The 144,179-nt window shown below is 36.2% G+C and overlaps 3 protein-coding genes across 6 annotated transcripts in view; 2 read left to right on the forward strand and 1 right to left on the reverse strand.

Moving 5' to 3' along the window:
- The first annotated feature begins 5,509 nt into the window (after positions 1 to 5,509).
- LOC131154790 (DNA mismatch repair protein PMS1) lies at positions 5,510 to 82,384 on the forward strand. Of its 3 annotated transcripts, XM_058107543.1 has the most exons (12): positions 5,513 to 5,671; positions 5,779 to 6,139; positions 6,531 to 6,854; positions 23,434 to 24,651; positions 33,703 to 33,974; positions 34,059 to 34,185; positions 35,101 to 35,169; positions 35,362 to 35,435; positions 52,415 to 52,480; positions 53,584 to 53,687; positions 81,578 to 81,759; positions 81,989 to 82,384. In XM_058107543.1, the coding sequence occupies exons 2-12, from the start codon at positions 5,906 to 5,908 to the stop codon at positions 82,085 to 82,087; spliced, it is 2,769 nt and encodes a 922-aa protein (XP_057963526.1). In that variant the 5' UTR covers positions 5,513 to 5,671; positions 5,779 to 5,905; the 3' UTR covers positions 82,088 to 82,384. The 3 variants fall into 3 exon arrangements, with proteins under 3 accessions (XP_057963528.1, XP_057963527.1, XP_057963526.1); XM_058107544.1 differs by having other exon boundaries at positions 5,512 to 6,097; XM_058107545.1 differs by lacking the exons at positions 81,578 to 81,759; positions 81,989 to 82,384 and adding an exon at positions 58,778 to 59,555 and having other exon boundaries at positions 5,510 to 6,139.
- Positions 82,385 to 123,294: 40,910 nt separating this feature from the next.
- Positions 123,295 to 131,943, forward strand: LOC131154791 (probable U6 snRNA-associated Sm-like protein LSm4). 2 transcript variants are annotated; one of them, XM_058107546.1, is made up of 8 exons: positions 123,295 to 123,560; positions 123,797 to 123,839; positions 124,175 to 124,216; positions 124,340 to 124,438; positions 124,548 to 124,625; positions 129,593 to 129,632; positions 130,028 to 130,195; positions 131,474 to 131,943. In XM_058107546.1, exons 2-8 carry the CDS (start codon positions 123,837 to 123,839, stop codon positions 131,497 to 131,499), a joined length of 456 nt encoding a protein of 151 aa, XP_057963529.1. In that variant the 5' UTR covers positions 123,295 to 123,560; positions 123,797 to 123,836; the 3' UTR covers positions 131,500 to 131,943. The 2 variants fall into 2 exon arrangements, with proteins under 2 accessions (XP_057963529.1, XP_057963530.1); XM_058107547.1 differs by having other exon boundaries at positions 131,477 to 131,943.
- A 1,105-nt stretch (positions 131,944 to 133,048) lies between these two features.
- Positions 133,049 to 144,179, reverse strand: part of LOC131154792 (WD repeat-containing protein GTS1) — a 12,460-nt gene continuing 1,329 nt past the window's right edge. Inside the window, exons 4-8 of the mRNA XM_058107548.1 lie at positions 142,768 to 142,842; positions 141,345 to 141,455; positions 140,405 to 140,496; positions 134,362 to 134,446; positions 133,049 to 133,635 (exon numbers count right to left, since the gene is read on the reverse strand). Coding sequence (XP_057963531.1) covers positions 133,291 to 133,635; positions 134,362 to 134,446; positions 140,405 to 140,496; positions 141,345 to 141,455; positions 142,768 to 142,842 — 708 coding nt within the window. The 3' untranslated portion in view covers positions 133,049 to 133,290. The remainder of the gene's footprint in view (positions 133,636 to 134,361; positions 134,447 to 140,404; positions 140,497 to 141,344; positions 141,456 to 142,767; positions 142,843 to 144,179) is intronic.

The following is a 144,179-nucleotide window of genomic DNA, read 5'->3' on the forward strand; positions in this document are numbered from 1 at the left end:
TCATTTCATTTCACTTTAAGTGACTCTTTTCCATTTTACATTGTTCACATTTCGCATTTCATTTTCGTTTTATTCATTTCCATTCTCATCTCATTTCATTACATACCTAGCATCTTTTAACTATTTTACCCAACATCTTTCAGTTGTTTTACCCAACATCTTTCACCTGTTTTACTCATCATTTTTTCGCTGTTTTATCCAACATCTTTCAGCTGTTTTACTCAACATTTTTTAGCTAGTTTTACTCAACATCTTTCAGCTATTTTACATGATTGCATTAACACTCACATGCAGCATATTTCATTATTAATGCTTTACTTACTTAACCTGCATCTTATACATTTAACATATATTCGCACAGAATTTACATTTACTCATGCCACACAATTTAGTAATAAAATTTATACACATTCATTGTAAAATAAGTCAACCCACATTTAGCATTTAAATACTGAAAATATAATTTCCATTTCTTACATAATTATCCTGAAAATATTTCTTACTTTTATCAGTTCATTTTCGCATATATGTATCTAATAAACAACTCTAAACTCGAAAAAAACATAAATTAAATGATTGACATTTTAAACCCATATTGAGACATATACACGTATATGTAACAGAATTCATTTTCCATTAAATTCATAAAAATTATGGTTTAATATATATTTTTCCCCTTACCTGGTTTATTGAACTACACCAACAGGGACCCCAAAAAGATGTCTGCGGCGCTCACCCGGACCCTAAAATAAAAATCATAATTCCATTAAATTAACCCTAAATAAAATACTATTTTAATATTTCCCGAGCCCATAAATTCTCAATAAGTAATTATACCCTCAAATATAACCAATTTACCTAATTTTCTAAATCCTACTCTCTCTTTGGAGTGGGGTCTAGAAAACCCTAATTGAAAATTTATTCCAACCAAAATGACGACGATCGCGACTAGGACCCCATATTGGTGCCTGATTGTCAATTTGACTGAAGATTTAAGGAGAAATTAAGGATATAGAGGAAATACACCTTTCCCCATGAGTGCGCCCCCCTCACGACAAATCTACTCTAATAGAAATGTCAGTGGTGGAGTTAGGAGCCCAACGATGCCTTCCGTTTTTCGATCGGCGCTTGTTAGGCCGACGAAATTGAGGAGAGAGAGAAGGATGACGGAGGAGTGATTCAAAATTTCCAAGGGGGGGTGTTGCTACCTCTACAATTGAAAGAATTCGCAGGAAGCTTCAACACCCCTCTGCTTTGATGCATTTGGCAACCCAAGGGTCGCTACTGAAACATACCAGGTCACTTACCTTACTCAGTAAGCTCTCGAGTATTAGATTGATCTCGTCCTCACACAGTTCAAACAAAGGTTTACCAGCGAATGCCCCAAGAATAGGGAAATCTACCCGCCCATAAAAGTAGATTCCCTCTGCCCTAATACGTTATGCAGCTACTGCCACATATGAAGTTACTAGTACACTCGCTTTTCTCAGTAAGCCCTCAGGCGAAAAGTATGCCCCGCCCAATCATAACATGTTCTACGAATATAAATACTTTCTAATATCATAATACATTATTCTTTCTATCATTATTCAACCATTCACATATATTAATGTTCATAGCTTAAACATTACATTGTATTTCACTTTGAGTAACTATTTCCCATTTACATCGTTCACATTTCACATTTCATTCCATTTTCATTTCATTCATTCGCACTACAGCCGCTCTTTAGACGTCATCAGTTAGTCCATATAGAAATATGCAAAAATCTGCTAACACAACTCTTTTTAACTGTCATCAGTTTGTCCACATAGAAATGTGCCAAAATCAGCTAACACGACTCTTTTTAACTATCTTACATTTACATGGTTGCATTAACATACACAAGTAGCATGGTTCATATCATATTTCATTTTTAATGTTTTACTTACTTAGCCTGCATCTCATACATTTAACATACATTTGTACAGAACTTACATTTACTCATGTCACACAATTTAACAATAAAATTCATACATATTTCTTGTAAAATAAGTCAACCCACATTTAGCATTTAAATACTAAAAATATAATTTTCATTTCTTACATAATTTCCCAAAAAATACCTTTCACTTTTTATCAGTTCATTTTCGCACATATACATAGCTAAATAAGCGGTCCTAGGCTCAGAAAACATAGTTTACATGGTTGACATTTTAAAACCTATACTAAAACATATACATAAGTATAACATAATTCATTATCTTTTATTTCATAAAACCTAATTTAATATATATTTTTTCCTTACCTGATTTTTTAAACTACGCCAATAGGGACCCCAAAAAGATACTTGCGGCGCTCACCCGAGTTCTGAAATAAAAATTATAATTCCATTAAATTAACCTTAAATAAAATACTATTTTAATATTTCCTAAGTTCATAAATTCTAAATAAATAATTATACCCTCATATATAACCAATTTACCTAATTTTCCAAATCTCACTCTCGCTTTGGAGTGGGGCCTAGAAAATCTCAATTGAAAATTTACTCACGCCAAAATGACGACGATCGCGACAAGGACCCCGTAGTAGTGTCTGATCGTCGATTTAACGGCATATTTAAAGAGAAATTAAGGATTTAGAGGAAATATACCTTTCCCCATAAGTGATGCCTATGCCGCTCCCACGACAAATCTACTCTAGTATAAATATTGGTGGTGGAGTTAAGAATTTAACGACACATTCCGTTTCCCGATCGATTGAATATTCGTCGAGAAATTGAGAAGAGAGAGAGAGACGGTGACGAAGGAGTGAGACGAGAGAGACTGAAGAGAGGCGCAACTTGATTCCAAATTTCAATTTGGAATTGAAATTGAAGATTGATTCTTTAAGAAGCTTTTGATTAATATATTATACTTTAACTTATATGTATAGTATATTAAACTTTTATATATATATATATATATATATTTATTCTAATTAGTTTTTTTTTTCTTTTCATACTATTTCTTTTTATTTGTTTATTTAATATATTAATTTAATAATATTTAACTAATTAATTGATTAATAATTTTAATTAATAATGTTTTTTTTTTCTGGGTTATTACACTCTTACTCTTATTTATTTCAAAATCATTTTTTTAAGAGAGTTTTTGATTGTCTCCCTTGCTATTTTCATTAGCAAGTTTTTTGCTCTTAAGAATTGTTTGAGGAGTTATTTATTTGGGCATTTAGTTTACATTCAAAGCATAAATACTCTCATTTTCTTTTCACTTTGAAAATCTTTTTGAAAGTAAGCTTTGATATTTCTCCACATACTTCCTTGTTAAATATTTTGTTGGAGTAATACATTATCGCTTAGAAGCCTTTTTGCACATAGAATTTCAAATGCTTGTATTTTGTTTTGTGTAAAATTATTTGAAAGTAAAATTATAGGTTCTCCTGCACTTTACTTGAAAAACAATTTTGTAGAAAAATATTATTTGGGTTTAAATCTTTGAGCACTCATCATATATACTTGATTCAAATATTAGATTGAGAAAAATACACACTCTCACTTTAACTCAAATTCATATCATATGTAAGTGCATTGTGCTTTAAATTTGTACACATCTACTTTTGTAGAAGCATTCATAGTTGTACAAAAATATTGATATTATTGTATTTTCGATGTGTGGTTGGAAGATAATTGCACTAGCCTGTAACATGCACCGAATTTGCTCAGACTCGGTTAGGAGAGCACCAGATAGACTTAGACCCGGTTAAGAAAGTCTCGGATTGATTCAAATTCGGTTAGGAGAACTAAGAGCACCATCTTGTAAGGTGTAGTTGTGAAGGTTGGAGTCAGTTGTGTAATGTGACCTGAGGTATTCCCTTGCCTAGTAAGGAGATGATGCTGTATTAGGTGCCACTCCACCCATTAAACAAGCCTTAGTGGAATCCTTTCACTTGTTTGCTTAAGGCGGGAATGTAAGCAGGATTTGACGAAACCGGATAACAAATTTTATGTTGGCTCTTTATTTTTCACACTTTACATTTTTGTACATGTATGTTCAGTTTTTATTGTCTTGATTGCTTTACATACATTCTTTAAATATCTGCGATATCGATATATTCTTAGAAAGCCATTAGGTTGTGTAATACTGATTATGACTTGAACCTAACTTAGGAAAAAAATTTTAAATACCCAATTCACCATTTTCATTACACCAATTACATCAAACATTAACCAAACCAAAAGATTATAATTTTGAAGGCTAACTAACATTTTATGTTATATATATTACAAAATCTAAAGGCTTATATGTAAACTAACACACTTAACCCTTATGGAACGTTTTAAAAAAATTAGTTATGCATGAATTTCATAAAATATGCTAATTAATTATTTGCTTACGAGACAAACATATATTTTGTCAAACTCCTATCTTCCCACCACAAAATGTAATACGTATATTTTTATTTTTATATAATTTAGATATAATTTTATTAGTTTTATTTTATTTTTTATGTAACTATATTTTGATTCTAAAACAAATATTTTTAAATTTATGTATAGTATCTGGTCTTTGTTACGGTGTTATATTGGTGTGGTAGAATAAAACAATAGGCCTTCTTGACTTTCACAATCTCTCTCAAATTTCAAAATTTTAAAGTTAAGAATTTAAGAAGCTAATGCGAACCAATAAAATTTATATTTTATTTTTAATATACTTTTCTTTTATTAGAGGGGATTTACATACTTTCACCAATCACTTAGTGTTTAAATTTGGTGTTATTTTTTTACGAGAATTAGTTAGTACATGAAAATTCGATGAATTGAACCAAACTAAGTTTAATTTGATCTTGAATTTGCTTTCACCAAATTCAACCAATCGCACTTATTAGTTGAAGTATAACTTTAAAGCTCGCTAATACATAATAAAAATTTAAATAGAATCACACTTTTGACTCTTTTGAGTCCATCTTAGGCACATTTGATATATAAATTGGTAGATGAGTAATATTAAATTAATTTTTATCTCAAATTTAAAATTTATTTGTTAAATTAGTTAATATATTAAAATTCAAAGTAGTGCATACCTATGTGAAATTGAATGCGACCTAAGAAAGGTGTAAAAGGTACCTATGTATAAGATTAAAAAGATATATGTCAAATTAGAAAGAAAAATATTATTTGTGAGGAGTTCATAATGTCACTAGTTGACGTGGAGAATAAGTAAAACGTGAACCTATGTTGACTTATATTATACCTAATTTACTATATGTACTACCAAAAATTGTTGCTTAAATGAGCATGGTAGGAGGGTAGGCATTGGAGCATCGGAGGTTTGAATTTTAGTGAGGCAAAGTCACGGTGTGCTTTGTTGCCCCTTCGAGGGTCTCGTTTACACCTATGGGGATCTATCAGGAGGAGAGCCGCATCCCAAACGTCCAACCCAAGTGTGTATAAGTTTCGACCACATCCAATTTACTTGGGTAGCGAACCAGGGGGTAGGTTGCTGCCTGTGGGTTTGGTGCCGCACGGTCAAAGGGCTCGCCGGTGGTTGGAGTTTTCACCCTAATAAAAAAAAAATTGCTTAAATGAAAAAAAAAAAAATTACACGCTTTTCACAAAATTTGAAAGTTGAAATCTAATAAGCAAGGGACGAGCTCGCGTAGCTCTGCAGTTTTGGCGGCAAAATCCACAGGGGTTCGTGTTAATTAGGGTTCATCCCTCTCCCATATGAATCTCTTGAATTTCCCTGCGTTTTTATTTAATGCTTCCACTATTGTAAGTTTTCTGTTCTTACGTTCTAGGGTTTCTTCGCGCCAATTTTTGTTTCAAGTCTTCTCTCTATGAGAACGAAATCTATACCAAAGCTTTATTATATCGGTTTGCGTTCGTTGATGATGATGATGCGATGTTACTGTGATTGAGGCTTCCATGGAAGGAGTAGCGCCGTCGGATTCTCCGACTATTAGGCCTATTAACAAGGGCATAGTCCACAGGATTTGTGCTGGGCAGGTGATTCTAGATCTTTCTTCGGCTGTTAAGGAGTTGGTCGAGAACAGCTTGGATGCCGGCGCAACCCGCATTGAGATTAGTTTGAAGGATTACGGTGAAGAATCATTTCAGGTCAGCGATAATGGGTGTGGCGTTTCACCTAGCAACTTCAAGGTAGCTATCTATATAAAATTTGTGTTGTGCTAGTTTCATTTCCTTTGTCTTTTTGGTTCAATGGCCGTCACAGTTTCACTTACTCGAATGTGATTTAGAAAATGGAAATTTTTTTTTTTTTTCTCCTCAACGGATCTTCTTTTACTAAAATGTGTTTATTTGCGGGATTTATTGAACACCGTTTGCTGGATTTCATCATTGTTGTGTGCATCAGAAGCAGCACAAAAATAAACCTAGTAGTTGATTATCATGAAACTTCTAGTTATTTGGCACTCCAATATTTTGAAACAGGTATTGAAAACCCTGCACGCTGGTTTTTCTGTGTTTGCAATTGTATCATTCTGATTCATTCAGCTATTTTCATTGTCGTGTTCTTTTTTTTTTTTTGCAGGTTCTTGCACTCAAGCATCACACGTCTAAATTGGCAAACTTCCCTGACCTTCAGTCTTTGACCACTTTTGGGTTCAGAGGGGAGGCATTGAGTTCCCTCTGTGCATTAGGGAATTTGACTGTTGAAACAAGAACAAAAAATGAATCGGTTGCAACGCACTTGACTTTTGACCATTCAGGTAACTTAACTGCTGAAAGGAAAACAGCCCGCCAAATTGGTACCACTGTTACAATAAAGAAGTTGTTCTCTAATTTGCCTGTTCGAAGCAAAGAATTTAGTCGCAACATCCGCAAGGAATATGGAAAGCTTGTTTCTTTATTAAATGTGAGCTACTACTTTATGCCACATAGTTATGATTAAATTTTGGCATTGCTTTATGTGTTAGTACTGGGTAATGTGGAAGGACTAAATGTTTGTAAATTTGATATGTTTCTGAAAGTATTAACTATATGCACTTTTGTAGTTTTACCTGACCCCACTTATGATGCACTCAATGTCCTCTAATTCTCTTCACACATAGCTGGTCCCAAAGGTTTAAGAGGAGGGTTGCATTAGGCTAACAATCAGTGTAAAGTTTTTAGATATAATATGTACTCTTATTGATTATTTATTGAGGGAGGGGGGTTGTACGAGCGATTTGTTGCACTCATACCACTTGGGTGTAGCTAAAAATGGGCAATGGTGAGCCAATTCGTCGCATCAAAGTGACGTGCTGTGTCGGTTGCCTAGTATGGTGTCAAATATTTGAGGGTTCCACCATCATTCTTGAAGCGGGTTGACAAAGAAGCTAGTTCAGGGGGATAGGGTGAGATTAGAAACTTGGAATATAGGGGACACTTAATGGTAAAACTCTGAATATAGTTGACACAATGATTAGAAGAAAAATAAATTAACATAATCTAAGTACCAGAAACTAAGGTTATGTTTGGGTCATGAAATAGCTTTTCTCGGAATAAAATGGAATATAGTGAAATTTTGGGAATGTAGGTAATAGCTATTCCTTATATTTTCCTTATTATTTTATTCAATATGCAATAAGAAAGGAATATATATTTCCATGGTGAGTCAAAAGTTATGATGCTTTCTTCTTGGTGTTCTTGCCCTTGCCCTTTTGAGTCCTCAAGATGGCATTTTATCCCTCATTTCATGTCCTAGCCCCTCTTCAAATCTCTATAGAAAAGCTTCTTCTCCTCCCTGGATGACGTCCTAATCACCGACCCTTGCCTTAATTCCAAGCCCAACCTGACACCCGTTCCCCTTAGCCTTTCCTTCTTTGGTTTTGGCAGAAGCTCAAGATCCAAACATGATTGGAGAGGTCCTCGCTGTGTTCGAACTCCCATCCCCAACTTTTAGATAGGTCGCAAAATCAACCCTAGCTTCGTGAAACCTCTGTTATGCTAGTTCCTAACTTGAGCTTTCATCTTCGTAGCAAGAGAGGTTGCCTACATTTATGATGCATTGCCCTATGCCACTTTTTTCTTAATACCTTGGCCCCCTTGACTTCTTGGCTAGACACAAACCCCTCGTAGGTGCTTGATACAGGGATGGGAGAGTTTGCTAATCTCTAAATTGAGAGGAAAGTGTTTTTTATAAATTGGTTGGATTGTGCGATATACTGCATTACGAAATATGTTGGTAAACACGTATCATACATCGTGTTGAAGGAGGAACTTGTTTGGGTCCTTAATATGCTAGGAGTGATTTGTGAGGCAGTAGGGACTACAGAGAGTTGCCATAGAACTAGATTTAGGAAGGCTGGGAACAATGTGGGTATGAAGCTTCTTGAAAATGGCAAAGATAGATATTTACACCTGGAGAGAGACTGTAACAAGTTTCTTCCTGCCCTTTGCATCTTGTAGGGTGATCAGAAGAATGGGTGGAGGGCTCTTCTTGTTGCCCTATTGGAATTCTTGTCGACCACAGTTGAGACTCGTAAATCTAACAATGTTAGTTGGAGATTTTTGGATTGCAGATCATCAAACATCAGGTAAGAGGAGAAGTGTGTTCTAGAGACTTATTGAAAATATCCTATGCTGATGCTATTAGAGGAGGTTTTGTGCCCCGATTTTCCTTACCATTTTTTTTCCACATATTAGCATACATAACATATCAGCCACGTCACCACCCCGATACCATTTAAGCATGACCCTTGCCCGGGGTGGGTATTGGATAAAACGGTCATACCAGTATTCCTATCAGCGGAAGTCATAAAATATATATATGTGTACATCACAGTGAATACACATACCAGAGTGTCAACTAACTAGAAGTTTATATATCAACTTACATCCCAAAATAACAAAACTCTAGGGAAATCATCCATCCCTAGTTTACACACTCACCTTGTATATTAGGGTACCAGCTCCACTCTATCTGGGAGCTCTATTACCAGCTCGTTCTCGGTTTCCTGAAATATTTAAATGATTGGATGAGACACATCTCAGCAAAACAGAATAAATTATTTACAGTGTGTGACAATATGAGATTCATTGTTTCATAGCATATAACATATCAGTGATAGTATCTTATGAGGAAATATATCATTTCCATAATCATAATCATATAGATATACAACACAAGCTTTCATAAGCTTTTACTTCCATTTCCAAAATCATTCATTCATAATCCAAGTTTACCCGTGAAGTTCCTGAGAATAAGGAAACTTACCCGTCCCTACAAGCAACTTCCCTCTGCCCTAAAATCGTTTGCAGCCTAATCCGATTAACCCAAGTTCAGCTACAACTGATACTTATCAGAGCACTCACCTTACTCAGTAAGCACTCAGGCGGTGTGTCTTACTTCCCTTTAATTATTTATTTACTCACACAATTTCATTTCTCATTTTCATTTCATTTCCATTTCCATTTCTTTTCCATTTTCCAACATAAGTATCCTTGGTAACCCATACACCCATGTCTGTAACTCATGGCTGCCTTGAGAATCTTTCTCCATGCCATTCTTCCCCCCATGGTCAGGGTTGTGCGGCCCAAAGGCTAGATCTAATGGCGGTTGACCGACCCGGTTAGATCAAATAATACCATATACCTGTCTGTAGTAACGAATGGCCTGCCTTATACCCTGGTTCGGAATTCAGGGGGCAATATACAACCATTCTCTGGTCCATTCGTACTGCCTCGCCACACGCTCCACGAGTCTGTGTGGTTGCACTTTTCATCCGCTAGCATTGGTACCGTGCTCGATATCATAACCCATCGCTGGGGTTTACATAACCATTCCATCAGGGTTTTCTTTTCCACTATTCCACTTTTCTCATATTAGCATTTCCAAATTCAATATTCATTGCAATTGTTAGTTACAATGTTCACATTTCAATATTCCTAGTAAATTCACATCTGTCTACCAATAAATTCTTAGTATTTCAATACCAGTTTCCTTTCAGAACAATATGCATAATACATATCACATGTTTCATCATTTCCAGTATATATATATATATCAATATTTCATATTTACCTCATTTCATAAAACTCTTTCCATATTTCACATAATTCCACATCTCTCTATATACACAAATATCAGTATTTCATACTTTCACTGTTTTCATAAAAATCGTTTCCATACATCCTTTTATCCCATTTCATTATTATCCAGAAATCGCAATCAACATTTCATCATTTTCATATGATCATATGCCACACAAATTCCATTTATGAATCATATCATAATAATTTTAGGGAAAATACAATAATTCATTTCACATATAATTCACCCAGTATTTCACAAAAATATTTGTTCTAATTTATTCCTCTCACCTGGTTTACTGAGATACTCACAACAACACCCAATTTTGACGATATTCGGTGTTCCCAACTCAAAAGCCTAAAAATCATATTTTCACCAAATCAAACAACTCATTTCTCACAACATTCAACAAAACCCCAAAATAATTTTCATAAAACACTTCCTAGGTCCCTAATAATCCAAATAAATCATTAAACTCCGAAATACTCAACTTACCTTGGTTTTGGGATGCTGCACCAAAACTCCAAACTGAAATTCTGCTTCGGCAAAGTCATAAAGAATTCTCCCACAAGCACCGTGGGGGTTCCTGATCGTCAAACCGGCCAAAAACGGGGCTGAAACCCTAGAGAGAAGGTAGAACTGCCGTTTCTAGAGAGAGAAAGAGAAACAAATTTTCTCTCGCAAAATCCCGGCTCTCGGCTAATTATAGGCAGCTGTCCACGTGGTCTCGTGGACGAGCCACGTCACTTCGTTGACGAGCCCAAGAAGGGAGTTCGTCGACGAAGGTTACAGGTTCGTCGACGAGCCTGAAGGTCTTGAAATCACCTCTCTCGGTAACATCACGTTGACGAGACACATGTCATCGTCGACAAGTTTAAGAAGATAGTTCGTTGACGAGCACAGGGCTCTCGTCGACGAAGCCCTGAAGATTCCCTTTTGAATTTCTTTCCTTCTTCTTTTCCTTTATCATTTAATTGCTATAATTCTCCGGGTCTCTACAGGGTCAGTGTTGAGTATGGATTATGGAATGGCTACAATTCGCAATCACATGGGCCAGAGGGCTTTTTTCCTGTTAGGCATTCCATCTCAATGCACAAATATCAGAGGCCTAAGTCACCTTGAGAAAAAGAAGACAAAAAACTGTATGAGTCATTAAAGATAAGGGCTCTAATTCTAAGAGCTCAACTTTAGAACTGCAACAAACAAGGCCAGTGTTTGAGATGTTGTAGGGCTGACTTCAACAAGGGAAATTAGAAGGGTTGGATGGTCAGAGATAAGAGGATTGTTTGTTTTCTAGAGAACCTATAGTAGAGCGCTCTGTTAAAAAGGATTTCATGATCAGCAAAAATGTTGATGTTAATGGCAATTAAACTGATCCTTCAATTGTAGCTTATATGGAGATGACAAACATGATTTCAGAAGGGGATGTGGAAAATGGTTTGATGTATGATTCAGGTGAAGATATGGGTAGTATGTGCAAGTTTGAGAAGGAGTTTCTAGTTGATCAAATGAGAGCTAAATTTCATTTAGAAGGATTGAATTAGTTGTTTGAAGCTCTTTTCAAAGATCTTGCAGAGGATGGGGTAGATGAGGAGGAAATTCCTGAATAGAGTTTGCAACATATGGAGAGTGTAAGCCTTCAGTCAAATTCAGATCTTGCACAAATAGGTATAAGTTCTTCCAAGCATAACTGTAACTAAGTGAGAGCTTTAAACAATGCGGGAACTTTGCCTTTTAACCCTGGCCATGGGATTAGTCCCTACCTCGTATCTTAAGTCAGTTGTTCCCTTTTGTAGGCAAATGGATTTTCGTAGTGAGGACCCTTGCACATCTAGTAAAAGAATTCTTCACATCCTTATCCAACCTATGCCTTCTCTAGTAACTCTTTGTTATAGGGATGACTTTTCTAGGGGAGAGGCTGTGATCCTAGTTTTAAGGGAGGTGAGAGGGATTGCCTAGACCTGCAACAACTCCTTGAGACATGGACTTGGATTTGGTAGACCTGATTGGGAGAGTGGTTAGGTTGGGATTGAGTCCTAGGACGTATGAGAGAAGGAAGAAGAAAGTCCAGAAAGAGCTATAAAATCTAGCATCGACAATTAATTATGGGGGTGGTAAGGTTTTGGAAAGGGTGGTAAACGTGTTTGATTGTGAAGATAGTAAGTTGGAATGTGAAAGGTTTAGGTAGCTTGAGGACAAGGTGTTTGATTAAGGAGGTTTTGGATAAGAATTCGTTTAATATCGTCCTTATCCAGGAAACTAAATTGGAATTCATATATGAGGGTGTAGTGAAGACTATTTGTGGTGGGTGTTGTAGGGATTGGGAATTTTTGCCTTCGTGTGGCGCTTTAGGGGGTATTCTTGTCTTGCGGGATTCACGCTTTATTTTGAAAGTTGATTCTTTAATTGGGTTTTTTTCTTTGTCAGTGTTGTTTGAAGTGAGAGGGGTGGGGCAATGGTAACTCTCTTTATGTTTATGGACCTTCTAGACCTACTTTGACGAACTCTTTATGGGAAGAACTTTGCTCTATCTTTTGCTTTTGTTCCCTTATGTGGATTATGGTTTTATAACCCGGATCGATGATCGATTCGGTGAAGCCATCGGGTCGGTTCAACCGGTTTGATCGGCATGTTGAACTAGTGGCCGAATCGGAAATATATATATTATATTTGTGTATTATAAAGAGACTTTAATGATGATGTTAATATTAATAAATTATTATCATTTTGTTTGTATTTAGAACTTTATTTGGAAGAAAGAAAAGAGCAGAAAATTAAGTAGAAAATTCATTATTATATTTTTTAGATACTATTAAAAATAAATATTTATTTAAAATTAAGAAAAAGGAAATGTTAATAATGTGCAAAATAAAAATTGCGTTTAATTGATTTATTACATATTTTGTTTTTGTTTTTGTTTTTTTAATTTTCGTTACCAAATATGAAAATTTTAGAGTTTTTAATATTCGGTGTTCTTAATATTTTAAGCTTCAACATAAAATATTTTTAATTTTTGAAAATTCTATATATATATATATATTTTTTTTTTTGCATATAATTTTGTATGAACTTGTATGCATATTTTAGAACACAAAATGAATGTGGCTCCCATGGCAAGGTCCTTGCAGCACATGCTTGAGGTCTGAGGTTTTGTCCTAGGTCCCTCTCAAAACGCAATTTTTTAAGTATTAATGAAATTCGAGTCACCCCCACTTGGTTCGCTGGGTTTGACCGAGTCAGCCCGAGTTACTCAAGTTTGACCGGGTTGATACCGGTCCACACCAAATCTGGTTTAAGCCTTCTATCCAAACCGGTGAGGTGACTAGTTCCGGTCTAGCTCGGTTGGACCAGCTAGTTTGGTTCAGTTTTTAAAACTTTGAGGTGGATCATGGGACACATTTTTAAAGTGGTTAGTTTTCCAAGAGAGAACAAAAAGGGGGGGGGGGTGTAGAACTACCATGAGTATGCTCGAGTGTTACTCATTTATTAGGGATTGCGGGTGAGAGATCTCCCTTTGGGGAATGCTTCATTCAGTTGGTTTGATGGGGTTTTTTTTGGGGGGGGGGGGGTGAGAGTGTGGCTAGTAGGGTGAGTTTTTGTTATGTAGTGAGTGGGAGGATGAATTTCCCAACCTCCCTCATACTACTCTTCATAGGACTACTTCAGATCACTTCTCTATTTTGTTGGAGTCTAGTAGGGTGTTGTGGTGTCCTACGTCTTTTTGAGAACATGTGGCTGAACCATGTGTCATTTAAGCCTTGGGGTTAGGATTCTTGGGGAGAGGAAGTGGTGAGCAAGGTATTAAATTTCGATTTCGACTCAAATTATAAGCTCCAAAAGTACGGAAATTTCGATGAAAATTTCAATTTTGATGTGAATTTCGATTTTGATTTGAAAAAATAACGGAAATTAGTAGTAAAGCAGGGAATTCTTTGTGAAACTTTAGAAATGGTTAACAAACATAATAATATAAGTTTTAGGACTAATACATTACAAATTAAATACTTCTATGTTTTGTATGAGGTAGAAAAGTTCTAAAATAGTATGTGTATCAAACACATTTGTAAGATAATGTACATTAAACATATTCAGTTAATACAAATGAAATTCATAAATCATTATTATTTATACAAATAATGATAATTTAGACATGAATGGTTAAATAAAATGTTACTGTAAGTTATTTTTTCATATAATTTCAAAAGCACTTGTAATATCTTTTGTTTCGATAAAATAAATTAAGATAGAAATTTCATTAAAATTTGATCGTATAGTTAAAAGTGCGACAAATTTTGCTAAAATTTCGAGATTTCGATAAATTTCGGATGATTCAATGAGATTTCAATGGAAATTATGCAAAACAGAGATCGAATGCCATTTCGATTTTGAGGGTGACGAAAATCGGAAATTTCGATGGAAATTTTGACAATTTCGTGGAAATTTAAGACCATGGTGGAGAGAGGTTGGGAAGTTTTTAGATTATTGAGGAAATTGAAACGACTGAAGGAGAAATTGATACCTTCGAATAAGGGGGAGTTTGGAGACATTTAGACATAGAAATCTAGTCTTTTAGGTGAGTTGGTGGAGGAGGAGGTTATTCAGTCAGAAAATGAGGATGGCAGAAGAGTCTCTATCAAAAATGAGTTGGAAGAGGTGATTTTTGAAGAAATGAGGAGTTGGAGGCAAATGACCAAATTTTAAGTGGGTGAAAGATGGTGAACAACAACAAAACCAAGCCTTAAGTCCCACTAGGTGGGGTCGACTATATGAATCCTTTTTCGCCAATTTATGTGATCATGAACCATTTCTTTTGACATATTTAGGGATATTAAATCCTTACTATCTCCTCTCACGTTATTTTAGGTCTACCCCTACCCCTTCTACTGTCCCCCACAGTAACAAACTCACTCTTCCTCATTGGTGCACTATGTGGCCTACGTTGCAAGTGTCCATACCATCTGAGTCGTCCCTCCCTTATCTTATCTTCTATAGGAGCTACATCTAACTTACCGCAAATATGTTCATTCCTTAATTTATATTTCAATGTTATACCACTCATCCATCTAAGCATTCTCATTTTGGCAACTTTTACTTTTTGGATATTATGTTTCTTCGTCGCCCAACATTCCAATCCATATAGCATAGCTGGTTCTTATAGTTGTCCTATAAAACTTCCCTTTCAATTTTATGGGTATCCTACGATCACAGAGCACACTTGAAGCACTTCTCTATTTTACCCAACCTGCTTTAACTCTATGCATTGCATCATCTTCAATTTCTTCTTTAGCTTGCATGATAGATACAAGGTATCGAAATCTACAAGTGCTATTTATTTCTTCATCATCAAGTTTAACTTTGTTCCTCCTATCATTACTAAAATTACATTTCATATATTCTGTCTTATTTCTACTTATCCTAAAGCCTCTAGATTCCAAAGCTTCTCTTCATAATTCTAACTTAGCCTCTACTCCGTCCCTAGTTTCATCAATTAATACAATATCATCTGCAAACAACATGCACCATGGTACCTCCTTTTGAATACTCTTAGTCAATTGGTCCATCACTGAAGCAAAAAGATAAGGATTCAAAGAAGATCCTTGATGTACACCTATGGTGATTGGAAATTCTCTAGTTTCTCCATCTATAGTCCTTACACTTGTCATTACTCCATTGTACATATCCTTAATGACATTAGTATACGTACTACATATACCATTTTTTTCTAAAACCCACCATTGAACTTCTTTAGGTATCCTATTATATGCTTTCTCAAGGTCAATAAATATCATATGCAAGTCCCTCTTCTTTTCTCTAAACTTTTCCATTAATCTTCTTAAAAGATATATAACTTTTGTGGTAGATTTCCCAGGCATAAACCCAAATTGATTTTCTGAGACCTTTATTTCTTATCTTAATTTTTGTTCAACTACCCTTTCCCATAATTTCATTGTATGACCCATAAGTTTAATTTTACGATAGTTATTACAATTTTGAATATCTCCTTAATTTTTGTATATAAGTATTAAAGAGCTTTTCCTCCATTAATATGAAATTTTCTTAGTTTTTATAATTGTATTAAATAAATTAGTTAACCATATAATTCCATTATCACCAAACTTCAATTGGGATGTTATCTGGTCCCATAGCTTTTCCATTTTTCATCTTTTTTAGTGCAAACTTTACTTCGTTAACTCTGATTTTGTGAATAAATCTCATATTTTTAGTCTTTTCCTCATTTGACAATTCTAAGTTTAAGCCTTCTATTTGGTTTTCATTAAACAACTTACTAAAGTAACTTCGCCATCTTTCTTTAATGTGTTCGTCCTTAACCAAGACAATATCATCCTCACTTTTTATACATTTTACATTTCCTAAGTCCTTGCCCTTCCTTTCTCTAACTTTAGCAAGTTTAAATATATCTTTTTCCCTTTCTTTTGTATCTAATCTATCATACAAACTATTAAATGATATACATTTAGCTTCACTAACGGCCTTTTTTGCATCTTTTCTTGCCTCGTTATAATTTTCAAAGTTATCCTTGTTTCTACATTTTTGCCACGTTTTATACCAAATTCTTTTTGTCTTTATGGCTTTTAGTACATCTTTATCCCACCACCAACTTTCTTTGCTATTTGAGAATCTTCCCTTTGATTCACCTAAAATCTCTCTTACTATCTTTTTAATAGAGTTAGCTAATCTACTCCAAAGAATATCCCATCCTCTAGAGTCCAATCCTCATCTTTGATCATTTTATCTTTGAATTTTATTATATTTTCTCCTTTTAGGTTCCACCACCTAGTTCTTTTATATTGGTTTATTTTAACCTTTTTCTACCATTTTTTAATACATATATCTAACACTAAGACTCTATGTTGTGTGGTTAGGCTTTCACCTGGAATAACTTTACAATCCTTGCATGATAAACGGTGTACCCTACTAGTTAAAAAAAAATCTATTTAATTGCTATTTTGGCCTCTTTTAAAGGTTATTGAGTGTTTTTCTCTTTTCTTAAAACAAATATTCGTTATATTAAAATCATATGATATAGCGAGGTCTCAGATCATCTCCTCAGGCTCATTTTTGTCTCCATATCCATATCCTCAATGTATCGTCTCATAATTTTTATTATCCCATCCAATGTGTCCATTCAGATCTCCTTCTATAAATATTTTCTCAGTCCCTGGTATGCCTTGTATAATACTATCTATATCTTCCCAAAATTGTTTCTTAAGATTTTCCACTAAGCCGACTTGAGGAGCATAAGCACTAATGATATTAAATATCTTTTGTCCTATTACCATCTTGATTTTTATAATTCTATCCCCTACTTCATTTACATCAACAACGCTATCTTTTAAGTTTTTGTCTATAGTAATTCCTACTCCATTCTTATGCTTTTCTTTTCCATTGTACCAAAGTTTAAATCTTGATTTATCAATTTCTCTAGCTTTCTCCCCCACCCACTTAGTTTCTTGAAGGCAAATTATATTAATTCTTCTTCTGATCATTGTATCCACAATTTCCATACTTTTACCCGTAAGTGTCCCTATATTCCAAGTTGCTAATCTAATCATAGTTTCTTGAACTAACGTCTTTACCTGCCCACGTCCTGAATGATGCAGGAACTCTCGTGTATTTGACACCGTACTCGGGCGCCGACACGGTGCGTTGCTTTGGGGTGACGACCTAGCCCAACCTCGCCCACTTTTCGCTACACCTGGGTGGTACAAGTGCAACACGTCGCTCGTTAAGGACGTCCCAGCAAATATTCGGTAAGGATTCATATCACAGTGTTTGGAATGCAACTCTCCTCTTTTACCTGGGCTTGGGACCGATTGGGTGTGAAAAAATTAGGACATTAAGTGCATCACAGGCGGAGTTAAAGATGGTGACTGCAATTCTTTTTTTTCCCAATAGGTTAGCTAATGGTTACAAGATGAGAATTTGATTAAGGAGCTGGATTTGGGGGATGGGAGGTTTACGAATATTTAACGTCTAATTGCATCTATTATTACTGATTTCTTTTGCAAATTGTATTTAGAGAAAATCCATAGACTGATGATTGAGGGTTTAGTTTGGGATTCTATTTTTGATGATTATATGCAATGGTTAAAGAGACCATTTGATGAGATGGATAGAGAGAAGGCTTCAGGTCTAAATGGCTTTTACATGGTTTTCTTTCAAGATTGTTGGGAGCTCGTTAAGGGTGATTTGATGAAAGTCTTCACTAATTTCTGTGGGAATGGAATTTTAGGCAAGAGTTTCAATTCCCCTTTTATAGCCTTGGTGCCTTAGGAAGCTAGATCTTCCAAGGTTGAGGAATTTAGACCTATTAGTCTTGTATCTAATGTGTATAAGATTATGACTAAAATCTAGCTAATAGGTTGAGTGTGGTGCTCAATGTTACTATTCAAGTGCTTAGAGTGCTTTAGTAGTGGGGAGACAAATAATGGATTGTATTTTGGTGGCTAATTAGGTGGTGGAGGACATTTGTAGGAATAAGAAGAGGGGGTTCATTTTCAAAGTAGATTTTGAGAAAACTAGTGAGTTTGAGTTTCCTAGATAAGGTCTTCATGAGAAAGGGTTTTGGGGAGTGTTGGGGCAGGTGGATTAGGAGCTGCTTGCCTAATATGTGGTTCTTAGTTGTTAATGGCGAACCTAAATCTTGGTTTACTGCTTCAAGAGGCTAGACAAGGAGACCTGTTATCTCCCTTTTAGTTCGTCCTTGCAGCTGATGTAAGTGGGATGGTGCATAGGGCAGTTGAAAGAGGTTTGGCTAAAGGGTTTAGGTGTGGGGAATGAGGGAGGTGGTGGTTTCTCATCTTTAATTTGTTGATGATACGATTTTATTCCTTGATGATCATAACCTTTTTTTTAGATGAATTTTGGGTATTTGAATTTTTGAGAGGGTTTCTGGGCTTAAAATTGATACGAGGAAGAGTGGTTTAGCAGCCTTAAATGTACCCATCGAGAGAACTAGTGATTGGGCTGCAAATGTGGATGTGGTATGCTGGTTTGGCCCCTAACTTATTTAGGGGTTCCGTTTGGGAGGGAATCTTAGAGGGGGCGGATTTTTGGGATCCAGTAGTGGAAAGGGTTACAAAGAGATTACATGGTTGGAAGAGTGCACTTTTTTCTATTGGGATAGAACATTTATTGAGGTTTGTCTTTCTAGCATTTTGCTGTATTTTTATCTGTTTTTATAATTCCAGTCAGAATTGCTGGTAAGCTTGAGAGAATCATGATAGTGTGGGGAGTCGTGGGGTCCATTTAGTGAGCTGGGTGGAGGTTTGTAGGTCTAGAAAGGAAGGGGGGGGGGGTGGGTCTTGGGTTTCTTAAGACACTGCCCTTTTAGCTAAATGGTTGTGGTGCTCCCCTTTAGAAGATAATTTCATGTGGCATAGAGTTATATGTTGTAATTGAGTGGGATACCAATGCTTGTTTGAGATGTTCTTTGGGGAGTTTGTGGAGGTCTATTTCCCAAATTTACTTTATTTTCACCCCTCACACTAAATTTGAAGTGGGGAGGGGTTCTTGGATTCGTTTTTGGAAAGACCCATGGCTCGGGAATGTTTCTTTTTTCACTTCTTTCCCTCATCTTTTAAGACTCTGCTCTAAGCTGAACAAAGGTTATCTCATTTTTTGTGGATAATGTGAGTAGCCTTTTGGTCTCTTGGAATCTTCATTCCAAGGGACCTCTAAATGATATGGAGATGGTGGAGTTACCTCCCTTGTTGTCTGTATTGAACAATTGCAACTTATCGGGGATGTTTGTTCTTGGTGTCTGGATCAATCGAGGGTGGGTGTTCACCTTGTTAGATAGGGAATGGTCAAAGAACCCATTTGTTTGGGAGGTTTGGGGTTGAAATCCCTCCTCACCTTCAATAAAGTCCTTCTCTAGAAGTCGTCATGGAGCTTCATGAAGGAGAAAGACCACCTTTGGTGGGATATTATTGTTTCTAAATATGGGTTTGAGCACAATGATTGGACAACTAACGGTAGAAGAGGTCCCTATGGAGTGGGTGTATGGAAATTCGTCAGGAAAGGATGGGATGAATTAAAAAATTTGTGACATTTCAAGTAGGGAATGGGGCCAATATTTACTTTTGGCATGATGTATGGCTTAAGAACAATAATCTTAGAGCTGCCTTTCCTTCCATCTGTAGCTTGTCTTGTGACAGAAATGCCCTTATCAGTCATCATCTCCAAATCACTGACCAGGGAATTTTCTGGGACATTCCTTTTACAAGTGACATGGCAGATGGGAACTTCACACACTCTTTGACTTTTACAGATTTCTCTACAAATTCTGTCACCAAAACATCCCCAACAAACCAAAATGGGCTTTGGACAAAAATGGTGTTTTCATTGTTAAATGTTTCTACAAGCTCTCATTGTTGGGAACAAATTGCAATAACTCCACTTGGATTCACATTTGGAGGATGGCAGCCCTCCATACATGAAAAATTAACACTCGACAATCTGCCGAAAAGAGGGCTTATAGTCACGAATAGGTGTTTTCTCTGCATGGCTGATGCAGAATCAGTCAACCACAGGTCCACATTCTTCTCCACTGCTCCTGGACAAGGAACTTGTGGAATTTGGCTCTTTCCTTGACTGGGCAGCAGTGGGTTATGGGAAATTCAGTTGGAGGGGAGATTTGGGCTTGGAAAGGCATTAGAGCCACAAAAGAGAAGCGGAAGATTTTGAACCTCAACCCTCTTGCCATTTTTTGGTGTTCTTGGAAAGTAAGAAATAAGAGAGCCTTCAAAGATTGAACTACTTCACTTAGACTTGCAAAGACCAATGGATTGCTGCTGTTTCCAGCTGGCGTAGTGGGAAAATTTTTAATGGTTATTTTGTAATCTTTGATGTTTGCAACACTCTTCAGAGTGGTTTGATGTTTTGTACCATAAGTTGGCATCCCCTTGATGCCGTGTTAATATATTTTCTATTTGCTGATAAAAAAATATTTTTACTATTATCCAAGTCAGTAGTTACAACATAAGTCTTTTTCAATTATTATTATTATTATTATTATTATTATTATTATACAATGCTGACCCACCGGTTCAACCACCAGTTTGACCCAGCGGTCCAATCGATCGGACCAACCCGGTGGCTTCATTGGGTCAGTCACCAGTATGGGTTTTAAAACCATGGGTTAAAGTTCTCCCAAAAATAATAGCGTTTCCTTGGTTGGTTGTGCTTAACAAAATTAATACTAGTAACTTGTTGCAGGTTAGGAGAACTTTGAATTATCTCTCTCCTAATGTTTGCATGCTCTGTTATAGGAATTCCAAAACAGCCTCCCATCTTTTTTCACGTTGTGACTCTGCTTGGAGGATTTGGAATAAAACTATTTGGTATTATGGAGGAGAGCTGGGTCTGTCGCTATTTAGTGGAAGACTTGTTAGTCATCTCTTTTGCTGGCTTTGGAAGAAGGAAGGATAGGGCTGCTGTATGGAAGTGTAGCAAGGGTTCAGTTTTATGGGTTTATGGTTGGAAAGTAAAGTTTTTTACGGGAAGAAGTTGGATTCATCTTTGGTGTGGGAAAATATTTAGTTTTTGACTTCTTTATGGTGTCTCGGGTTTGGAATTTTCAGGGGAGCTAGTTTTAGGATTTAAATAGGGATTGGAGGGACTTGTTGGCTTGACTTTATTTGTTCTAGTTTTTTTATGGAACCAGGTTTTTTTAATGAAATTTATTTCGTATATATATATATATATTCCCATGGTGAAATTTGGGAATAGTTATTCCTCGTCTATTCTTTGTCATGGACTCATAAAAGTTTCACATTGTTATTTGTTTTATGATATTAACGTAAATTTTTCTATGACTGATTTTAACTAATCTATTATAACCAATCTATTCCTCGGAATAGACATTCCAAGAACCAAGCTTAACCGAAGTGCACAGGGGAGAAAGCTAGAGAAATTAAAAAAATCAGAATTTAAACTTTGTTGCATTGGAAAGGAAAAATATAAGAATGGCATAAGAATCATTGCAGACGAATACTTAAAAGATGGCGTTGTAGATGTTAAAAGAGTAGGATATAAAATCATAAAAATCAAGATGATTTTAAGGCAAGAGATAATAAATGTCTTTAGTGCTTATGCTCAAATGGGCTTTTGTAGAAAACCTTAAAAATCGATTTTGGGAAGATATGGATAATATTATACAAGGGATATTAGGGACTTAGAAAATATTTATAGGAGCTGATTTGAATGGACATGGTAGGAAAGGACAATAAAGGTTATGAGAGGATGCATGGAGGATATAGAGATGGAGATAAAAATGATTCTAATGATATGATCTTTGATTTTGCCTTGTCATATGATCTTATACAATGATACATGAGAAGATATGTTATAATCTTCATGAGTGGTCAAACAGTTTTGTTTTTAACTACGGTATATCAGTATCATGTAAGGATTGTAAATTATCCTAGGTGAGAGCTTAAGTACACAAGTTTTAGTGTTATATATGCATTAAAAAATGAAAGAGAAAGAGTAACATAAGCCAATGCAAGAGAACATCCGCTCCCGTATCAATACTGTGGCCTAGAACATGTTGTGTACTAGTTAAACATGGTATAAAGAAAATACAACTTAGTTGATTAAATGGTTACAAAAAACATTGCCAATATCTTATGAGTCTTTCTAGAAAAGGAAAAATTTTGCCTACTAATAATCTTGGGCTATGTCGCTATCTGCACTCCCTGCCATTTTCTGGAGGTGGAATACAATCCCACTGAGTTGGATTCCATGTGAAGTTAAATTCATTGATGGTGGTGATGAAGGTGGCAGAGTAGGGCGTGATCATTGGAGTTATGGGGTGCAGCTGTGCTTCAATGGCAGTGGCTTACTAGTTGACATGGGGATATTTACTGGCTGAAGGTGGTGGAGTTGGGATGGTGATTGTGGTGTTGTAGTGTTTGTGATGAGGGAGCATTAGCCTAGGGGAACTCCCTTACTCCTAGTTTTGGGCATAAAACCGTAGGGAAATAATGTCAATATTTAGGTGGGAATAATATTTCTCTATTGAGGGTGAGATGGTGGTGGTTTTCAGCCAAAAAAATATTTCTATATATATATATATATATATATATATATTTTGTTTTAGTACCTGATACTTGTTGACATGCAGTATAACAATTTAAATGATTACTTGAAGTATCAGTTTCTTGAATATGGTTTGTTACCGGTATCATCATTATCTTTCAGCAAGTCATTATAATCTTTGAATTTAATATTTAGTGGTGGATCTGATGTCTCATCTTTGTGTGGTGACTGGTGTGGACTATTATTTTGCTTTTACATTTGGAAGTAGGGGTTGAAAATTGATGAAATAGTTATTCAGTATTTCTTGCAATGTGGGTGGATCATTGTCCGTTTGTCTCATTTATTTTGTTTTCAGGCCTATGCCGTTATTGCCAAAGGAGTTCGATTAATTTGCACCAACACAACTGGAAAAAATGTGAAGTCTGTGGTACTCAATACACAAGGAAGTGGTTCGCTTAAAGATAACATCATAACAGTGTTTGGCTTGAATACTTTCACCAGCCTAGAACCTGTGACTGTGTGTGTGTCCAACAGTTGTAAAATTGATGGCTTTCTTTCCAAGCCTGGACATGGTTGTGGGCGCAGTTTGGGAGATAGACAATTCTTTTTTGTAAATGGCCGACCTGTGGACATGCCCAAAGTCAGTAAGCTTGTAAATGAGTTATATAAGGGTGCAAACTCTAGGCAGTATCCCATAGCAATCTTGGATTTTACTCTTCCAACCAAAGAATGTGATGTCAATGTAACACCTGATAAAAGAAAAATATTTCTTTCTGATGAAGGTTCAATTTTGTATTCCCTAAGGGAGGGTTTAGAGAAGATCTATTCACCAGGTAACGTAAGTTATTCTATTAATGGATTTGAGCCTGCTATGCAAGTAGATCAGCCTGAGTTGTTGCCTCCTCAAAATGGATCCCATTTAGTGTCAAAACAAGTATTTGCAAATGGCAATGATCTTAAAGAAGAAGTGTGTGGAGGAAAACAGATTGCAGATGGTGGCATTTCTTTTAGAACACTAGAAAACGGGATTGAGCAGCCCCCTGAAGAAATAAGGATAAAAAATCATGATGAAATGCCAGTGGGAAAGGACTTTACTCTTAAAGTCCATGGGACTAAGAAGGATAATAATGTTGTTTCTGGGTGTCACGATCAGCAATTGACTGCAGAAATTCACAGCAATGGTGTTTCATCCAATCCATGTGTTTCGCCTCCTTCAAGAGCAGTTAAGGAAAGTCTTTTTGAAAATAAAAGAGATTCATCTGTTTGTTCAAGCCGTGTTCAATCGTTACTTGACAAATTTGTGACAGTAAACAAAAGAAAACATGAAAATATTAGTTCAACGCTATCTGAGATCCCTGTCCTTAGAAACCAAGCTCTTCACTGTCGGCAGGAGAAGACTTCTGAAATTAATGCTCTGATTTCAAGATCCCCAGTTAATGAAAATCATGCTGATGATTTTGATGAAGTTATTGAAATTGAGCCTTCCAAGCATCTTAGAGTGGTTGACAACCCTAATGAAATAGGAATTCCACTTCCATCTAGAGACAGCATAAATGCTGGAGAACTCGGACAGGTATGATGTCATGCTTGTTTCAGTTTGTCTCTGTTCAAGCTTAAATAATATTATGAGGAAAATGTGCTCACACATGCACACACGAGCTTTGTTCAAGAATATTTTGAGTGTTCTCACTTCATTGTGATATGGGATTGTGTATATTGAGAATATCATTTGCAATTTCTGGCTTGGTTGTATAAAATGACAAGTAGGTGTTTTCAAATAAGTATTTTGGTTTAAAGGGAAAAAACAGAAACAAAATTCAAATTATCATTGTTACATTGTATTTTGACATGAGTTTAGAATGAAGTATGTATATTTCTGAAAATCTAAGGGCCCATTTAGTTGTGGAAAACATTTTTTATTTTCCACATTTTTGTTTTCCAAAGAATTATAAAAACTTTGGCTTATTTTTTAGTTTTTCAAGATTCATATTACAAAGGTAGAAAATAGAGTTTGTATAAAGTGCAAAACATTTTTTTATATTTTTTATTTCTAAAATTCACAATAATCACAAAAAACAACTTGTTTTAAATTTTTCAAGAATTATATAAGGTAGTATTTGGGATTGTGGATTTTAGAGCTTAAATTTAGATTTGTTTGGATTTAGAATGAACTCAATACATAACCCATACAAATTATAGTCCAAGATCCAAGTTTCATGCTTCCATACCCAAGGTAAGAATTTGAAATCTAGAAAAATAATAAAAAATGTTGTTGAGATTTTTGATTAAATGAATGATCCAACACAAAGATAGGCCTCTCCCTCTATTTATAATTCACATCAAATACATTTTAATGATTATAATACCCTTGCTAACTCTCTCTAATTAGCATAACACTAACACACTTAATAATGCTAAATGACTAAAATAACCATGAACACTCTCACCTAAGCTGGAGCATAGATATCATATGCTTTTAGCTTGTTTCAAATAAATTTAACATGAGCACCCCCAAAGCTTTGTTAAACAAATTAGCAAGTTACATATCAGACTTCACATAAGTGGTAGTAATGAGCTTCTGCTCCAGTTTCTCCTGAACAAAATGGCAATCAACTTCAATGTGTTTTGTCCACTCATGAAAGACTGGATTGGAGGCGATTTGAGGAGCAGCTTTATTATCACACATCAACTCCATAGACTGAGAATGTGGAAAACCCCATTCTTCTAACATGTTTTTCAACCAAACTAGTTCACATCTAGTGTGAGGCATGGCCCTGTACTCTGAGTGAGCACTAGACTTGGTCACTACAATTTGTTTCTTACTCTTCTGGGAAAAAAAAATTACCGCCAACAAAGATACAGAACCAGTTGTGGATCTTTTGTCTGAAGGTGATCTGACCCAATCTGCATCAGTATATCCTTGAATGTAAATGTGATCCTGATCTTGATATGAGAGACCTCTTCAGGTGCACCTTTGGTATATCTCAAGATGCGATGCGTCCCAATGACTTGTCCTCAGGGAATTCAAGAACTGGCTGACAATCCTTATTGAAAAAGATATGCTTGGCCAAGTGACTGTGAGATAATTCAACTTTCCAACAAGTCTCCAATATCGTCTAGGATTAGACAACAAATCACACATATTCAACACTAACTTGCTCGTAGGATCTATGGGTGTATCAATAAGTTTGGATCCCAGCAGCCATTCTCATCCAACATATTAGGAATATGCTTCATCTATGATAAAACAGTTCCTATACGAGATTTGAATAATTCTATACCCAAAAAGTATTTTAACATTCTCAAATCTTTAATAATTTGAAACTTAGTTTAGAAAATGTTTAAGGCTCTGAATACCTTGATCATCATCACTTGAAATTACAGTATCATCCACATACACAATAAGGACCCTACCTGATGAAATATGATGATAAAACACAGAGTGATCCACTGCACACCATCGAAGGCCAAACTCAAGTACTACAACACTGAATCGACCAAACCATGCCATAGGAGTGTTTTAAACCATATAATGCCTTCTTGAGCTGACATACTAAGCTTTAAGCTTGGTGTTAGAATGCCACTTTACCTAAAAGCTTAAGCTTTTTGCTTGTGGGCCAACAACGTATGCAAAAGCTTTAAGACTCCCCTGCACATGCAGCCTGACAGCACATGGAGAGATAAACATACGATAAATAAACCCATGATAGGGAATACAATAAATTTTTAAATACCACACAATAAATGCGGGCAACAAGATTAGAAGCCAGGACCTCCTAGTAACCAGCTCTATTACCATGTTGAGGTTTTTGACTAAATGAATGACCTAACACAAAGATATGTCTCTCCCTCTATTTATCATTCGTGTCAGATACATTTTAATGAATAATACCCTTGCTAGTTCTCACTAATTTACATAACACTCACACTTGATAATACTAAAAGACTAAAATAACCATTAACAGATGTCTATCAAATTCTCTATATAAATTGGAAAACAAGGTGGCATTTTTGTAATTATTTGAAAAATTAGAAATACAAATATTTCCACAAGCGAATATTGCCAAAACTTTTTTATTGCTAGTCATTATTTCATACAAATGATGTAAAAAAAAAAAAAGCTTAATTTTTTCTAATTTTTTAGAAAACAAAAATGAGAAATGAAAACTGTTTTTCACAACTAAACGGGCCCTAAGTTTGCCTCTGAAGATGATTAGTTGGAGTTGACATCATCTATTTAAAACTTCATTGCTTCATAGGGATGGTTATCAGTTACTTTAAGTTTTAACTCATGAACTTAATAAGTTTGCTTTGCGGTGTGAGTCCTCTATATCACTTATGAGTCACAGGCCTTTGAAGAAAGGTTATAAAGCTTGTATTCAGATCTTTATGACTGAAGTTTGAAAATTGTTGGGGTAACATACTTAGAAAGTCTTAGATTTCATGTATGTGATCCAGAGAACAGTAGTTGCATTTATCCCCTTTAGTTAAAGACTTGTGCTAAAGATAAATTGCTGTGGATCATCATTGAAATCCAGAAACCTTCATCTTTCTCTTGGAACTGATGCTTGTTAGTTTCCTGGATTATTATGGTATTTTGATCAAATTTTTGTTTATTCTCCTATTTCTCATAGTTGAAATTTTGTAAAATATTTGGTAACAATTCAAAATGTCATTAGGTGCATAGTCTGCAACTACATTTTGGAGTTGAAATCTTTACAATTATATTTTGGTTATTAACATCAATTATTTTAATATAATAAATCATAAGTTTAATCTCTAGTGTCACAGCTTTTCTTTCCTGTCATGGTAGGGGTATACATTCTCAATTTATGGGGCTATGTAGGTAAATATGGTACACATTTTTGTTACTGCAGGGACCATGAACAGCTGTACAAAGTATAGGTTCTCAATTCATTTTCTGATTTAAAATAATTCATAATTGTTAAGAATGTTTGCCGAACTGGAAGCCTTAATCTTAATGATAAGTCGCCCTCCCTATTTATAAATGTGTCATGTACATCACAATGGCCGTCATACCCTTTCTAACTCATGCTCACTAGCACACAGCTCTAATATTAAACACAACCACAACCAAAAAAAAAAAAAAAAAAAACCAAGCCTTGGGTCCGACCAAGAAGGGGTGGCTACATGAATCCTTGTACCATTCTGCACCAACCCAGGGCAATATCCTCAAACACACAGCTGTAATACCTGCCACCGGTAATTCTTCTACTCAAGCTTCGATGTTGTATGCTTCTAGCTTGTTATGAATGGATTCAACCTAGGCACTCCTCAAAAGATTTAATAAATAAATCAGCAAGTTGGTATTCAAACTATAAGAATCATCACTTGATTGGGCCAAAAAAGTTTGTTTCTTACTCTTGCAGTTGTTAAGTTACCACCAACAAACACAGAGTTCTCGATTGTGGATCTTGTTTCAAAGGTTGACCCAGTCCAATATCCTTGAAGACGAGTGTGACCCTGACCCTAAAACTAGGGGTCTATTCTAAGTGCACCTTTGAGGTATCACAAGATATTCAAATAATTTGGGGAGAATTAAGAAATTGACTCACAAAACTCGTGCGAAAGATATGTTTGGTCAAGTGAGAGGTAGTTTAACTTCCCAATTAATCTCTGATATTGTCTAGGGTCAGCCAATAAATCATCCACATCTAGCTAGGTGTATTAACAAGTTTGGATCCCAAGAGTGCGGTCTCTATAAACGTCTAGAGCAATATTCCTTTATGACCGGATGATCTCCATACAAGATGGAAATATCATGTATGCTTGAGGTATTTTAAGTTTTAACAGTCCTAAATCTTTAGTTTGAAACTTTCTCTATAGAAACTTCTTTGGACTCTGCGTATAACCACAAATTCATCTGTGCACGCTATGAGCAAAATTCTACCTACAATAGTATGGTGATAGAATAAAGAGTGATCTATTGCACATTAGTGAAGGTCAAACTCTAGCACTATTGCACTAAACCTACAAAACTAGGCTTTGGGAGATTCCTTTACACCATGTAAAGATTTTTGACACAACACACAATGCCAACTCCCTCGAGCAATGAACTTGGGTGGTTGCACCATGCAAACCTTGTCCATGGGATGCATTCAGCACATATGCAAAGGCCATCGGGAGGTGGTGGCTAAGATATGAACTAAGTTAAGTTTGATAGCTGAGGAGAGTATATCAGAATAGTCCAAACTGTACTGGCTATATCCATTGGCAATGAGATGAACCACTAAATCATCAAGATTGACCTTCATGGTGTATACTTGTTGGCAACTAACCACAAACTTACCTAGGGAGAGGGACTAGTTTCCTATTGTCATTATCATACACACGCTTCCGTTCAGCCATTGTAGTCCTCCACCTTCAATGGGATGAAGCTGCCCATACAAATTTGGGAAGATAAATGGTTAGAGTAGTAACAAAATACCAATTTTAGGGTGAAAGTAATTATAGTAAAAGAGATTAGAGATTGGATGCGGGTACTAATGCATTTACCTTTATGGACAGCAATAGGAAGATCAAATGGACGTTAGATCATCAGATGAGGAAACCAAAGGCATAGCAGTAGGAGCAAGAGGAAGCTCTCCTCCCTTGAGCTCTTGTCATGTGTACTCCTGCAAATTAGGATGATCAAACAACTAGAAGGACTCAAATTAGATGAAGATGTAAAAGGATGACTTGATAGATTCAATAGACTAGAATTTGGAAGGCTGGGTAGAGAAAGGGACTCATCAAGGTCATCATGGCTCAATGAATTAGAATAGTGTAGTATAGACTCAAAGAAGGTTAGATGAGTAGAAATAAAGAAGCGATGCGAAGTAGGACTTTAATAACGATATCCCTTTTGAGCACAAAGATAGCCAAGAAAAATATATTTGATAGCATGAGGATCCAATTTATCCATTCTTGAAGTTAACTGATGGACAAAGGACACAAACTTGACTATACAGGGAGGTAGTGAGAATATTGGAGCATTCAATAATAGAAGAGTACCACTAAGGACAGTGGATGGCATTATGTTCATAGGAGAGCAGGAATAGTGTATTTTTCTCCTTGCAATTTCCTTTTGTTGTGGTATGTGGGTTCAAGATGACTAATGAATCATACTAGATTTAGTCATATAGGTAGCCAATTGGGTGTTGAAATACTCCTTAGCTTTATCATTACAAAGCGTCTTAATAGGTTAATCCAACTAAGTCTTTATATTTCATAACAAAAAGAATAAAAAGTTATTGAAGAAATTGGAATGATTTTTTATTGACAAAGTAAAGTCATCATTGAGTAATTATTGACAAAGTAACAAAATGTCTGGAATCCAACTTAGACGCAACATGACTAGGAACCCAAACATCAAAATGAACTAGCATGAAAGGGTTGATTTCCCTTTTATGTTTGGAAGCAAAAGGAACATGATGGTGCTTTCCCAAGGGACAAGACTCACACTCAAGACTGGACACAGAAGACACAACGAAGGATGACCAAGGCGAGAATGGAATTGAAGTGGTGTATCAATAGGCAACAACAGCTCAGGTAGTTGAAGGAGATAAAGTAGTGAAGTCTGCTGGCTCAGGTCCTTAATCAATCATCTTCCTTGTTTCCAAATCCCAAATAACAACATAATGAGCAAAGAAGGTTATGGAACAATTCATTAGTTTTGTAATTTTATTAATAGACATGAGATTAAAGGGGAACCTAGGAATATATAAAACATAAAAAGAGAGACTGAGGGAGTAGGATTTAATGTCCGTATTCCCTTAACTAAAATGGTGGACCTATATTTTAAGGGTACTAGATTCTAGGAATGAAGTTGATTATACTTGTTCCATGGTCAGTGGCAACAGAACCTATGACCTAAGGACTTGCAGGAGGGTACTGGATGAAAAGCAGGCTGGGCTATGCATCTTAGCAAATATGCAATGGGAAGAGAAGCTTGTTGAAATTTTTGATACTCATTGAGACATAGATAGAAACAATACACGAGCAGGGGTGGAATTTGAAGTGAGTGCATTTGCGAACACATGGAGGCTTACCATGAAGATCCTAGCACTGTGGAATTGTATGAACCCTCATCCACAATGAGTACATTTGCATGGAGTACCTTACAACATCCATCCCTCCCCAAGTCTGGAAAAAAAGCAGAGGTTATTTTTATTCCTTGGAAACCCGTGCCCACATTGTCATTTTTCATGGTTACCTGCACCACCCCAAGCACTTCTGCTAATACCCAACTAGTTGTCGGAACTCGGAACCACCTTGTGTAACAAAAGCAGACTTCTTGAAATTGGAGGTCGGAGCACTAAAACTTAGAGCAGAGTAATGAGTGCTGGAGAAGGCATGAAGTATGCAGGAATAAAAATGTGAAAAGGATGAACTCCTCATTAATAAGAATCTGGGATGAGACCAGTTCAAACTCGGGGTTTAAACCTACGAAGACGTGAACGACTGTCATTCACTTCCTCTGCTTTTTGCATCTCATTGACATTGGTTGTTATGGGGTTGCATGATGTTGAGTCTCTCATGGATATGCTTCATCCCCACAAAGTACTCTATGATGCTCTTGTCTCCTGATGTAGTTGAAAAGTATTCTAGAGAGAGATTGTACATACGGGTTATATTGCTTAAATATAAAAGTTTGACAGCCCAAACTCCTTGCATACGTCCAGATGCATACACATAAGTGCAGTCTGGGATGCTGTTGAGTTCCTCAATAGGGAGACAGTCAAGATGTCTTCCTGGACTCATACTTGTAGTCATTTGCAATTGCTGGTCCTCGATTGAAACTAGTGTTTGGACTTGCCTAGCTAGAAAAATAGGTTTTGATGACCCTAGACCACTGTAAATAGCTACTTCCGTTTAACTTGTCAGTTGTGATTGGCAGCAGTGATAAGGGGAAAACATACTTTTGGGCTTCTTGTACTCCATCCCAACACCTACAAACAGGACCAACAACAAAAAAATAACCGAATGGAATTGATCACAAGCATACTGACATAACACTGCCACAGCCCCAATGAACTCAGCCACCAGCTGCTGACAATATCAAATAATCATTTATGGGGTGGTGTGAGTGAAGAACTAAAAAAGGTTGGATCTTTGGGTTAAAATCCATGACCCACAACTTGATATTATGGATTGTAGAGGGATCCAAAACATGTTGAATAAATCAGGTAAAAACAAGGCATAAAGTAGCCTCCACATTGGCATGTGGAGTTGGAGACGTTAGCCTTTGATTGATACGTGAGGGTGCTGGTGGGAGGGGGACTTCCGGTGATGAAATGTCAGGCGGCTACAGATCAGCGATATCTGTGGCAAGTGATGCTGTTTCCAAAATCTCAAGAGGTTTTTATGCTTCTGTCCTGCAGTGTCATCCAGAATTTTTCTGGCAACTGTTGGAACTGTTTCAGGCATACAGTGGTGTGGATATTCCTCCTAGGTAGCAGACATGCATAGGGTTGTGAGGTTGGCTCGGTTTGGCGTTGACTACAGTACTTAGGGTTGAGATCTCGGGGCCATGCCCCGATACCATGTTAAGAATGTTTAAACTTGAAAACTGAATCTCAATTGTAGATCATCTCTTTTTTTTTTTATATTTAATAATGTGTCATGTACATCACAGTGACCATCATACCTAACTCATGCTTACTAATTCACAGCCGTAATCATGGTCTTAAATTTCCAGGAAATTGTCAAAATTTCTGCTTAACATCACCATTGAAATTGAAATGGCAGTCGGTTTTCGTCTTAATAATTTTCTTTGAAATTTCAATGAATTGTCCAAAATTTATCAAAATTTCAAAATCTCAAACTTCATCGAAATTTCTCGAAATTTTAACTACAGAATGAAATTTCCTTGGAACTCAAATGTGAGATTTAGATGCAAAGTGAAATTTCTATCTTAATTTATCTGTTTTTTTTTTTTAATTGAAACAGAAGATTATTACAAGGGTTTTTTGAAATTATATGAAAAATAAAACTTACAACAACATTTTATTCGTCCATTCATGTCTAAATTATCATTATTTGTATAATAAATGTTATTTAACTAATTTATGAATTTCATTTATATTAACCAAATATGTTTAATACACATGTTAGATTCCAAATATGTTTAATACACATACTATATTAGAACTGTTGCACCTCTTGCACAACTTAGATGTATTTAATTTATAATAAGTTTGTCCTAAAACTTACGTTATTGTGCCTATTAACATTTCTAAAGTTTCATAAAAGAATTCCATGCTTTGCTACTAATTTCCATTGTTTCTTCAAATTGAAATCGAAATTGACATTGAAATTTTTGTACTTTTTGAGATTTGAAATTTTAGTCAAAATCGAAATTTAAGACCTTGGCTGTAAATCTGTAATACTAACTGGTAACCATAACATCCAGGAAGACATTATCCTTGAAATACGCCCTCACTGAGTGAGTAGAACTTCTAAAAAATTCCTTATGTATGTTCTCTTAACCACTGTTACTGTTGGGGCTGTTTTAGAACTAGTTTGCAGTTATTCATTAATGTGCTGGCTGGTAATAGGTAGTCCGAAAAGTTAAAACTATTTCTTAATTCCTCCTGTCTCATTTCATCTGTTTCAATGTTAGGACTTAGGAAAAAACCAAAGGGATACAAATCCTTTTGCTGATGTGTTATCGACTTCATCTAGCAAAAAACACAAAAATATGTCAGAACTCGTGGATGCAGCTTCTCAGATACTGTCTTCGGATCCACCTTCAGATGCTCGGATGCCCTCTTCTGGTTTGGATATATGCTCGACCTTGCATTTTAGTTTTGAAGACCTAATGATGAGGAGGCAAGGGAGGCTGCTAAGATTGCAGTCAGGAAATTATGCATGTGAAAAAGTAAAGATTAAAAGGTTTGTCAAGTGTTTGCCTCCTCTAGAAGTAGGAAAATTTGGTTCTATTTTGTCTTTTAATTGACTCTTAATGATTACTTGTAGGAGCTACACTGCCGCGACACTGGAAATTTCTCAACTCAACAATGATGAACAAAAAACCAATTCTTTAGCTGCAGCTACTAATGAGTTGGAAAGGCTTTTCAAAAAACAAGACTTCGGCAGAATGAAGGTTGTTTACAGTTTGTTTACCTGTTTAGTGCAGGAATGAATTCAAACAATTACTTAAATAACAATTGGCAAGGTGACCCATTTTTCAGGACTTAATTTTGATAGTATTCCCTTTTTTTTTAGCAGTCTTGCACATGTTTTCTCATTGCCTACTAATTTGAATCTGATTTAATTGCTAATTGAATTTAATTGTGAATGGGATGGTTTCTTAGAAATGAATCTGGGTGAGGAAGTGCACTTCAGACTTTGGACTGACCAACTGTGCCCAACTCTACCTTTTTTTTTTTTTCTGGCAATTTTTAAGTTCAAAATTTTTGGCAACATGCACATTTAAATTGTTCTGGCGATTTTTCAATCCAATAGCATAATGAGAAAACTTCATGGTGATGTTTGCATGAAGGACAACTTGTTTCCTTTGGAAAAGTTTCTTCTTTACGATTGTTCTTCACTCATATGCTAGCTGTCAGATGTCTCATATCATATTATCATTGATTATTCATTTATTTTTGTTTTTTTTTTAAGGCTTGATGTGCATTGTTGGCCCACAACTTAATAGGTTAAGGTTTTAGGTACAGTGGTTGTCTAACATGGTATCTGAGTACTAGGAGGTTCTGGGTTCTGGTGTTTAAAAAAATATGATATTTCTTATAATGGGTGTTATTTATTGTGTGTTTTTCTTCCTGTGTGTTGCTGGCCTGCACGTGCAAGGAAGTGTTGAGGCCTGATTTACATTGTTGGCCCACAGCCTAATAGCTTAAGCTTTAGGTGAAGTGGTTGTCTGATTTTTTTTTTTTTTCTTGGAAAAAGGAGTTGGGGGGGGGGGGTGGTGTTGGTGCCTGGAGATTGTAATTTTCTTCCTTCAGCCTTCATGTATTTTATGGTCTTCTCATGAACATGTTTTCTTCCTGTTTCATAGGTGATTGGCCAATTTAATCGTGGTTTTATCATTGGAAAATTAGATGAAGACCTCTTCATTGTAGATCAGGTAAGTTCCTTCCATTTGAACTATATATATTTCAATATATACAACTGGAAAATGGCAACATCACCTTGAATGGTAATTTTGTGGACAGTCAGTTGTCTAAATGAAACATTGCTTCTGAATTAAATTTTCACGTTGAAATAACAGATATTTTTTGGTTAGAATTGGAATGTCGATACAGTTTTATTTTTTCAGCATGCTGCAGATGAGAAATACAATTTTGAGCGTCTGTCACAGTCAACAATCTTGAATCAACAACCTTTGCTACGGTAATCTTCATTAATTTTACTTAAAACATTGAACTTTATTCTATGTCCTATAATGTAGGATTCTTTACGTTGATTTGCTAGCTTATTATGTAATATAAGCACAAAGAAGTTGAACATATTTTGTTTGAATTCATGTATTCTTATAGGATCATTTTTGTTTGTGTGTGTGTTAAGATTAGTATCTAGCATATCACTGTAGTACAGATATTTGCAGACCTACCCTTCATGATCTCCTGAATCAGTTGTGCCTTTAGAAGGCCTTATTGCCTTTTGAAAGCCTTATTGTTTGGCTTGGTTGAGCTTTCGAAGAATGTGACTTTCAAGGGGAGTAGCTGGCAGGGTTTATAGTTTCGAAAGAATTTTTATGTGGCTCTTTATTCTTAATAGAGGAGTTTCCGGAGTCATGTAATATCTTTCTGGACACGAATGCTTCTATGTCAGATTTTATATTGTTTGGGCGAGTAAATTGGTTGCACTAGAAATCCATTTTAGTAAAGTGATTCCAAGATTTGAGAGCCAAAGACTATTTTTCACTTGTTTAAGATGCTTTATGCTTCTTTTTATTGAGGCATAGAGGACAAACTATGTCGAAATGTTCAAGTGTCCTTTTCACAGTGAAGTCTTATTCTAATTTCTTATGTGGGGGAGAGGAACAGAAAATTCCTGATGACAGAAGTTTTGAGGACTTGTGCTCCTGAAGTGATAATTTATGTTTGGACAGCACCTAGGAAAACAAGTGTTTGACAATTGATCATTTGATCAATAGAGATTGTTAAGTTGGTTTATCTCTAATCGGTTTTGCATGTGTAAAAGGAATGCTGAAATAGTTGATCATCTCTTATTAAAATGTCACATAGATACAGGCCTTTAGCTTCTTCTTTGTCTTGTGGGGACTTCCTAGGTTATGTTTAAGATTGTTGGATGTGCTAGAACTTGGCAGTTCAAAAGGGAGTTCTTAGGATGAGACTCTAATCTTGGTGCAGTTGGAGGGAGAGGATAGAGGAATAACTGTGAACAGACTTACCTTGTGTTTAACTCTTGGATGGCTTTTCGAGAACTCTTTACATTTGGTTCTCCTCAGTTTGGTATCGTAATTAAAGGTTGCCATGTAATCTCTTGTGTACTTGTCCCATGCTTTTTGCTTTATAAAAAATCTTCATAAAAATGTGGAAAACTGAATATGCACTAGTTGGCTAGATATGGGCCTTTCTTGGAGGTTGTACCCTACCAATTGGCTTTACTATTTCATCATGATTGGAGAGCATCAATCATCATTAGAGGTTATTATCGTGCATATGTTCTTGCCCTTATGTGGAATTTACAAGAAAACATTGGAATTATATATTGTGTTGGCCTCATGCTTTTACAACCATACAGTTTGATGATACAATTGATTATCATACTCATGTACTCTTGAATGTTCTTGATGAATTTAATTAATTTAAATAATTGGAGGACAAATGAAGAATTTGTGGAGCTTTGGACTCAAGTTGGAAGAAATCAAAGTTGAAAGCATGAGGAAATGACGCTTGGAGAGAAAAAAGGCATGCACAATAATGCTTCAAAACCCAGGAGGCTAGTTCAAGACATTTTTTTGTTTATTTACCGTAAACTAGTAATTTCTAGAGTTGTTTTAAAAATAAACTCAAACATGACCTAGCTCTTGTCGCCCTCTCCAGCTCAAATTCAACTATATATTGGAGTGTCATAGCATTTTGGAAGAAAGAAAGAGCTCAAAAGGACATTTTCCCACAAAACTACCAAACACCAAAAGATATATGAGGTCTATAGGTCAACCTATACAGAGAAGGTCAATTAGTCGAGAATCCTATATGGTTTGGATAATTGATCCTATCTTAGAGATGAATTGGCAGATTAGTTGACTAATCCTTCTTGAATCGAACAACCAATGTTTGTCCATTGTTGATGTCACGACTAGTTATCTCGAATGTCCTACATGAATTGGATGCATATTTGGACTAGTTTGAGCCTTGGGAGTGATCTCAAAAGTGTGATTTGAGTTTCCTTTTGCAAATTCATGTGCTCTTGCTACTTGTTTATTGGCCTTATAAGAGTGCAATTATTGTATAAACTTTGTTCTTTTGATCTTGTTCACTTGAGAAGGGTTGAGAATGTGTGGCTTGTGATCACAAGGGTTGTTGGAAGCACCCGTCTATATCTTTGTTGGGAGAAGTAAAGATTTTATAATAAGTTTATTACTCTATTACAGAAACTCTATGAAAGGTTATCGTGGGAGAGGACATAGGCCTAATAAATCTTTGTGTTTGCTTGCTTTATCCCTACTTTTTTTCTTGTCCTCATTTATTATTTATTTGGTTGCTTTATTTGCTTGCAATTTTTTTGACTCACCAACAGAGGTGTTTTTAGGTTCACATGCTTTTTAAACAGCGCAATTCACCCCTTTTTGATTGCCTCTTGGGGAACATATGATCGTGTTGTTTGCCTGTGTGCATGTGTACATGCATAAAAATTTTACATTTGGAACTACTATTGGAATACTGTGATTTGATGCTTAGTGGTTGGAACTTGTTTATATAGTGGAAGTTTGTATTTTTATTCCAAATTATTTTAAAATTGATGATCAAAACATCCTTTAGGGTTTTACATGTTCAAATAAATACATAGTAAATTTTATAACCTAGATACATTTTTTTTGGGGGGGGGGGGGTGGGTTAGCGAACCATACAAGTACTATGTGGGTTCTATAAAAAAATAAAAAAAGGTAGTATGCCAATTATAAAGGATATGTATGATAGAGTAATGACTAGAGTTAGGACTACAAGTGAAGAGTGAGGAATTTTTAGTCACAATTGGTGTACATCTATAATCTGCTTTGAACTCTTATCTTTTTGAATTAGTGATGGATGACTAGGAGTATCTAAAATGATGTTCTATGGTCTATGTTGTTTGTAGATGATATTGTCTTGATTGATGAAATTAGGGGTGGAGTAGAATCTGAATTAGAATTTTGGAGAGAAGATTTAGAATATTGAGGTTTTGGGATAAATAGAAATAAGACATAGTATATGAAGTGAAATTTCAGTCATGGTAGGGTAATATTGGAAAAAAAGATTAAGTTCATGATCAAGAAATTAGTAGACTTCGATAGGTTGGGTATGCTATGCGAGCTGGAGGAGAAATTTAAAAGGATATAATACGTAGAGTTACACAGGTTTGGTAAAATTAAAAGTGCTTTGTGCATGTCGTGGGCTTGTAGACTACCCTTAAAATTAAAAGAAAAGTTTTATAGGATGACCATGTGACTAGCAATTATATATGGATCAAAATGTTGGGATACTAAGAAACAACATATCCAAGAGGTAAGAGTTGTTGAGATGAGAATGCCGAGGTGGATGATACAATATTAAAAGATAATCTAAGGAGCAAACCTATTCGAAGTAAGTTAGCATAGCTCTAAGATAAGCAAGGGGCAGCTGAAAATCTGACATCATTTGAGCATTGTAATGTAGGCCAAATAGTGCACCAATGAGGAGTGTGCTAGTTATTGTTAGTGGTAGAAGGCTAAAGTACTTGGAACTTGTATAATAAGGATTCAACAACTCGCCGTTCTTTAGAGGAAATTGCCTACTGTAAATTGGCATAAAAAGGATTCATGTAGCTGACTGCACCCAAGGTATTAAATTTCGATTTCGACTTAAATTTCAAAGCTCCAAAAGTACAAAATTTTCTACGAAAATTTCGATTTCGATTTGAAAAAACAACGGAAATTAGTAGTAAAGTATGGAATTCTTTGTGAAACTTTAGAAATGGTTAACAAACATAATAATATAAGTTTTAGGACTAATACATTACAAATTAAATACATCTATGTTTTGTATGAGGTAGAAAAGTTGTAAAATAGTATGTGTATCAAACATATTTGTAAGATAATGTACATTAAACATATTCAGTTAATACAAATGAAATTCATAAATCATTATTATTTATTATACAAATAATGATAATTTAGACATGAATGATTAAATAAAATGTTACTGTATGTTATTTTTTCGTATAATTTCAAAAGCACTTGTAATATCTTTTGTTTCGATAAAATAAATTAAGATAAAAATTTCACTAAAATTTGATCGTATAGTTAAAATTGTGACAAGTTTTGCTAAAATTTCGAGATTTCGATAAATTTCAGATGATTCAATGAGATTTTGATGGAAATTATGCAAAACGGAAATCGACTGCCATTTCGATTTCGAGGGTGATGGAAATCGGAAATTTAGATGGAAATTTTGACAATTTCGTGGAAATTTAAGACCATGACTGCACCAATTGAGACTTGAGGCTTGGTTTGTTGATGTGGTAGAACATAGAATGTATATGCACTGTACGTAGAATTGTAGATACACTCGTATTGTGTGCGTGTGTTCCAAATAGTAAATACAGCAACTCTGATATATTTTTTTCCCCCAACCATAGACATGAGAAAAACAGAAAAAAGTAGGTTTTTCTTCTTTTCTTTTGGGGCTTGGTGAGGGGATGGTGGACTGCATTATATGCCAACAGAAGTACGCATGTGTGCCTACACAATTTCATGTATTGGTCTTTTTTAGGTTTTAACACCCCAAAATATGTGGAAATAACATCCATGAGGCTCGTCCAAATGTCTAGATTTAGGTAGGTGTCAATAGGCCGAGGTATGAAACATGGTTTTAATAGTGGTAGTAGTACTGTGGCATGATGGTAATGTAGTAGAAAGCAGTAGTGGATGTTACTTCTAAAGCTTGATACACAGTGTTGGCTCACAACCTAACAACTTAAGCTTTTAGGTAAAGTTGTAATCTAACATTGTATCGGTGCTGGTTACTAGGAGGTCCTGGGTTCTAATCTTGTTGATAACACTGAGATGAGTAACCCGCAATGAAGGACAGCGTGTGCAACTAAAAAAAATTCCTGAAGCCCCAAACAAAACTCAAAACCACCAAAATCGACACCACAGAGAAGGCCGATGCCCGCGAAAAGCAAGAAAGAACTTGCTGAAACCAAGAGAAAGAAAGAAAAAAAAAAAAAACCAAAAATAGCGATGAGAATCACACCTAGTGATTAGACCAAAACGACAGAATCAAAAGAGGGGCTTTGATACCATGGTAATTTTGGTCTGAATCCCTTTACATCAGGTTTGCTTTCATTATAAAGAAGAGATTTACATAGTTGATGCCTGATTTTCAGCACTTAAGTGCTGCCAGATTTTCAGCATTATTTACAGCCTAATTGCCTGATTTTCAGTACTTAAATGCTGCCAGATTTTCAGCATTATTTGCAGCCTAATCAGCATTATTTACAGCTTAATTGCCTGAATTATCTCCGTTAACAGTTGGCCCACAGCCTAACAGCTTTAGCTTTTAGGTAAAGTGGTTGTATCGACCTGCTTAATTTCCATATATATATATATATATATATATATATATAAAATTAATTATCATAAATCCAGCAGATCATAATTAACCTGAACCCGTGGATACTAGGGATACGTCAAAAATACAGTATGGAAGCTTAAGCAGCAGGAAACATAAAATCATAAACATCTCATAATACCACATACACAATACCATTCATCACAATACCAGAGTTACTACATCCACTGTAATTATATATACAACCCAAAAGGAGTCCCAGGGTCATTTCCCACAAAATCCATCCGACCCTACCAAAACACTTACCCTTTAGAGAGGGCAAACCAGCTATATCTATCTTAGCGGAGCTTTATCTGCTCTCCTATCAGGGGCTCCTGAAATGTTCATATAATTCGGGGTGAGACACCTCTCAGTAAGGGAAAATAAACTAATACCCGTGTGTGATAACATGAGTTTTTCCGTGTTTTACATAAATCATACATAAACATATTTAGTAACCATTTGTATCATTACTGGGAAAACATATATAATCATCACATGGTAGAATATACTGGATTTCTTCAAACATAATTCATCTCATATATCAATAATACGAAAATACCCTGGAAGGTTAGCTGGCTGGTGTCATGTATTACCCCCACATGACTGGGTTGTGCGGCCCGAATGCGGGACTTGACAATGGCTGGCCGATCACTGTCAAGTCAAAAGTACAGTCTGTAAGTACGTTGGGTCTGCCAGACCTGATCCATACACCAGGGGCACCAACACTTCAATAAACCACATCGACTATCCATACTCACGCTGCCCCGTACGACAGCGATAACACTAATATCATGATGATCATGAACACATTACGGTACCGTGCACGTGTAAGCCTAAACCAAGCCAACCAGGTTTTGATAACATATAACATATACTCAAACAGTGATACATGCTATTTCATAATAATTGACATGTTAATATCATCATAGCATTTTGCATATATATATATATACAACGTGAAAATCATCGGCCCGTATGCCGGAATTTTATATTTTACCATTTACGGCCTGTACGCCGTATTATAAATCAAATAAAATTCTCAGCCCGTATGCCATCATATCATATTCATAGCTCGGCCCGTACGCTGACATATCACATAAAACCCTCGGCCTGTACGTCGGTATATCATATCAAAGCTCTAGGCTTGTCGCCGATATATCATTTAAAAATCCTCTGCATCATTTCAGCATTTTCCCAAAAACAGTAATTCATAATAAATGCTACTCATGCTACAAAAAATGGGTATTACACATATTTAAAACATATTATCATTTACAGTAGTATTTTCCCAAACATAATGCTAATGCATATTTATTTTCCTAAAATTAAATGCTGTAAGTTTATACATACATTTTCGTAAAAACAACTATCTTAGTTTATCCCCTTAACTGATTCCTGAAAAAGCCCCTAAAACAATCAATCCAACACCCGCTGGGTTCCCCGTTCATTAAGGGTATATATGACAAATTTTAAGACTTCTGTTAGGACTGCTGGTGGAGAAGCTAGGGAATGTCCAATCACAATAGGTTTACATCAAGGATTTGCTTTAAGCCCTTATCTTTTTACTTTGGTGATGGGTGAACATACTAGGTTTATTCAAAATGAGGTTTCATGGTGTTGCTTGCTATTGATATTGTCTTGATTGATGAAACTATGGATGGAGTAGAATCTAAGTTAGAATTATGGAAAGAAGCTTTAGTATTCAGAGGTTTAAGGATAAGTAGAAATAAGATAGAATATATGAAATGTAGTTTCCGTCATGGTAGGGAGGATATTGGTGAAAAGGTAAACTCAATGGTCAAGAAATCAATAACACTAGTTGATTTTGATGCCTTGGGTGTATTACAAATGGTTGAAGGGAGAATTTGAAGAAGATTTAATGGTTTAAAGCAGGTTAGGTAAAAATGGAAAAGTGCTTCGAGCATGCTATGAGATTGTGGAATACCCTTAAAATTAAAAAATGGAAGTTCTATAGGAGGGCTGTAAGACCAACAATGCTAAATGGGTCAGAATGTTGGGCGACTAAGAAGCAACATATCCCAAAGGTAAAGTTGCCGAGATGAGGATGCTAAGATGGATGAGTGGTATAACGTTAAAAGGTAAATTTAGGAATGAATATATTTGCCGTAAGTTAAGTGTAGCTCTTGCAGAAAATAAGAAAAAAGAGGGACGACTCAGATGGTTTAGGCATTTGCAGCGTATGCCAAATAGTGTATCAGTAAGGAGGAGTGAGCTAGTTACTATGAGGGGCAGTAGAAGGGGTAGGGTTAGACCTAGAATAACTTGAAATGCGATAATGAGGAAGGATTTAATAGCCCTAAATTTGTAGGAGGAAATTGTCCATGATTGTGTAAATTGGCAGAAAAAGGATTCATGTAGTCGATCTTGCCTAGTGGGACTTAAGACTTGGTTTATTGTTGTAGGATAGTGCACTCACTATAAGTTTTTGCTTTTGGTGCAGTGGAAGCTACTCATTTGTAAAGTTTCCATTTCATAAGCTAGCTTGTGCTTTTGTTCTCAAACAATGGTTGCAAAGGATAAGGATGGGAGATAATTTTTTCTCCAAAAGGATTTCCATTTCATAAGCTAGCTTTTGCTTTGTCCTTAAATAATGGTCGCAAAGGATGAGGATGGGAGACAATATATGTATATATGTATATATATATATATATATATATATATATATATATATATATATATATATATTATTATTTTTTTTTTCAAAAGAGAAAAAATTTCGAAGCATACTATTCCTATTTGCTCTCTAAATAGCTAGAAGCTTGTGAGTTTGCCAAATCTATATTCTAGGAGCACAAATTATGTGATCGAATAAATCTTCTATTTGTTGTGGGTTGAGGGCCCCTTCAAACTCTGATTTATATTAATATGTCCCGACAAGTTTTGAAATTAAAAATATTATTTTTAAGTTCACTTGATGGACAACTGCATCTCAATCTCCTCAGAGTCATGGAATACCGTAGTGCTAGGAAGATCTTTATTTTTTAGGTGGATGAGGTATGGTGGTTCCTCATCACATGGGGGAATTTCTAGATCTGTATAAGGGAGTGGCCTGCATCCTCCTCTTGGCCTCATTGCATGAGGATCAAGGATAAAACTTTGTGGCTTCAACTTAGAGGAAATAAGTTTGATAAATTTCTTGCCCCATCGAAGACTAATGCTAGTGGTTAAAGGAATATAGCCTTTCTTTAGGGCTTCTGACGCGATGGGCTTGCGCAAAATTTCCCCTACAGTTGTGCATTTGATGAGGCTAGCAGTTTCCAACCCGAAATGGAAGCCCAAGGTCTCTGCGCAGAAGGAGGAGAATTCATTTGACATGGGGCATGTGATTAGTCAAGGGTCCCCCTCCCTCAAAGTTGCCTCGGCTTCGATCTTTAGGCTTCCATGGGTTGAGTGCTCTTGCTCTCACTACAGCAACACCTTGAGGCTCTCACTCAACAGCTTGCAGAAGTCTCACTTGCAAGGATGGAGAAGATGAGTGAGGTCATTCGCTCCTTTTGCACTGTAAGGCAGGATGGACACCGTAGTTCTTTTGAGGGCAGGTTATCAAAAACACAAGAAATTTCCTCTCTATCTCACTTTCCCATTTGATTTTCTAGTTTTTTTTTTCTCCTTATTTATCCTCTAGAGCTTTAGAAGGTTATTGGGTGGTTCGAGGTGTTGGTCCCTTAGGAAACCCAAGACGGGGGTGAATTGGTTTTTTTTTTTTCTAATTTTTATGACACTTACCCCTTTTATCAAACTCTTGGTGAGTAATAGTCTAATATGTATATTCTAATGAATGCATTGCGGAAGCTTAGATAAGAATATAGTTATGTTCACTCACAACTCACTCTATGTGCTTCAATTGCTGAAGATAATGTATGAAATATACACAAACACAATTGAGTAATTAATTCAATCAAATAATAACTAATGTAAGAGAGTAGGGAGAGAAATGCTCAAACTCTTTTGCAGTGGTTCAGTCTCCTTCACGAGTACCTACGTTCACTCTCTCGATCGAAAATCCAAGACGAGGTTCCACTAGCAAACTTCTTGTCTTTCAACTGAGGCAAGTGCACAATTATAAGACTTGGCCCTTCACCAGGACTAGAATACAAAATGAGCCTTTCATAGGGGCTCAAATAACACGTACATTGATGAGAAATTACAAATGATGGGTTGATGCCACAATTCAAGCTTACAACTCAAACTCTCTCAAAGAAATAAGACTTGGAACTTGAAGTGAGTTAAAACTAATAAAAAAAACTTTTACAAGAAAGTGATCTCTTAAGCAAGAACAAAACACTTTTATCACTTAGAAATATGGAGGAGAATGGGAGACCACTTTTACAGAGATTTCCCTCGTCCTTCTTCCTTGAAATTTGACTCCTTTTATAGCCAAAATTGTCCACTAGACGTTGGAGAGGTTTTGGTTCCATGTGATTAAAGTTGGAGCTAAACAATCAATGATATGACAAGAAGTCTGATTTTCAAGTGAGATGATATGTTTTATAAAATCACAAACAGTCGTGCAAATACCAAATAAAATTCTATAAAAATTCATATTGACTTATCAACGAGTCTAGTATCCAATAAAAAAAAAATCACGCTAATTGGAATAGCTGTTGAAGAGATAAAATTCAAACGCTACAGATATGTTGAGCTGCTTTTATGACAGAGGTCAAAATCTGTTGGCTGATTTGTGTAATTCATAACAAATAGAATATTTATTCAAATTAAGTGTGCCAAGTTGTTCTGGAAGCCCCATAACATCTACTTTGAAATAAAAAAATGAAATATTTTTGAAGTTTCTATAGTAAGATATGTTTAATTTTCTACAACATATTTATTTCTGATTTTGACTTCATGGCAGTGCAGAATGGCTATACTGTTTTAATTATTAATTCTACATTATAGCTCCAATACGTCTACATGAAATTTTTCTAGAGAGAATGATGATTCTAGTTTTATATGAAACAATATCATAATTTTTGATTTCACGTGGAATAAAATATAGAATTACATTCACAAATAGTACATAATTATAGTCTGAATTTTTCTTAAGACATAGGGTGCACTTTTACAAAAATGCCCATTTTAGCTCTAGATATATACGAGTCAAATTGAATGTTCTTGAAAAGGTTTATGAGTTAATTTTTTAAATATAAAGGGCCTTGTCACATTTGGAGCTTTCAATAAAAAGATATAGTCATTTTACTATATGATACTTAAGTTGGTACATTTGTTTTTTAACTAGGTATTAACATACTTAGCTCTAAATACCAAAAATAATTTCCATATATAAATATAAAAGAAAATAACTATCACATAATAATTCATGAAGCACAAATTCATATACCACATGCACTAATTCTTATTTGTTTTGTTATCATCAAAATCAACATGAAACCTAGTGGGCTAATACAAGGAAGTCTGGGCGCATTGCACCGAAATAAAAAATTTTCTTATTTTTTTTGGTGTTTTTCTTCTCAAATTTATTTTTAGTCATCTTTGGAATTTAATGAATTTTTTGGGCAATTTTTCCTATACATGAGTTAAAGTTTTTTTTTTTTTTTTTTTTTTCAAATAAAAAAATCAATAATTTAAAAATTTAAAATAAAAAATTTTGACCGGTGGGTGTACATGCTCATGTGTGGCAGACACGCTCAAGTGCCTGCTCTATAAGCAATCTATAATTTTTAAAAAATAAAAATAGAAATAAATTCTTTCAGTGGGTGCACAGGCTGACGTGTGGCAGCCACTTGCAATGGCGCAAGACCCTGCCCTCACATGTAGTCCTGACGAAATGACATTGTTTTGTCAACCTTTTTTAATAAAAAAATAAATTCGGGCTGGTGGATGATGCACCTACGAGTGACTGACACACACAGTGAGTGCATGCTGGCTTAGCCTTCTGCCTCCTCCCACACCAACACTGGAATCCCAGTTGCGCACCTTCGAATGAGTAAAGGTCAGTGGCTTGCTACTGTTACCAGCTGGCGCAGTGGGTACAGTGTAGTTTTTGAATGATCATAATATAATTCTTCAAGTGTGTGAAACCCTGCAAGAATGGCTTCCCCTTGATGCCTTGTTAATAAAGTTCTTTTTGCTGATAAAAAAAAATATAATTTAAAAAAGAAATGCTGAAAAATATAAAAAAATCATGAAAATTCTAAATTTTTTTTTTATTTCGAATCAGAAAGATTAAAAAAAAAAATATATTTCTTATTATTGTTAAAAAAATATATATTTCCTGCTATTATTATTAGCTATTTATTTTTCAAAAAAATAAGGAAAAAATTGGATCCCGATTAAAAAGGGTTTCGTTTTAAAATCAGAAACTGTTAAAAAATGTTTCTTAGAATTTTTTTTTTGAATTTATGTTAATATTTTATTTAAATCATTGAAAAATTAATAAAAATAAAATTTTTGAAAAAAATATAAAATTCAATCTATTTTTAAATCCCAAAAGATTGCTGAAAATATGAGAGTTTCACGAAATTCAAGAAAAATTTAGATAAAAAATTTGGAAATTTCAGAAAAATAAAATAGCATTCTGAAGTCTACTTTCACTCTCATTCTTGTCTTGATTCTTTGGTTACTTGCTCTCAATTATATCTTTTTGCATGTTGTTCATAGAATGGGTGTGTTGGTTGCGCTAATACCTTCTCTCGCATAACCACACTTTTGAACTCAACTCTGGCTCGCAATTTGTAAACCTTGCTTTAGACTTAGGTAGCTTAATTCATCTTTAAAATGGTAGTAATTAGGTGACTTAACTAGACCTTGGGCAACTCCATTGAGCCAATAAAAAATCAACCAGACAATCATCGTCATATTTTTTTCTCCAATCCCTATCGAGGCATTAGGTCCCTGGATCTGCACATGTTGACAAGGAAATTAGCAAGGGACTGATCACCAAAGATTGTTTTTAAAATTTTTTTGAGCCGGACTCACTTATGCTTAAAGCCTTTTCAAGATTCAAGGATCTTGGGATGGGCCTTTATTTGGGCTTTGTCAGTGTTGAGTCTGGTGTGTTTCCTTTCGACCTTTTATCCCCTCAAGCCTCATTGCAGGTTTAACTTTTTGTCAAGAATTGAAATTTGATGGGAGACTAAGAGGATATCAAATAATGGCATTTGTGATTTCTACAATAATCTTTACACCAAAGCAGAGACTTGGAGATCACTTTCAACACCATTAATCCATCCACAGAATAGTGGCTTGAAAGGTCCTAATGGTTTCATTTTTGGATTTTTATCAAGCGAATTGGGGACTTTTTAAGCAGGACATTGCATTTTTTAGACTTCTACAAGACAGGCAAATCCTTGAGCAGCATAATTCCAATTTTGTTATGTGGTTCCCAGGAAGATTAGGACTTCCAACATCATGGATTTTTTCCCGATCAGCTTGTGAATAGTATCTACAAGATGCTATCCAAAGTCCTTGCGAGGCATAAAAAAGCAATTCTGAAAGTTATTTGTTAGCACAAACATGCTTTTGTAGCAAGCAGGCAGATCATGGATGCAGCATTTATTGCAAATGAGTTGTTGATGCCTATAGTAATGATAGGAAAGAGTGGGTGGCTTGCGAGCTTAAAAAGGAGAAGTCTTCTGATCACATGAATTGGAAATTTCCCCTACAGATTCTCAAAAGAATGGCTTTGGGGGAGCTTTGGTGCAGATGGATTATCCAATACATGACAACCCCAACATACTCATTAATAGCTGTCCACTAGACTTTTTTAGCTTTTCTAGAGGTCTAGGGTGAGGTGATGCCCTCTCGCGCTTTATCCCAGTAATGGATGTGTTGAGTCTCCTGTTGAATAGAGCTTCTGAAGGAGGCCTTCTCAAAGGTCTCAACATTGATATGAATGAACAAGAGGGATAGGAGGGAAATGTATGTCTCCTATCTTCTTTCATCATCATTTTCTTTGAGTACCATCAGACCTCAATCTTAGGTGCATTTTTCTCAGGTTTGAAGGAGTCTCAGGTCTGAAGGTGAACTTGGGAAAAAATGAACACATTCCAATTGGGGAAAGCATTGAGGGGCCTCTCCTTGTTGGTATTTTGTGCTGCAAGCTAGGGACTTTCTTATTATGTAGTCTCCATTTTGGAGCTAAATTTAATACGAAGGATTTTGGAACCCCAGTTGAAAGATTTGAGAGGAAGTTGGCTGAAAAGGAATTATTTGTTGAAGGGTGGGAGACTTACCCAGTTTTACCCTCATTAAGAGCACCTGATATGTCTGTCTTTACTATCCTGTGATTAGTTATGAGAAGGTTAGAAGGAATTCAAGAGATTCTTTTGGGGAAGTTACAGGGAGAAAGTCAAATATCATCTTGTGAAATTGGGGGCTGTAAAACAACCTATTAGATATGGAGGCTTAGGGCTCAAATCTCTCTCTACCTCAACAAAGCCCTCTGTGGGAAATTTCTTTGAAGATTCATGGAGGGGGGGGGGGGGGGGTCATTTTTTCCCTTTTTTGCATAATGCTTGGACCACTAAAGCTGGAAGACGAGTGTATGGTGTTGGAGTGGAAATTCATGAGTAAAACTCAGAATGATTTTTTCTCCCTTTTCAACTTGCAAGTGGGGGGAATGGGGATAATGTTTTCTTTTGGCATGAAATTTTGGTGCAGCCAAGTCTCCTTTTGAAAGTTAGGACAAAATTTCCTTCCATTTTGAGTTTGCTTTAGGACAAGGATGCCTTATATGTAATCTTCTTCAAGTTTCTGACCAGAGGATTTGATGGAACATTCCCTTGTTTAGAAATGCTTTTGATTTGGATATTGAGCATCTTACAAATTTTAATGGTAGCTTGTATAAATCCGCTATCGTAGCACTAATAATAATCCCAAGTGGATCCTGGATGGAATACCAAATATATGGTCAAATCCTATTATAGGAAATTCACTCCTTTGGCAAAAACTAGCAAGAAGTCCATCCAGAAAACTGTAGCCTCCACAAAGGTTGCTTTCTTTGCATGGGAGGCAACTCTTGGAAAAATTCTTGCCACTATTAACCTACAGAAAAGAGGGCTACACCTTGCTAACAGGTGCTTAATCTATTGATCGCTCCCCTATGCACTACTCTAGGACCAGAATCTTTGGGAACGTGGTGACTTCTCTGAAAGTATGGTGTAGTCCCAAAAGGGGGGTGAATTGGGTTTTTTAAATTTTATTACGCGGAAGCTTGTTTAATTTTAAACTTATTTTTCATGTCCCCTTTAAACAATTTCAATCACCAAAAATCTAATTAGCGAATGATTATACCAATAAACAATCCTATATATATATAATTAAAATCACAAGGTTATTTTGCTTTCAGCAGTTCTGAATATCAACCCTGAGTTTAAACAATGAACAAGTATGTATAAAACAATATTCAACAATTTTAATCAAGCAAATATCCTTCTTATACTTGAACAATTAATTAACTAAAATTAAAATAATCTCAGCCAATTCAAAATTTTGGCAAGGTCTTATTTTCAACCGAAAAATTAATTCTTTCAATGCATTCACAAATCGATCTAATCAATCTAAGCAATCTCAAATCAATCTCAGCATTCAACAAATTTCCCAATCAATTTAAATCATACACAGCAGTTAATAATCAAGTTATAAGTGCAGAAAATTAAAGAGATTAAGGGAAAGAAGAAGAACACGCAAATTTTTTACAAGGTTCGGTGGCTTGCCTACATCCTTGCCTCAAGCAACTCGCTGTGAGGATTTTCGTTACCCTCTCCATTCAATAGGTGGAGTTCCCTCTCTCCGTTGGTAGGTGGAGAACCCTCTCTAGCAAGAAACAACCCTCTCACTAGGCATTGATTCTATCCCAGAATTGTCAAGTTACAAAACACGTAACAGCAGATTTTCGTACAATCAAAGTACTCTCACAATAGAGCGAATTTGTACAATAGAAAATCACTATGAACTCTTTGCAGTGAAGCTCAACAAATAATCAAGGGTTTTTTGGTTTGAAGAATGAGAAAATCGGAAGCATAAACCAGAAATTCAGTTTCGGGCAAAGGGTTGTGCACAACAGCTTTTCAAAGAATGAATCAAAGTATAATCGTTACGTTTCGGTGCCTTAATGCGCATATAATAAGCCTTATATAGCTAGGGTAAAAATCTTACTGTTTGCCCCAAGTTTGGAAACCATATCTCGCAAAAATAGGAAAGAAATCGAGCATTTCGCAAGTTTAAATCGCGAGCTTCAGTTGCTTGAACCATGAGTTTAGTCGCCTGAACCATTTAAAATATGCGCTCCAGAATTGGCAGTAGCGATTCAGTCACCTGAACTATAAGTTCAATCGCCTGACCCTGTTCGGGTGACTGGAATTTCATTTAGTCGCCTGAACTAATACTGTTCTGATTTCTTTACACTAGTAATAGCAATTTAGTCGACTAAGCATATTCCTCAGGCGCTTGAACACTTTGTAATTCAGTGTTTTCCAAATTTTTGATTCTAAAACTTATTTGTATTATTTTGAAAAGACTTTTGGACTTTGTAAAAATATTTTCCAAGTTTTTAAATAGGTCTCTAAGGCCAATATTTAATCCTAAGAGCTTCATAAGCAAATTTAAAGTTGAAGAGCACTTACATGAGACTCTTAATGCATTTGAACAAAGGTAAATCCTAAGTCTTCATGTAATGAATCTTTAACTTCGTCCAAGCTTTGTCAATTCTCATTGAGCTTGTTTTCTTCTAAGCTTTTGAATGTAAATTGATTTTTGGCCAATCTTCATTAAATTTAACCACTGTGCTTTTAAGAAATATAATGCCTGGAATTTTACTTGAAAGCACCATTAGAATCCTTAGTTTGTTATCATCAAAACGAGATTAAGCCTTGTTAGGCCAACATTCTCTAGGCTGCAGTGGATTGCTGGAAAAACAGTGAAAAAAGAGTTACAGGTTTGGAAAGTTATCTGCTCTAGCAAGGAAATGAATTATCCCTTATTCTCCTTGCCATTTTTAGTGTGTGCGGAGGGAAAGAAATGAGAGAGCTTTTGAAGTATCGGCATCCCCTTACATATTGTTAAAAGACTGATGGATTGCTACTGTTACCAGATGGCATAGTGGTTTGGCTTTGGTTGACTCTCCTGTAATTCTTGATTTTTATTGACACTCCATGATGCAGGTGATTTCCTTTGATTGTTTGCACTTGGGTGGCTTCCCCTTGATGCCCTTTAATGAAATTTTCTTTGCTCATTAAAAAAAAACTAGCAGTTTGAAGGACAGCTGTATATATTTGGGAAATCAACTCCGTGTAGTATTTCAGCTGATATGGACATTGATAAGTGTATGACCATTATTAGCCACTGCAAATAATTGGTACGGGTAGATTTTGATTTTAAATTTGTGTGCTGGTGGGAACATGATGAAGGGGTTGAATTACACGACAACAAGGGAATTTGAATTGATGATGGTCTAGCTGCATAGATTCTTATTATCCCTTCAATTATTTATTGACATCCTTTGCTTGTGCCAAAGCATTCTTTACTTTGATCTTAAGTACTGATTCTGTTCTTCCAATATTCAATATGTAGGCCATTAAGGTTGGAGTTGTCTCCTGAAGAAGAAGTAGTTGCCTCGATGCATATTGATACAATCAGGTACAATCTTTATCTTGTCATTTCCTTTTCTTCATTTGATTCCTTCATTCATTTTTTCTTGTGAAATTTGATTTTTTTTTTTCCAACATCTGAAAGCTTACATGTGTGACTTTATTTTAATATCTGCAATTTTATTCTGTGTACTATTATTAGTTGTAGGGTTGTTTTCCCTTCTCCAACTGTTTGCCTTAAATTGCTTCTGGTTTATTCTGCATTCCTTTCAACCTTTTGTTCTCATTTATTTATTTATTTATCACCTTCACCATTGTTCTTTGCATTTTTTTTTGTCATTTTGTGTTTTACTAGACCATAAATACTAATGGCATGATAAAATGTTGTCAATCTGTATAAAATAAGATCAGTTTTGCTTTGGTGTTAAGAAGCTAAGTTCTGCATTTTGGGCTTACTAGCAACTCCACATGTGTGCAGTTGCACATAAGTTTGGATATACGTAATAATGCAATTGATTTGAATAATATTCTTAGAATCCAAAGTGCCAAAGTGTCTTTTTAACTGCACTTCCAGTGTGTTCTCATACCTGAAGTATTTTTCTTATGTCCGCCTGGTCCTTCCATTAGAATGCCTTTTTAAACTGGATATTATTTTATTATTTTTGATAATACTACTAGAGGCATGCTTGACTTTGAAGGTTCACTTATCCTTTTGTATAAACCTACATGGCAGGGTTGTGTTTCATATGACTCACCGAAGAACTACACAGCATGCAAAATTAGTGAAAATTTCAAACCTGCTTCTGATAGTGTTAACCCTGTCATCTCATTTCATTTCTCCCTTTTTTTGGGAAGGAAGAATATTAATGGATCTGTGCTGATGTTGAGTTCAATATAAAAATTTTATGAAAAGTAATCAAAATCAGGCTTTTTAAGTGTTACATATAAATTATATTTCCCATTTGTTCTCCACATTTGCCTATTTAATTTTTCTGGTTGAGAGTACATGTTAGTTTCTTATGTTGTTAAGTGTTACTAGGGTTATGCTTTCTTGGTCTCTCTGTTCCATGTTTTCCCTCTCCATTTAATCTTTCATTTTTTTGCTCTGAGCTATGCTTTGCTGATGATCATGTTTATTCTGGTTCCTTGCAGGAGAAATGGATTTGTTTTGGAAGAGGATTTGCATGCTCCACCTGGGCACCATTTTATCTTAAGAGCAGTTCCCTTCAGTAAAAACATAACTTTTGGAGTTGAAGGTACCATTTATAGATCTTCTAACTTATTGTAAATTTTGGTATATATTATGAAATTATTCCGATCTTGTTTTTAGCAGTTATCAGAAAGTACGAAATCTGAATCTATTTTAGGTTCATAGCTATTCTGAGCAATTGGCAGATAGTTTCAATAACCCAAATTGCACAATTCATACTGTTTCCAAAGTAAAGATGTGTAGGGATGCAACTGACCACCCCTGTGAGCAAAATCATCCTAGATTCTTTAATACCTTCTTCAAACTTGACTTGGTCTGAAGCTGTAGAGATTCTCTTGATAGTTTTGCTCTGTGGCTCCATCCTGGGCCAGTGGCAGTACAAGGGGGCTTGACTATTGGGATTTGACCCTGCTGGTACAACAAGCTATTGAGAGGGTGCCACCTGACTGAAAAATGATATGTTGTTTGCATTAGATATTATTTAAGTATGCATTGAATGTGTGTGTGTGTGTGTGTATGTGTGTATAGATATTGATATAGTGGTGTCTTTAAGGCCCTTTGGACACTCAATTAACCCACTGGGATAATGGGCCTACCCCTCTACCCTTCCTTATTTAAATACCAAGGTTTAATCTCAGTTGGAAAGTTGTAGCCCTCAAGACTTGAATCCTAGCATCTAACTAGGAAAGCTTTGAGTTTACCTAGCTACCTGTGGGAAATCTATATTAAATATTTGTATATTTAAATGTTCTTATGTGATTAAGTTGGGAGAGGCTGCATGTGGTCACAATTTTAAATGTATTTTAGTGAAATTTTCTTACTAACTTACTCAGCATGAATGTTTCCTTTATGTGTGTAATTGTGTATGAAATAGGAAAATTGTTAAATTTAACTGGTGGTCTTCAAATTTAGTCACATGGTTAATGTTTTTATGTATATAATTTTTTGAAGAAAAAGAAAGATGTTATTAGATAAAGAAAAAATATACAAACAGCATAAAAACCCCTCTTACAATACAAAAAAAAAAAACCAAGAGAATAGGAAGCACAAGTAAGATAATGGTGGCCTCCAGTCTTGCCGTACATCCTAAAAATGCGTCAACACCTTGCTGCAAAAACCCATAGAGATGCCATGTAACGTTTCCTGTACCAAGCAAGGAACATTGATGCCCTTTCCAGTAAAAGTATGCGCATTCCATTTTAATCAGATCCCCCACAAAATAGAAACCTCTGTACAATTGCAGAGCAGACCCACATCCTTACTCCTCCCAAAACCTCTAAAAGAAATAGTTAAAAAGATCTTCCACAGACTTCAGATGAACCAAATCTTCTTCAAACATTCCACTCCACCTGGCCCATATGCCCCAGGTGAAAGATCAGGTTAAGAAGAGATGACAAGCAGCCTCAGAGCTGCTAAAGCACGACATACAAAAATGACAAAAATGTGCTCCTAAATGTTATTTATATGTCATAGTGTTAAGAAGTAATTAATACCTGCTTATAAGATGGTAAAATCAATATTAAATTTTAATAAATTTGAAATAAAAAACAGAATAAGTTGTGGCATCTCTTTGTTCTACAACAAGTTTATCATTAAGCAGTTTATGATTATAGTTATTTACATTGATCAAATAGAAAATAATGTGCCAGTGTAGTTGGCTCTGTTACTGGATAATTTGGTATCATGATATTATTGACAATTTACTGAGCAGTATGTGCAATTTAAAATTAATACTGCATGCAACGAAGCCCACCATACAAGCATTTATTATGCATGACAATAAAATGCATGTAAAGCTGTCAAGTGAATGTATAGGCTGGTGAGCATATACAGTACTGATTCCATGATTTGTGTCTTACTTTGGAGATTTAAAAAGGGTAACTTTGTGAAAATACGACAATAGCACATGGAAGATGTGCAATATACCAAACTTTTGCATGTAAGGATGGACAAACAGAGACAAAAAAAAGACAGAGACACGTAATGGGAGAGATGCCACTCTTGTTAAAAACAAATTTGGGTTGATTAGCAATATCAGAGCTTTTAGGTAAAGCACGCCTGTGCTTTACTGTGCATTGTCCTCTTATGAAATATAAGGAGGGTTGCAATATAAATAGCAGCCTGAATACAAAAGGACAGGTCAATAGCTTTCATAACAAAAATATCCATCTTAGACATAAGAGACCTCAATCATGCCAACAATGAGGCACAGCTTGATACTTGACCTGAGCGTTAGATCTCACTACAGTTGCTTGTTTCTTGCTACGGAACCCACAAAACCACAGTATCTGATAGTGGAACCCCTTTCTTTAACTAAGCCAGCCCTATTTGCATCAGAGTAACCTATGATCTTGAAACTTCTGTGACAGTTGTAAACCAACCTTTTACCAGGAGAGCTTTTGAGATATAGAAGGATCCTACGAACAGCATCCTAATGTGCCTACGTGGGATTCTCCGTAAACATACTAACTGCCCATACAACAGTTGATATGTCAGCAGTCAAGTGTATTGGCTTTGCAACCAATTCCTGTATCGATGCTCATCTCTAAAATTGGTCCACATCCTTGGATAACTGTACATGCGGGTCCATGGAATGTGCAACTTCAGCTCCCAACATCCCTGTCTTGGTAAGTCAGAAGTATTGTTTCACCAGGACACATTTAAGTACTAAGAAAATATCGAGAAGTTCCCAGATCCTAATTTGGAAGTGCTTCTAAAGCCAACACTCTGCAATGCCTTTGGAGTTATTGTGGGTTATGTTGGTGTCCTGTATTTAAACCATCAGAAGCACCCTACACATCTTCATCCTTTTGGTGAAAATGGAGTGATCATAGCCACTGGATTGAACCAAAATTAGAAGCCAACCTGCTGAACATGTTCAACCAGGCCCTATGAGACTACTTGACCCCTTAAATGACCTTATGCAACTTACAGACCTTCTCTCTTGCTCTCTTTGACCAACATAGCTTTGAGGTTTGTTCATGTAACCTCTTGTCCTCTTCCTTTAGGTTTCATATCAAAAATCATTTTTAATAATCTAAATGATGTTAGAGCCAAAATTAACCGCAAGAAGATCAGAACAGAGCAAAATTCAGCAAAGCTATATGAAACTAATCAACACCTTTAGCCTGAGTTTATCCCTTGACTACAAACCAAGCTTCTGGTTTTCTCCATGTTACCTCTTATCCTCCTCCTCTAGGTCCCATATCAAAAAACATTTCTAGCCACCAAGGAAATCAGAACAGAGAAAAATTCAGAAAATCTATTGGAAAGTAATCAACACCATAAGTCTAGAGTATATCTTGGCTACAAATCAAGCTTCTAGTCTTTTAATAGTGATATTATGTTATATGCGTACTAACGCTTATCCAACTCATTACCCAGAGGAAGATCAATCGATTCTCATGTCCCTTGAGAAGTCAGGCCCTCAACTTCTACAACCACTACATGCTTCCACCTAGAATCTGAAAAAACCTCAATATGAGAAGATGGGACAGGAGCAAAGGAGATAGACAGGGCAAAAGAGCAAATAACTGGAGAAAGTTTAAGGAAACATAATTTGCAATATGATAAGTCACCTGGAATTGTAATAGGCAATTCCAATAGACAATGAACACATTCAAGTTCAAGGATGGCAGATTTCCAGAATTTGAATTTAATATAGTAGATAGCCGCAGTAGTCTCAGTTCCCTTCTTACAACGTTCACACACCTTCCAATATTCTCTAGGCCAGTGCGAATAGCGTCATCTAGAGCATCTGTAGAGGCATCCAGCAGAGGAATGAGAGCAGAAAAAGGGTTGATACAAGGAGAACATTAGTTACACAATTAATGGTATAATTGGTCATCTATGTATCAAATTACGTAAATATGGATAGTTCAATTTGAATATGTATGTAATTATGTAATTATTTATGTACAATTGTTATTCAAACCAATTAATATGCATGGACATAATTACATAATTTCTTCAATTCAGATACATAACAAATTATGTAGCTCTATAACTGTAGTACTAATTACGCCTATAATTTGAAATTAAACTAAATAATTATATAATTACATAATTAAATTAATTAATACAATACTTTGAATAATTATGTACACAATTTTAAAGTATGGAAAATTCGGTTTGAATACGTATATAATTATGTAATTGGTTTGGTTTGTTATCCAACCAAAAACTAGTAGGTTATCCAAACCGACTAATATGCAGTTATGTAATTACATAATTGATTTGTTTTAGATATGTACACAGTTATGTAGGTACATAATTATAGTATGGACTACACCTATCATTTGAAACTAAACTACATAATTACGTAAACTATAATTTGTGTGTCTATATAGATAATTTTGTAATTATGGAAAATTTAGTTCGAATATGTATGTAATTACATAATTATGTATGTGCATAATTGCTTTGTTCAGTTATTAAAATAAATTAATTTGCATGTCTGTAATTACGTAATTGGTTTGGTCCAGATAAGTACATAATTATGTAGGTACATAATTATAGTATGGATTACACCTATCAGTTGAAATTAAACTACATAATTCCATAATTGCGTAATTAATAATATAATTCATTTATCTATGTATAAAATTTTGTAATTATGGATGGTTTGACTCAAACATGTATGTAATTATATAATTATTTATGCATGTAACTAGTTTGGTGCAGCTATCCAGATCAATTAATATGCATGTATATAATTTTGTAATTAGTTTAGTTTGATTATCCAAACCAATTAATATGCATGCATATAATTATGTAATTGGTTCAGTTTTATATATGTAGGTACGTAATTATAATATTGACTACATCTATCCTTTGATATTAAACTATGTAATTATGTAATACTGCTATAATTCAGATATTTCAACTGGGCAACTAAATAACCCTCAAGGATGGTGAGAACGTGTGGCAACAGTAATGTATGAGATTATATGTTTCACCCCGTTTATAGCAATTGGTTTTGCTTGTTTTAAAAAATTGAATGGCTCAACTCATGTTTAAATGGGTAGGGTTCATAATTAATGGGTCATTAATGAGCTGACCCATTTTGATCGGGCCCACCTTGACTCATACCCATCCATTTAACATGTCTAGCTTTGTGTTGTTCCACAACCGCAGACTATTGTATCATGCTGTTTAAAAGGAGTTTTGAACACACCAGGAACGAGGAGCTGAACACAACTTCAAAGGAGCACGTTGAGTGAAAAAAGAAGAGAGATTGCAGAAGGAAATTACATTCACAAATCTGCTGCAGCGCACCAGCAACTGGCAGGGTGTGATTGAGCACAGAAGTACTCCAGGAAAACCAAAAAAGCAGGGGAAAAAGAAATACCGAATCAAGCACCATCAGCAATCTGCAGCAGCAATTAGAGATCCCAGCAGTCTAGAGCTTCATGCGATCAACCACTGCCACTGCCACTGCCACTGCCATTGCTAATCAGGAAAACATTCACACAGCGAACAGAGATTTTTTTAATGATAAACAAAGAAGTTTATTAGAGAGAGAGAGAGAGAGAGAGAATAGAAATAACTGCAGGGAAGAATAGTAGACATTATGTTATGTCATGAGAGCAGCAACACATTAGCAATTAGAGGCACATAAAAAATCCATGGGTTTCTGGTAACTGGTACTGCCACCTAAATGTCAACAGGGAACTAACAACACTGAACAGAAGAATGGAAGCCCTAGCCATGGTTTTAAATAATGGCTGCAAACATTACGTAATGCCATTACATAATGATTTTTGGGTTCCCAATACCATTACACACCACAAAATCAGTGGGACGAAAAACCACGGTCATAGTGGCCATTATAGACTGATCGTTATGTAAAGGCCGCTACAGTCATTACATAACCGCTACAATTTGATATTTATATTCTATATTTTTCAAACTCCATCCTTGTTTCTTTTCTAGCTATTGTATATTTGTATTATTCGTATGTTTTATGTCTAATAGATTAATGAAGTGTATATTGTATAATTTATTTTGCTTTATTAATTGAGTTAGCACACATAAGAATTTATCACGCATAAGAACAATGAGAAGTATAAATATGCGCGTACACAATTTTTCTGTCAATGGTGGTCTAAAACAAATGTAAACTTTTTGCCCTTACCAAACAACTTAGTTGAACTAAAGGATCCAAATACGTTAAAACTCTTTCTAGAAAGGGTTAAAAGCTTAAAATATGCAAATACACTAATATGCACAAGGTTGTGCTTGCTTGAAAAAAAATCACGGCTGTTACACCCGCTTCCTGTTCTATAACATCCCCTACTCCCGCTTCCTCTTACACTTGTTACCATTACATTACGCTACTTGCTACCATGATTTAAAACCATGGCCCTAGCTGACTCTCAAGCCAGATGGTGATTCCAACTTAAGAATTGGTTAGGGGGAAGGAATGATGCAAAATGGGTATAGGAATATAAGAAAAATTCAGAAATAAAGAAAGATTTTAGAATAGTGTTTTAGCAACCTACTTTGACTCAAGTAACTGTTTCAGACTGGTAACAGTGCTTTCTGCTAGCCTGTCATACCTTTAGCCGCAACGTAGAGATTGGTAGGCACCATGCCGTTGGATCTTCAAAATCCTACCTCCAAATCTTCACAAACCTAGTTGGCTTGGAGCTGAGCTCTGGAGAGAAATCTTCTCGATGATAAATGCAAAAAACCTCCTGGAAAAGTGGTGAAAGACTCTTATTTATATTAAGCCTGAGGCTTCCAAGAGAAACTAACTCTAATTTTGCATATAAGCCCCTCTAGAAACCACTTATCTTCTAAAGCCCCACAAAAAAAAACAAAAAAAAGAACTTGCATCACAAAAATACCCTTGAATATTACAAAAATGAACCCGAAAGCTAATTTGACCAAAAGAGGCCCCAAAATTCTGAAATTAAAAAAATACCCCTAGCACCCATAAATAACATCACTTGACAAAACAGAAAATTAAATTAAGGTTGCAGAATTGCAAAAAAGGAGAAAAGAAGAGAAAGGATCCAAAACCAAAGTAGATAAATCAGGTTTAGAGAAGTTTATTGCTCTTATAAAATGTTGTAAACTAAGAAATATTACTTCATTAGCAACAGAACAAATAAAATAGTGTGTTGGGGCTTGTGGCCTTGAGTATCACTAGGTGAGGTTGGATGTATCAAAACCATTCCACGCTATCTTGGGCAATGTCCTTTAAAAGTTGGAGTATTGTCAAGTCCTTATTTGTTGGTAAAAGTTGAAAGATGAAGGGACAACGGGAATCAACGAATTTGATGAGCTTGGTAAACTCTGATGGAAAGGGTTTGAAAAGGAGGTTCCTTGGTTAATATATTTTTTAGTTTATATTTTATTTTTCATGTATTTTTTTTTTGTTATTTGATGGACTTCTTGTCTCCCCATGTTGTACCTTCTCTTCTTTTCATCTAATATATCTTTTTTTATTTATTTATTAATTTTTAAAAAAATTCCAATTCCTTACTTTCTATCTTGACCCATGTTATTCTAAGTCTAACCCTCCTTACTATTGCATTTTCTTTGGCCTATGTTGCAAGTGCTTAAACAATCTTAACTGCCCGTCACTTATTTGCTATGTGTGCTATGTGTGCTATATGCATTACAAACCATAAATGTGTGCATTTATTAATTTTTTGTTTATATTTATACCCTTTATACTTTGTAGCATTCTTATTTCAATTTTTTTGTTTTTGGATATTTTGCTTCTTAGTTGTCCAACATTTTCATCCAAACGAGATAATGCTTTTAGAGATATGCTATGCTAACAGACCTTTTATACTCCTTTATATGGCCATCCTATAGAATTTTAAATTTTAACAAAACTTTTTACAATCACACAATATGCTCCAAGCATTTGTTTTTTTTTTTTTTTTTTAGACCAGTTTGCCTTAAATCAATAAAATAGGGGTTTTCTTAAAAAAAAAAAAAAAAAAAAGACGCATTACAAATTTCTTCAATCTCTCCTTTTTCCAAGAATAAGTTTACAATACTTACATGATAAACAATCTATCCACCTGGTTAAGAAAAAATTTACTTTAGTTTTTGTGTCCATTATTAAGGTAATAGTGTTCTTTCATCTTCTTAAAGCACATATACATTGTTGCGAAATCTTGTGTTTGGACTCATCTTTATCTCCATTGTGTCCTCGATGTCCTCCATGTATCCTCCCATAACCTTCCTTTCCTATAAGATCATTCATAATTTGCTTCTACAAGTATTTCCTTGTTCCCCAATATTCTTTGGATAGTGTCATACATATCCTTCCCAAATTGCCTTTCGATGTTTTGTGATAAGCTTTTGTGATTCTATCCCATTGAGCTTCTAACATCCGTAATAGTATTTTTTAAGTCTTTGTCTACAATGATGCCTACCCTATTCCTATATTTTTTCGTCCTAGTGTACCTAATTTTAGATCTCAACACATCCTTAGGGGTTGTAATACTCTAAGACATGTAATTCTCTCTAATATTCCCATTAATTTTCTCTATCCATTTAGGATTCCTAAGAGTGCGGCAGCTATCTTGGAGAGGCTTATGAGGGATTTTTTGTGGTTCAGAATAGGGGTGGGGAATAGGCTTCATTTTGTTAGTTGGGATAAGGTCAGAAGACCTAAGTCCGAAGGGGATTTGAGCCTTGGGAATGTGGTGTCCAAAAACATAGTCATGTTAAGGAAATGGTTATTGAGATTGACTCCTTATTACTCAAGGTTATGAAAAGCAAGTATGGTTTACATCGAAATGATTGGGACACTAGTGGTAGTGACAATGCCTCGCGTAGTGGTCTTCCACCTTTTTTTTTTATTGGCTTGCAATTATGGAGTCTTTCCACTCTCCGTGCATTATTGTAATAATTTACAATAATTCATAAGTGGGACAAATTGTTATGGAGCACTTGTCTGCCACATCTTGCCTTGTTTTTTATTTTTGAAGGCAATTATGACATAGGAACAAAATGGATGCCACATCTGCTTCCACACCTTGACATTTATAAATACCACGGCGCATTCCCAATTTATCATCGGAAGAAATCCGAAGAAGAAAATTCTTTCTTGTGAGCTCCTTTTGTTTTTCCTACGAGCGTAGTGAGTGAAAAATGCTCCTGTAGTTTTTCAATTATATAGTGAATCATTCTCACTGCTCTCCTCTCGTGGACGTAGGCGATTTTCCGAACCACGTTAAATCTGTATGTCAGGTTTTTTGTTTTTATTTTTTCTTGCACAATTTATTTCTCCATATTAGCATTTTATTTTCAACAAACTGGTGCTATGGCTACTACCAAATATGATGCGGAGAAATTTAATGGAGCAAATGATTTTAGTCCGTGGCAGGTCAAGATACAGACTCTACTTGTTCATCAAGGTTTGGCAAAAGCCTTGAAAGGAAGAGAAGCGTTGCCGAAGACTTTGAAAGAAGACGAAAAAGATGAGATCATGGAGAAAGCACATAGTGCCATTTTGTTGTGCTTGGGAGACGAAGTTCTGCGAGAAGTGTCTGAAGAAACTTTAGCTGCTAAGCTATGGCTGAAATAGGAAAGTTTGTTCATGACGAAATCACTTACAAATCTATTGTATTTGAAGAAAAAGTTGTATACTCTTCAAATGCATGGAGGAAAGCCCATAAAAGAGCTCCTAGATGATTTTAACAAAACTATTTTTGATCTAAAGAATATAGATGTTAAAATCGAAGACGAAGACCAAGCAGTTATTCTGTTGTATTCCTTGCCAAATTCAGACAAACACTTCATTGACGCCATGATGCATGGTCGCGAATCTCTTACCATGGAAGAGGTCAAAGCCGCATTAAATTCGAAAGAGTTGAAGAAATGAGTATTAGAAAGCAGATCTGAAGGTTCAACAGAAAGTCTTTTCGTAAGGGGAAGAATAGATAAAATGAGTCAAGAAGGCGGAAAAGGCAGATTTGGGCCAATATCCAAATTCAGGCCTAGGAAATATAAATGTTTCCATTGTCACAAGGAAGGACATCTACGAAGGGATTGTCTAGAGCGCAAAGTCAAAGAGAAGGAGAAAACTTTTGAATTTGGAGATGCGACTGTAGCAGATGGCTATGACGGTGCGGATGTTTTTACAGTCTCAGAGCATGACTCAGGCGACGAGTGGGTTCTTGATTCCGGGTGTTCATATTACATGTCCCAACAAGGATTGGTTTTCTAACTATCAATCCTTAGATGGGGGCAAGGTGTTACTAGGCAATAATGTAGCTTGCAAAGTTGTCAGTTTTGGCACAGTAAGAATCAAGATGTTTGACGGGATCATAAGAACATTAATAGATGTCAAGCATGTTCCTGAATTGAAGAAGAACTTGATCTCTTTGGGTACGCTTGATTCAAAAGGTTATAGCTACAGAGGTGAAGGTGGAGCTATAAGAATTTCTAAAGGTGCACTGATTGTGGTGAAAGGGAAGAAAGTCAACAGCCTTTACACGCTAAAAGGAAGCACAGTTACAGGGACTGCTGCTATATCATCAAGTTCAGAATCTTATGTCACCAAATTATGGCATATAAGGTTGGGGCATATTAGTAAGAGGGGTTTAGCCGAGTTGAGCAAGTAGGGACTACTTTGTGGACAACAAGTTGGAAAGTTAGATTTCTGCGAGCACTGCGTATTTGGAAAACAGTGTCGGGTAAAGTTCAACATTGCTGTTAACTTTCATTGATGATTATTCAAGGAAGGTTTGGATTTTTATTCTGAAGTAAAAAGATGAAGTCTTTGTCAAGTTCAAACAGTGGAAAGCTTTGATCGAAAAGCAGACTGGAAAGCAGATCAAGCGACTAAGGACTGACAATGGTTTGGAATTTTGTGGTGGTGAATTCGAAAAGTTCTGCAAGGATCATGGTATTGTCAGACACTGCACAGTGAGACACACCCCACAACAAAATGGGTTTGTGGAATGAATGAACGGAACTTTGTTAGAGAGAGCTAGATGCATGTTGTGTGATGCTGGATTATCGAAAGAGTTCTGGGCTGTAGCTGTCAACATAGCTTGTTATTTGGTCAACGGATGTCCATCTTCAGCCATTGGTTTCAAGACTCCTGAAGAGGTATGGTTGAATACCCTTGCTAAGTATGAAAATTTAAGAATTTTAGGTTGTCTTGCTTATGTTCATGTGAACAAAGGAAAACTTGAGCCAAGGGCAATGAAATGCATTTTTCTCAGATATCTTGATGGTGTGAAAGGGTACAAGTTTTGGTATCCAGCTAAAAGAAATTGCATTATCAGTAGGGACATGGCTTTTAATGAAGCTGAGATGCTGAAGCCTCAAAAAGAGCCATCGGAAGAAAATAAAGATCCCGATGTCATGAAGATGGTGGAGCTTGAGGTGGAGTCATCCAAAGAAAACTCAGTTGGCTAGGAAGAAGAGCAAACTCTAGGGGAGGAAATAGATACACCACAATTGCAGCAATATTAGTTGGCTAGATATAGGAAAAGGAGAAAGATAAGACCTCCTCAAAGGTATGGCTATGTAGACTTGATTTCATATGCTCTAAATGTTGCTGATGAAATTGGTAGGTGTGAACCACAGTTATACAATGAAGCTATCGCTAGTAAGGAGTCTACTCAGTGGATTGCTGCAATGACGGAGGAGATGGAATCTCTTCACAAAAATCATACTTGGATACTTGTTGAAAGGTCAAAGAACCAGAAGATTGTTGGAAGCAAATGGATCTTCAAGAAGAAAGAAGGAATTCTCGGGGTTGAAAATGCAAGGTTCAAGGCTCGTTTGGTGGCGAAGGGCTATACACAGAGGGAAGGTATCGACTACAACGAAATTCCCTCCAGTGGTGAAGCATAGCTTGATTCGTATTTTACATGCCATTGTTGCTCACTTCGATCTAGAACTTGAGCAGTTGGATGTCAAAATAGCTTTCCTGCATGGTGATCTTGAGGAACAAATCTACGTGAAGTAGCTCGAGGGGTTTGAAGTTCAAGGTAAAGAAGATCATGTCTGCCTACTAAAGAAATCTTTATATGGCCTAAAACAGTCTCCCAGACAGTGGTATAAACGGTTTGACAACTTTATGCTTGAAAATAATTACTTTAGGAGCAAGTATGATAGTTGTGTGTATTACAAGAAACTCACAGATGGGTTATTTATTTATTTGCTCTTGTATGTTGATGACATGTTGATTGCTTGTAAGAACATGTCAGAAATTAACCTCTTTAAGCTCAATTAAGTACAAAGTTTGAAATGAAGAATTTGGGAGCTGCAAAGAAAATTCTGGGAATGGGGATCTACCGAGACAGAAAAACGGGCACTTTATTTTTGTCACAGAAAAAGTATATAGAGAAAGTGCTAGAGCATTTTGGCATGCAAAATGCAAAGTCTGTCACAACTTCGTTAGCATCACATTTCAGACTCTCATTGGTTTTGTCACCGCAGATCGAGGAGGAGGTGGAGTACATGGCTAATGTCCCTCATTCTAGTGCAGTTGGCAGTCTCATGTATGCAATGGTATGCACTAGACCAGATATTTCATAAGCTATCAGTGTTGTAAGCAGGTACATGGCGAATCATGGAAAAATCCATTGGCAAGCTGTAAAGTGGATTATGTGCTACCTTAGGGGTACGATTGATGTAGGCTTGGTTTATAGAAGTATCAAAGATGCTGAACGAAGCATCAACGGATTTGTCGACTCAGATTATGCCGATGATCTTGATAAACGAAGGTCGCTTTCCGGCTATGTGTTCACTCTATGCGGATGTACTATTAGCTAGAAAGCAAATTTACAATCCATTGTTGCTTTGTCAACCACCGAAGCAGAGTACATTGCCGTAACAAAAGTAGTAAAAGAAGCTATCTGGCTTCAAGGAATAGTCAGTGAGCTGGGTATACAATTGAAAGAGACAATGATCTATTGTGATAATCAAAGTGCGATTCATCTGACGAAGAATCCTATGTTTCATGAAAGAACCAAACATATTGATGTCAGAGTGCACTTTATCAAGGATGTTGCCACACAAGGAATTGTTAAAGTTGAGAAGATTTCTACAGCAGATAATCCGGCAGATATATTGACCAAGTCAGTTCCAGTTAGCAAGTTCAGACATTGCTTGGACTTGATTGGAGTACACATCAAATGAGGGACATAGAGGATAGCAGCAGAGATGAAATTATGGATCAGTGAAGCCAGAGGTGGAGATTTGTGCGCAGTGGTTTTCCACCTTCTTTTTTTTATTGGCTTGCAATTATGGAGTCTTTCCACTCTCTGTGCATTATTGTAATAATTTACAATAATTCATAAGTGGGACAAATTGTTATGGAGCACTTGTCTATCACATCTTGCCTTGTTTTTTCTTTTTGAAGGCAATTATGGCATAGGAACAAAATGGATGCCACATTTGCTTCCACACCTTGACATTTATAAATACCATGGTGCATTCCCAATTTTATCATCAGAAGAATTCTGAAGAAGAAGAAAAATCTTTCTTGTGAGCTCCTTTTGTTTTTCCTGAGTGTTATAAAAAGGGTGTAAAAGGGGTTTTGGTATTTTGAGCGAGTGACAAATGCTCCTGTAATTTTTCAATTCTATAGTGAATCATTCTCGTTGCTCTCCTCTTGTGGATGTAGGCAATTTGCCGAACCGCGTTAAACTGTGTGTCATTTTCTTGTCTTTAATTTTTCTCGCACAATTTATTTCTCCATATCAGAATTTTATTTCAACACCTCTCATGCAAGTCCTTTGGAAGTTTATTCCCCAAGTTGCCCATTCTTCTATCCTCTTATCAAATTTTGGAAAGGGAAAACTCTTTTGTCTTTGGGTGGACAATTTGGCGGATGAGGTTTCGTTCTAGTAATTGGTCCCTCAGTCTTTTCAGGCTGCTTTCCATTCATAATGCCTCTATTAATGCTTTCTTAGGATTTTCACTTGTTTAGAGATCTCAAGAAAGAGAGTTTGGCAACCTTCTCATTTTGTGGAGAGTGTTGAATTCTTTATTCCTGAAGTGAGGAATGATTGAGGATTTGGATTAGGGATAGCTCTTCTACCATAAAATATTTTCCTCAATTGCTGAAAACCTTGAACTCTGTTTCCCTTGTGATGCAACCATACAATCTTAATCTAATGTTGTATTTATGTCAAGTGTTCATATTTATGGGTGCTAGGGGCATTTTTTTTAAGAATTTCATAATTTTGGGGTTTATTTTGGTCAAATTAACTTTGGGAGATCTATTTGTAGTGTCTAGGGGTATTTTTGTAATGGGAGTTATTTTTGGTGGGGCTTTAGAAGATGAGTGGTTTTTAAAGGGGGTTATGTTCAAAATAGGAGTTGGCTTCTCTTGCAAATCTTAGCCCTAGTATAAATAGGAGTTTTCAGCCACTTTTCCAGGAGGTTTTTGGCATTTTATCTTTGAGATGATTTTTCTCCAGAGCTCAGCTCCAGACCAGCTAGGGTTATGAAGATTTGGAGGCTAGTGTTTTGGCGGTTTGACCCCGCCGTGCCTACTAATCCCTCCGTTGTAGCTAAAGGCAGGAGAGGCTAGCAGAAAGTCGCTGTTATTGTTCTGGAACAGTGCCAAAGCAGGTACTGATTTGAGGATTAATTGTTGTGACTAGAAAGTCTTATTTGCTGAACTGAAATTCACAGCAGTCATCACTCTATTAATTTACGGATTTAGTTGTTATTTGAATCAAGAAAGGTTGCTAAAACACTATCTTGAAATTTCAGTCTTGATTCTGAAATTTCCTTATATCCCTACGCCTATTTGCATCAAATTGGTACCAGAGCAAGTTCGATCTTGTGGGTACATGGCTGCAAGTGGTGGAAGAGGAAATAGGGGTCATAAATGTAGATACATGACAGACGAAATGCTTGGAGAGCAGCAGGAACAAGTTAGACTACTTAATCAGCTTGTTACACAATCTATGGGTGATTTGAGGTCATCGAAATGATGGTGATAATGATTATGATTTTGTTAAGGAGCAAAAAATGAAATAATTGAGCAATCTGAGGCTGAAATTGATAGCTGTAATGACGATAGGAGTTCTGAAAGTGAAAGGACTGCATGGAAAAATGAAAGGCCTCCAATATGGGAAGTTCGCATATTTGCTTTACAAACTTTCAAAGAGTATGGTATACAAGTACATAATTCAGAATTTGATGATGTAGAAGCCGATGAATTCTTGGACTGGGTTGATAGATTGAGAATTATTTTGAATGGAAAGATGTGCCAAAAGAGAGGAAAGTGAAGCTTGTAGGAGCAAAGCTCAGGGGACCTGATTTCTACTTCGTGGAAACTTTATCAAAATGATCGTGAGAACAGGGGGGAAAAGGAAACTCAGAAGATATGATAAGCTGAAAGAGAAGTTGAAGGCTCAATTCTTACCCGAGGATTATGAGCAAACCTTGTACCAAAGGGTTCAAAACTTGATGCAGTATGGGAAGTCGGTCAAAGAGTACACCCAGGAGTTTCATAAGCTTTCATTGAGGTGTACTCTTGCCGATATGAATGGTCTAAAAATGACCATACAAGACCTAGTGAGCTTGCAGCATCCTTATTAGGTGAGTGATGCCTATCAGCTTGCACTAAAAGTTCAGTCACAACTTACCTGCAACATGCCTGAGAAGCTTGGGTCAGAACGCAGCAGTGGTGCATCAACTAGTAAGGTGGGTGGCAACACTAGAGGTGGTCAGATGGCAGCCTCTATGCGTGCCAATCAGCAATAATAGTGGTAAAGCATCCCAAGTAAACAAAGGGAAAACAGCAGAAAAATGCTACAGATGCTTCGAGCTTGGCCACAAGTCCACCAAGTGTCCAAAAGGTCTGAAGGCAGAGTTAATCATGCCGATGATCCCAAGGCTGATGATGAAGAGAATTTTGCAATTCTTGAGGACCAAGAGCAGCAGCTGGAAGCTAAAACAGATGTGGTGGAAGAAGGGATTGAGGGTGATGTCCTTGATGAGGCTTAGTCATTCGAAGGTCATTACTTTCCCCTACAACCAACAACAACAATTGGCTACACACAAATGTCTTCCAAATTAAATGTACAGCTGGTGGAAAGCTTTGCAACGATAATTGATAGTGGGAGCAGTGAGAATCTGGTTTGTCAAGAAATTGTAGACAAGCTTGTACTAAAAATAAAAAGGCATCCACAGCCATATTGGGTTTTGTGGTTCCACAAAGGAAAGAGGTAATTGTCCCTTCAAGATGCCTTGTTAACTTCTCAATCGATTCCTTTAAGGAGTCCGTTTATTGTGATGTGGCTCCCATGGATGCATGTCATATTCTTCTTGGGTGGCCTTGGCAATATGACGAGGGCACAATCCATTTTTTGTTTTTTGTGAAAGATGGTGAGAAAAAAAAGGAAGCTTATGCTGAAACCAATGAAGGATGATTGGCTACACAAGACTTGTTTTAGAACAACATGAACAATAGGAGAAAGGCTTTATAAGTTAATAGCTGACAACAACTGCGAAAATCTGCTAGCTGTAGTAGTGGTGGGAAAATTGAGGCTTGAAGTGGTGGAACACCTGCATCCATATCATATTCGTTTGTCTAGTAAAAGGATGTATTTGTGAGAACAAAATGCGTGATCAATTTTTTGATTGGAAGCTCTTGTAAAGAATCCGTTCGGTGTGACTAGGACTGATGGAAACATGCCAAATTCTGCTCGGTTGTCCTTGGTGAAAAGACCGAAATGTTGTCCATGATGAGCATGCCAATACCTACTCTTTCTTTTGTCAAAAATGGTGACAAGAAGAAGCTAGTTTTAAAGCCTATGAAAGATGTTGATGTCCCAGAAAAGGAGAACGATGAAATGCAGGCCATTAGTTTTGATAAACAATCCAACATGTCCCTCAAAATGAGAAGGGCTTGCTGGAATTTACGGACATCCCTTCAATTGAAAATCAAGTAATAGTTCATGAAGCTCTTGATACATTTACTCACTATGAGTGATCTTACAATAAAATAAAATTGTGTCATTAATGTTGGTCCCATTCCCATGAATAATTGCTGTAACAATGACGCCATTGACAATCAGCATACTTTACAAGAAACTTGTCAATATGTTCCGAAGGCTCACCTCTATCAGGGTGAATCTCTGAACAACCATGACACAAATGGCGAACTCAAGATGAGAAATTTGAATGGGATTTTGATATGGGTCAAAAATCATACCATGGGCTCGTTGCTAACCTACATTATCTTAGGTGAGGTTAGAATACCTAATTTAGTTACTATTTAGTGATTGATCTAGTAGCTAGCCTAGGGTCTAAGGAACCAATAGTCCAGGGTCTGAGCATCAAAGCCAAGTTTAGGAGTGCGATTGTGAGAATAGAAGGTACTAGCACCCCTACTCACTTGTTCTACGAATGTAATTAATTAAATGATTATCTTCGAATTCAACTCATCTAGACTTTAATTTTTTTATTTTGGTATTTACTGACCATTAATATATTAGATAAACCTGCACAAGATGGTGATTACCCTCACCTCAAGATTCCTGAAGGTATACGCAGCACAACACCTTGAGGTTCATCTTCTGATAAATTTTATCATGTGAATATCTTACAATATATATTTACCCTTAATTAGATATTGGGTCAACCCTGCACAAGATGGCAATTACTCTCACCTTGAGATCTTTAAAGGTATGTACAAGACACCACCTTGAGGTCCGTCATCAAATTCGTTGAAGTATCTTAGGGTTGAACAAGAAGTTTTACAAGTGAGCAAGTCACAATTAAGAGGTATTCCACTTAATTATACAAGGTTGACCACACCAAAACAATCTAGCAAGCATGCATTCCTAGTTATCACAATGAGGGATATTAAAAAAGAATATCGTTGATCTAAAGAACCAAATTACCTATAACATTCACAAAATCTATGAAAGGCAACCAAATAAAAATCAGTCTTACCTAATTTTGAAAGACCAATTACCTACGTTAAAAGAAACAAAATTTGGCATTTTATGTACAAGGAAGCATTTTTATTTTATGTACATGGAAACTCTCTCTTTCTTTTTGTCTTAAAAAGGCATTCCTTTTTCTTTACTTGCCATTTTAATGAAAACTTAAGGCTTGGTTTTGTTGTTGTTGTTGTACCATTTTAATGAAGCTAAAAACCCTAATTAAAATTCAAGAGACAAACCCTGAAAAAACCTAGAAACCCTAGCCTATTCATTTCTTCAAACTCTTTTTCTTTTTTGGACTTTTTGCACCAATTCAATGGTCAAACCTATGTCTAGACAACACCTAGAACTCAAATAAATTAATAGGAAACAATTTGTTTTTTGGTATTTTATCTATATTTTTGTAATTTTTAGAATTTTTTTTAACTAATTAATAACCACTAAAAGGAAATAAAATTCAAATAGATAAGTTAATCAACTAAAAATTAGCCAAAAAAACTATAATAAATTCTAAATCATAAAAGGGCACTCCTTAACAACTTTATTGAGACAAAACAATTTAAAACTCATTTAAAATAATAGATTTCCTATTCAAAGAGCCTAAATTAAATAAAATGGAAAATACATGAAAAAAATTATGAAACAGATTCCAAGATGAAAAGGAATTTTGTATGACTTTGCTATTTTTTTTAAAAAAAAAATTGGCAAAGAAAAACTATTTTTCTTGATTTTTTGAACATTAAGACAAATTAAATGGAAGTAAATAAACAATTTTAAAAAAAGAGAAGGAAAGACCGGTTGACTGATCTGCATGCTTCGGTTGACTAGTCCATTTAACCCAGTTTAAATGGCACATGCCAAGCACATGTGTCGAGCGGGAATTAACAAGCAGTCCTCTGGTCATATCTTCTTTAGTGAGATGCTAGAGAAGCACCAAATCACAAGGCCCATTCTCCACTTTTTTGGCCACTCCCTGCAATGGAATGGACCTCTTTCACCACCATTCAACTTCCTTGGATGCCCCCGAACATATTGGAATGATAAAAACGAGTGAAAATATTCTCAAAAACAGCTCCACAATGTAGACTGGTTGTCACCTATGATAATGGTGACGACCTTGTGTTTTTTTGTTCCAGGGACTATTTTAGCCTTCCAAACCTATGACTAAACCTCTCTGCCCCTATTTACACTCCCCAAACCAGCCTAAGCCACCCATGCATCCAAAACAGCCCTAAACCCTTCCTCCTTTCTAATTTCTCTCACGGATTCAGTTCCTCTTTTGGATTGATCTTGGAAACCTTAACTAAAGCATGATAATCACTATTTGCGTGCACTTACATAGCAAAGACTAAACTTTAGCACAAACATGTTATAAAAATCCAAACTTTAAGCATTATCGAAGTTAAATCTCAACATCAACTTAGAACACATGGAGTTTCATACCATTATCTTCAAGTCCATGTTTTAAAATTTTCGACCAAAGATTCATGAAGGCAAGCAAACTACATGAGATTAGAGGGAGTTTGGGAGCATACATTGCTCTCAAACCTTCTTTTTCAGCCTTGAATCCTTCAATGGAGTTGGCCACAAGATCTTGAGCTTGGAGAATTTCTTCCTCAAGCTCCAACGTATCATTCCTTCTTTATCTCCATCAATGAACATGCCTCTTTCTTGAGTAAACGTGTGTGTCTCCAAGGGCATAACCTCCTTTTTATAGAAAAATTGGAAAGTGATGGTTTTAATACCTCTCTTTCCCACAATGCCCTTTTAAAACAAGTACCTTCGTTGCCTCATAAGGGCTTTTGGAAATAATTTTTCTTCCATTTCAAGGAAGAAACCTTATCCCAATTGAGGATAATCTCCTATTTACTACAATTAAAGCAATTAAATCCTTAAAAAGTGATATTGGGCATCTCAATATTGAATTGCACACAAAATGACCTGGGAAAAGTTGAAGAAGCCTCAATTAGTTTTGCCTTGCCAATTACTGCCTCTTATTTCTCAATTAATTGAGAAGTTTCATCCTGGACAAAATTGGATGTCTACAAAACTGACAAAGTAGTTGCTTCTAACAAAGCCAAATCAAGAGTAAGACAACAACAAACACTTGTTTTGGAGTCCAAGAATACTGAAAATGTGGAGGGCATAGCTCAAGGGAAATCTTCATAGGTGAGCCAAAAAGAATCTGTTGATCAACATTGCAAGATTAGAAAGTATAAATTGAAGACTTGGGCTATGAACTGCAGTCATAGGGATGAATTTCAAACCAGGGAAATTTCAAAAGTGGTTACCTACGAACGAGAAGATGTGGAAAAAAGGGCAATCGAGGATTCGAGGTGCGGGAAATTAAAAGAAAAAATGATTATCACTTCAGACTTCTAGTCATGTGGAAAGGAAGGCCTGACCACCAAAAGTCCTAGATAAGCAAATAGGAACATATGCTAAATGATGCCAAGATGTGTGAACCAACTTTACAAGGAAGCTACTAATCAATGTAGGTGGTTCAAGGAGTCTCAGATTGGTGACTTGGTGATGGTTTTCCTTTGGAAGAGAGATTTTTGTGCTTACCACAAGTTGAAAAGTTGAAAGATTGGGCCAAGAAAAGTTTTACGCAAATTTGGGAAAATGCTTATGAAGTTGATTTTCCTCATGGCTTGAACGTATTACCAATCTTTAATGTTGCTGATTTGCACCGATAATATACAAAATATACAAAGTGTTGAGTGCAAGAACTCTACCAGAGTCACTTCTAGCAAGGTAGAAAAAATTGTGGCTGTCATATATGTGTGAGAGGTGAAGACTAGGGCTGGAATTTATTTCAGATTCTTGGTAAAATGGGCTGGTAGACCCTGATTATGAGAATTCATGGATTAGCAAGGAGGAATTCATGAAAAGATTGACCCTAACATGTGCCGAGCGGCCAAGATGACAACTTGCATGGGGATGAGCCCTTTCTAGGAAGTGGGGAATGATGTAATTCTACAATCTTAATCTAATGTTTTGTTTACGGTAGGTGTTGTTATTTGGGGTGCTAGGGGTTTTTTTTGTAATTTCAAAATTTTGGGGTTTATTTTGGCCAAATTAGCTTCCAAGAGTCATTTTGTAGGGGTATTTTTGTGGTGGAAGTTATTTTTGGTGGGTCTTTCAAAGATTAGTGGTTTTTAGAAGTGGTTATGTGCAAAATAGGTGTTGGCTTCTCTTGCAATCCTTAGGTCTAAAACCAGCCAAACTCAGAGGGTTGAGTCAACAGTTGTCTCCACTGCTTAGAGGAAGAAAGACAAACAAAAATTTGGAGAATCAAGTGATCCAGATCAAGAGCCGCAAATTGGGGTCCTAGAGAAGGCTAATCCTATCTCCAAACTCCTTATTGAGATGGCTAATCCATTACGTCTAGAGGAAACACCAAAAGCATCACTCGCCATCATGATAGATGATGATTCTTCTGACGAAGAGATCCAAACTCCATAGCCTACCATGATGACCCAACCATCCACCCACAAAATTGAATTCGATAGTCCGACGGACGATGAAGGAGTGAATGACAAGATCAGCCTCTCAGAAAATACTGCATCAGCCATTCCCACGCATAGCTCAGGCAACAATGGAAACGGGCCAACCATCTCTTTGGAAGGAATGCCTCCAAGCCAATGGAGGAATAAGATCCTTGAGGTCCGTGCATGGTGCACAATAGAACTAATGAAGGAAGGAATTACCCTCAAAGAGGTCATTGGAAGGGTTGCTTCCAAATTCATTGGAAGATTAAGAATCTGGTGGATCAACCTTGGAGATTACAGACAATTGCAGACATCACAAGTTCTATTGTAATTGTCAGTCAGCTTTATCTTTTTGTGTGTTGTCAGTTTTTGCTTTATGTATTGTCCTTGTCAGTTAGCTTTATCTTTATTAAAAAGCGTGTAAAGGAGATAAGGAAAAAGATTATGTCGAAAGCATATTCCAAGATGCCATGGCATATTCCCTTGCTCCTCATCTATTCAAGTGAGGCCCCGTCCTCTTGCTAGGGGGAGCAAGTGAGAGTAAGAATTCTCTTGTAAGAGTTCCATGTATTTCTCTTGTTCTTGTAAACCTTTCCCTTCTGTTTAGTGATATTTCTCTTAGTGTGTTCTTATCACACCGTGTTCCCTTATTCCGCTTTGATCCTATACTAAGTGCCCTATTGGTATTAGAGCCATGGCGGCTTAAAGACTCCTTCGAAGCCTCCATCACTCCTCGAGTGATGGATCTATTTGCCCACAACAGAGGTGATTGTCTTAAACTCAATATGCTCTATGGTTGCCACACTTCGTGTGGGTCCTCCACATCAAAACGGTGATGGATGAAAACCAGATTGTTGGTTTCATTCAAATCTCCCTTTTTCTCTTGAAGTCATTAGAGAATAAGACCTAATGTGCCCTTAACCTGTTGAAGGCCGCGGAAGGCTATGTTTGGTTGGGTAGAGCTGGCATCTCTAATGATTGATAAAGAACAAGGATGCTTTGATTGATTCTGTGTTTTATTTCACAAGTTGGGCAAGAGATCTTTTCACTTTTAGGTTGTGAGGGAGGTTCTGATCTTGTCAATTAATAAGTCATGTCTTCCAGAGCCAAGTTAACCCCATATCGTTTTAGCTCTTCACCCAGATCTTCATCTGCCTTAAGCATAGATCGCCATGATTATATGTATGAAGTAGATTATGTACCAGAAGATAACCTTATCCCCAAAACCAAAAGTCCTCAAATTATAAACCCATAATATGTCTATGATAAAACCAAATATCCTTTAAATATTCTGGAAAAGTTCACTGGAAAAACACCAGTACCCAAAGGTGTCAAAGAAGTCATTGAGGCCTCTCCCTTCAATTCGCACCAGCTCTTGGCAACTGAAGCAGAACAGTTCGTGACTCTGGAGCTCTCCCCAGAGCTTCCCAGAAAGTATCTCAATCAGGGATTCACTCATATTCATATTGGTGCTGTTAAGCTCTATCTCACTTTTCGCAGAAGAAAAGGCCTTCCGGTCTGCTCCAAATTTGCTCTCCTTGATTCAAAGTTTTGTAAGTACGAGCATGCCTGCATTGCCACTATGCAAACAACATTAAATGTAGGGACAATCTGCTTCACTGTCTTCCCCAACTTCAATTTGCATCTTTTCGACCCCAACATGAGAACTGCCCTAACTCCATAGCAACTATCCTCCATCATCAGATGGTTTACAGACTTCAGAACCATTCCTTTGATATGGTATCCCCTAAGGAAAATCAAGATGATCTCCTTGTTAATTATGATACTTCTCTTGTCCCGAGCCATGACATCCCAAGACAACTACCTAGAGAAGAACTTCTAAAGCTCCTTCCAGAATCTTGGGTGACCAAGTACGAGCAGCTTCACCAGAACCATTCCAGAGGAAACACCAAAAGCATCACTCGCCATCATAACAGATGATAATTCTTCTGACAAAGAGATCCAAACTCCAAAGCCTAACATGATGACCCCGCCATCCACCCACAGGACTGAATACGACAGTCTGACGGACGATGAAGGAGTAGATGACAACATCAACCTCTCAGAAAATACTGCATCAGCCATTCCCACACATAGCTCAGGCAACAATGGAAACAGGCCAACCATCCCTTTGGAAGGAATATCTCCAAGCCAATGGAGGAATAAGATCCTTGAGCTCTATGCATGGTGCACAACAGAACTAATTTAAGAAGTCATGTCTTTCAGAGCCATGTTAACTCCATCTCCTTCTCTTAGCTCTTCACCTAGATCTTCATCTGCCTTGAGCATTGATTGCCATGATTATATGTATGAAGCTGATTATGTACCAGAAAATAGCCTTGTCACCCAAACCAAAAGTCCTCAAATTACAAACCCATATTATGTTTATGATAAAACAAAATATCCTCTAAACATTCTGAAAAAGTTCACTGGCAAGACATCAATTCCCAAAGGTTTCAAAGAAGTCATTGAGGCCTCTCCCTTCAATTCGCACCAGCTCTTGGCAACTAAAGCAGAATAGTTTGCGACTCTAGAGCTCTCCCCAGAGCTTCTTAGAAAGTATCTCAATTAGGGATTCACTCGTATTCATATTGGTGTTGTTAAGCTCTATCTCACTTTTCACGGAAGAATTGCTCCAAAATTGCTCTCCTTGATTCAAAGTTCTCTAAGTATGAGCATGTCTGCATTGCCACTATGCAAACAACATTAAATGTAGGGACAATCAGCTTCACTGTCTTCCCTAACTTCAATTTGCATCTTTCCAACCCCAACATGAGAACTGCCTTTAAAGTCGAGAGAAGAAGTTCTAAAGGTCCTTCCAGAATCTTGGGTGACCAAGTACGTGCAACTTCACCAGATCCCTAAGCCCATCATCCTCCATAATCTAGTCTACACAACTATGAAAAACGGTGGTGTTCATATCTCCTTTCCAAAAGACTAGGAATCATCAACAGAGTCACCTCCTCAGCATGTATTTTCGACCATGATGATCCAACCGCATACAAATTCATCACCACTTCCAAAAGACCGAAAGATCATGATTAGACCGTTAGCTACCTCCATCAACCTAACCGATCCAGCTTGTCTGGGATCTCAGGTCCTTATCCTTCAAGGCAGACGACTTTCTAGTTTACGAACCTGTGACCAAAACCGGCCATAAATGTTTTGACATAAACTGTACATTTGATGAATGTCTTAATGATCCATTAGGCATATCATTTGATGAAGAAGAAGTTAGAGGTAAAAAGAAAAAGAACAAGTCCTAGCAGAAACTCAAAAAGAGGTGTGAAGACGGAGATCTAGAAGTCGACTTGCTTGGCGAACCATCTGGGAAATTTGACTACTATGTCAAATACAGTGGGAAAGGCACAAAAGAGGATATGTTTCCCCAGATCAACATGCTCATACCTTCAAGTTATGATGGTGACTTCCCACCATTAGAATACAAAGATGTGAGATCCCGTACGAAGCACTCCTAGAAGATCAAAGATCCACTTGTTGTCAACCCCAACGGATCTTCCAAACAAGTATCCCCTGCTGAAGCAACTCTCAATTGGCAGTCAGAAAATGCCATAGCCTAGAATAGAATACTCTAGCAAATTATGGATAATTAGAGAGAGCTAACAATGTCGAGAACAAGTTCGACATCACGTCAATCCTCATCGACAAATGCCAGAACCATATCCAAAGATTGCATGAGGAGCTTATGCAAATGATTGAGCATATGTCGGCCTTCTCTTCTGCTTTCAAAAAGAAGGAAGCAGAGATGCAGCACCTCAAAACCCAGCTAAATTCTCTCAAGCAAAGCCAGCAGCAACAACATAGACAGGCGATGATTGACCGTTTAAATAGGAGTCTTCAGCCACTTTTCTATGAGGTTTTTGGCATTTTATCTTTGAGAAGATTTTTCTCCAAAGCTCAACTCCAGACCAGAGTTATGAAGATTTGGAGGCTAAGGTTTTGAGGATTCAACCCTGCGGTGCCTACTAATCCCATTACAGCTAAAGGCACAAGAGGTTAGCAGAAAGCCACTGTTACTGTTTTGGAACAGTGCCAAAGCAAGTACTGATTTGACTATTAAGTTGCTGTTGTGACTAGAAATTGTCTTATTTTCTGAACTGAAATTCACAGCAGTAATCACTTCATTATTTTACGGATTTAGGAGTTATTTGAATCAAGAAAGGTTGCTGAAACACCATCTTGAAATCTCAGTCTTCATTTCTGAAATTTTCTTATTTCCCTACACATATTTGCAGAACCTTGAACAATTTCCTTTGGTAGACCACCAAGGTTCCTTTTAAGATTAGAGCTTTCATATTGTTGGGTGGGTGAGCAGCTTTAAGCCCATTTATTTGCAGTCTTTAATGAGGGAGGTGCTGCCATGGACTGTTAACACTTTTTTGCTGGTTCAGTGTAGACACCCTGGGAGGAGTAAGAAAGGGATAGTTTGTGGGGATGTGATTCCGCTCTTTTCTGGACTTCACTGACCGAGAGGAATGCAACGGTGTTTAATGGCAATTCAAATCCCTCACATTTGTTACAGGATGGGTTTGTTTTCCTTGCTTTCTTTTGGGCTCATTTTTTTGTGTTTCTTTGATCTTCGAAGAGATTGGAGGGGGATTTATTGCAATTGCTTTATTTTTTTTTGGAGGATATCTTATGCTCTGCTCTTCTAATTTTTTCACTTTTTTCTGTAACGAAGTTGTTTTTCTCTAAAAAATAATGATAAAATTCTCAATCTTTTCCTTTTACCCACTTAGTTTCTTGTAGGCAAACAATTATGTTAAATTTTCTTCTAATCATTGCGGAACCTACTTCCATGCTTTAAGGTCCCTATGTTTCGAATTGATAGTTTAAAACTAGTCTGCCAAAATGGTGTGTCACTTTAGGGCGAGAAACATGACCACCCTTGCCTATTTTCCACTACAGCTGGGTAGTAAAATGCAATGCATTTCTTGTAGAGGATATCCCACCAATCAATCGAAAAGAATTCATGTCATAGAGATTAGGGGAGTTTTATGCTAGCAGCCTGCTACCTAATATAATCCTCCTCCCTTTCCCATGTTTGAAACCGGCTGGTGGAAAGAATCAAGACAGAGAAACAGACAGACAGTCAGACTGACTGCTGGACACACGATTGTGGGTGCACACACGTGTATGAAGATGACAATAACACCCCACAACTTAATGTAACATTACTAGTAAGATATTAGAGAGAGAGGCACAGTCCAGTGACCCGTGTTCAGGAAATTAAGCTGCTTTCCGACAGCTTTCCTTGGGTTCAATTTTGGTTCAGTTTCCCATGTTAGGCTTGGGCAGTAACAACTTCTGTTCATCCTGCTTGGTTAGTAATGATTCTGTTGGTGTGCTCGTCTCTTGAGGCTTTAATGCTGAAGCTTTCCCTTTTGCTGTTGATGTGTAATTGTTTCCCCATGAAGCCTTCAAGTGAAGCATTATTAACATATGTTTAATGCATATTAATTGAGTAATGCAGAGTTCCACACATATTTGCTTAGTAAATGAGCTGAGCACTCAAATCCAAGAACAGTCAGTTTATGCTTTGAGAACAAGCTTTAAGGGGCATTCAAGAACATGAGCTTAAGGTTGTCATTAGTGGTTTGAATTGTTTTACCATCCCTAGTTTATGTTGAAAAGGTAGAATTCCCCAGATAAATAAATAGGAATGAAAAAGGAAATGGACGGAAAATAAGGGTTTTTTTTTCAGGTGGTATTTGCATTTTGTCCTTGAGCGGAAAATGTTGGAAGCTCAAGGCTACTGCCTTTTGCAAAGCATGAGACCGCACCCTCTTCCAATGGTACATTTAAAAAATACTACGTTATAACTATAGCAAATTACAACAATTTACCTTTGAGTTGGAACGAGATTTTATTATGTGTCAGAGCTCTTGCCTAGGAAGGGCATGTAAATCTTCGTTCTCCATGGTGATAGGTAGAATGCTTCACATGAAATATAGCTCCTATTGTATCATGGTGAAAGAAGACTAGATTGTAGAAATACAGGCAGCCTGAAGATGTGTTCCGCCATTATTATGAGCTCTAGAGATTGAAGGTTGAAATAGTTTCCTGACTAGATTTAATGTGGCAAACATGCAGGCACAAGAGAAAATTAAGGTTAGATGTATGCTGGCATGTATGACATGAAGATAAATGCTTCAACCTTCCTTCTGGAGAAGGTTTAAGAATCTCTTTTCTAACAACTGATGGAACTAGCATATTTAGTACTTTAACCTTTGTTTAGTTGCTTCAGAAGTAATTGCTTGAAGTTACTGGAATCTTTTAATAAATGCAACTGTAAAACATAAATGTAGCAGTAATTGCATCCAAATGCCCATCAATCCTAAGATTTGATCTATTGGCCTGAAAATACAAAGTACATGCCATTGTGCATTACAAGTTCCCTGTAGATATTTATTACCGTGCTAGAAACATGCAGCAGTACCTGGTTTGTGCATATCTAAGAGTTAATGAATTCAATGAAATGGCCTGCTGAAAGCAGTAATGTTTTATTCTCAAATGAGCAGATGTCAAGGATCTAATTTCAACTCTTGCTGATAGTCAAGGAGAATGCTCAATAATTGGGAGTTACAAATTGGACACTCATGATTCAGTGTGCCCATCAAGAGTTCGTGCAATGCTAGCATCACGTGCTTGTAGATCTTCTGTTATGATTGGAACTGCACTCGGAAGAAATGAGATGCAGACGGTAAGCCTCGTTAATTTAATTTCATATTAATTTGCATACCCTTTGCTCAGTTCCAGACTGAAAAGGGGAAAAATACATTTGAAACAAAAATCATCTTTTTTTGTCCATATATATAAAATATATATCCACCATGTCAAAGTGTTTTCTAATGTTAAACAGTGGAGAGCTGGATGCCATCAGTTACCTAATCTTGCACCATTTTATGTTGCATTTTGATTTTGGTTTTCAGATAGTGGAGCATTTAGCAGGCTTGAAGTCTCCTTGGAATTGTCCGCACGGCAGGCCGACCATGCGTCACTTGGTTGATTTAAAGACCCTCCGCAACTGAGCAGTCAAATGACACAGCCTTTTGATGGACCTCTCCGTGGCCATTTGTTTCCCTATATCGTTTTTGGCACTCTCTCCTATATGGTACAAGCCCCTAATGTAATATTATTGCCTCTACCCGGCAACTGTAAAGAACTCCTTTTGTTTTATAATCGGAAATATTTCTCCCACATAATTAAATTATGTTCAATGGGAATGCCTTGTAATTGTTTGTGATAACAATTTGTTTAATGACTCTTTTTTCCCCCTAAAATGATCGTTACAAGGTTAATTTATAGATTTGGCCATAAATTTCTTCCGTACATGTCTACTGAAAAATCAGTGAAGAGTTTGGGACTTCTTTGTTTGATTGTTTGGTTTTAATTTTGAGGAGACAAGGAAAATGGAATGGAATATTTCTCGTTGTGTAGTCTCTTGAATAGAGAAAAAGAAAATAGATAAAAAAAAAAAAAAAGTTGTGCAGGCATGTTAAATTAAGTTGGGAACCATTTGAAGAAATATTCTTGTGTTGATGAATATTGTTGAATTTTATAAAACAATTGGAGTCAAATATTTATATTTAACTCATAAATGATACCCTGTTTAGTAATACAATGTTCTTTTGCAATGAAAAAGATTTTGTTATATGTTGCTTTCTAAAATGTAATTTTGCAATACGTGTATATTTAATGCATTTGAAAAATACATTGTGTGAAAAAAATAATAATCAATATGTAGATCCTTATAGCTTTCAATATTTTTTTAGTTCAACACTTATTATAAGTACTTATTAATTTTAACACTAAAATGTATTCTGAATAAATGGTTCCAAAAATGGCCTTAGGTACTCTAAATTTTTTTCCTTTTTTGACAATAATTTGTATAATTTAACTTCTCTAAAAAAAGATTGAGACTGTGATTAGTAAACCCCTAAAATCTGTGAATAATATTTATTTTATTTTATTTTATTTTGATTACATATGAATTCCAGCCACTAATGAGTCATTCGGATCCCCCGGTGCGACATCAAACTTACGGATTAGCGTCCGCCGCCCTCAGGTCTTACTGATCAGAATAAAGTCTGGATGCAAACACGGCTTTAGTGCATCAATTGGACGTTCGGCCAACCTGACTCTCGGGACACATCTTTCGAAATGTATTAAGTTTTTAAGTGGCATTAAACAAGAATAGTTAGACTAATGTGTCACAATAATTAGATCGAGCTATGTACATTATTAACCTTTCCCACTTTGGCGTTGTGTAATTGTTATCCTTCATGTTCTTAAATTTCATTGAACCAAACGTTGTGAGAAATTAGAGCATAAGAAAACATAATAAATTATAATTTCTAGACATACTTGCAAAAGCCAAGGAGAACCTAGACCCATTAGAGTACAAAAAGCTAAAAAAAAATAATTGTCTAGAATTTCACTCTCCCTACTCCAATGAATTTGCCATCATTGTTTCAATGGAAATATTTTCAATTGTTGTCTACTCTATCTTCACTATATCTTTGACCACATTACTACATCTCCAAAATCTTCAAGCTTTTAGAACTCTTATTATTTTCAAGAAAGAATAGAGCACCGTCATCACAAAATATCTTCAATAGCCTAAACATAAAATTTATTATCTGAAGTAATCAAAAAAATTTCATAGCCAGCTAGCATGAATTCTAGCTTCTAATATTTCATGAATTCAACAAGCAAGAAGTCTGTTGTCCTTTTGAGACATTGGATCACCTTCTTTTCCACTTTCTAGTGGATATTGGATTGAATCCTACCTAGAATACTTATGGAAAATGATAAATGCAATCTAGTGCAAACTTAACATATATAAGATGCCCTATAGCATATTTATTGGTTACATTCATTGATCTCAAGTTCATTGTTTGATGATTCATTCATATTAAGTCTATCTCCTTTGACTCTAGAACTTCACTAGGAGCACAATTTTGCACACAAAATCTACTACGTGATCAATATATATATTTTTTCTATGAAAATCCCAAGTCCACAAGATTCATCTTTATGAATCATGACTCCAAGTACGAAAAAAAAAAAGAGGCTCTCGAAGATCCCTCTTCTCACAACGTTGACAAACAGTGGTTGGTCTCATGTAGAAGCCTTTTATTGCCTCTAGCAAAAAGTATATCACCAACATACGAAATGAAGAATATGATTTCCTTCCGCTAACCTTAAAAATTAATACATATGAATTTATTGATGCAAATTTTCATTCAGAAAATACATCTTAACATCCATTTCATTGAACTCTAAATCAAAATGAACTTCCAAGACCATGATGATTCTAAAGGAATCCTTAAAACAAACATGGGAGAAGGTATTATTGTAGTCTATGCCCTCTCTTTTAAGTGAACCCTTTAGCAATCACTTGGCCTTAGTCTCTTAGTACTCCCTTTTGAGTCCTTATTGATTTTGAACAACCATTTTTAGCTAATAGGTTTAAAACCACCAAGAAGATCAACTAATAACCACACATTATTATATTGCAGAGATTCCAACTTATCTTTTACAATATCAAGCTATCTATGAGTGGAGTGCTCTATGACTTGATAAAAGAAAACGGATCATCAAAACTGCTTATATCAAACCAATTTCCTATGGGTATATATAATTATCATTTGATAGCCCAGAGCTTCTCTTGTAACGACCCGAAAAATAATGGTTTTTAAATAATAAAGAGGAAGGGAAATGGAAATAAAAACAAAAGGTGGCAGCAGGCTCGCGTTCGTTGACGACATTGCATTTTGGATATAATGACCCAGAATTCTTACATAGGGCCTCGTCGACGAACATAGGGAATTCGTCGACGAGCACATAAGGGGACCTCGTCGACGAAGCCACGCCTCGTCGACGAGGAGATACCGAGAGAGGTTTTTGAGCGGTCTAAAATTCATCGACGAGGGAGGAAGTTCATCAACGAAATTCCTTAAGGACTCGTCGACAAGGTGACGTGTCTTGTTGACGAATCCGGCCCTATAAATAGTGAAAATTCGGATTTTTATCAAATTCTTAGTGCAAATTACCCCTTTCTCTCCCTAAAAAACGCCTCTCCCTCCTTCTCTCTTCGATTCTGGCCTCATTTCTCGTCGGATTGAAGATTTGAGGCCACCACGATACTCCTGACGAAGTTCTCTGCAAGTCTACCGGAGCTGATTGTGGGAGAAGTTGGTTTGGAATTCATCCCAAATCTAAGGTAAGACATTTTATTCAAATTATGCTTTCCTTATAGTTATAAGAAATGTTGTAAGTAAGAAAATACTGATATGTTGTTCTGGGGGATGTTGTTTTCAGGGTGTTAAGTGGAGAACCCTACAGGTGTAGGGCTAGAGTTCAGTGAGAGACTTTTCATATTTAAGGTAAGGGAAATATGTTATGCTAGGAGTATTAAGAATGTTAACAGAGATTTCATGGATAAATATATATACCAGTTTATTATACAGTTTTTACAGAATAAGAGCTTTAATGTTTGTGTGGCCTGAGTAGTTATTTACCTGATATAGAATTTATACAGTGTTTCAGCATATCATGTTATATAGTATATATGTATATATATATATATATATATATATATAGATATTATACAGACAGATTTACATAGATTTTATTTAGCTCAGTATATTATAGTATTTATAGAATGTCATGTTTTCCTAAATGTCATAACGCACAGTTTATATAGACAGAGTTTACAGATAGTTTATAAAGACGAATTATATAGTTATAGCATCAAGATGCTACAGTTACTCAAATATTGTGTTTACAGTACAAAATCATAGCGTTATGATTATTTTGGAAACATGATGAGAATAGTAGAGATAGATATATAAATGTACTTATATAGTATCAGATCCCTGTGGAAATATTACAGACAAATATAATTTACAGAGCACGGTCCTGTTGCTATATACAGATAAAGTGCAACCACATATCTCAGATAGTATGTGGGTACCGTCTAACTGTGCTCGGAGAGGATGCAGCTCCCCAGAATACTGGGTTGAGGGGGCCGGTTAGACAAGGTAGCAGCCAGTCCCGAGCTTAGGAATGAATGCAGTTTGGCCGGGCTGAGGTAGTGTAGAGTATGATGACTTACTTGGAGGGCCGACCAAGTTAAGTCCCGCCTACGAGCCGCACAACCCTGTCATGAGGGGTCAAATCATGACATACAAAGTTCCGGGAAAAGAGTATAGTTATGTAGATGTATACAATTTTACAGCTTTTGTTGTACATAATATGATATTAGCAGTATGAATGATAGAAAGTTCAGATGATACATATATTTTAAGCTACTATACATGTGATATATGGGTTTTTACAGATTTACCAGATCATGCAATTTCACATACTATTATTATAGTTTTACGACTCGGTCGCCACATACTAGTAATAGCATATTTCCACTTACTGAGCGTCGTCTCACCCCATTACTTTATTATTTTTCAGGTGAGCCAGTTAGGCGAACAGATCAGGCTCCTGGATAGGGAGTTTACTTGATTACCCTGGTTGTAGAGTGAGTTTTTGACAGAGTTTTGTATTTTTGGGGTAGATGATGTTGGAGGGATTTATTTTGTATGGCTATGGTTTGTATGTATTGGATTATGGTATTGTATAATATATATATATATATATATATATATATATATATATAAAATGGAGAAATTTTGAGGATATTACATCTCTAGCTCTCTGAGATTACTTTAGGTGTAACCTCCTTAATAGTATTAACAGGTTGAGGGATTAGAGCCACTAAATTTACAAGCAATTAAGATTCTTTAGTAACACTTTTGGTTAGCTAAATAGCAACCCTTTCTTGCACAATAGGAATGTGAAGCATAATAGATTTCTCCTTAAATAAGAAATCCCTAATTGGAGTGCTCCCATTAATCTCTATATTCATCTCCATGAACTTTACTCTGCGGCAATTGATTCAACAATTTTGGAATCACAATTAGGACAATAGGATAGATACCTTTTAGAGGTCTCTTATGAAAATATAAGTTGTCCTTGCAAGTTTCTTTTTAAATGGGTCAATAGAACCAACCCCAAACACGAAGATTTGAGTATGGGGGCCAACAAATAATTCAAAGGAATTTTGGTAATTGACTTGCTAAGAACTCTATTGAATATGTAGGTGGCAATATTTATGGCTTCCTTTTACCCATATTCTTGAGAGCGTGATTTTGCCTCTTTATTGCACCATTTTGTTTAGGAATCCCAACATAGTATATTGTATCATAATTGCACATTTCTTGTGGTGTATTTGGCAAATGACTAGAGACTCACCACCATTATCTAAGCTCACTATTTTAATTACTCTCTCATCTTGTTTTTCAATCTATGCTTAAAAAAAATCTTAAACACATCAAGTGCATCAAAATTGTCAGGGATTAGATAAACAAACCCATAATGGGAAAAGCCATCGACAAAGGGGATGAAGTATCTGTGTCGACATAAGGCAAGAGTTAAGATAGGTCCACAATTATCAGCATGGATGACTTCTTGAACAAGTGGCACCTTTTCTTTCAGTCTTGGAAAATTTTCTTTGATGCAATCTATATAAGTACTAAAATCATCAGAATGGAAAAGGAGAAAATATTTCAATGCCTTCTTTGAAATGCACCATAAATACTTATGTTATAACATGAGAGATTGATCATAGTATATCTATCGTTTTCAACGTTTAAAGAAAAGAAGTTATTTTAAAGAATATTCAATTTATATAGTCCATCAGACAAGGAGCCATTTCCAATTACAAAAGTGGTAAAAATTAACTACAATGAACCACTGCTAAAAGAGTAACTAACTTTGCAAGTTTCAAGATTGAAATTGAATTTCATCTCATGGATGACACAAAACTTGTGTTCTCCTAAAACATACTTGAACTCTAATTCAACAAGTCTTATGAACTCAACCTTAACTGTAACCAATGGTGGACCTATGTGTATCTCAACATAAAAAGTTGAAAATAAATAGGAAAGTTTGGTGAATTAATAGGATGCCCCTATTAAAAATGCTTATTTGCCCCCATTATCAAGGACAACAAACACGAAAATAAAGACCTTTTGGAAAATAATTGTTAACTGTAAAACTTATTTCTAGTGTTAAATGTGAATGTATGTGTGATTTGATTATTTTTCTTGAGAAATGTAAATAAAAAAATTATATTTAATTATTTATATATTTTCCCCCCACATTGAAAAAAATTTCTAGGCTTGCCACTAACTCTAACTCCATTTCCTATAGACAAGCTAACTTCATCTTCACTTGCTTCCTCCCACTTATGAACCACTTCAAGGAATTAGTAATGTAAATAGATGCCCCATTAATACTCCACCAAGCAGTAGAAGGAACATCCATTAAACTAAACTTGAAATAAAAACAATTCATTCTTTTATTAGGATGCATCCAATTGAATAATGAGTATAGAAAAAAGTAAAAAAGAGAGAACTATACAAGATGAAGTGAATATCACTTGGTGTACTTAGTTTACAAATTTGGATGTATATATAGCTATACAAGAGAGTAAGGTTATCCTAACATTCCGATGTGGGACTAAAAAACTATACACCATGTTCAATACCCCCCCCCCTCAAGCTGAAACGATAATGTTGACAAGTCAAAGCTTAGAGATAGCAGTTTGTAATAAACCTAGGCCAACAGACTTGGTGAAGACATCAACAACTTGGCCTTTGGAGGAGATAATTTGGGGAGAGATAATCCTAGAACGAACTTTTTCCTTGATGAAGTGAATATCCATCTCAATATGCTTGGTCCTCTCATGCAGAACTGAATCAGAAGAGAGAGATACAATAGACTTGTTGTCACAAAACAACAAAGAAGAGTCTGTCACAGGAAAGCCAATCTCAAAAAGGAGAGAGCATAGCCATAGGATATCATAGGTACCTTGTGCCATAGCACGGTACTCAATCTCAGTAGAAGAATGTGAAACCACTCCCTACTTTTTACTCTTCCAAGAAAGAAGATGATCACCCTTGAAAGTACAAATACCTGAGGTAGATTGTCTGTCAGTCTTGGACCCAGCATAGTCAGCATCAGTAAACCCGGAAAGACCTAGTTGTGTTCCATATGAATAGAATAATACCAGTCTAGGTGAGCTCTTCACATATCGTAAGATGCAATAGATGACATCAAGATGTGAAGTTCGAGGAGAATGCATGAACTGACTTACTAGGCTCACTGCATAGGCCAAATCAGGCCGAGTGTTGGTCAAATACATAAGGCAACCAACAAGTCTCTAATACTATGAAGGGTTTATTAATAGATCACTAGACTCAATAGAAAGGGAGATATTCGGATCCAAGGGCATAGAAGCAGGTCGACATCCCAACATACTAGTGTCCATAAGGAAATTTAGGGCATATTTTTGCTGAGAGAGGGAAATGCCCTTGCGGGAGCATGCTATCTCAATGCCCAAGAAATACTTGAGGGGTCCCAGATCCTTGATGTCAAAGGTGTCTGGCAAGTCCTTTCTAATCTAAGCAATTCCAGACAAGTCATTACCTATAACAATAATATCATCCACATAGACATAGATAATGTTGCAAGGACCATGGGAGAGATGCCTAATAAAGCAATGTGGTTTGACTGGTACTGAATTAATCCTATAGAGAGAACCACATCACTGAATCATCTAAACCATGCACGAGGTGATTTCTTAAGCCCATATAAGGACTTGCGCAATTTACACACCTTTCCAGAATACTCCCCTTGAGTAGAAAAATAAGGACAGGGATTCATGTAAATAGTATCAGTAAGATCACCATTTAAGAAGGCATTCTTGATAGCAAGTTTATATAAAGGCCAAGTGAAATAAGCCGCCAAAGAGATTAGGAGGGGAACAATAGTAAGCTTCGATACAAGGGCAAATATAGCATGAAAATACTGACCGGGAATCTACGTAAAACCCTTGGCCACCAAGCGGGCTTTATACTAGTCAATAGTACCATTTGCAAGGTTCTTAACTATAAACACCCAGTTATAACACACCGTGCGTGCACCTGAAGGAAGGGGAACAAGATCCCATGTATGTTGCCGATGTAGAGCTTCCATCTCGGTACTCATGGCCACAACCCATTTGAGGTCTTGGAGGGCCTCATAAATACAAGTCCATAGTCTTTTTTAGTATGGTTTTTGATCATTCTTAGTGAAAAACATTTTTATTACAAAACCTAAGCACTCTACACTTTGCATTTTAGTTCTTTACATCAAATGCTCATTCTCTTTTACTCTCTAATATTGTGTGAATCAATACTTGAGAGATTAAGTGTGAGGTTTTCTTTTTATTTGCAATCAACTCAATAAGGAGCATTTTATTGTAATCTTCTATTTGTTGTAAGGTTCTTTGTGAACCATTTGGTGAAGGTTCTTTGTGAACCAAAGTGAATTCTCTTGCTGAGTGCAGTAGGGATTTGTTCCTGAGTTGTAAGGCTTCTCCGCCAGTGAAGAAGTATCCTTAGTGGATTGTGAAATCCTTGGCTTGATGCTAAGATGTGGATGTAAGCTTGGTGTCGAACCACATTAAAACTCTGGTGTTAAGCTTCTCGACCTTGCACTCTTTATTTTATATCTTGTGCATGATTTTATTTTTTATTTTGTGATATAATTGCTTGCATCTTTCCAAGATTATTATTTTGTAGAGAAAAGCAAAATATGCGAAAAGAGTCCATTCACCCCCCTCTAACTATACTCCCGGGTAGGACGGTTAACAATTTACATTATGCATATTGTAAGGGGGAGCTTTGTAAGGCTAACCTCATTTTGCTCCCGTATTTGTCATCATAAAAAAAGGGGGAGATTGTTGAATTTTTGAGTCCTATCCCGTTTTGATAATGACAAATCATAAGCATCTCACTTGTGCGTTTAGTATATGAACAAATTTATTTTTCAGAAGGCACAAATAGTCAATGCAATATGGAATCCTTGAGGTCTATGGCAAAGTGAAGAGCAAAGAGTGAAGACACGTAATTTTTCAATTGTAATGTATTTAAATTTAATTGTTTATGCATGCCTTATTTGATCTTATGTGAAGCTCAATTATGACCATAGATTGACCCTAAGAACTTAAGATTTCATGGAAAACCTTTTCATTAAAAATGATAAACAAAATCAAAAGGTTTGAAATGGTTTTTGAAGTTGAAAGAAGGATAAAACTCATTTTTCTTAAGGGGTCAATCGACTGGATGTTATTCCTGGTCGACTGAAGTTAAGTAATGGCTGAAACCTCAATTTTCTAAAGGGCTTAGTTGATCAGATCATAAGCTCAGTCAACCAGCATTCATGCGAGGGTGATTCGACAGATCAGATCATCGGCCCGACAGATCAAATCGCGCAAAAAAGGAAATCGCCTTTGGGTCGATCGACCGAACCTTGAATTAGTTGACCAAAACTCTCGGGTTAATGCTATTTTGAGCATAAAATGGCCATACAATTCAAAATATATTATTATTATATTGCCCAACGGTCATATAACGGTCAAATGTTGCTTTTACATATATAAACCAAGTCCAAAACACTTAGAGACACTTTTTGATCTATCATTGAACATTCTTGAGATATTTAAGCATTTATTATCTTCATTTGCAAGAATCAAAAGTTCTCCCACTTATCTTTATTTGTGAAAATCAAAAGTTCCCCCAATCTCATTTATTGCAAAAATTATTTTTGGAGAAATCATTTATTACTGTTGAAATCTTTGAGCATTTATTATTGTACTCATTTACTCACTCAAAGATCATCTATTCTCGTCTACTCCCATTTATCTCAAAAATCTTTTTGAGAGAAAAACCCCAACTCTATTGAGCTTCATTCTTATATTGTAAGAGTGCATTAAGTTTTTCATTGTACTAACTAGCTTTTGAAGAGGCATTTCATTGTCTAAAAAATATTTATCTCATTTGTATATTTTACGGTTTGGGTTTAGAACCATGCCAAATGAGGGCATATCATTTAAAGAGGTCGCTCCACCTACAAGAAGTATTTGTTGACTTTGAGATTTAAAAATTCTTCTTAAGTTCAACTAATCCAGCAGTAGTATTACACAACCTAGGGGCAGTCTAGATACGTATGAAGTTGCAGAGATGATATATCAATCAATTTTCAGTACATGCAACACACTTCCAGTATCTCTCAACCAAATACAATAACGTGCCAACCAGATATGTAGTATATTCAGTAAGGAATTTAAATCAAGCACAAAGCAGAATATAATGCAGGAAAGGTAAAAGTGACACCGAATATGTTATCGGGGTTCGACAAACGTGCCTATGTCCTCGCCTTGGCTCGCAAGCCCAAGGATTCCACTATGGTTCACTTAACGGGTGGAGCGGCACCGATAGCAACCAGGTCAAATTCATAGGGCTAACCTCAACCTTTACACACTCTCCTTGCGGAGTGGAGAAGGCCCTACCAATCCTTACATGTTAGATCAAACCCCCTTAGGCCATGTCTGAAATACAACAATAAGGATAAAATTTTTGTACAATACAAATGCTTCTTAACAAGCAGATTATGTACCACTACGCACAATACAACCAATGCACTCAAATATGATAAGAGTTAATGCTCAAGTGAGTATATCAAATATATCTCTCAATCAAATAAATTATATGATAATGTGAGAGATGCTAATGTGAATTTATATGTCAACTCACAAGAATGTGTGTCTATATATATATATATATGAGAGTGAGACCTTTGATTCAATATAGTTTATTCAATAAATGAATAATCAAAAGTGGTTTATAAAACCCTAAGCAAATACCTCAAAATATTTTGTCAAATATCTAGCACAATAGATATTAGGGTTTAAGCTTGCAAAAATATTTTTATCAATAACACAAAGCAAGCTTTTGAACCTTACAATAAGGATGCCAAGATTCATAAGTAAGGAGGAGTTCTTCCCAAAGAATATTTATCAATAAAATATAATGGGAAAAACTTTAGCATACTCTCAAAAATCTAGATCAAACAATGCAAGTATGTGAGAGTAGTGAGCTTAATTAGAATGTATAAATGCCCACAAGATATGAGTGTTTACTCAATCCTCAAGTTGCAATAACTTTGCAAATGAAGATGAAGAACACAATGCACTCTTTCTAAAATATGTAATCAATGGAGTATGAGAAAGAGTTTTAAGAATAAGCTTATGAAAATGTGGGAGTATGAAATATTTTAGCACAATAAAATTTTCAGAGGATATTTGGCTAATCACTTTGCTAATCTCATACTAATTATGACAAATGAGGGGGTATATATAGAGTAGGGCAAAAATCTAACCGTTGGGGACATAAAGGGTATTTTAGAAATTGTTTAATTATATTTAATAAAAATTAACCCTATTTAACATGCGGTAAAAATGCCCAACCCGAGAGGTTTCAATTGACCATATTTGAGGTTTGGTCGACCATATTATTGAGTTCGATCGACCGTGGCCATTTTGAACTGGAGATTTGGTCAACCGTATCAAGGCGATTTCGAACCCTTCGAGGTTCAGTCGACCAAGACAGGTATGGTTGACCATCTTCACAAGTTCGGTCGATCATAGCCAAATGAGCTAACAAATCTGATCGATCGAGTGTATGGGGTGTTAGGCACGTGGGGATTCAATCGACTGTAAGTGTCATGTTCATTTTGTGATGGTCGACCGAGCAAAGTCAAAGTGTTGACTTCTGTTCGGTCGACCAACGCCTTTATATAGCTTTGGGATCGGTCGAGTGAGACCACTAAAAAAATGCATGTAAGTCCTGTTTTGGTCTTTGTACTTCGTCAACCCAGTGTGACTAAGCATAAGGTATTTTGGATTATGTGGGTGATGATTCCTTTGGTCATTCTAAGGCCTCTTGAGAGTTAACCCCAAAAATTCGACGTCAGTCTACTGAAGGTGATCTCTAAGATCAAACTATGGTCTTGAGTATTTAATTCTTATCATGCATGATATGCAAATATTACAGACCCAAAATATAAAACAAAATGCATTTTACAAAAGGAACAAATGTTTTCAATATTCTTACTTGTGTGTCTTCATGGAATGCTCCAAATACATATGATCTTGGAGTTTCTTTTGGCTTCCAAGTCCCTTGATCTTATATGTGTTGAAATTTAGACCTGTTCACATACTTAAACACAGATGAGATATTGGTGCTTTGTCAGCATCAAAATAGAGATCGGACTCAAAAATTCAATAGTGTTGTAATGGGTATCTCCACCCAAGTGAAGGAGTGTTGTATAAGGTGGCTCTGCCTTGGTTAAGGGAGTGGTTAGTGGAAATCCTCAAACGGTTGTCTTAAGGTGGGGATGTAGGCGAGAATAGCCAAACCTCGTAAAAAGCGACGTGTTTATTTTCTCTATCCCTACTCTCATTTATATTTCCGCACTTGTATGTTTAACTATTTATAGTTTTGTGATTTTGTGATTAACTCTAAACTTAAGAGGGGTTGTGTTTTAAAAATAGGCAAAAAAGTTGACCTAGATTTTTAAAATATCCAATTCTCCCCCTCTTGGGATTACACCAAAACTCACACCCCGTTGACACAACTTAGCACGAAACTCATTACTAAGGCACTCATGGCCATTATCAAACCTCAAGATATGAACCACGGTATTGTATTGAGTCTTAATCATTTGCAGGAAAGCCTGAAAATGAGTTAAAACTTCGGATTTATTTTTCATGAGGTAGACCCAGGTACAACAGGAGTAATCGTCAATAAAGGTGACATAATATCGATGCTTAGTGAGTGGGGGGATAGCGGAGGGACTCTAGACATCACAATGAACAATATCAAAAGCTGCAAGAGAACGGTGCATACGAGATGGATAAGATGAATGAACATGCTTAGATAATTAGCAAGTAGCACACTTAAAATTAAAATTCTTGCAAGCTTTATTAAATTCTATAAACAGCCATCACAAATATTTAAAATTTACATGTCCTAAACAGGCATGCCACAAATCCAAGGTTTTAAGAAAATAGCGGAAACATCGGAAGGAAAAACAGATGCCTGAAAACCAGAAGAGGATGTAGGATGGGAAGATGGATCACCAAAGTAGTAGAGCTCGTACCTTTCAAAGCCCTCACCAAAAAACTTCCTCGAACTTAAGTCTTGCAAGTAACAAGAGTTGGGTAAGAAAACCACAGCACGGTTATATTGTTTGGCAATACAGTTAATAGATAACAAGCTATAGGAAAATTATGGAACATAATAAATAGGTAATAATGATATAGTCAAGGACAAACAGGCAGTGTCTTAGGTATGAATGGAATGACAGGTACCATCGGCAATGCAGACAATACAAACCAACGAAGGGAGAAGGGATGTAATGAGAGATGCCTCACCAGTCAAATGGTTGTTCACCCTTGATTCCAGTATCCAAACAAGTGTGCCACCGAGCATGCCAGAGTTACTTAAAAGGGCAGTAGGGTTACCTGTAGCAAAGGTGGCTGTAGTTGGTGCAGTAAAGGCAAGGAGGCCAATCCGATTTTGAAGCTGAGTAAGCTAAGTTTGGAGCTGAGAGAAATCTGAAGTAGCAACAGGTGCAAAAGTAAGAGAAGCCAGAGGTGTAGGAAGAGATTTCTCTACAGCTCCAATGTTAGAAGGTCCCCAACCTTTGCCACAACCATGACCATGAGAGGCCTATTTGGAGTAACATTCCTACAACTCAGAGTGGAGAATGAAGCAATGCTCAATGGTGTGATTATTTCGTTGACTGTGTTGGTAGAATCAAGTCTTGCAGTCAACAGACCTAGCACCAGTAGGGGCTGCAACGGCAACTTGCTCGAGCACACTAGAAGAAGCAAATCCAAGGAGAAGACATCATCGCCAATCATCACCATCAATCATTGCAAAATGCCTCGTACAAAGAGGGCACCGGGGATGTGTTGAAAATCTGAGTCTAGAGTGATTCGAAATCAGGTTTAAACCCATCAAGAATTGATAGGTATACCGATGATCCTAACTTTTTGCCTCAATAGTAGCTGCCTCAGTAGGAAACTCAAAAAGAGGCCCATACTGGGCGAGCTCCTCCCACCGAGACTAGAGATAGCCGAAGAAGTTAGTCATAAAGAAATCCAAAGAAACCTGGGTCTCCTGGTGGAGCTCCCGATAAATCTCAAAAATCTGAGCTTCACACATTTTTGTGGGTGAGCATTTTGGTCAAACCAAAGGTTATGAACAGTATCATGAAACATGAACATCTGGTAGAGGTGGTCTTCTATAAAAGCAAAAATATTCAACTCAAGATGACATAGTTGTCAATGGACCACTGTCAGTGAGCCGAATCAGTATAGCAGGGCTAAACTCCAATCCTAACAACCACTCAGCCTTGCCACGACCCCCAAGATATAAGCGAAGGGACTATGACTAGGCATGAAAGTTGCCGCCATTCAGAAGAATGTTGGTGACCTTCTAAATAGGAGCAGTATGAGCTAGAGATAAGTCAATGCGTGGAAGGTTCAGAGAAGGAGAGGTGGATGTATTGTCCTTGGTAGGCATATCACCATCCTTGGTAGCCATTGTAAAGAAGAGGAATAGGCTGTAAAAGTATCAACACAGCAAAGAAAAGTAAGTCACTGAGAAAAGGACACCGAAAGACGTAGGTATCACCAGAAAAGCCACCGAAAGTCATTGAAAAAGGATGATGACAGTCATCAGAGTGTTCGATAAAGGAGTCGAAAAAGTTGTCGGGGTTGTCAGGAAAGTCACTGGAGTCGTGCGAAAAGTTGTTGAAAGTCGCCAGAAAAAGGTAGTTGGAGTCACTAAGAAAGCCATTGGAAAAGTTGATGAAGTCATCGAAAAAGCCGCCGAAAGGTATCGAGAAAATAGTAGACTGATTTTTCTGATGTACAAGATCCACTAGAAGTGGCAAGTACAAAGCATATGACTCAACCTACTACCAATAAAGGTTTTTGATACACAAGCTCCACATACATGGCGAGTGCAGAGCTTACGACTCAATTGAGAACCTGGACCTTAAACAAGGAACCCAACCTTGCTCTGATACCAAGAAGAAAGTAAAAGAGAGAGAACTATACAAGAGGAAGTGAATATCACTTGGTGTACTTAGCCTATAACTTTGAGATGTATATATAGCTATACAAGAGAGTGAGGTTATCCTAACAATCTGATGTGGGACTAAAAAACTATACACTATGTTCAATAAGTTCTATTAACGCTTTTTAATAATATCTTCCTCTTTGACACTAATGGAGATGAATTCACTAATGTTCAATCTTGTTGGGTGTTATATGCTCTTTAGAGTTGTACATGCTAAGAAGGAGGATTACTGAGCATATTTTCATCACATGTTTATCAACGAATTGATATGCAATGGGGATGTTTAATGATTTTAACTTTAGATGAAACACCGATCATCCTAATGATGTACTCTTTAATGCCATCAACACTACTATGTAATTCATAGTTATGGATTTTTTTGTCAAGTCCATATTTTCAACCTTACTTTATTCTCAGTTATGGCATTCATAAAATGATTGACATTCTTGTAATTAGCTACAACTCCTAGTGTTAGAAAAGAATATGTCATTTTAGTAATTAGGTTGTGTTACTCGGGGTATTTTTGTTCTTAAAACTTTATTATTATTAATATATAAGCGGTCAAACTTGGAGCTGTACGTAGACTCTAGGAAATTGTTGCTTGGTTCTATCCTTTCTTTTTCTCTCCTTCTTCTTCTCCTTCTCCTCTTCTCTCCTTCTCTTCTTCTCTCCTCCATATTTAACTTCACCACATGGTTTCAGAGCATTGCTCTCTTCCAAATATGATTTATCTAAATTGGTTTTACACTTTTTTTTTTTTTTAAAAAAAATCCTTGTTCTTCCCTAATGACTCCTCAAATCTATTTTTTTTGGTTGGTTTAATAGTCATTTAATTTAAGAACACCCTCTCTCTAGGTCAGGTTGTGCAACATCCATGGTAGGAAGTTGTGTGTTTTCATAGTGGTTGCTAATGTGAACTTAGTTATACTCTACTTATAGTATGTTGTTGTTCCTCTATCACTTTGTTTGTGGTTTGTTGTTTCTTTCAATCTTGCTGCAATTGTTGGTTGGTTTTGATTGGTGTTCAAATATTTATTTCCTATTCTTTTTTGCATTCATTTTAAATTGCTACCATTCATAATTCTTAAAACTGCTGCCAAGTTGTTTATTAAATGCCTTGTGATTTGTTGCGGTATGCCCTGTTCTTGGTGGTTAAGCAATTTTTACTATAATATTTTAAGCTTAGTTCTATAGTCATAGTTGCCTATTGAAGTTCTAGATTTTAGAGAGTTTGAAGTATTGTAAGTTTTCATTTTTTTTTAAAGTCCTAAAAGTGTTATTTGTGTTAATGTGTGTTGCCTGACTACTTAAGCTCCTTCCTTTAATAAGTCAACCATAAATACATCTAACTATAGTAGGGGAAGTTTTGGAGGATGAGGAGGAGGTTTGGATTATGGTCATGGCAGTGGTTGTGTAATGTGATGAGGAGTTCATTATGGCAATTCTCATAGTTGTATACATTGTAGCAAGGAAAATCATACCATTAATCGATGTTGGGATCTCCTTTTTGAGAAACTAGCTTGGGCCAATAAGTTTCTTATGAAGGGCAATTCTATTATTGACACTTCAAATGCACCTAACTTCTCCACTGGGAGTTTAGTGCATTATCCATCATTCCCGGAGGGGTTTAACAATATTTTTTGCATGGCTCAACAACTCCAAAAGCCTTTTACATCTAATGTTACTGTGTCCTATTTAGGTACAATCATACTTCTTGACTTTTCATCCTCTTTTCTTGGGTTATAAATTCTAGTGCCTCCTCTTATATGATAGGTAGTCATAATTTTTTTTGAGTAGTTTAACCCCGCTAATTTACACTATGAGGTTACTTTGATGGTTTGGTTACACTGATTTTTAGTTCTGCAGTACTCTCTTAATTCCTTCTATTCGTCTTTTGTCTTTGTTATATGTGCCTAAATTTCACTTGAACCTGCTATTAGTTAGTTAATTAACTAAGCCCCATAATTATTTTGTGACCTTCTTTCATTCTCATTGTGTTATTCAAGATCTATAGACGAAATGGAAGATTGGAAGAGGGCTTGAGAAGGATGGCTTGTACTATTTCAATGGTGGTTATTGTGGGTCCATTCTTGTTATACATATTAATCAATGACATACTCGTTAGGGTCATCCATCCCTTTAAAAACTACAAGAAGTTTTTCTCATGTTCAAGTCTGTTTCTCATTTTGAGTGTTCTGCATTTCACTTGGGAACATAATAGGACATCTTTTGTAATGACCCGAAGAATAATGATAATTAAATAATAAAGAGGGAGGGAAATGAAAACAGAAACAGAAGGAGGCAGTAGACTTCGTCGAAAACATTGCATTTTAGATATAATAACCCAAGAAATTTTCCAAGCACTCGTCGACGAACACAGGGGTTTCGTCAACGAGGGTTCTTCAGGATCTCGTCGACGAGGTCCCGTCTCGTCGACGAAAAGATACCGAGAGAGGATTTTTGGGAAGTCTGAAATTCATCGACGAGGGTGAAGATTTATCGACAAAGTTTTTACAAGACTCGTCAACGATGTGACGTGGCTCATCGACGAATCTCGCAATATAAATAGCCCTAAACTCAGTTTAATCGCTGAAATCCAGTGCAATTCTTCCTCTCTCTCTCTCTCTCTCTTACGGCCTCTCCTCCATATCTCTTCGATTTCGGCCCCATCAGTAGCCGGATCGATGATTTGAGGCCACCATGATGCTTTTGGCAGAGTTCTCTTCAAGTCTGCTGGGGAGAATCGTTGGTAGGATCGAGTCAAATTTCTTCCCAGAATCAGGGTAAGACCTTTTATTCAGTTTTTGGCCTTCTGGCAGTTGTAGGAAATGACAGAGACAAATAAATAATGATATTTTGTTATGAAAAATGTTGTTTTCAGGGTGTTGAGTGAGAAGCCCTATGGGTGTTAGACCAGTATACCATAGGGGCTTTCTAGCAGTCAGGTACGGGAAATATGCTATGCTAGGAAACCCTTTTACGATTTTAGGACGAATTATATATTTTTATCAAATTATTATTCAGATTATATATATATATATCTATAGTTTCCAGAACCCGATAATATTAATATTTATTTGTGTGGCTTGAGTTGATAACAGAACAGTACTATATTTATAGAATTTGTGAATACCATGTTTATAGTTATTAACGGAAATACCATGATATTTGCATGATAAAGAATGTCAAATTTTTCAGTATATAGTATACTCAGAAATATGTATTTTTAGTAAATTCAGACTAATACGTTTATCAGTATCATAACGCCCCAATAAACAGATATTCCGATAGCAGTTCAGTTATATAGAAATCAGAATTTCAATCAGTTTATTTAGAATTTTAGATAAATTCTATGGGGTTATGGTTATTTTAGAAACCACAGTTAAAATAGTATATTACAGATATTAGTTACTTATATAGTATCAAACCCTAATGGATCAGACAGCAGAGCACGGTATTTCTAGCTACAGTTATTCAGTTCAGAGTGCAACCACTTTCCTAAGATAGTAAGTGGTATGAGGTCGATCGTGCCTACATTGGGATAGGCTCTCCATTAGATATGGATTGAGGGGGCCGATCAGACTGTCGGAGTTCAGTTGACTTACCCTAGTCGGCCAGCTAGGATAGGTCCTACCTTTAGGCCGCACAACCCTGTCATGAGGGGTTAAATCATGACATACAACCATCCAGGGAAATTTCTCAGATATTGTGAGTACTATCAGACTTTTAGAAATAGTAGTATTAATATGAAAAGTAATTTCATACAGATTGACATGTTCAGTTATGTAGTTAATGGTTTTATTATACGTTATGTAATATCAGCACTTTTGGATTCAATTATTCATATTATTCTTAAATTAGATTACTTTTACCAAACTATAGCTCAATAGCCACACACTAGTAATAGCATGTTTCGTCTTATTGAGTGTTGGCTCATCCCAGTGTTGAATTGTTTGTCAGGCGAACCAGCTAGGCAAGTGGAGCAGGCTCGCAGGTAGAGGGGCTGTTGTACTACCCTTTTTGAGAGTGAGTATTTTAGGTAGCATGTTTTTTTGTAAACCCTTGGTATCAGTAAGGGTAGTTTCGGGAAAACAATGATGAATGTATATTGTGGGTTGGTTTGACACTCTGGTATTGTATTATATGTGGATTTATTTTTTATGATTGGCCTTCTACTATTTAGGTTAAGGATTAAAATTAGAACTAGGGAAAAAGATTTTATTTTATTAGCAGGTCGTTTCAATTTGATATTAGAGTCTAGGTTGCTAGGTTCTGTAGACTTTAGAACACAGCGGAAGCAATACCAAAGTATAGGGAAGAATTTGAGGGGAACAGGAGTTTCCGTGGTGGTTTTTGTGTTTTTCCTGGGGTGATGATTTTAGAAAAATCATAGTAAACTATTATCGGGTCGTGTGTCCAGGTGGCAGAACTAGATTTTGAGTTAAGATTGGGAAGAGTAGTTAATTATAAATATAGGATTATAGTAGAATGAAATAGGTAGGGCCTGTGCAAAAGATAAGATTCTTAAGTGTGTTCTTGTTTTTTTCAGGATGGATCCAAGAAGTAGCGGTACGAATGTTGGGAGGGATGGAGCAGGACCTTCCAGTATAGGAGGTGCCGATACTGATGTCGTTCTGCGCAGCGTGACCCAGCAGGTGATGGCTGAGATGGCCAGGAGCTCTAGGGAGCGTGGTTGTTCAAAAGAGTAGTTTATGCGGATGAAGCCCCCATCTTTTGCTGGAGGAGATGACCCGATTGTGGCTGAGAAATGGGTCCACGATATCGAAGATACGCTGGTTGTCCTTCCATGTACGGATGAGCAGAAGGTGGTATTTGCAACGTTTAAACTGACAGGGGAGGCGAAGCGTTGGTGGAGATCAGCGTGACTGATAGAGGAGCAGAGGTCAGCTCCAATGCCAGTGACTTGGGATTGATTCAAGGAGTTGTTCTTCGAGCGATATTTTCCTTCTGTCGTTCAAAGTGCAAAGGCAGCAGAGTTTCTGCATCTGGTACAGGGGCAGATGACCGTATCCCTGTATGCAGATCGGTTTATCGAGTTGTCACGTTTTGCTCCACATCTAGCACCTGATGAAGAGAAAAAGTCTAGGAAGTTTGAAGAGGGATTAAAGCATAACTTGTTTGAGTAGGTGATTGGCTTTAGAGCTCAGACATTTACTGAGGTTGTAGACAGAGCTGCGATTATTGAGAGTGGTATTCATAGGGGTTTAGCAGCGTAGAGTTTGAGGAAGAGGTCGGCGCCTCAGGGTTATTAGGCTGGTTCTAGTAGGGGTCCATGGAGAGGAGGCCATGATAGAGGAGATCAGAGGCAGACGGCAGGACCTTAGGAGTACCAAAGTATACAAACCTTTCCAGTGTGCCAAGCATGTAGGAGACATCATTCGGGGGAGTGCCTGGCAGGGAGAGGTGTATATTATTGTTGTGGGAAACCCAACCATATGGCACGTGCATGCCCTAGGCCGCAGGACCAGGTTCCAGTTCCCAGGCCCTATAGAGGAGGACATCAGGCAGCTCGGGGAGGATATCAGGCGCCTCGTGGAGGCCAGCAGAGGAATGTAGCCCCAGTGCGAGTTTACACTCTGACGTCGGGTGATGCTGAGGCTTCCGCGGATGTGGTGACAGGTATATTTACTGTTTTATCATATCCAGTTATTGTTCTATTTGACTCAGGTGCCACTCATTCCTTTGTCTTTGCATCTTACGTTAAATTATCTAGAAGTGAGACCCAATTGTTAGATATAGCATTGTTACTAGCTACACCGTCAGGATCAGTGATGAGATGTCAAAGGGTATTTAGAAGCTATCCAATAGAAATTCAGGGGAGAGGGCTACCAGCAAAAATGATTGTATTTGATATGTGTGGGTTTGATGTAATACTAGGTATGGACTGGTTGACTGCTAATCACGCCAGCATTGATTGTTGTCAAAAAGAAGTAATTTTTAGACCCCCTGGTGAGCAGGAATTCAGATTCGTTGGTTCACGAGTATGTGCTCCATCGTAGTTGGTGTCAGCCATGCAGGCAAGCAGATTACTCCGGGACAAAAGTCGGGGATTCCTGGCATTTGTAAAGGAAGCGTTAGAAAATGAATCGAAGCTCGACAATACCCCAGTCGTGTAGGAATTTTCAGATGTTTTTCTTGAGGAACTACCAGGATTGCCTCCCGAACGTGAGGTGGATTTTCCTATAGATTTGCCTCCAGGGACAGAGCTGATCTCTAAGGTTCCCTACTGTATGGCTCCAGCTGAATTGGGAAAATTAAAGGAGCAGTTGCAGGACTTGCTGAACAACGGGTTTATACGACCCAGTGTATTGCCATGGGGAGCTCCAATGTTGTTTGAAAAGAAGAAAGACAGGTCTTTAAGGATGTGTATTGATTACAGAGAAATCAATAAGGTTACTATCAAGAATAAATATCCTCTACCCGTATAGACGATTTATTTGATCAGCTCCAGGGTACATGGGTATATTCCAAGATCGACCTCAGATCAGGGTATCATCAAGTGAGAGTAAAGGCAGAGGATATTGCAAAGATAGCCTTCAGGACAAGGTACGGGCACTATGAATTTCTCGTTATATCGTTTGGTCTGACGAATGCCCCAGCTGTGTTCATGGATTTAATGAATAGAGTTTTTCATCAGTATCTAGATCAGTTTGTGGTGGTTTTTATTGACGATATACTGGTGTACTCGAAGAATTTCGAGGATCATGAGATACATTTGAGGCAGGTACTGCAGACACTTAGAGAGGAAAAGCTTTACGCCAAGCTTACTAAGTGTGAGTTCTGACTTGAGAAAGTTACATTTTTAGGCCATGTGATCTCAGAAGATGGTATTTCAGTAGATCTCAGTAAGATTGATGCGGTGGGGAATTGGGCCAGGGCAAGGAATGTACAGGAAGTCGGGAGTTTCTTGGGACTAGTAGGTTAATTTCGATTCGTTAAGAGGTTTTTAGCTTTATCAGGACCTCTCACGTGTTTGACCAGGAAAAATGCCAAATTTGTGTGGGATGAAGAATGCGAGTAGAGTTTCCAGAAATTAAAGCAATGGCTCGTCACTACACCAGTTCTAACAATTCCATCAAGAGGTGATGGGTATGTGATTTACAGTGACACATATTTGAAAGGGCTCGATTGTGTACTGATGCAGCATGGTAGGGTGGTAGCATATGCATCCAAACAATTGAAAGAATATAAAAAGAACTACCCTACTCACGATCTAGAATTGGCTGCGGTTGTACATGCATTGAAGATCTGGATACATTACCTATATGGTGAGAGGTGTGAGATATTTTCTGATCACAAGAGTCTAAACTATTTCTTCACACAGAAAGAATTAAATATGCGCTAGAGAAGGTGGTTAGAACTCATCAAGGATTACGACTGTACCATCAGTTATCACCCAAGTAAAGCAAATGTGACAGCTGATGCTTTAAACCGTAAATCAGAGGGTACAGCGCAGCTAGCAGTAGTAGTTCGGCACCCGATTCAAATGGACTTGGAAAGGCTCGACATGGAACTAGTAGCAGATGATCCTCAGGCGTTCATGGCCAATTTGGTTGTACAACTTGCATTGTACGAAAGAATTAAAGCTGCTCAGAGAGATGATCCTGAATCAGTGGAGGTGCTAGCCAGAGTTCAGGATGGTCAGGGTGAGGAATTCAGCATTTTCGATGATGGGGCTCTCAAATTTCGTACCAGATTGTGTGTGCCTGTAGATGATAGTATCAGGAGGACGATTCTAGAAGAGGCACATAGATCTCTATACACTGTTCATCCTGGCAGTACAAAAATGTATAGGGATCTACGGGAGTATTTCTGGTGGAGTGGCATGAAGACGGAAATAGCAGAATTTGTACAGCAGTGTTTGACGTGCCAACAGGTTAAAGCTGAGCACTAGAGGCCGGCTGGTCAGTTGCAGCCACTTTTTATTCCCACTCGGAGTGCCGGTATCCATAGTCTCGGACCGTGATCCACATTTTACATCGCAGTTCTGGAGGAGCTTGCAAGAGGCATTGGGGACTCAACTAACATTCAACACCGCTTTCCATCCTCAGACAGATGGTCAAATAGAAAGAACAATTCAGATACTTGAGGATATGTTGCGAGTGAGTGTATTGGATTTTGGGGGTAGTTGGACTCAATTTTTGCCGCTAGTTGAATTTTCTTATAATAACAGTTATCAGGCTAGCATCGGCATGGCACCATACGAGGCTTTGTATGGTAAAAAATTCCGATCTCCTCTTTTATGGGATGAAGTCAACAAGAGGCGAGTTTTGAGTCTAGAGATGGTTCAGCAGGCGTGCGATAAAGTTCGACTCATTCGAGATAGAATCAGTGCAGCACAGAGTCGGTAGAAGAGCTACGCAAATACTCGCCGCCGGGAACTGGAATTTGAAATGGGTGATCACGTACTTCTAAAAAATCACACCATTGAAGGGGATCATGAGGTTTAGGAAGAAGGGTAAGTTAAGCCCTAAGTTCATTGGCCCATTTGAGATACTCGAGAAGATTGGGTCAGTTGCCTATCGACTATCTTTACTGCCATCTCTATTCAGAATTCACGATGTGTTTCATATCTCTATGTTAAGGAAATATGTCCCAGATCCTTCCTATATCATTAGCTATGCAGAATTGGAACTCAGTGATGATCTAGCATACGAATAATCTCCTGTGCGAATCCTAGATAGAAAGGAACAGATATTGTGCAACAAGAAGATACTGTTAGTGAAAGTTTTGTGGATGAATCATGCAGTAGAAGAAGCCTTGTGGGAGTTTGAAAATGAGATTAGACAGAAATAAGAACAAAGCACATTGACATAAGACACCACTTCCTAAGAGATCATGTTCAAAAAGAAGACATAAATATAGAATTCATCAATACAAATGACCAATGGGCTGATATCTTTACTAAACCAGTCTTAAAAGATAGATTTATAACCATAAGAAGAGAACTTGGTCTACTACATAGTAGAGAAGTAAACTAAATGAACAAGGCTTAAAGAAAAATCCACAGTCAATAAACTATCTCTAGGGTCACCTAGGATTTGTCTCTTTCGAGTGATCAAAATTTATTTTGGCATGTACTTTGATGTGTTGTATAATGCAACACTTAGCTTAAATTGCTTTCCTTGTTTCTTGAAACATATGCTCATGATAAATGAGATGCAGCATGCTACATGTGGATGTTTGAGATATGATGTTGAATCTTGGCATGAGTGAGGAGTATGTGGTCATATGTACATTTTAATGTTTACCCTTTTTGATTGATGTCAAAAGGGGGAGTAGTATTTGAGCAAAAATACTATTTGAGCATGTTGAGCATCATTGAGCAATAAGCATGATCGGTCTTGAATCTACAAATTTTTAAAGTAATGCTTATTGTAAGGGGGAGTAGAATGATGCTAGTTGTAAGGGGGAGATTTTTTTTAACGCGTATTCATATTTTTTTGGCTTCTCATTTGTCATCATCAAAAAAGGGGAGATTGTCGGCCTAACTCGGTTTTTCAATCTTGTTTTGATGATAACAAAATGAAGGATGCTTTAACATGTGGTGTTGAGTAATGTGTTTTTAGGTAAAAGGACTCTCAAGGTTGATAAACTAAAAGCTCAATGCTAATCTAGTGGAAGCTCCTTAGAATATCAAAGGCAATGGACGACAAATGAAGAAGTTAAGGGCAAGCAAACCCAAAGTCAAAAGTGAACCTCAAAAGGCTGAAGAAGGCTGAAGGACCTACTGATTTAAGGAGATCATAATTAGAAGGACTGTTGTAAGTACTTCTAAACCAAATGCCATTTAGATATGTGAAGTTTTCATAAATTAAAAAAAAAAAAAAACTAAGAAACACCTTATTAAAAGAGCTTAAAATATATTTTTAAAATCAAAGCAACAAAGGTCTTAAAGGAAAGAAAGTTTTCAAAAATAAAAAGAAGCTAGACACCTAACAAATGATTGTCTGTCTATAGACAGACGATTGACAAAATTTGAGTATTTTAAACTGAAGATAGAAGTTTGGCAGACGACTGTCAAGGTTTTGACAGACGACTACCAGAAAAAATTGAGACGTCTGTGAATGTTCTGCCAAACGACTGTCAATCTTTTGTGTATATTAAAAAAATTGATTTGTTCATGGACAGACGACTGTCACCATATGGACAGACGACTGCCACCCTACTGTGTTTGAAATATATGGGTGAAATAATTTGACAGGCGACTGCCTGTGTCCTGGCAGAGGACTGCCAGCATTATGAGTTTCAGATTTAACCATGGCAGACGACTGCCACGCGGAGTAGATTTCAAATTTCAAATGGGAAGTTCTCTTTTAAAATTTTGAATTTTAAAGTTAAGTTAACAATTTTTTTTAAAATATTACCTAACTTGATGGAGATATTGATCTTTGAAAAAGTATATAAATACCTCCTTGGGTAATGAAAAATTTTGAATTTTAAAATTAAGTCAACAATTTTTTTTTTAAATATTACCTAACTTGATGGGGATATTGATATTTGAAAAAACATATAAATATCTCCTTGGGTAATGAAAAATTTTGAATTTTAAAATTAAGTCAACAATTTTTTTCAAATATTACCTAACTTGATGGGGACATTGATCTTTGAAAAATGATATAAATACCTCATTGGGTAATGCAAAATTTTGAAATTCAAAATCAATTTAACAATTTTTTTTTAAATATTACCTAATTTGATGAGGACATTGATCTTTGAAAAATCCTATAAATATCACCTTAGGTAATGAAAAATACACATAAGATAGAATACAAAAGAAGAGAGATTAATAAGTTTTTTTGCTGAAACTCTTCTTGTGTTGAAATTCTCTTTGAGCTTCATCTACCCACATCATTTTGTTGGAGAGAAAGAAATTCTCCTTGAGTTCAGTTTGCTCACATCTTTTGCCGGAGAGGAATTCTACCATTTTGGTAGATTGAAAATATCAAAGCTCGGTTCTGGGTTGCAATTCAATTTTTTTTTAAGAACTATCGGTGACTTCTAAAACTTTAAAGCGTCATATATTCTATTTTGTTTTGGTTTTTAGAAGTACAATTTAGAACTCAATTTGTACAACCTGCTCTAAATTTTGAGAGTATTTTTTGTACGCAAATTTATTTTCTATCTTCTTGTACTTTGAATGGTTCAAAGGATTGATTGGATCGTTGGACCAAGCACAGACTGGTGCTTGGAGAGGTTTTTCTCTTCCTGAAAAAGAGGGTAAATTGTGTAAGGTTTTTTGTTCCACCCGGAAGGAAAAAAATTTAGTTAACTCCTTAGATGGTTGACCTAAGGCGAGGACGTAGGCTGAGGTAAGCCAAACCTCGTAAAAAGTGGTGGTGTTATTCTCTTCTCCTTACTCTCCTTTTAATTTCAACAACAATATAACTTGCGTGAATGTTTTAATACTTGAAATCATAAAGTAATATTTATTAGAATTTAAGTAAACCCAAAAAGGCCTAATTTGTTCTTGGGCTTGCGGAGTTAATCGATCTCTTGCGGAAACCGAAAGGAAGTACATTGATTGGTTAACACCCAAAACTTGTTAGCTGAAGGTTTAATTAAGTTTTGATATTGAAAAGGTGTTTGGTTGTCATTGCAATATTCAAATTCATAAATCAACAACAAGAATTGAACATTCATTTGCAGGACCTTTAAATATTCCGAATTGATGTTTTGTCTTGTAGTTGTTGTGTGTGAATGGTAAATTAATTGATTGTGTTTATTGATTGTGAATTGATTAAAAGGAAATAGGAGTTAGTGTGTATTGCCTAATTAACGAAAATACGAGAAAACCTTAAGAGATTGTAAAAAGAGACAAGTGCTCATAAAGAGGATCCAAGAAATTTTTAATAAACCCAAGTCACCCCCCTCCCCCTCTTGGAACTACACCTTAGGTTTCACTTTTCATGAAAATAATATTCATGCCACACAAAGCTGAGTAAATTCGTACATTTCATTCTAAAATTGTATTTTCTGTATAACAACAGTATTTTCCCAAATATGCATTTTTACCATAATATACCAATATAACACATGTTTTCTTGAAAATTAATTTGCTGATAAATAATGATAAATTGCATGCAAATTAACTGTTTTAGTTTATTCCCTTACCTATCACTGAGAAAACCCCCCTAAAACTCTCGTTCTGCACCCGCAGGGTTCCCCGTTCAACACCCTGAATTCAACAACTCCCAGAACTAAACTTTAGTATTTTCTGGTGAATAACATTTCCTATAACTACGGAAAACCCAAATTCTAAATAAAATGTCTTACCTCAACTTAGGGATGAATTTCAACTCGCTTCCACTAATGATCCGCTCCAGCAGATTTGGAGAGAACTTCCTCAAGAGCGTCGTGGTGGTCTCAGATAGTCGATCTGGCGAACGAAGGAGTCAAAATCGAAGAGAGAGAAGAGAGAGACCGTAGGGAGGAGAGAGAGTGTGAGAATTTCCAATTTTTCTGCATGTAAAACTTGGATTTACACTATTTATACTAATGGCTTCGTCAATGAGCCATGTCACCTCGTCGACGAGGTCAATAGAAAATTTGTCGATGAGCTCTCCCCTTCGTCGAAGAAATTCAGAGTCATCCCAAATATCCTCTCGGTATCTTCTTGTCGACGAGTCACATCACCTCATCAATGAAGTCAATAGAAAATTTGTCGACGAACTCCTCCTTCATCAACAAAATTCAGAGTTGCCCCAAGTTGCCACGTCATCGACGAATGCTTTTAATGCCACCTTCCATTTCCCCTTCTCTTTAATATTTAAATACCATTATTCTTTGGGTTGTTACAAGGAGTGCTACAAAACATGAAGTTCATCTGAGGTTGGTGCTGCAAATGCTCAGGGAAACGAGGTTATATGCTAAACTGAAGAAATACGAGTTCTGGCTAGAACAGATTGTGTTTTTAGGGCATGTAGTGTCCAAAGAAGGGGTATCAGTGGATCCGAGTAAAATAGAAGTGGTAGTGGACTGGGCGAGACAGAAGAATGTTTAGGAAGTCTGAAGTTTTCTAGGTTTTGCAAGATACTACCGACGGTTCGTAGAAGGGTTCTCTAGTTTATCAGGTCCATTGATGCGACTCACGAGGAATAACGGGGAGTATGATTGGACGGATGAGTGCAAGCTGAGTTTTTAGGAGCTAAAACAGCGACTGATTACTGCTCCCATATTAACCATTCCATCTGAGGATGGTGGATTTGTTATCTTCAGTGACGCCTCTAAAAAAGGTCTCGGATGTGTTATAATGCAGTAGGGAAGGGTGATTGCTTATGCTTCTTGTCAACTCAAAGAGTACGAGAAGAACTACTTGACACATAATATGAAATTAGGAGCAGTAGTGTTTGCATTGAAAATCTGGAGGTACTACCTGTACGGTGAAAGGTGCGAGATTTTTACCGACCATAAAAGTCTTAAGTACATTTTCACCTAGAAAGAGCTGAATATGAGGCAACGTAGATGACTTGAGTTGATAAAGGACTACGACTGTACCATTAGCTATCACCCAAGAAAAGCAAATGTGGTAGTTGATGCTCTGAGTCGGAAGTTTGTTGATGCATTAGTCTCAGTAGTGGGAGTTTAGCATCAGATCTGTATGAACCTGGAAAGGCTGGGCTTAGAAGTAGTGGAAGGAAATCACCAGGCTCTTCTTGCTAGCTTGGTGGTACAGCCGACCTTACCAGAGAGGATCCGAATAGTTATGAAGGAAAAGGAAGAGCTGGTAGAGGTTATGGAAGGGGTATAGAGTGGTTTAAAGCCGAATTCCAATATCTTTGATGATGGGATATTGAGATTCCACAGTAGGGTTTGTGTACCAAATGATGCCGAGATTAAACGGGTCATTTTGGAAAAAGCACATCATTCGCTCTATACTGTACATCTAGGAAGTATGAAGATGTATAGAAACCTGAGGGAATCTTTCTGGTGGTTGAACATGAAAAGAGAGATTGCCCATTTCGTAGAGCAGTGCCTGACATGTCAGTAGGTCAAGGTAGAGCACCAGAGGCTAGTAGGACCCCTTCAGCCACTTAACATTCCCAAGCGGAAATGGGAGCATATCTCGATGGATTTCGTATCGGGGTTACCTACGGCGGTGTATAGGTAGAATGCTATATGGGTTGTAGTAGATCGGCTAACAAAGACTGCACATTTCATTCCAATCAGAGTCAGTTATTCTTTGAATAGGCTAGCAGAGCGATATGTGCAAGAGATTGTACAACTCCATGGTATCCTAGTTTCTATTATTTCAGATCGAGACCCACATTTTACCTCTCAATTCTAGAAGAGTCTACAGGATGCCTTGGGATCACAACTTATATTTAGTACATCATTTCACCCACATACGGATGGACAATCCAAGAGGACTATTCAAACGTTAGAGGATATGTTGTGGGCATGTGTACTAGATTTTGGGGACAGTTGGATACGGTATCTACCGCTTGTGGAATTTGCTTATAATAACAACTACCGGGCCGTATAGAGATGGCACCATATAAGGCATTGTATAGTCGTCGGTGTCAGTCTCCATTGTACTGGGATCAAGTAGGCAAGCGGCAGATACTAGGATCGGAACTGATTCAGCAGGCCTCTAAAAAGGTTGAGTTGATTAGAGAGAGAATCAAGACAGCTCAGAGTCGACAAAAGAGTTATGCAGATACTTGCCGATGAGAGCTAGATTTAAGGTAGGAGATATGGTATTCCTGAAGATTGCTCCGATGAAAGGAGTAATGAGGTTTGGGAAGAAGGGGAAACTAAGTCGAATCCTGGAAAGGGTAGGTCAGGTTGCTTATCGAGTGACATTACCCCCAGCACTATCCAGAGTTCATGACGTGTTTCACGTGTCAGTACTGAGGAAGTACGTGCCAGATCCTTCGCACGTGTTGAGTTATGAACCTTTAGAGATCAGTGATGCATTAGCATACGAAGAGGTTCCGATACATATATTAGATCTGAAGGTGTAGCAGTTACAGACTAAGGAGATACCGTTGATGAAGGTACTGTGGCGAAACTATGCAATGGAGGAAGTTTTATGGGAATTGGAGTCAGAGATACGCCAGAAGTACCCTCAGTTATTTAGAGATAGCTAGAGTTAGACAGGTAAGTAAGAATGTATGTATGTATGTATAGTAGAATAAGTGGTTCATGTTATTTTAGATATGGTCTTCGGGAGAGTTTTGTATGTATATTGTAATCTCCCGAAGCACCACGTTGTTACCATAGTATTCCTCCGCCATATGTGAGGGTATGTAATAAACTTGGGTCTGAGCCGCTCTGTGGGTGGCTTCTGACTCTACTATAGAACTGAGTTATAAGGTAAGGTTATTCTTAGAAACAGTTAACAAATTTTGAGAACAAAATTATTATAAGGAGGGGAGGTTGTAAGGACCCGACCCAAGAAATGTAAATTAAACAAATAAGAAAAGGGGAAGGAATTTAAAAAGATGAAAACAGTAGGGCTTGTCGACGAGGCTCTTTCTCTTGTTGACGAAGTCTCTGCTGTGGCTCGTCGGTGAGGTTCAAAGGATCGTTAACGAGTGGATACCGAGAGATTTCTGGAATTTTGGAATCTCAGGTTCGTTGACGAGGTCAACTCTATCGTCGACGAACGCCCTTCTTATGCTCATCGACGAGTGCTCCACTTCATTGACGAGTCTGGTCGGGTAAACTAAATTATAAATATCTATTCATTACTTCAAGGTTAAGAAAACTCAAAACTCTCTCTTTCTAGAACCGACAAACTCTCTCTCTATCTCTCTCTCTCTCTCTCTCTCTCTCTCTCTCTCTCTCTCTCTCTTCGAACCTCCACTATTCATCACCCGAATCCACGATCCGACTTTACTACGTGGATCAGGGGGAAAACCTCTACGGTTATAGTGGATCGAATCTTCATTTTGTGGATTTCCGAGTTTCATCCCAAAATCGAGGTAACGGTCTAAGTTCATTTTTGGTTTGGTAGTTCTGTGGTAAATAGGATTGTGTTGAAGTATTGTTCTGTGGTTTATAGGTTATGAGAACTCGGTTCGCTATTTTGGAGCCGTATAGTTCGTGTTTCAAGTTTGGGAAAATAGGTAAGGGGATTTGTTTACATCAGTCATTTTAGAAAACTAAATCGCTAAAAAGTTAGTTTATGTTTATATGCACTTATTGACTACTTATTTGCAAAGTTTCACTGGGTAAAAATGTCGGTTTTATGATTTTACGGTTTTGGTAAAAATGAGGGTTTTGGCGTATGATCTCCAAACTTTTCAAAACTTCTTAATTTGCATTAAACTTACATAGGAGATGCTTGGACCCCTTTTTTTTTTTCGTTTAAATGTTATTTTTTCGAGTTATATACTATATAGCGGATTTTTACCAAACAAGTGTGGCATATGATATGAAATGGAAGATACTGAACTGTTATACACGTATATGAACTATGGGAACTGAAGTTCCATTTTTCTATCTGAAAATGTGGAAAATAGGTGCCGGTTATATACTGAATTTTATATGTAAAAAGGGTTAAACTGAGAGTGTGTGTGCCGATTTATACCACAGTATGAATGAATGAGTTTGTGAAAATACTGGAACTGCACAGGTGATTTATGAATTTGAAACAAGTTAATTCGTTTTATTATAAATTGTATATATGATATTGGGATCGCAACTTGTTACTATGAGAGCCTTAAAAAGCTCAACGTTATATGAAGCCTTAAAAAGCTTAAGCGCGGTTCTATTTTGGATACAGTGCAACCACACATCTGTTTTTCAGTGTGGGTATTGAGATAGTCGGTTGGGTAGGAGTGGCCACTAGTGGATTAATGAATCAGGTGGATTTAGTCGGACTATAATAACTATAATGACTGATAGCGCCTGTGCAAGGTAGGGCTTGTTCAGGGTTTTATGATCACATAACCCGCGTCAAGGGGTAGTGTTGGCATTAGTTATGATGTTTCTAAGCTGGACGGTGTTCTAAATATGCATATACATTATTTAAAAACTAAAATGGGTAAAGTCATAGGTTTGAGTACCGGGTGGAGATAGGAATTATATCTATATATATCTCTTATATTATAGTATTAAGAATATGCTATATATGTAACTACTTTCAACTAAAATAAACACATGTCACACACTAATGTAATATCTTCCACCTTATTGAGAAGTGTCTCACCCCAACATACAACCTTTGTTTCAGGTCCTGTAGGACGTTAGTCCTGGTTGTTAAAGGGATTTGGAGTGTCGTATTGTGTGTAGATTATGTAAGTGTTTTGTATATGTAATAGACTTTGTTCATAATGTCTTTTTGGGGATTGTAAGAATAGGTTATGTTTTAAGCACGATCGTATGTATGTGAGACTATGGTTAGAAACTCTGGTTTTTCTTATAGATTCCATATGAATGTTTATGTTTTTCGCTGTGCATTGGGATTACAGATCAGTATAAAACACTCATATGTCCCTATTTAGGGTGGGTTGTATATGTATGTTTATCAGAGATAGATGTATTATATAGGTGTAGTAGCACTCTGGGGCCGTATAAAGGGTTGGGGCGTTACATGAGGAATGGACTCTTCTAAACAGATAGGTACTAGGAGTTATCAGGTTAACTTTGTCTAGGTCTATTGCACACAATGTTGTAAAGGAAAAGACCACAACATATCTGATGAAGGCTTTGTTTGGTATGTATGAAAAGCAGTTAACAAGGTGCATCTGATGAAGAAATTGTTCAATTTGAAGATGGCCGAGAATGCTTCAGTAGCACAACATCTGAATGAGTTTAACACTATCACAAATCAATTTTCGTTTGTAGAAATTGATTTTGATGATGACATCCATGCATTGATCATTTTGGCTTCCTTGCCAAACAGTTGGGAGGCAATGAAGATGGCAATAAGCAAATCTACAAGAAAAGAAAAACTGAAGTATAATGACATACAAGATTTAATTCTAACTAAGGAGATTCACAGAAAAATGCAGGTGAAACCTCAGGACCTGGTTCTGTCCTAAACCTTAAGACAAGAGGCTGAGGTAATGATAGAAATTCAAATCGTGGCAGATCAAAATCCAGAAATTCTAATAGGAACAAAAGTAAATCTAGATCAGGCCAATAAGTACAATGCTGGAACTACAGGAAAACAGATCACTTTAGGAGTCAGTGCAAAAGTCTTAGGAAGAAGAATGAAGATGATTTTGCTAATGCTGTAACAGAAGAGGTACATGATGCATTACTTCTTGCAGTAGATAGTCCACTTGAGGATTGGGTTTTGGACTTAGGAGCTTCATTTCATACCACTCCACACCAAGAAATCATACAGAACTATGTTGCAGATGATTTTGGTAAGGTGTATTTGGCTTATGGTACAACCTTGGATATTGTGGGTATAGGAAACATCCAGATGTTGTTGCCCAATGGGTCTGTTTGGTTACTAGAGAAGGTTTGACAAATTCTTGACCTGAGGAGGAATCTGATTTCTATTGGACAACTTGATGATAAAGGGCATGCAATGTTTTTTGTTGGTGGTACTTGGAAGTTTACAAAGGGAGCCAGAGTATTGGCTAGTGGAAAGAAGACCGGTACTTTATATATGACCTCAAGTCCAAGATATACAATTGCAGTTGCTGAAGCGAGTAATGATACAAGCTTATGGCACCACAGACTTGGTCACATAAGTAAGAAAGGGATGAAGATGCTGCTGTTAAAAGGGAAACTACCAGAATTGAAGTCCATTGATTTTGACATGTGTGAAAGCTGCATCTTAGGAAAGCATAAAAAGGTAAGAATCTTGAAAATTGGCAAGACACCGAAGGTTGAAAAATTGGAGTTAGTACACATTGATTTGTGGGGGCCTTCTTCGGTTGCATCCCTTGGAGGTTTAAGGTATTACATCACTTTCATTGACGACTCAAGTAGAAAGGTATGGGTTTATTTTCTGAAAAATAAATATGATGTATTTGATACTTTTAAGAAGTGGAAGACTATGGTTGAGATAGAGACAGGTTTGAAAGTAAAATGTTTAAGGTCAGACAAAGGATGAGAGTACATAGATGGAGGGTTCAGTGAGTATTATGTTGCACATGGAATCAGGATGGAGAAGACCATTCCTAGGACACCATAGCAAAATGGTGTGGCTGAGCGCATGAATAGAACTCTCAATGAGTGTGCTAGGAGTATGAGGTCGCATTCTAGACTACCAAAAACTTTCTGGGCTGATGTTATTAGTACTACAGCTTACCTGATAAACCAAAGACCTTTAGTTCCTATGAAGTTCAGACCTTTTGAAGAGGTTTGGAGCAATAAAGAAGTAAAGTTTCCCCATTTAAAAGTTTTTGTTTGTATTTCTTATGTTCATATTGATTCCGATGCTCGTAGTAAACTTGATGCAAAGTCTACAATATATTTTTTCATTGGCTATGGTGATGAGACATTTGGCTATCGGTTTTAGGATGAACAAAACAAAAAAATCATTAGAAGTAGAAATCTGATATTTAATGAACATGTATGTACAAGGACAGGTCAACTGTAGTGCCAAATGTCACATAGATAGATCAAAAGAAATATGAGTTTGACAACTTAGATGAATTGACTAAAAGTACTGTCTAGAAAAGGGGTGAAGAGGATAAGGAGAATGTAGAATCATAGGTAGATTAGAGTACACATGTAGCTGAAGTTCGTAGATCTTCCAGGACCATTAGACCTCCACAACATTATTTATCCGCTCTAAATTATCTCCTGTTGACTAATAGTGGTGAGCCAGAGTGTTATGATAAAGCCTTGTAGGATGAAAATTCAAGCAAGTGAGAGTTAGTCATGAAGGATGAGTTGGATTCCTTGTTGGGGAATTAGACATGGGAATTGACTAAATTGTCAATAAGGAAGAAGGCTTTGCACAACAAGTGGGTATACATAATAAAGAATGAGTATGACGATAGCAAGCGTTATAAGGCCAGATTAGTTGTCAAAGGGTTCTAGCAAAAGAAGGGCATTGACTACTCAGAAATATTTTCTTCAGTTGTGAAGATGTCAACAATTATACTAGTACTGGGAATGGTGGCTGCAGAAAACCTACATCTTAAGCAGTTAGATGTGAAAACGACATTCATTCATAGTGACTTTGAGGAAGACATTTACATGATTCAGCCAGAAAGGTTCATTGTTCAGGGATGAAAGAATTTATTCTGCAAATTGAGAAAAAGCTCGTATAGCCTAAAACAAGCTCCAAGACAGTGGTACATGAAATTTGATAGTTTTATGCATAAAATTGGGTTCAAGAGATGTGAAGCTGATCACTATTACTATGTTAAGTTCTTTGGCAATTCTTACATCATTTTACTGTTGTATGTAAATGATATGCTCATTGGAGGGACTAGCATTGAGGAGATTAATAATCTAAAGAAGCAGTTGTCAAAATAGTTTGCAATGAAGGATTTGGGAGTTGCAAAGCAAATCCTTGGTATGAGAATTATTAGAGATAAGGCTAATGGTACATTAAAGCTTTCACAGTTAGAGTATGTGAAGAAAATTATCACCAGGTTCAATATGAATGAAGTTAAACTAGTGAGCACACCCTTGGATGATCATTTTAAACTAAGCAAAGAACAGTCACTGAAGACAAAAGAAGAAAGTGACCGTATGAGCAAGGTGCCCTATGCCTCAGCTATTGGCAACTTGATGTATGCTATGGTGTGTATAAGGCCAGACATTGCACATGCAGTGGGAGTTATGAGCAGATTCATGAATAGGCCAGGAAAGCAGCATTGAGAGGCAGGCAAGTGGATTCTGAGATATCTGAAGGGTTCATCAAATACATGTCTTTGCTTCACAGGTGCAAGTTTGAAACTGCAAGGTTATGTAGATGCCGATTTTGATGGTGATATTGATAGTAGAAAGAGTACTACTGAGTTTATATTTACTCTAGGTGGTACAACTATATCTTGCGCTTCAAAACTACAAAATATTGTTACTTTATCTACTACAAAAGCTGAGTATAGTATAGCAACTGAAGTTGGAAAGGAGATGATTTGGCTACATGACTTCTTAGATGAATGGGGTAAGAAGCAGGAGATGGGCATTCTACATAGTGACAGTCAGAGTGCAATTTTTCTTGCTAAAAATTCATCTTTTCATTCAAAGTCGAAACATAGACAGACAAAATACCACTTTATTCGTTACCTTATTGAAGATAAGCTGGTAATACTTGAGAAGATCTGTGGATCTAAGAATCCGGCAGACATGTTGACTAAGGGTGTCACTATTGAGAAGCTGAAGTTGTGTGCAGCTTCAGTTGGCCTTCTAGCTTGAGGATAGGAGGATGAGTTGTAGGGATGAGGGATTTTTGTTTTTAGAGGACTGCGGTTGATGTTAGTGATTAAACTAGTCTCCAAGTGAGAGATTTGTTGGGCTTTGTGGAGCCTAGTTATGTTTGATCCGGATGATGACCCAGCCCAAAATAATGTTGTGTGGTTTTTTAATCGGAGATTTGTCCCTAAGGCTTATTCCATAAGCGCTACGGCTTGGCCGAAAATTTTTTGGCCTGTTTTATTACCCATTGTGAATCCTGTGCGTACGATCTAAAAATTGTTGTTTTGGTGATTAGGGTTGTGTGTTTTTTAAGTAGTTTTGAGAGAGATGAAAAATTGTATAGTTGCACTTTGTATTTTTCCCTGATAATTGTGAAATCCTTACAATTCTATGAACGTAGGCGAAATTGCCTAACCACGTAAATACTGTCTTGTGTGTGTGATTAATTTTTCTTTGGAATGTGTTTTTCTCTATTTTGATTCTCACAAGTTTTTTGGAAATTTCGTGATAATTTCCATATACATACCTCTTAGCAGAATGAAGTAGCTGAACGAAAAAATAGACATTTACTTGACATAGTACAGTCTCTGCCCCTTCATATGCATGTTCTTAAAACCTTTTGGACTGATGTTATTCTTACAGCTTGTTTTCTACTCAATTTGATGCCCTTAAGTGTTTTAGGGGTCAAATTCCCTTCTCCATCATATACTAAGTAGGGTTGTTCAAGGTTCGGATATCCAAACTAAACCTCTGTTTACCGAACCGAATTGAATGCTTCAATTAACTGACAATATGATTAATTGACAATTCGGTTTGGGTTCTAATCTGAACTGACTTGTCATAAAATTTTATAAATATTAATATTTTAAATAGAAAAACTTTAAAAGTGGAGATAAATTCATTTTTTTTTAAAAAAGTTATTCAATAATACTAATTTTAATAATCAAGATACAAACTTTATAAAAATTTAATGACTAACATAACATTTAACTTAATATTTAGAAATTACTCCCCATTGCCCTTCACATATGTGTAGATTATTCTTTATACTTTATAGGTAGTTTTTATATATTTTCTATTTGCATCAAATAATTTAAAGACTACACGTCACAAGCTAGAAATTTCTGATCTTAGCTTGATGAAGATTTCTTTGAAGTCCAATAATTTTTGATTTATTTGGTCATTCTTTCCGGATTCTTGCGTCCATTAGAGAGCACCTCATCATCCGTAACACAATTCAAATACACAACATAGATGAATAATTTGGAGACCACCTAATTTGTTAATCATGCATACTACCTTTTCATTCAACATCTACACAAATATGAACTAGGTTTTGAAACATGAACTTAATAAAAGTTCATCTAATATCCATAATTAAGTTATAGGCTCATAAAATGAAAATCATAACATGTTATTAAATTCCACAAACTTCTAACTTTCAAGTCTTAATACACTCCAACAACGCATAAAAAATCATAATATTGAAATTAAACAACAAGCAATAACTAAGTTCATAGAACTTAGTTTAATAGAATAACAAATAATATATAAGGAATAACCATTACTAAACAAAATAGCTATTCTACAAACCAAACAAAATCATATTTCTAAACATAAACGCAAAAGTTATTAAAACTCAAATGAGAACAGGGATCCTTTAACTCCAACCTTCTCTCTACCAAAATAGCTTGTCAATGGCATTAGCCTTTTCACCTCTAAAGGAGGAGGACCTGCTATTTTATAAAGTTAGTGAAATATTTTAATTAGAATCCTTCCCATCATATAAATATCAAGATAATGCTTTACCTCATTTAGAGTCATTCTCATCACAAACTTCAACTAGAACGCATTTCTTTCACAATCCTTTATATTGAGCAAACTAACATTCTCTTTTATGTCATTATTCATCCAATTTTTTTAATAAAAAACAAATAGTTATAATCAATATAAGCCCACGCGTGAAAAAAGTCTAACACTCCTTTCTTGAATAATTAATATTAATGTTTTGCAAAAAAAAAAAAGGTTTTTTACAAATGTGTATTGTAATATTTAGCTACTCATATTAATATTAAGTGGTGGATTTTAAATAAATTTACACAAATTTCATCCTTTAATAAATTATAGTAGTCTTATAAACACATAAAAATAATAAATTAAAATTATAAGAAATTAATGGAAAATTATGTAATTGTATAAATTAAGTTACAATAATATATTATTAATCTCACTAAAATATATATTTTTTACATTTCAATAAATATATTCATCAATAAATTTAATTAACATATACTATTTTGACAAATTAAAAGTTAAATCAGACCATTCAATGGGTAAGAGGTTTTAAAATCAAAAGTTTAATTAAATTATTATAGTACATAAATAACGACGACAATTTTATCATTTTATCCTCACAAATCATTATAAAACATAACATTCCCTGCCAGCATAATGTACCACTTTATATATATATATATACACACACACGTCTACAACCGCATATATATTAATTTTTATTCCATTTAATTCTACAACAATATTGCTTCTTAATTATTGATAAAGTTATTTAAGAAGTATTGATGTAAGAATTATTTGTTTTATCCATTAATTAATATGGTAAATTTTCAAATTGTTTTAAAAGTAAATATATTTATGAAACATTTCAAAGAATATTAATATTAAATATTTACATTTACATAATCTAAAAATATTTTTAATTTGATCTAAATATAAGTTTCATATTTAGTGCATTAATACCCATGAGGGTGAAAGACACCTAAAATCTTTGAAATTAAAAAGCATATTAAGATTATGTGTCAATATATAATTTAACTATGACTCTCTTTAGTATTGCAATTGTGATTGGTGTTGTTTATAGTAGTTGACGATTTTTGTTCTGGTTCACAATTGTCGTTACTATTAAAGGTTGCGATTGAAAAAAAAATAATAATTTTTTGCCAACAAATTTTTTTGAATTTTTATTATTTTTTGCAATCATCAATCACAAAAATTTGATCATTATCAAATATTTTTAGGAAATTACACTTTTAATTCTTGTCAATGATTAAAAATTTCCAAACATTTGAATTAATAAAATACTAATTACAACCTTGAAAATTATTTCAAACCATAAAACTAAAACTGCAATATCTATCAATACTACAATTAACAAAAGAGGAGGAAGCTTTCAACCTTACATTTAACTCATTCTTTCTAAAACACTTTTAACTTTACAAATTATTGGTCACCCAAACCCATCTCAATTGTCAAATATCAAATATAACACCCTTAAAAGAAATAAAATCTTATTAAAATATATGTTATAGATTAGTGACGAGCTTATAGATGTTATTGTAGCAACTAAGGATTATATGATTCAAGAAAGACTTGCATGTATGAGCTTACGTACATGGCACAATTTCAATGGACAATACTCTCTTGCCGCGTAAAATTTTCTTATACACCTATACTTCCATTTGATATAATAATCGACAAAAGACATTTGACATCTCTCGAAGTTTTGTTAAAACAGTGAGATTTCAAAATTTTCAATAACCTTTTCTAAAATTTCAAGAATATTATAAGCCTCTCTCAGATTTCCGAAAATAACACAAATTTTTCTTTATATTTTATAAAAAAGATAAGAAAAACCTTTTAAAGGGTGTAGGTGTCATAAAAATCGAATATCATAAAAGGACTATAAAAAATTTAAAATCTTAAAAAAAAAGTCTTGAAAATTTAAAAATCTTAAAAAAAAAGTCAATGTTTTTTTTTTTTTGGCAAAAACACTTATCTCTCCCAAGGTTTGATAAAAAAACACTAATCTCTCTTAAGGTTTCAAAAATCTCGATGACCACCCTTTATATTTTAAGAATTCAACAAACATCTCCTGAGGTTTGTCAAAAATACACTAACTTTCCTTGTATTTTGTAATATATATATATATGAATTTTTAGGGGTGTAAGTATCCTAAAAATTAAATGTCAAGGGAGGTATTTGAGAGTTTTGAAACCTTAAGGGAGATCAATGTGTTTTTATTAAACCTTAGGAGATGTCAGTATCTATTGTCCCTTTTTTTTATAGGTGAAAGACACTAACCTCTTTCGAGGTTCGACAAAAGGTCACTAATCTCTCCTCAATTTTTGTGAAAAGACATTAATCATCCCTAAAATTTCAAAAATTCCATGAACCTTTCTAAAGTTTAAAAAATTTTAAAGACCTCCCCTAAAATTTATTAAAAGACATGAATGTCCCCTCCTTTTTTTTGTTTTTTCGTACTTATAAAAAATATGTCTTTTGAAGGGAGATTTTTATCTTTATGACAAATCTCTCCTGAGATTTGTGAAATTTTTAAATCCTCAGAAAATATTAATAAAAATTTTATAACTTTAGGAAAGTATTTATCTTTCATTAAATTTCAAGAAAAATAAGTATTTTGTATACTGTTTTTATAAGTCACTGATCTCTCCTCAATTTTGGTAAAATGACATTAATCTCCCTTGAAATTTCAAGATTTTCAAAAATTTTAACAACCTACCCTCAAATTTATCAAAAAGACATGAATGCCCTCTTTTTTTATTTTTAATCTTTTTGTACTTATAAAAAAATAGGTCTTTTGAAGGGAATTTTTTTTATCTTTATGACAAATCTCTCCTAGATTTGTGACATTTTTAAATCCTCATAAAATATTAATAAAAATTTTATAACTTTAGGACAGTAACTGAATTTAAAAAAAAATAAGTGTTTTGTACACTCTTTTTTTTAAGGGTGTTTTTATTCGTCCTAAAATTTATAAAATGGCGAAGCGTAGCATACAAAATTTATGCAGTTATATGGGGGCAGTTTTATTGGACGGGGAGGATACGTGAGAGTTTTTGGTGGAGCAGGAAGCTCCGGCCGTAATTGTTAAAAAAAATGGGGAGGCTTTTGTAATTTTATTAATTTTCCGTCTGGTGCACACCGACTTCCACGCTTTGAAATAATAGACGTCGATGATAGTTCGACCGCGACCTCCTAAGATTTACTGACACTGCGAGAGAGAGAGCGAGCAGTTCAGATCGAACAGTTGTTTTGGAGCTTCTCGATTCGAAGTTCATCGCTGGTAATTTCTGTTCTCTTCATTTAGGGTTTCACATGAGTCACTCTACGCCATTTCTGTGTGGCATGTACGGGCAGCTCCCAAGCTTCCTTGACTCTCGAGAAGCTAGGGTTTTCGAAAATCTAGGGTTTTTCACTCTGTTGTTTTTAGGTTAATATCACTTATTTCGGCGAGGATTTGAAGTTTTCAAACCCTTCCGTTAGTCTCTCTCTCTCTTCCTGACGATTACTCTGTTGCAGGTTGCTTGTAATCTCTGTTTTGAAGTTTGGGAGTCACAATATGGTACGTTAATTTCTTTTTCTGGCACTCGTTTGGTTGCTGGGAGAAAGGAGGGAAAAGAAGATTTGAATATCGTGTTCCGGTTCTTTTATTTTCTAAAAACATGGAAAACTGAATTTTTTAGACGAGCAAAGAGTCGTATTGGGCGTGGCTGACTGGAGGGTTAAGTTCTCCTTGGTCTGATATAGTAATCGGTCTAAGATGTAGAACTTTGACTTCTTTAGGTCTCTTGTTCTTTGTGAGAACCACCGGCTGCGCGGGCTGCTTGAGGGTTGTTATTTTTTATTTTATTTTTTTAATTCAATATTTTTGACTCACTCGGTTTTTTGCTGCTGCAGCTTCCTCTTTCCCTTCTTAAAACTGCTCAAGGGCATCCCATGGTAAGAACTGTGCCCCTTGAACTTCTATGCATTGCTTTGTGTCACATTTTCTTAGAATTTGCATTACAGTTAGCTGTTTCTGTTATGTCATTGTTGATTATGAGTGTTTGTGTACTCTGACAGTTGGTGGAATTGAAGAATGGGGAAACTTATAACGGACATTTGGTTAATTGTGATACTTGGATGAATATACATCTCCGAGAAGTCATCTGTACCTCAAAAGTAATTTATTCAGTTGTTGATTGTTTTTCTTTCCCTCTGTGTGAGTGTGTCTTGGGTAGATTGTATTCTTCTCAAATTCATAATTAGTTCTAAATGGACTCAAATGTAGGATGGAGATAGGTTTTGGCGAATGCCTGAATGCTACATTCGTGGGAATACAATTAAGTATCTCCGAGTTCCAGATGAGGTATGCTCAAATTTTCTATGTTTTTTTTTCCCTCTTATAGCCAACAAGATTTACACTCTAATTTTATATTCTTGTTGCTTTATTTGTTTAGATAAGGAATGCATCTCCAAAGTTCTTACATCCTTAATAGGAATTCTATGACTGCATGTGGGTTTCCCCTTGAATTTGAATGGAAAAATTGTGCCTGCGTACCTTTTTGAAGTAAAAATTCATCATTTGGAATGATACCATTTAAGAAAATGGAAAATTTCACCACCATTAATGGTATAGGACAGCTTTTTCTTATCAGAAATTTACCATCATTTGAGATGGTTGTGATCACCTTCATTGCTCTGTTTAGGAAGATGGATTTGTACCCTGGAGTGTTGTGTTAAATATTACCCTAATTTTATTTTCACAAATCATTTTTTATTCACTGATGCAGTTTGACTATTCTTTGTAAAAGAAAAAACCATTTTAAAATTATATTTTTCTGAAAAAAAAATATCTCTGCTGTTTATTTTGGTGGGCATGGGGTTTGTTTAGTAAAAAAAAAAGTTTTAGTTTTAATTTAAAATAAATTGCAGAGTTGTGTTCCTTACATTCAAGCAGAGATTGATTATTTGGTACTTGAAGTTTGATTACTATTGTAAATCAAGTGCAATTGTGAATATAATGATCGTGGAACCCAACCTAGAAAATCCTTTTTCTTTGATATAACCTTAACCTCTTGAATCCTTGCATTCCAAGAATTGAGGTTAGCTGCCCAAGTCCTGGTTTGAAAAATTAGCTTCTTTACAGAACCATGTGCCTTGAAAACATAGGCAATCATCTCTTATAACAAAAAATCACATTTTCATTCATCTTCACTTGTCACCCCTTAAATTAGATTGATAATTATTGACAGTTAGTTATTGATTGTTATCTTACAAGTCTCAGCATCTTAAATTGCTCATTTTTTCTTAAATTGGAGTTACTTTTAGTTATTTCTAGAATCTGGCTATTTTTATTTCTACCTTTTATTGCATCTCCATTCACCACTTGGTCATCCCATATCCACAAGTTGCATGCATGAAATTTGTCTATGTGCATGTAAACATGTTTGCATACAATGAAACTTCAGGCATCCATCTGCCCCATTTAGTGATATGGATTTTATGGGTTTGTCTACTAAGGATTGTTAGATAAATTCTATTGGACTTTTATGGATGCGTCTGAATTTCCTAACCTCTGATTTATACCATTTGAGATGTTATTTGGACTTTAGAGGTTTCTTTTTTGTAAGTGTGAACATTCTTGGATTTGTTTAAATTAGGAATGTGTACATTTTGCCCTCGCATATCTGTTTACATACGGAAAATGTATCTTTATTATTTGTAGCTGGGATGAAATTTCCTTGTGCTTCTCATCTTGTTTACTTGTTGTTTGAGTGAGGTTGATTATAGGTGATTGCCAACGAACTTGTTATCGTTATCATGCAAAATTTAATAGTTAAAGAAATACTAATGAAGGAGCACATGTGTGCTTGATCAAGAAATATTCTGTTAATAGCCAATTTTTTGTTGTTGTGATGATGAGTGTAGAGACAAGGAAGGGTTTTGTTGTTTTAATTCAAATTTGGGTGTTATAATTTGATAGGAAGTTCAAAGTGCTGCCTTTAAAAGATATAGAAATTAGAATTCATGATTCGTTGCTTAAAACTAGAATAAAAATATGTTTATATATATGTGTGTGTGTGTGTGTGCGTGCGTGTGTGCATGCGTGTTGTTAGATGTGGCACTTGTGTGAAAATCCGTCTCAATGAAGGTGAGTGTTACTATGCACAAATATCGGCCACAAATGCTTTTCCTTTCAGTATTTTTGTCGCTAGTTAAGGACAAATGAAGTTGGGAGATTTATATATCTTAGTTAACCTACAGTGGACCTAATTGTAATTAATTATTTGTGTGGAAATTGACGTGGAACTCATGCTAAACAAGGATGAATGACACCAACAAGATGAGCATTCTATGGAGAGTTGGAGTTGTAGCAAAGCATGCTAGAATTCTATATATTCCATTTGTTCTAGATCTGCATATCCCAGATCATTTAGCTTTACAGTGTCTAGTGTCTATTGAAATTCTTACTTAGTGATACTACTTTGTAAGTTTCACCAACTAAGTCGCAATAAAAAATAGAGGCTATTTTCTTGTCTTAAAGCACTCATAGAGATTTTGAGTGTGTTCTTTTTTTTTTTTTTTCAATAAAAATCTAACTGTCCTAACAGTTGTCTGCCTGTTTCCAAACACTATTACAACAATCTTTTTTCCCATTTTTTTGGTGTTTCCAAACAACCTCGTAGAGTTCTTGATGGTCGATGAATGGATTTTAGCGTAGAGGCATGATTTTAAATAATAGTAATGGTTGCGGTGTAGTGGCTGACGGCATCATGGACGTTACATAATGAGTATGGACACAGCGTCCATGAATTCATTTTTTGCATTGGCAAACTTGTTGAAAACATATAGATTCACATGTTTTTACCCCAGTATTGTATATACTAATGCTTTAAATGATTTTTAATAAATTTTAATCAACTTAAAAAAATAGCATATGCTATAATTAATTGATATCATTTGGGTTGCTTTAGTTGCTGTTGCCAATAAGCATGCATTTGATACTTCTCGCTACCTTATTGATTCTAAGTTAGGTTTAAACTAGAAATCGTAAATTTGAAAAAAATAAAATAAAATATGGAATGCCATTTTTTGTACTCTGTCTTTAATGGAATTTTTGTTAACCAAAGAATAAATATAGAATGTTGTTCATGTGTTAAACAAGAACAAAAATGCATAGCAATAGAGTATATTTTTGTATCCAAATTAGGTGCAAGAAAAACTTGAAATGCGAATTTATGTAATTCAATGAGAGAAAAGGTTGGCTTTATTTGAATGCTAGTTATTAAAAAAGTGCATTCTAAATGTCAAGGAAAAATAAACCCAAAAATGATTTCTTAATAAAAAAATTGCTAACTAAAATACACTGACTTAAAATTGACTTTCTAAGCTTCAATAAAGAGAAAAGAGAAGAAAATTGCAAAAAAAGAAAAAAAAACCAAAACAAAAAAAGATTCAAAAACCTATTTTAGTCTTTCACAGCCAGTTTGGCACTATAACAGCCCGTAATGGACCTTAATGGCGGTTATGGTTGTGAGTTAGAGGACTTCTAAGATATTGCCAAGTAGGTCTCAAAAGCCACCTGTACCATTATGTAGTGATTGTTATGCACCAATTTTTAAAACTATCGATAGAGGAAGAATGGGGCTCTTCCAAAGAAAGGTACTTGGAGGTTTGCTCCACTTGGGTTGATGTTGTGGCGTGGAGGAAATTGGAGTGCATCTAAGGGCATGGAACAAAGTGTCTAAACATTAAATATCGAGTTTATATTTCATTTCTTTTTCTTCACCCCCACCCCTCTTTTTTGTGTTGGTTGGAGATTTATTTAGAATTATCTCATATTCTTAGTCCATTCGATCACAGCAGTATTGCCTAGAAGGCAGAATGTTCCTGTTTATGGAATGGGAGGAAGATCATGTTACAACACATGCTCTAAAATGTGGAACATTTGGGGTATACTTGTGTAGGGGTGAAATTTGTATTTTAGATAGGATGCTGAGGTCTTCTGTAGCTAGGAGGGATTTTCTTTGTGAAATAGATTATTAATGAGAGAAATATAATTATAATGCACAATTCTCCATTTTAAATAATAAAAATATATTATGTGAAAAATATTGAGTTATAACTTTGGATCGAAGGCTACACTGTGCACTTTTGATGGGATAGAGTATTTCTTTTCTGCTTCTTTTTGCACACATTCTGCAAATCTTTTGGGGATTTTCATTGTCTGAGCCCCAAACTAGAGAGTAGTACTTTTGTTGGTTTTTTTAAGCTGTTTTTTATTGGAGGATGTCTTATCCCTTGTGAATTGATTCTTTTTCAATGAATGGATATTTTGTTTCTAATTATTCATTTATTATAATATAAATTTAAACACAACATTGTAGCTCTAATAAAAACAAAGAACTTGAACTTTCACTACAATGTATTTCCTTCCAAGTTAGGTTTCCTTTATTTTTCATTTTAATTTTGAAATAGAGTGCCCCCCACCCCCCTTCCCAAAAAAAATTTTCTTTATTTGAACTTAGACCTTGTACAGCAGCAAGTCAAGTGGGTGCAAACCCCAAAAGACCACCTAGTTCAAGTCTCTCACATATATAATATAGGGAGATTTTGTGAATAGAGTGGGGGCTGCAGCCCACACTGGGCCCACTGTAGATTCGCTCATGAGTATGCACCCTGTGTGCATGGGTGGCACCCCCTTTAGTGCATTTTAGTGGATTTGTGCCTATCAGAGGGGACAAAAGGAAGGAATGGGCGTAGTTGATGGAATTTTAATTGTAAAGGGAAACATCATAGCCATCTGAAATTTCTCATGAATTTGTTAGAGATTTGGACTGGCATATTTTGATGATTTCTTTCTGTGTTATTAGTACAGCTTCTTGTGAATGACTATAGATAGCCAGAAAAACGTTCAAATTCTAATTCTCAGTTGTTTTGCTATCTAAACACTGCCAGAGAAATCCTTAATTAGGCTGCTGCTTGCTATCCATGTGTGGAGACTTGATTAACGGATTGTTGTGTTAATCTCATGTAATGCGTGCTTTCTCACATGGGACTAAATGTTGTTGGAATTGGGATAGGAGTGTATGGGCCTTCTGTCTTCAGTATAAGGCACAGTGTCTTGTGCCTTATGGATTACGGTTTGCTTACAACCCTAAAGATCTGACCTTTGGCTACAACTTAGAGGTTGATTTGTCTAGATTTGACATCTATGTTTGTTTTTAGTTTCTGCCGTTCAATTTTTAGATTTCTGTGTTTTTAATATTTCATTTCTAATGCTTTATGTCCTTTTTTTCCCACTAATCTAGAGCTACTGTTTTTACATTCCAGGTGATTGACAAAGTTCAGGAAGAAACTAAGAGCCGCTCAGGTATGCATTTCTGTTGTCTATATTGCTGGTTAAAGGAACCAGATTACCTTTATATTCACTTCCATAAATGAAAAAATCTAAACACCCCATTTTTCTGTTTTCTCTCTCTCCCTTGTGCATATCGAGAAATATTTTAAAGATTTTGGATTGTAAAAGCATGCACTGCATTTTATCGTACATGGGTGGCACAGTGGTTGTGATTTGGTTCTTGTGTTAGTGGAGACCTTCCTGGGCTCCATAAATTGAATTATTTTACTTCACTGAGTGGCTGCATTCTGCTGAGTGTTGATTTACTTACTAGTTCCTTCTGCAGTTGCATGACTTTTTCAAGGGGTATTTACATTTGATTGGAGGGAAATCTTCTAAATTCAGCCTTTTCCATTGATTTTTTTTAGACAGGAAGCCACCTGGGGTTGGTCGTGGCAGAGGAAGGGGTAGAGAGGATGGTGCCAGTGGGAGGCCAGGAAAAGGCATTGGTCGTGGCCTAGATGATGGTGGTGGTAAAGGCATGGGTGGAGGCCGAGGCAAGGGTGGTTCTGGTGGAAAGGCTTCTGGAAATAGAGGTAAGACTTCTCTATTTAAGGCTAAAGCAAAACACTATTTTTACATTGCTTAGATGTGGATAGAATGATATTAATCTAAATCTTTGTTAGCACCTTGGTTTATAGCAGCTAATTACAAGCTGCTATACAAGCTAGTGGTTATGCCCCTTCCAAAATTTAAAATAACTTGCATCATTGGCGCTTAGATCACTGAACAGGAGGTAAAAAATTTTTTAATCAGCCAATAGTGTTGGTGCAACTTGGTATAGATTGGTTTGGCTTGGTCTCCATCCAGATTCCAGAATCAAACTGACCTTTTGTTGGTTTAATTTTTGTAATCCACTTGAAGAACCAAAGCTACTGAACCAAACCAACCATCCCCATGTAAAAAAAGGTACAAGATGATTTGAGTTGGTGCAGTTAGGACAAGTGTTTTTTGAACCATTTTCTTCTAAAAATGTGGATAACTTGGAATTTCTCATAAGCTTACCAAAATTTTCAAAGTTCCCGCAATGTGTCATTCTTCGCTTTCCTTACTCTGAGCTAGATCCATTCGTTGCGCTTGGTCAATTTAAGCCAAAAAGGCATGGGGGTTGATCAATAAGAGAAAAAGTCCGCACCAATCCAAAGAGCAAGGATCAAGTTAATGAACATAGAGATGCCAAGCGAAGTTAATCCCAACTTTAATATATATTTTAGATTGTAGATATTGAACTAAACTCCTTTTAAACTTGAGAAATATTAGGGAGAGGAAGGAAAATATAAAAGAATTCATTGTTATATTTTAGATTGTAGATATTGAACTAAGCTCCTTTTAAACTTGAGAAATATTAGGGAGAGGAAGGAAAATATAAAAGAATTCATTGTCATGTTTGGTTATAAAGTGAGAAAGGAAATAAAACATATTTTATGCCTTTGATTTTGTTAATTTCTCATGGTATTAGAACAAATTTTCATTCTTAACAGTATTTGATATAGAGAGAAAATGAGATGAAAAAAATATTTTCTTCATAATTTTTTTAATAAAATCCTTGGTCCAAACAGAGTCTTAAAGAACAAATCTAGGAAGTTGGGTTGGGCTGGGCTGCATAAATTTCTATTACGAAGGTGTTCAGTGGTGCTAGTATACATGTTTCATTGCCTGTGCCCAAAAAAACCGTGCTAGTACACACATATTTGGTGAGCCACCTGAGCCCTTTCAACATGCTGACGGATGCTGATGGATTTCATGATAATGCTAATATTGCTTTAAGCTTTCCAATAAGATTCCCATTTACATGATGGGTATGGTGCTGTTAGCAGGTGGAGGGAGAGGCCGAGGTTAATGTAGGTGTCAAACACGACAACTGAATGGAGCGAGTTTGCTAATTTTAAAAGGCATTGGGCTCGCAACTTGTGGAGTGGCGGAGTACCGTGTGAAAAATCTCGCTTTCAATGTTTTCTCAGAATCAGCTTGAATGATAATGTTTGGGGTTGGCTCAGTTCAAATTGGAAGGAAGGCTGATTTTGAATACAAGATGTTGGTGTAGAAAGAGGAACTCTTTTTTAAGTTACCTAGCTTGTATTGTGGTTTGCTAGTATTTTTTGTTGTCAACTCCTCTTCCTGTTTCTTTCCTTTCTGATATTGTTTAGACAGCAACCTGCCTAAGTTCATTTTGTTATCCTCTCCCCCCCCCCCCCCCCCTGCGGGGGGCCTCTCTCTCTCTCTCTCATATTCTGGTTATATGGCTAGTATGATGGTTTTGAGATTAAGTATTCTTTTTATTTAATCAGTGTTCACATGGACAAACATTCTGAGTCTTTGACATCATGCTAATTACAACTCAAAAATCGCAGGCTGTTGTGTTGAGCATGATTTTCTCTTTAAAATTATTTTATTTTAATGTAATTTTATTATATATATTTTTTATTCTTAAAAATAGATATTTCACAAATAAACTCAAAATTTGCAGATGAAAGATGGGAGGAAGCAATGAGAGCGAATGCTGCATGGAAAAGTGTCCATTGTAAATGAGATCATTTTAGGGCACTTTTCATGTGGTGACAAATGAGGCTGTGGTAGCGCATTTTTATAAGAGGAAAAGATGGTTAATGAAATTAAGCACAATTTGGAAAATCTTAATTTGAACCCACTTAAACCGTAGACCCTTGGTTTAGGGCACTTTTACTATGGCTTAATTAAGCATACATGTTCGACATCCAGCAAGTGCTATTGTAATGTTATTAATAACAATTTCATTCCTAAGCTACCGTCCAACGTTGTTTTGAACTTTCTTGCTTTTAACATTTTATTGTTGTAGGCAATGTTTCATTTTATTATTATTATTTGTGGAAGCAAGGGTGTAATGCAAGCTTGACTTACACTTTCAAGAATTACTCATGCAGTTTCTTAGTTTTATTTATAACTGCGATAAAAATATATTTTTAAAAATTTATTTAAAATTTTAATTATTAATTAATAAAAAAGGAATATACATACATACATACATATATTCATACATACCTAAATGAGAAAATTGATTTCACACATCTTTCCCTTGTCATAATTTGTAATCATATTTAAACAAAATTTCATGCTTTGACATGCTAAACCAAAAAAGTACATAGAACTAAAAATCTAATTCATTTTTATTTCCTTTTCCATTTTTTCAAACAAATTTGTCAATTGAAATGAAGCCCCAAGGCTAAATTTAGAATTTGAAGAACATTAAAAATGGAAAAAGTGAAAAAAAAAAATTACTTTTTTTATCATATTAAAAATATAACACATCAACAAAAAATAAATTTAATTGTACACATCAATATCATTTGATTTTTCTCAATTTTTAACCATATTAAACTTTTATTTTGATTAAAAAAAAAAAACACAAGAAAGAATAAATTTCTTTTTTATTTTCCCCTCCAAACAATTAAGTCTGTTTTTGTAATCTCATACCGTTCCCTACAATAATATGTTCTCTTGCGCTTCATAAATTTATAAAAATAGAGAGAAATTACATTAATGGTACAAAAACACATTCAATTTCCATCCTTTGAAACCCCACACCCACGCCTTCAAACAGGAAAAATAAACAAATAAAATAAAAAAGCACAAGACAACCAATCAACCTAGCCAGCTAGTAAGGATGATGCCTGTTTTTCTTGCGAGATATGTGTGGCGACTTCATGACCAAGGCAGTTGAGGTCCAGGAATGGTTTATCTCAGATGATTCATCAGACAACCAGCAACACAAACGCCCATCTTCGCCCCCAGTCCATCCAAAAATGCCTGCTGCATTTGAAAATGGCAGCACACTCCTCACGAGGCCTGTGTGTCCACCCTCAAGAACAGCTTCTGCAGCTCCAATTCCTCCCATTCCTCTGTATGTCACGGGAAAGAAGCCCACGGTGCCAGCATTTGTGCCACCAATCACCCATAAACGCTCATCTTCTCCTCGGAAGCAATCAACAAAATAATCAACCTGCAGGGGGGGGGGGGGGGGGGAAGAGAAGAGATGTGTAGTATTGCCACAGATTAGAGACCTCTATAACAAAAGATGATGAATGGGGATGTTAAAAAAGACTTGTATTCATTCTCTAGCCCCAAGAGAAAGGCAGCCAGTGTCCAAGTTTTTAGTTTTCTGCTACTTCCACCGTCCACTCTCCACACATTGAATTTGGTGTTTGGAATTCATAGTCTACAATAAAAATCGTAGCAATAAATAAAATGTAGATTGCAATTGGATCCAAAACTCCCCCACAGAGAAGAAGCATTGACAACATGCGAAATATAGCAGCATTCAGTTGGAGAAGAAATTCAATGACTCAATTTGAAAGAACCCATAGCGGTGACTCCTTAAAACATTATGATTGGTTGGTTGAAATGAAATTGAAGTAGGAAAGGAATCAATGTAGAAATGGAAGGGCTAAGGAAATCATTGTTGGAATGCAATTACTATGTTTAGTTAGTCAAGTAAAATGGTAACTGGGACTGCAATTTCAATCCCATTTCAATGCTTGGTATTTTTTGGTGGTATCACCTCAATCCAGCCTTATATTAGAGAAAAAACTGCATTTTTTGGATCTTACTTATAATAAAAATAAAAATTGCAGAATTACCAAACAAAAAAACAAAAATTGCAGAAATAGCAGTTCCAATAATCTAATAAAATGACCAAGCATACTCTATTTAGAGGGGAAAGACTAACATGATCTAATGTCCAGCTATCAGAGGCTAATGAACGAGCATCCTGGAAGTTGGATTCAACTCTCGTATCCTTCCAGTCCCACACGCTACAAGTGGCAAGCAAATTACAATGGTTAATTAGCATCAATTACAAGCAAAATGGAGGCAGAGAAGAAATTATATTTTTTAAAAATATAAGGACAACACCAGGCCACGTATCCAATTATTCATGCAGCTTGTTTACACAAAGGAAGGCCTTGTCACATTGGAGTGACTGCTACATTGCAGCCTAGGCATCAGGTTTCTTGAGTAGAGGAATCAGTATCTGCATACAGTCACTGGTCAATAGCCTTTCGCTCGCAGAATTAGCCTCTCTGTGAGGGTGAGGCTAGATAAATCGAACCACCGTGTAGGTAGCCTTGTGCATTTCTGCAGTGAGCTGCTTTTTTTACGCAAATGAATGTAAATTGAAAGATTGGACTACAAAGAGACACTAAACCTGGATTTGACTCACTAGAGAAATCGGCATGGGAACCAAAAGGCCCAATGAGTCAACCCATCCCCTTGCCTTTCTTTTTTTCTTACAATTTTGCACACTGCAAATGAAATTTACTGGAAGCAAATGTCAACAGAACAGCAAACAGCAAAATATTTCTACAGCAAAAGATTTCTTTCCTTATTTCAGCCCACAATTATTTCCTTATTTCTCCATTCATTATTTTGTACAGTTAGCATATATTTAGTCTACATGTATAGGGCTTGACAGATTATAGTTTACATGTATAGGGCTAGAATCATGCTAGAACTTATTTACTTTCCATGTATAGCATTCTTGTAAAGTCTATATATAATATACAGAACTCAAGGCCAAACTGTTCGGCCAATCACACAATACTTTGACATGGTATCAGAGCCTGCCGACTGCTAATTTTTTTTTCCCTTCGAATTTTGTTTTTTTTGTCTTCTCAGCTTCGGAGGTGTCTCTCATTTCTGTGGTTGTTGTGGGTCTATTCTCTTCTGGAATCTTTTAGTTTTCTGTCTTTTCGGTATTTTTGTGGTTGAGTGGCTGTCGGAACAGCTTTCTGTTGCTGCTCTGGTGCTTCTCTGTCGTTGTGATTCTCGGCACAGCAAGTTTCTTGGTTCAAGATTTTTTTTTTTTTAGTGCAGGCAGGTCGATTGGAACAGCTTTCTGTTGCTGTTTCTGATGCTTCTCTGTCCTTGTGATTCTCGGCACAGCAGGTTTCTTGGTCAAGATTTATTTTTTAGTGCAGGAAGATTGATCTTGGTTCTTTCTGTTGCTATTTCTGGTGCTTCTCTGTCCTTGCGATTCTCGGCACAGCAGGTTTCTTGGTTCAAGATCTATTTTTTTGTGCAGGCAGGTTGATCTTGGTTTTTCTTGGTAGTATTTTTCTTTTGGCAGTCTGTATTTTTTATTTTTTTGGGCTTCTCGATTTTCTCCTTTATTTAGTATGGACTCCGCACCTGTGTGTGCCAAGTTTACAGACAGCAATTATTCTACGTGGGCTTTTCAATTTGAATTTTTCCTAAAGGGAAAAGATCTTTGTGTCATATTAATGGCACAAATTGTGCACGCAATCCTCATAAATCCAAGGATTCAGCGGCTTGCCTTTCATGGGTTGTGCTTGATGCCAAGGATTCAGCGGCTTGTCCTTCATGGACTGTTCTTGATGCTCGGATTATGTCTTGGCTTCTTGGCTCGGTTGAGCCACATATTGTCCCCAACTTGAGACTTTATCACACCACTCAATCCATGTGGACTTATTTAAAAACAAAATATCATCAAGATAACGGTGCACGTTGTTTTCAGTTAGAGCATGTAATTGCCATGTTTCAACATGACAATCGTTCCATCCAAGACTATTATTCAGCATTTCTGACTCTTTGGAACGAATATTCTGATCTGGTTACCACGAATGTTCCTGTTGCCTCTCTTCCATTATTCAATGCCTTCATGAGACTAGTCGTCGTGATCAGTTTCTTATGAAACTCCGCCCCGAGTATGAATATGTTCGCTCTTCTTTGCTGAATCGCTCTCCTGTTCCTTCTCTTGATGTTTGTTTTGGTGAGTTACTTCGTGAAGAACAACGACTTGGTACTCAAATTACTTTGGTACAATCTCATGGTAGTTCAGGGTCCGTCCTTGTGGCTTATGTTGCTCAACAAAGAGGACCGCCTGCGCATTCCAGCACCTTGCAATGTTTTTGCTGCAAAGAATTTGGGCATATTGCTGCTAATTGTTCCAAGGAATATTGCTCTTATTGCAAGAAGAAGGGTCACATTATGAAAGACTGTCGTATCCGCCTGCAGAATCGTCAGGCCCAGGCATTACAGACTTTTGTTATTGTACCCCCCATAGTAACTTTTGCGACCCCTGGCTTTTCTTCAGGTGACTCCTCTGTTCCTACACCTCCTACAGAAAATTACTACACACCCGAAATGGTGCAACAAATGCTAATTTCGGCATTATTAGCAATGCGGCTCCAAGGTAACAGTTCTACTAGGACTCTGGTATGTGGACTCGGGTGCCTATAATCACATGACAAATAATCCCACTACTCTGTGCCACGTTCGGCCCTACGCTGTTCAATATGCTATTTTGATTGCCAATGGCAATTCTTTACCAATAGCTGCTGTCGGAGATACCTCTTCTAAGTTCACTGATATGTTTCTTGCTCTTCAGCTTTTCGCAAATCTTATTTCTGTTGGTCAATTAGTTGATAAAAATTGTGCTGTTAATTTTTCTGGTGATGGTTGTGTCGTGCAGGACTAGGTAAAGGGGGAGCCGATCGCGAAGGGACCTAAAATGGGGCGCTTGTTTCCACTACTTTTACTTGTTCCAACGCTTCCTCCAGGTTCTTCTATTAAGTCTTTTGCTTGTAATAATATTTCAGATCTTAGTAGGGTGTGACATCGTCATTTAGGCCATCCCAATACTCAGATCTTATCTTATGTTTGAACTCTGGTTTACTTGGTAATATAGAACATTCTTCTTTTATTTCTTGAGTGTGCCTCTTGCAAACTTGGTAAAAGCAAATCTTCCCTTCCCTTTGCATGCTAGTAGAGCTTCTTAGTGCTTTGATCTTATCCATAGTGATGTTTGGGGACCTTCCCCGGTTAGTTCGCATGAAAAATTTAAATACTATGTGACTTTCATTGATGATCACAACAGATTTACTTGAGTCTACTTTCTTCACTCTAAATCTGAGGTTTTTCATACTTTCACTGAGTTTTTAGTGTATGTTGACAATCAATTTTCTACTTCTATTAAGACATTATGCACAGATTCCAATGGTGAATATGTGTCTACTGAATTTCAGGCATTTTTGGCTTCTAAAGGTATTATTCATCAACGTTCATGTCCTGCTACTCCCAAACAAAATGGAGTAGTCAAACGCAAAAATTGTCATCTCCTAGATGTCGTACGTACTCTCTTGCTGGAATCCTCTATTCCATCCTTGTTTTGGGTTGAGGCTCTGAAAACTACTATTTACTTGATTAATCGTTTACCTTCTCAAGTCCTACTCATGGAGTCTCCCTATTTCCGCTTATTTGCTAAGCAACCTAGTTACGATAACCTCCGTACCTTTGGTTGTGTATGTTTTGTTCATTTACCTCCTCATGAGCGACATTAATTATCTGCTTACTCTATTCGATGTGCATTCTTAAGATATAATGTGTGTCAAAAGGGATTTGTTTGCTATGATCCTACATTACATCGTACACACATTTCTAGGAATGTTATTTTCTTTGAAAATCGACATTTCTTTTTTGTGTCCTCTGTACCCTCCTTTGAGGAGCAGTTCTCGGATCCTCATCAAGTCAATTCTCATTTTAAACCAGGTATTGTGTATACGCGACGCTCACGCCCATATTCTCTTCCAATGGCTCATCCGATATCTGATCCTACCACGCTCCATATTCAGTCAGTTACAGCACCTCCAGAGCCTTTGGTACGTCGTTCTTCTCGAGTGTCTATACCCCCGGATAGGTATGGGTTTCCCTCTTCCAGTTATGGCAATTCTGTTTCAGCTCTTACAGCTGCATTGTCCAATTTAGATATCCCCACATCCTACTCACACGCTGCCAAACATGATTGTTGGCGACAAGCTATGCAAGAAGAAATTGCCACTCTAGAGGCCAATCACACCTGTGACATTGAGCCTTGTCCTCCCACCATTGTTCCTCTGGGTAAATGGGTTTCCTTAATCAAGGTCCGATTTGATGGAAGTCTGGATCATTACAAAGCTCGTCTTGTTGCACTTGGAAATAATCAAGAATATGGTGTCTATTATGAAGAGACCTTTGCTCTTGTGTCTAAGATGAATACTGTTCGTACAATTCTGGCTATAGCTACTTCCAGTGATTGGCCATTACATCAACGGATGTCAAGAATGTTTTTCTTCACAAGGATCTTAAAGAGTGTATCTATATGAAGCCACCCCCGAGCTTGTTTCCTTCTTTGACTTCACATGTGTGTAAGCTTCATCGCTCTCTTTATGGTCTCAAACAAGCTCCAAGGGCCTGGTTTGATAAATTCCGCACCACTTTATTACAATTTTCATTCAAGCAGAGAAAGTATGACACTTCATTGTTTCTTCGAAAATCAGACATGGGTGTTGTTGTTCTTTTGGTTTATGTTGATGATATTGTTATTACTGGTTCCGATTCTATTTTACTTGCTCAACTCAAGACTCATCTCTCAAAGTCCTTTCATATGAAAGATCTTGGGTCTCTCACATATTTTCTTGGTCTTGAGGTGAATCATAGTCCCTATGGTATTTCATTCGATCAACATAAGTATGCTAGTGACTTGGTGGCTACAGCTGGCCTTCAAGAGGGTACTTCTAATGATACTCCCATGGAATTAAACGTCAAGCTTCGCAAAGAGGAGGGTGACTTACTTGCTGATCCCAGTTTATACTAGAAGTTGGTGGGTAGTCTTGTCTATCTCACCATTACTAGACCGAACATTTCTTTTACTATACAGCAAGTCCAGTCAGTTTCTTTAGACTTCTCGTCATCTTCATTTGGCTGCTGTCCGTATGATCATACGCTATGTTGAGGACACTTCAGCTCGTGATTTATTCTCCCCTGCAGGCAATTCTACTCACCTTGCTGCTTATAGCAATGCTGATTGGGTTGGTTGTGTGGATACACGTCGCTCCATCATTGGTTGGTGTGTGTTCTTAGGTGATGCATTGATCCCTTGGAAGAATAAGAAGCAAGACAGAGCTTCTACGTCATCGACGGAATTTGAATATCGGGCGATGTCTCTTGCTTATTCTGAAATTATTTGGCTTTGAGGTTTGTTTGCTAAGTTAGATTTTTCTGAGACCGATCCTACACCTCTACATGCCAATAATACGAGTGTTATCTAGATCACGGCCAATCCTGTCTATCATGAGCACACGAAGCATAATGAATTCGATTGTCACTATATCCATGAAGCATTTGAAGCTTGTGTTATCACTCTTTCACATATTTCCACTGAATTACAAATTGCTGATATCTTCACCAAGGCTCTCACTTGTCATTGACATTGCTTCCTAAGTAGCAAATTGATGCTTGTTGATCAATCCGCATCAATTTGAGGGGGGCTGTCAATGGAACAGCAAACAGCAAAAGATTTCTTTCCTTATTTCAGCCCACAGTTATTTCTTATTTCTTCATTCATTATTTTGTACAGTTAGCATATATTTAGTTTACATGCATAGGGCTTGACAGATTATAGTTTACATGTATAGGGCTAGAATCATGCTAGAACTTATTTACTTTCCATGTATAGCATTCTTGTAAAGTCTATATATAATATATAGAACTCAAAGACCAAACTATTCGGCCATTCACACAATACTTCGACAGCAAAGTCCCATAACTTATAATAGCAAACATGTCTCAAAATTCATAAAGCCATGCCTCTGTGCATACTCCGTCATGCGTTCATAGATAGGCAAGAGGATGATCTAGAGGAATTCATTTCATAATGTTTTGCAAAGTTGGCCAATACTTTCTTAAAGTAATTAGTTATGTAAAGCACGTCATACCTTAAGGTTTCAATGTGTGTCAAACACCAGAGCTTTCGATAAGACTCTCCAAAGAACCCCACCTTTCCAATTGAAGTTCCCACATTAATCACCTACACAGTCGAAACCTGTCAAATATATATGAATGTTGCATTTGCAATTTTTGAAAACTGCAAACTCTTTTGGGGAAAGGAAAAGGAAAGCTATTCATCTTTCTAACTCCAATGAGCACTAAATCTATTGCAATATGAGAATCAGAATTGATTAATGTTAACATCTTAAGTTAATCATTCAAAAGGATAAAAAGATTTTGAGATGGCAACACATAAGATAGATTCTTTAATTTGTTAAGTGACTGATCTAAAAGCTTATGTTGTTAGGTTTGGGGGTTAATAATATATAACAAGCCTTAAAAGTGTTCAAGCCTGGACATCCAGAAGTCAGCAACTGATGAATAATAAGTATCACCAATTAAGGGAAACTAATGTCCAGCTTAGGATGATGACAGCCAAGACAAATACAAACAATAATTTTCAATCCATGACCTCCTGCAAACATAATTCCATGTTTGGTCACCGCTTTATCCAAAATATCAAATTGTAAATTGTAAGCAAACAATATACATCACACCCTATGTGATTATGTCAAAAGCAATTATAAATAGTGAGCAGTTGAATGTGTAAAATACTTACTAGAATTATAGCGATTCTTCAAACAAAATTGTGTTTTATCAAAAAAAAATTATCATCCAAAAAAGCATGCTCTAAAACTACTCAAAGACTTTGCTCTAAAACAAATAAACTGATTTGGTCACTCATCCTTTCTTCAGCTATGAATATACAAATAAAATACTAATAAATTTATTGGTCCAATCTTTTTTGGTGAGAATTTGATCAACTCAACAAAATACTGAAACTTAATTATAAAAAAATAATGCACAAAAATAGACGCCTGAACTTACTGATTCCAGATTATCATCGTCATTGATATCTCCATCGGTGCGAAAGATACACATCAAGCCATCTACTGAAGTAGAAACAAGCTTGTTTTGATGATCAGGGATGAAGAGGACCTATTAACAATCATTGAGTTATTTGAAAGTTCCAGGCAAACAAATGCTCCAGCCTCCAAGATGAACCACGACCAAAAAGAACCATGCAATAGAATCTCACTGCCACCCTATTTTACCAAAGGGTCATGCAATGCATGAATTCTAATAAGCTTTCATGAGTGCTTTGAGGAGGAGAAAGAAAAGGCTAGAAAAAAAAAAAAAGCAAGGCAGGGCAGGGAAGGGAAGAACTACGACTATAAACCAAGGCTAAAACTCAAAGAAATATCTTCAATGTGAGGCCATGTGTTTAAGTGAAAGCTTATCTACAAAAATATAGTTTCCCACATACACATGAAGCAAAAGCATAATGAAACTAATCACAAATACAGCCCACTTGCCTCATATATGCATATACATCTGCATTTACATGAATTTGTGCACAAGGCAAGTAAAATAAGTTTTTCTTTCCAAAAAACACATGAATAAATAACTCATGCATGCTTGGACTACTGTTCTCAAGTAAACAGAACTAAAAAATTTTGGACGCTCAAACAGGGAGTACAGAAAATGCATCTGAGAAAATAAAACAAGCATATTCAAAGCACAAAACTCTCCAATGTTATCAAACCCCATTTGATAGCAAAGAAAATGTAGCCTGTAGTGCTCCTGCTATGATAGTCAACATCAGTAAATTGGTTACGTTCAACGTCACTATGCAGAACTTTTGGAATGTTGATGAAAAAAAATATGAAACCAAATAAAGAGTAAATGGAAAATTTTATAATATCACAAGGAACTTCAGCTGAATAGGCCCTTATTTAGCCCTATGCAGAAGTCCTTGCAGAATAATTTCTTTTAAAGAAATTATTTTGAAAACCTACATGCCTTTGTTACATTATATTACTCCTTGGTTCTTTTGACAAACTATTTCTACGTTCTTCTTTACATTTTTTACTTAGATTCTCATCAGTCTGATTGATTTGGAGGGAAATTGAACTGTTTTCTTGGTTTTCCAGCAGAAAATTTTTTCTTGGTTTTCTGGTCCAACAATTTGGTCCCAGTTCAAAAATATTAACGCCCAAAACTGACCTTCCCAAGGTTTAACATAAAACAGTGCATCTCATACCAGATCCAGCAAAATAAACCAACAACGCATGCATTGACAAATACGAAATACTCTTTGGATTCAGACTGCATTTCAGGTATCGCACATAGTCAAATTAAAAATTGGAAGTTTTCCATGTGTTTTTTTTCTCAAAGAAGCAGTTCATATGTACCTGTGTCATAAACCATATTTTGATATACAAACAAATTTGCATAAATCATAATGCACCTGAGTCACGTCATCAACATGCGAGTCCTCCAAACAAGCAACCTGCTTCCTGTTCCTCCAATCCCAGAAAAGTATCTGCAGAAAATCAATCAAGATGAGAAAAGCACACCGTTCAAGGACTAAGTTGTCTAATAGGATTTTCAAACAAATAGTATTGTATTTATTGCAATTGCAATTATGCAGGAACATAATATGAACAATATATAGGCCAAGAAAGGATAATAATCCATGCATAGCATGACAAATAGGATCCACATGAACAATCAACACCCATTTCTATTGATCAACTTCCAGAATTATTTGGTAAATCTTGTGAGCCAAAAGAGCTTCTTTAAGATTCAAGCACTGTCAAATAATCATGCAGATTCGGGGGTTGGTACTGGCATACTGGTTGGTAATCATTAAAGCCACACTTGCAAATGTGTGAGCTCCAGAAACCTCTCCACTGGTGTTATTAACTGAATAGTTTGTGTGAGGTATTATTAGACTGCAAGGGAAATACGGCTTCATCTCCAGTTTTCGATAATTTTTCCATGAATTGAAGACAAAAAAAAATGACTGGTATAGTTGGAACTCAACACTTATGTTCAACTAGTTTGTTTTCTAAGCTTGTCTTCCGCCTTTCTTTAAGAATCTCCGCTTTTCCTCCAAAGTAATGATTTTTTTGGACAACCTCACTAAACAAGATTATCATCATTGGCCATCTTAGTGCCAAGAAGGCAATAAATACATGATTCCAAATAGTGGAGACTATGAAAGAGCTATGCTAAGGCATCAACTATCTGCTCCACTGCTCCAGGAGTTCTAAACTCATAACTTGAGTACTTGACCAAGTTTTATTTTCCCATCCAGAATCTCCCTTGCTATATTTCTATGCAAAATGTGACGGCCATTGGTCATGCACCATAAGTCCCAAATTACAGAAAGTGGTTGGCTTCGCTATCCTTTGAGCAATTAGGAGCAAAAGAACTGCATTTTAAAATTATGAGGTTTCAGCAGGTAGAGAAAACATATTGTCAGCCCAGAGTCTTTACAGTGCTCCTGCTTAAACATGTGTCCAACATGCCATAAATATGTTCCTTAAAATTCATATTTGTAATACATACCCACTATGAATCCCCTAATTCATATTTGTAATACATACCCACTATGAATCCCCTGTAGCATCCTTGGACAAGTCGATAACAACCTGATAGGAAGGGTATACTTGATTAGGTTTAGAGCATGTATCTTCTCATTTTCACATTCAAGGATGCATGTAAATCATAAATACATCCTGTATTTGGGAGCTTAGAGTTTGGGCCTTGGATTTGGATTTGTGTAGATTTGGACAAATTACAAGGAAAAATTTTATTGAGTTTCATCTAAATCCACACAAATACAAAACCAAGATCCAAATTCCATACTCCAAA

The sequence above is a fragment of the Malania oleifera genome, chromosome 5 (genome assembly GCF_029873635.1).
Source record: "Malania oleifera isolate guangnan ecotype guangnan chromosome 5, ASM2987363v1, whole genome shotgun sequence".
Taxonomy (NCBI): Eukaryota; Viridiplantae; Streptophyta; class Magnoliopsida; order Santalales; family Ximeniaceae; genus Malania; species Malania oleifera.

Bases quoted from the DNA above. Each gene is read 5' to 3' on its own strand.
- LOC131154791 (XM_058107546.1), top strand. The intron at 124,217-124,339 runs GTAAGAACTGTG...GTACTCTGACAG, and splicing joins CTGCTCAAGGGCATCCCATG to TTGGTGGAATTGAAGAATGG. The intron at 130,196-131,473 runs GTAAGACTTCTC...TGGTGCTGTTAG, and splicing joins AAAGGCTTCTGGAAATAGAG to CAGGTGGAGGGAGAGGCCGA.
- LOC131154790 (XM_058107543.1), top strand. From the start codon at position 5,906: ATGGAAGGAGTAGCGCCGTCGGATTCTCCGACTATTAGGCCTATTAAC. The intron at 35,170-35,361 runs GTAAGTTCCTTC...TTATTTTTTCAG, and splicing joins ACCTCTTCATTGTAGATCAG to CATGCTGCAGATGAGAAATA. The intron at 52,481-53,583 runs GTACAATCTTTA...GGTTCCTTGCAG, and splicing joins ATGCATATTGATACAATCAG to GAGAAATGGATTTGTTTTGG.